A 144,179-nucleotide genomic window follows, 5' to 3' on the forward strand; every position below is an offset into this window, starting at 1 on the left:
TGGAGCAGGTTTTCATCCAGGATGTCTCTGTACATTGCTGCAGTCATCTTTCCCTTTATCCTGACTAGTCTCCCAGTCCCTGCCGCTGAAAAACATCCCCACAGCATGATGCTGCCACCACCATGCTTCACTGTAGGGATGGTGCCAGGTTTCCTCCAAACGTGACGCCTGGCATTCACACCAAATAGTTCAGTCTTTGTCTCATCAGACCAGAAAATTTTCTTTCTCATGGTCTGAGTGTCCTTCAGGTGCCTTTTGGCAAACTCCAGGCGGGCTGCCATGTGCCTTTTACTAAGGAGTGGCTTCCATCTGGCCACTCTACCATACAGGCCTGATTGGTGGATTGCTGCAGAGATGGTTGTCCTTCTGGAAGGTTCTCCTCTCTCCACAGAGGACCTCTGGAGCTCTGACAGAGTGACCATCGGGTTCTTGGTCACCTCCCTGACTAAGGCCCTTCTCCCCCGATTGCTCAGTTTAGATGGCCGGCCAGCTCTAGGAAGAGTCCTGGTGGTTTCGAACTTCTTCCACTTACGGTTGATGGAGGCCACTGTGCTCATTGGGACCTTCAAAGCAGCAGAAATTTTTCTGTAACCTTCCCCAGATTTGTGCCTCAAGACAATCCTGTCTCGGAGGTCTACAGACAATTCCTTTGACTTCATGCTTGGTTTGAGCTCTGACATGAACTGTCAACTGTGGGACCTTATATAGACAGGTGTGTGCCTTTGCAAATCGTGTCCAATCAACTGAATTTACCACAGGTGGACTCCAATTAAGCTGCAGAAACATCTCAAGGATGATCAGGGGAAACAGGATGCACCTGAGCTCAATTGTGAGCTTCATGGCAAAGGCTGTGAATACTTATGTACATGTGCTTTTTCAATTTTTTTTATTTTTAATAAACCTTAAGTAAACTTTTTTCATGTTGTCATTATGGGGTGTTATATGTAGAATTCTGAGGAAAAAAATGAATTTAATCCATTTTGGAATAAGGCTGTAACGTAACAAAATGTGGAAAAAGTGATGCGCTGTGAATACTTTCCGGATGCAATATCCAATAGAACATCTCTGGAGAGACCTGAAAATAGCTGTCGGCCAATAGTCTCCATCCAACAAAAGAAGAATGGCAGGAAACCCCCAAATCCAACTGTGTGAAACTTGTCACGTCAAACCCAGGCTAGAATCACTGACAAAGTTGCTTCAACTCAGTACTGAGGAAAAGGTTGTTTTTTTTTTGTTTTTTTTTTTCAGTTTGCAAAAATTTCTAAAATCCTGTTTTCACCTCATCATTCCGGCATGCTGAGTTTTGCTCGATGTCGGGGGAAAAAAGCATTTCAATGGCCTTAGTATAAGGCTGCAACACAGAAAAACACTTTTGTGTAATTTGAATACTTTCTAAATCCACCATACATATTAAAATTTGTTTTTTCTATCAAAACATTTCTCACACAGATCAATTAATACATTTACTATAATTACAAAAAAAGGTTAGAAGTGGGCCAAATAAAATCCCCATACTGTATGTTTGCTGTGCTCACGATTCAGTTAAATAAGACACAAAGCATAACAGCAGACTGTTTAATTTAAAATAAATAATTTAATTTTATATAAATGATAGCATCAGAATGTTATACAAAACATAATTAAATAAAAATTGTTTTATTTATAAATGTGATCTATAAATTATAGAAACCAAAATAAACAAATGTATAAAAACACAAGTTAAAAAAATAGTGGCCATTTCAAAGTCCTGAAGATGTAAACTGAGAAGTGGACAAATGAATGTCAGTGAAGGCACAACAGCCTTACAGACTAAACTGGAAGACAGCCATTACTTTTATATTTACATAAACATTTGTATTGTAGTAATAGTGAAAATAAGACTAGCTACCAATAGTTTAAAGGTAAATGGTTAAACACAAAAAACAATTTTTAGTGAAAAAGGCTACTTAGGTTTAAATCCTTACTTTCTTTTTCTCACCACGTTGCCTTTCAAATAAGTGAAATAAGACCTTAAAATTCATCTTTATATATTGCCTTTCATCATGAGGTTTATCTCTAAAAAATTCACAATATTATAGACATGACCATGGACACAAAAACAAGGAAGTCAACATCCTTAAAAGACTAAAATGGAAAGTTAACCATCTGAAAGAGAATACAGCACAAAAGAGCCAGCACAATCACATGACAGAGTTTGACATTCAAATATTGGAAGAATACAGAGGCACTAGTGATTGATCACAAATTCTTATTCACATCTTTATAATAGGTTATTAATATAGTACGATAGAGTTTGGACAACGAGTTCTAATAATGCACAATAAATGCACATCAACACCCCTTCAATAAATTGATATTGAAAGGCCTATGATTCTAAGGAACCGTATATGCTTGCATGTGAAATGCATTTGTTTTCTTAATACATACTGCATTAACAGAGCATGATAATTATTAAGTAGGCCAAGAGAACAACTTTACACACCAAAGGGGACTTATAATGGAGGACTGCATTAGTGGAAAAAGAAGACTACCAGCATCTATCCAAGGTGTCAAAAGTATCAGTGAAGAGAAGTAGGACAACAATAAGAAATTTTTAGAATTCAATACTCAAAGAAAGATGTTGAGGTAACAGAAGAAACCAAACGGTTACCAATTTAGCAAAGTTAGAATAGGCAACAAACTGAACAGACAGTACACAAACTTGGGTAGTAAAAACTGGAGCTCACACAAAAAAGAAAAATATGAAATAAGAGAAGTACCGATCACCTTCAAACAGTAAGCCATCTCCTTTTATGTAATTTTTATAAATGTACACATTATTACTAAAAAGAGTCACCTAACTGGGTGGTCCTTGGTTTTATTTCTTAATGTAGTATCTAAAAGCATATTCTCTTTTTCATTAAGTATATTACTTCAGGCATAAAGTTAACATACATTTTAGCCAGTTTACTAAACCTTGTGTATTTTTACAACTGCTAATACCAAGTTCACATTTTCAAAGCTCTTCACACTTCTAACACATGAATTATATTTTTCTTTGATTAGACACAAAATGCTTTTTGGTGAACGGTTTTCAAAATTCTTTAATTCACTTCTCACTCACTTCCAGCTAAACTGTATTTTAACAGCCTAATTTGCAAATACTTGCTTGCTCTGTTTCAAAACAGATGATACAAAATTTCAAAACAGGAAAATTCAAACAGCAAGTTGCTAAGGTGCACATATATTTGAAGTCATTTAAAGTTCACAGAAAAGCTTTTGATAAAGGTTATGGAGATAAAGTAATTAAAGCCATGTAAATTGAACACAACACTTCCCATCTTATTTGTAAACCTATCCAGGATTTTCAATTCCATATCCATCTTTAAAAAGTAAGCATTTTTGGAAAGATTTTGTGCAATTTGGATACAGACAAATGGATAGATGATAGAAGAGATGAAGGAATGCAGACTGAATGGATGGTGGTATTGATCATAGAGGAAGAACACAAGCTACTGTGTCTGATGAGATAAAATAGAACATAATAGATCATGTCATAAATCGAGGTCTATCATTGACAGAGGCTGGTCTATGAGTTAACCCAAATATAAGGCATTCAGCCTTCCAGTAAATCCCCAAGTTAAACAACTCTAAACTAAAATAAATATCCTTTAATGCAGGGGTAGTCAACTACCATCCTGGAGGTTCAAAGTAGCTGTAGGTTTTCATTAAAACCAGTTTCATTAGAAGCCAAGCGTAACAGATAATAAAAATTGGCATTTAGTTATATGGCTTATTAGTGCTTTCATTCATCGAAGAATGAAGTTTTCTGAGAGCTTCATCTATATGCCTTGCGATCCATCCCGCCTCACTCATTTCATTCCATAATATTTTAACAACACAGATACTTTCTTGATGCATGTACACAGGGTTACATGGAAGCAAGTTTGCAGGTGGGTTGGTAGTTCCTCTTTATTAACTGATGACTGGTTAATATAAAAGGAAACAAAGGAAATGAACAACTGTGCCGAGTAATGTGGAGAGTTTTATAAAGAGATTTGAAAAAGTAAACTTGCTATTAAAAATACACTTTTAGCAATAGTTAAAAATAAATAAAAAACACTGAATCCCAAAATTGTTCATTTTAGATAGCACCCCTCGATGTAAATATTACAGAACAATGATTTGTTATTCAGATTCAAACAAATTTATCATTAAGCACTTGACATTATAAGTACACATACAAATGTCAGAACATAAAAATCTTAAAATAGCAGCTGGTCTCATACACACCCATAAGTTATCTAATACATTATTTACTGATGCCAATCTTATTACTATCCTAAATCCCTACTAGACAGACCCCACTTCTCCATTCATTGCAGATTTCTTCCTAAAACTTTCATCCTAATGGTCAGGTTAGGGATTAAATTCTTTGACTACATCAAGAAAAAAAAAAGATATCTGCTTCTAATCTTTGGCACAATTTTAATCTCTGTGCTGTTTACTGTTCCTGTACACCTATTGATGTGTGTATGTGTATTTCATTGGGTTTATTCTTGAAATTAATTTTCATTCATTACTTTGTCAAGTATTTGTGTCTCTGCTCAGAATGGCAGGCATCATATCAAAAGCTCAACCAATTGGAAAAACACTGGCCTAAGAGGGATCTGAACTATCAAAAGTAGCATCTTATTGATTCATTCTTTATATTAAGCTGCTATTGAATGAGTCTGTTTACAGTGCAAAGCCAAAACGAAATGTAATGGAAATTCTTAACTGACATTTAATTGAAATAATTAATGTCCGGCATAACCTTAAAATTTAACCTGTAACTCACTGGGGTTTCCAGCTAAGTACATAGGAGGTTTTATGTATGAAATTACATTTTTCCAATTTGTATGGGGTTTCATTTCAAAAAGGTAATGCTGATAAACAAATTTCTAGCAACTATACCACCTGGCGATGTAAAGCAAGTTCTAATCTGTAAAAATGTACATTATTGATCAAAGATACATTTATTATATTAACTGACACATTTTGTAACTTGTATGGATGTCATTATTTGATATCTGTGTTGCACCAACAATGCAATGGGCTTTAGAAATTCATATGAATTGTTAAGGCACTTGCTCATTATCTCATTCTAGATTTCTTTTCAACAACTGTATTGGGGAAACATGGGACAAAAATAAAAAAAATACAGAGATACTAAAAATAATAATAAATATTAGTTAAAATACTTTGACAACACATGATATTAGCAATATTATTATTTTAGCATAATGTATTAATTCCTTTTTTTTTTAGTATTGCATGATGTGGGTAAGCAACAGATAATTATTTTAATTTTAAATCTTAGACATGTTCCTGATAGTTAAACAGTGATTTTTTTGCCATACAAAATTTACCTGCATCCAGGTAATATGAATATGAATGCCAACAAAAGAATTAAAGATTAATTTAAATAAAAACCTGGAGTAAAAATGGTCTAGTATGGAATGATTATGTCCTAATACGGACACTTAGTTGATTTTGTTGTTGAGTTATGTATAAAAATTGATATTTTTAATCAAAAAATAAATTACATGTATTCAAAAAAATAGCCCTAATTTATAAACAACAGTAGTCCCAGCTCACAGATATACTTTGTTGAGTCTTATTCCACAGAAGCTCCAAGCTCTTCTAGCTGTCTCTGCTGTAAAGTTTCTAGGTCTTCCAATCTTTTCCTTAAATTAAGTAGCTCCATCTGCTGCTGTTCATCCTAAACATTAAAATAAGTAAAACACTTCATAAGTATTTTTTTTTCATTGTTACAGTGAATGTATGTGTATAATTATGCTGAAAGCACAATATGTGTCATTGTATAACTTGCTTGAAATAAAAACAATAGAAGAAATTACCAAAGAACTTATTGAAGAAAGATATCCTTAACAGGAAAATAAGCACAAATGTTATAATTTCAGAAGCATTATAAAAGTTAAACATTTGTTTGTTAATTAATTTGCACAAGTCTCTATCAGCTGCATTAACAATGTCTGAATCTACTGTATCAGTGAGGTGATAATAATGGAGAAAAAAAGGAAAATATAACCTATTCTACTAGCTGGAAGCTCACTTAGTACTGGACAATTTTGCTCAAATTTTCACATTTGGCTAAGAAGATAGCAAGCATTAAAAGAACAGACAATTCATAGAGCTACTTAAACATATTCAAACTGACAACAGGTTTCGCTGTGAAATTATTTACTTGTTCAGGTCTAGATCAATGTATATTCTTTTCTTGCAAAATATAAAAAAGCTGTTTGCCATGGAGACTAATGTACTTGAAAGAATTAAGGCTGTATCTATGAACATGGTAAGCATGACTAGGCAGTCCATGAAAAATTTATACCCAAATCATGCTTTATGAAAGTCAGCCCAGTATAGTAAAGGAAGTCAGACATTGAGAAAATGATAATTAAAGGGCAGACGTCAATCAAAATCAAAGAGTGCTAGGGTGGGGAAAAATATTAATGATTCAGCATTTATGTAATGACCACATTGCACCAAATTTTAAATTTTTTCAATTTTTGTTAAATTATAGGTTTCCGTTTTTGGTTTCATTCAACATTATTATTAAACATTTTTATTATAATACATTTATAAAATATAGCCACACAAAGAAACATTAGTAGATAGTAAAGAAAATTCTAAACATAAAACAAAACAAAAAAACATATCTTTTTGCATACCAATAATATTAGGTTGTGGTTGCTGTAAGTATTGAGTATTTAGTGGACAGCATTACTTTTAAGTAAGTTTTGTTGAACAACAAACTTAATAAAAATTACCTGTAAAACTGGGGCCGTCATATCAAAGGTATTTAAAAGAAAACTATGTGAACTGTTTATGCCTGCAGATGTTAAATGAGGAACCATTATAAGTCGTCGAAATTCATTATGTCTGCGTTGCATTTCTTTAAGTTTCTTCTGAAGTCGTAAATAATCCTCACTTTGAGTATACTGCCTGAAAGAAAGAAATAAAATCGTCAGATTTAAATTACTTTTTAACAATACAAATACCAGTGTTAATATTTGAAAATGGAAACAACTGAGATATGATTAACATATTATATGTTACAGAAAGAAGTCAAACAAGAGGCTATAAAAATAGCCCTCTTTGAACCCGGTTCGCCCAGTAGGGTATTCCTAGGGGACGTTAAAGTCCATTACAAACAAATGTATGGAGCAAAATGGGTTCAAATGCAGTAAGGCTAAGTATTGAGGAACTGGTAATGGGCCAATTAAACACACATTCTGGGACATGCTAGGATCTAGCTTACTCATTTGAAAAGTTGAATAAAATCTAATGCTATAACCCAAAGGTAGCATAGTTTGGAACTATCAAATATTTCAATTCAGCAGGTGTCTTTTCAGTCACCTCATGTATGAATGATTCGGCAAATATTTGAAGTTTAAATGACAAGGGCCACAAGACACTAAACTGAACTACTGATTAAATCAAACAAGAGCTTAGTCATGCTAAAAAGTGAATGGTGATGTACTGTAGTGTAAGGGCACATTCAGAGAAAACAGGGTAAAGCTAAAAACAAGAAGTCAACTTCTGGGTCATTTTCAAGAAAATTGAATTTTTTATGAAATTGAGTAGTTATTATGTAGTTTTATACAATAACAAATATGCATTAAACATTTTCTTTGTTTTTTTTTTTTTTAGAAATGATATTTTGAGGCACTGGCCTAAAGAACATGCATAAAGGAATAAAGGAACACATTTCACTTACTTATTTAAGGTGCTCTTCTCCAATTCTAATTCCTCGTTCTTTGCTTCTAATAACTGGATTTTATCTTGTAATCTTTTTAATTTATTTTCATAAAGTGATTTCCTCTACAACAAGAAAAGGGAGTATATCAAAACTAAACTAAAAGAAATGCTGATGCAAAAAATATTTGATCATTTTTGTGAATTCTCAAAAACAGATAGGTTAACATAAAAGACTAATAAAAAAATATTAACTTTCTTACCTAACTGGAAAACAATTTAATGTGTACATTACACCACAACCACTACTTTCTTCATCTTAACAGGCATTCAATGGGGTCAAGCCTGTATTCTACTTTTTGTTTTAAATATCAAATTGAATTATTTTTGACTCCAGACTTAAAGTGTGTTTTTAAACCTTGATAGTTGTTTTAAAAAAAGAAAAAACACACACACTGAATAGATAACTGTGGGTAGCTCTGATATAGGGATAGAGGAATGAAATCTCATACTAACATGATAAAAAATTTGATGTGTGCATATTGTAATCTAATAGCCAGTACAAATGTTAGTATAGATGTGAATAGGTTGAGGAGACCCTGGAGAGGTGGAGATATACTCTAGAGAGGAGAGGAATGAAGGTCAGTAGGAACAAGACAGAATGAGAGGGAGGTCATATGAATGGTGAGGACGCAGAGAGTAGAGTTGGCAAAGGTGAATGAGTTCAAATACCTGGGATCAACAGTACAGAGTAATGGAGATTGTGGAAGAGAGGTGAAAAAGAGAGTGCAGGCAGGGTGGAATGGGTGGAGGAGAGTGTCAGGAATAATTTGTGATAGACAGGTATAAGCAAGAGTGAAAGGGAGGGTCTACAGGACAGTAGTAAGACCAGCTATGTTATATGGATTGGAGACTGTGGCCCTGACCAGAAAGCAGGAGACAGAGCTGGAGGTAGCAGAGTTAAAGATGCTAAGATTTGGACTGGGTGTGACGAGGATGGACAGGATTAGAAACAAGTACATTAGAGGGTCAGATAAGGTTGGACAATTGGGAGACAAAGTCAGAGAGGCAAGATTGCGTTGGTTTGGACATGTGCAGAGCAGAGATGCTGGGTATATTGGAAAAAGGATGTTAAAGATAGAGCTGCCAGGCAAGAGGAAAAGAGGAAGGCATAAGAGAAGATTTATGGATGTGGTGAGAGAGGACATGCAAGTGATAGGTGTAACAGAAGAAAGAAAGAAAGAAAGAAAGTCAGTCAGTATCTATCTATGTATCTATCTATCTAATGGGAGCAGCCGAAAGAAGAAGATGTCTACAGGACATGTGTGAATATTACACTTGAAGAACCAAAACAACTTAGATTTGCAGACAAACTTAAGTGCACATCTACAGTAAATTATTAATTTTCTGTGGTGCATTGCTTTTTTTTCTTCCATTTCTCAAGAATGAAAGTTTGACAGTTGACATTCAGGTAGATTATCTTTAAATATAAAGGCCTGTGCTGGAGCCTTTTCCTTTTTAATAGTAGTAGATACAAGATCCATTAAGATCAATGTATGAGGTCAGTATCATACCATTATAAATACCATTATAAAAGCACAGTTTATTTCAAGAACATCTCTTATTGTAAATATTTTTCAAAAAACTTTAACTTGTTTACAGTTACAGTATATAGACAGTGAAATGTCCAGTAAGTGGCAGAGAGTAAATTTGAAGTTTCATTCTGTATGGGTCAGCAACAGCAGAGCTAAAAGTGGCATTCTGTCAAGATTGCACAAGAGCAGTCTTGAAGATTTATCCCTGTGGAGTCTTCCCATGTCTGTATGAGTTTTCTCTGAGTATTTCTGCTTTCTTGATGCATCCTCAAATATGTGCAGACTGGCCCTACAATGAACTGGTGCTCTGTGTTGGATTCTTTCCTGCTCTCTGCAACCCAGAACTGGATTATACAGGTTTGACAATGTTTAGGAATATAAATAAAAGTAATTAATTAATACTGTGCACCATACATTTTAACATTCACGGACAAGCTCTGTATCTGTTTGTATGTATTAATAACAATAGTTTAAGTATAAACTTATTTTGAACTTTTTGTACTGCATTATGATTTAACATATACTGTAGTAGATGAAATCAGAATAGTTGAAAAATAAAGCAGTGTAACTAACTTTCATAAAAAATGTTATTTTCGTTCAGCATTACTATATTTAAGAGCAGTATGGTAACTGCTCACTGCTGCTTCACAAATACAGCATCCTGGATTCAAATCCCATGCTTGACCACTGTTTGTGTAGAGTTTGCTCATGCACTTTCATGATCTTTTTTTCTTCTGGGTACTGCAGATTTCCTACTACAACTCCAAACACATGTTTGTTAAATTAACTGGCTACTCTACAATTGTCTCTAGTGTCATATGGAAATGGGTGTGTGCATCAGTGGGCTCTATGATGGACTCTATAGAATCCTGTGCTGGTAGGACAGTTTTTAGGGCCTGCATAATCCGGAATTGCATTAAACATGTTTGAGAATGCTACTGTATTATAGCAAAGTATTTAATGAGAGGTAGTTTTTTTTGTGTTTAATTTACAGAAGTATGAAATCATCCATAAATATTCTTTAAATTCGATGTTTACCCAATTAATGATGATACCCTTATGCTTATGTAGAGCAAGCAAAATTATGTCAGATGCTCAGCTTTAGTTTAGCAAAAGAACACTAGTGCTATATCAGTACAGCCCAAAAAAAAATGCAAAAATGGTGTGCAATTAGACTCATCAATCAGTGGTATTCTAGTAAGGTCTGTTCTAGTGTTAGGAGAATGGGTGGGTATGTGGATGGAATTACTGGAAGTACCTTTCTTGACTCAGATTATTCAAAAAATGTATTCAAGTCAAGACACAGATTAAAAGCAATTTTGTCAAGTATCTTCTTCAGTAACATAGTTTTAGAAAAGCTCTTTATTCAGACTTTATCGGAATGCATTCTTTGCTTATTTATCAGACAGTTTTTGGAATCAGGTAATTGGTATTTCCTCATGATACAAGGTATTACTAAGGCCCAAGTATAATATAACAATGGTACAGGAAGGGGCATTTTGCAATACATAACTCTTTATACCTATTAATCAAAAACAAGACCTGCAATCACATTGTGCTAAATAGTACAATTGCTGGACACTGGAAGAGTTGTAAAAGCATAGCTGGTATGATGAATCCTCTTTTCTTGCTCATCATGCTTACAGGAGGTCCAGAATATAAGAAAAATTATATAAGTTGCCAATAATCAACAATGTAGCCTTTGGGGTGGTGTAATGGTACTGGAAGCATTTTTTAGACATACATTAAGTTCTTTGATAGTTTTAGATCCACAATTGAATGTAACAAAATATAAAAAAGGAATCTGGTATATACTTTCAAGGAAGCAAATTGTAAATTGGGTTTTAAGCTGTTTAATGCTACATGTCATAATTTAAGAGAAGTCCTGGAATGGAATATAACAGTAATTTCCTTCAGATGCCCCCAAGTCAGCAGATCTATAACCAATTAAGCATCTATGAAATCTGACAAACCAAGAAATCTGGAACAGATATCACCAACCAGCTAATATATAACCTATGAGGTACAAAATTAACACACAAGGGGAGGCTGTTTTGAAAGCAAAAGTGGGATGAACCACTAGGTGTACTTAAAGTATATTATCAAAACACATTTCAAAATAACTATTAACTCCTTAAAAGGTAAAATGATTTAAACAATTTACAATCAAGTATTACATTTTAAGTACAATTAATTCTTAAAATAATAGATTCTTAATACTTGATATTTGCACCTGACTACTTTAATGTACCTTTTTCTGAGCAATTGCTGCTCGTTGAAGTTTCTCTTTAAACTGATCCTGTTTCTCATCCAGCTCTGAAATTTGGTCCTGTAGCTTGTGTTTCTCTTCTAACCATTCAATACGCTGCTCTTCAAGTAATCTTCATAAAAACAGGAAAATATCAACATATTAAAAAGCTAAAACCTTAAAACACTTGTGTAAGCAAGCAATTCTGGTTTCTAAGTACTACAAAAATGTTTGATATTGTTAGAAATGAAATCAAATTAATGTTTGCAGGATAAGTCAGAAGATCATCATTAAAGGGTTACTTATGTGAATAGACAGATACTTGTAGAAGACACAGTATGTTAAACTTTAACTTGGTAAAATGGCCTTCCTTCAGTAAATACAATATATTGCATATTCTATTTATTGTATATACAAAAATGGTTAATTACATATTGCCTGTTTTTTTTCTGGTCCTATGAGCCAAAAAAAGAAAAAAAAACAAAACAAAAATACTATAACATTGTCTCACCGAATGCTACGTATATGGATATATGTATCGATACATTAATAGTTGATGTGAAAATGATTAATCATTTAAGTACAGTAGATCTTTGTATACCCATTAACAGAGGAGTTTTTTTTTTTTAAAATCCTTTATTGTATAACATAGTGAAATGTGGAAACAGTGTACACAAATTAATATACAGTGGTGTGAAAAACTATTTGCCCCCTTCCTGATTTCTTATTCTTTTGCATGTTTGTCACACAAAATGTTTCTGATCATCAAACACATTTAACCATTAGTCAAATATAACACAAGTAAACACAAAATGCAGTTTCTAAATGATGGTGTTTATTATTTAGGGAGAAAAAAAATCCAAACCTACATGGCCCTGTGTGAAAAAGTAATTGCCCCCTTGTTAAAAAATAACCTAACTGGTGTATCACACCTGAGTTCAATTTCCGTAGCCACCCCCAGGCCTGATTACTGCCACACCTGTTTCAATCAAGAAATCACTTAAATAGGAGCTGCCTGACACAGAGAAGTAGACCAAAAGCACCTCAAAAGCTAGACATCATGCCAAGATCCAAAGAAATTCAGGAACAAATGAGAACAGAAGTAATTGAGATCTATCAGTCTGGTAAAGGTTATAAAGCCATTTCTAAAGCTTTGGGACTCCAGCGAACCACAGTGAGAGCCATTATCCACAAATGGCAAAAACATGGAACAGTGGTGAACCTTCCCAGGAGTGGCCGGCCGACCAAAATTACCCCAAGAGCGCAGAGATGACTCATCCGAGAGGTCACAAAAGACCCCAGGACAACGTCTAAAGAACTGCAGGCCTCACTTGCCTCAATTAAGGTCAGTGTTCACGACTCCACCATAAGAAAGAGACTAGGCAAAAACGGCCTACATGGCAGATTTCCAAGACGCAAACCACTGTTAAGCAAAAAGAACATTAGGGCTCGTCTCAATTTTGCTAAGAAACATCTCAATGATTGCCAAGACTTTTGGGAAAATACCTTGTGGACTGATGAGTCAAAAGTTGAACTTTTTGGAAGGCAAATGTCCCGTTACATCTGGCGTAAAAGGAACACAGCATTTCAGAAAAAGAACATCATACCAACAGTAAAATATGGTGGTGGTAGTGTGATGGTCTGGGGTTGTTTTGCTGCTTCAGGACCTGGAAGGCTTGCTGTGATAGATGGAACCATGAATTCTACTGTCTACCAAAAAATCCTGAAGGAGAATGTCCGGCCATCTGTTCGTCAACTCAAGCTGAAGCGATTTTGGGTGCTGCAACAGGACAATGACCCAAAACACACCAGCAAATCCACCTCTGAATGGCTGAAGAAAAACAAAATGAAGACTTTGGAGTGGCCTAGTCAAAGTCCTGACCTGAATCCAATTGAGATGCTATGGCATGACCTTAAAAAGGCGGTTCATGCTAGAAAACCCTCAAATAAAGCTGAATTACAACAATTTTGCAAAGATGAGTGGGCCAAAATTCCTCCAGAGCGCTGTAACAGACTCATTGCAAGTTATCGCAAACGCTTGATTGCAGTTATTGCTGCTAAGGGTGGCCCAACCAGTTATTAGGTTCAGGGGGCAATTACTTTTTCACACAGGGCCATGTAGGTTTGGATTTTTTTTTCTCCCTAAATAATAAAAACCATCATTTAAAAACTGCATTTTGTGTTTACTTGTGTTATATTTGACTAATGGTTAAATGTGTTTGATGATCAGAAACATTTTGTGTGACAAACATGCAAAAGAATAAGAAATCAGGAAGGGGGCAAATAGTTTTTCACACCACTGTACATGTAAATAAATCACACAAGCTTTCCTTACATGGCAAACGCTTTCTTTTTAGGAATATATTTTACTTTATACTGTATAAACACATCATCTTGTAAATATTTTAATTAGATTACCTTCCTGCATAATATATCAACTTAAGACAGGGTATTTTATTCTTTTAAAAACTCTGCTGTTGACACAAAATGTATAATTTCAAACCCCAGGTTACCTGTCAATGTTGATCACCTCTGTTAACCTACAAAACAATCAAGATAATCTAATGAAAGTGTACAAACTATTCTAAACACTTGTTATGCATTTCCTGAAGCATGTTCCCACTTTATGAAACCCTTTGCCTAGATCTTACTGTGAGAATCTCAAATTTCTCTATTAGAATCACTATTACAAAATCCTGCAATTATATTCAAGTGTGTATGACTATAGTTTTTCTAATTGAATACAGGTCAAATTCCACTACAACAAATATCATTACAATGAAAATTTAATTACAACAAAGTATTTTTACGGTCCCGTTTCCCCATAAGACAAAGTCTATAAAAATCTTGTTACTAAGAAATATATCGACAGTTACTTTCATTACAACGAAGTGCCTAAAAGACCTTGAAATGCCTGAATGAATCATCCACAGAGCAGTCAAGAGAATGGATCATTCACAGAGCAGTTAGTTCTGTGGTCGCAGCTCAGTTGTGCACAATGATCTTCAAACAGAAATACTGTACATTTTTCTCTTTCTTCGAACTTTCCTTGTACTGTTTTTTGCTGTGTTTGTTTTTTTGCTCGTCAGCATTTGAAAAACATCCATTGGAATTTAACTCATTGTTACCCTACTATAGAAATGGCAGACACGAAAAAACGACAACAGTTCACATTAGAAAAAAAAAAACTTGAAATGTTTGTGGCTCTCAATTTCAGCAAAAAGAAAAAAAGACATTGCCAGTGAATTTGGAATTTTGCCATCGACACGGTCAACTTTCTTGAAAGACCGAACAAAAATAGAAGAAAAATCTCAGGTTGCAAACCTTGGGCCTCAGTGCAAACGTATGGAAACTGCTGCATTTGAAGACGTCAAAAAAGCAGTTTTTATGTGGTTCAGTGATGCTCATTCAAGAAACATTCCTCTTAGTGGGCCATTCATTCAAGAAAAAGGAAAGTCACTGTCTGTCTCCTTGGGCCATGAAGATTTTACTGCTAGCTGGGGTTGGCTAATTTGCTTTCAGGATCGTTTCAGAATTGCAGCCAAAGCAATCTGTGGAGAAGAATCTGCAGTTCCAATTGAAAAAGCAAATGAATGGCATACAGGTGAAATCAGGAAAATCATTTCGGCTTATGAACCTGAAGACATCTACAATGCTTATGAAACTGGAATCTTCTACCAGCTGCTACTGCATCGCACTTTAGCACTCAAAAGCGATCCATGCTAAGGAGAAAAAAAAAATCAAAACAAAAGTTGACAGCTCTACATTGCTGCAATTCAACTGGCAGCCACAAAGTTATTCCTCTCATCATTGGCAAGTCGAACAATCCTTGTTGTTGTAAGCACGTTACATTCCTTCCCTTTGAGTGTAAAGCAAACCAGCGAGATTGGATGACTCAAGACATTTTTGGAAACTGGCTGTGACAACTTGACAAGGATATGAAGACGAAAAGGAAGATTCTGCTTCTGATTGAGAACTGTGTTGCCCACAGCATGTTTCCACATTTAGATAATATTCACGTTGAGTTCCTCCCACCTAATTGCATGGCAGTGCTTCAGACATTGGATTTGAGTATCATTCACACCCTGAAAGTGTATTATCGCAAGGAAAGCTGAGAAAAATTCTCGTCAGCATAACTTAGGAGATGAAAATTAACATGAAAGAAGCTATTGAAATGATTGCAAACGCCTAGACGCAAGTTAAAGAAAGCACTATAGCGAAGTGTTGACAAAAAAGTGTCATCTTTACTTATTTCCTGTTGCATTAAAATGTACTGTACATATTTTGCTTTCATTTCATAAATAAATCATATAGGAATTTATGATAAGAATGCTACCATATTCTAATTTAATGTATCATTACGACCAACGTAAAGCCTCATCATGAACACAGAAGTCAAAATAAACTTCAATCAAAATGAGAATCAAAACGTTAGGACAAATACAGAATCTCATTACTATGAAATTTTCATTACTACAAAATATTTTTTAGGTCCCTGGCATTTTGTTGTAATGGAATTTGACCTGTATTCATTAGCTGATAACCCTGCTAACAAGTAAAGAAGCATTTGATAAAAAAAAAAATAGTGCTGTTGTCAAAAAACGTAGGATAATCAATAGGAATATGTCTGAAATACCTAATGCATCAAAATCTGAATTAAAAAAAAAAGTCTTTTGAAATGCAATTTCTTTGCAGTTTTTTTGGTACACAATACTAAAGAACCAATTCTAATTCATCTGACCAACAGCCTTTTACCTTGTATTACATTGCATTCATATTCACAGAAGTGGCATGAAGAATGTTTTGAATGAATCCTAATCTACACATGGTTTGCTTTGGTTCAAAAAGGCATTGAATACAGCTTACTGTCCGATATGACTTCTTATGAAGCAAAATAAAGACACCTAAATCTTTCCTTTAAGCTCTGTGCTCACTTAAACAGCAGATTAACATTAACCACAAATTAATTTATTTTTATTGTGTATTTTACTTCATATTAATTTTCTTTAATTTGTTAATTAATATTCAGCTTTAGCAAGTATAAGAATTGCTTCTAGCAGGTGCACAGCTGGAGCAAAATGCACTGAATGTACAGACTTCAGTTTCTGAATATAGTACAACACGACTGAAGCTGCTTATGTCAAATTTTAATGTATATCTGATTTACAAGACAGGTTTTTCCCGAAACAATCCAAAGACCTTCATAAGCTGATGTTTTACCACAAACAAAGCCATGTACCTAATGGCATTACACTAATTAAAGAGCTATAGGAAAAATGGTATTCAGCTAAGAATAACCTACTAAAAGGGCATTCTTTGAAATACCGTTCATCATGTTGACTGGTGAATATACAGGCAGAGTATTTGTGACATATGTGAACACATTTACTGAGGTGTTTTCTTTTGTGCATTGAAAAATATGACAAAAGAAAACAATGCACAGTTACTGAACTAAGAAACATTTATCCAAAATTACGGATTTCACATCTCAAAATCTTCATACACAATAGTTAATAATGTTCAGCTATTCTAAAACACAATATGGTATACTATTTTAAGTTTGACAGGCAGGACTTTTGAGAAAAAGAAATTAAAAATACCTTTATGGCATGATTTGTAAAATAAGAACATACTTCTCTGCTTCCTGTTGTGCCTTTTCAGCTTGACTTCGTGCATTTCGGATTTCTTCTTTAAGTCTATCAAGAGTGTGCCTCAGTTTTTTATTAACATCCAGTAAATCATTTTCAGACTGGGTTAATGTGTTAAGCTGAATTTGGAGATCTTGATTTTGCTGAAACAAAAATTTAAAACAATTTAAAAGCCATTAATATAGCTAATTAGTGTCTATAGAGAGAATATTAAAAAAGTATAATTTTAAATATGAATAATTATGTTGACTTTTTCTTAATGTTTTAGAAATAGACACAAAAGTTTAAAAAGTTCTTTTACATAACAAAATTCTTTTAGAAAAAAATATCACATCAAATTAATTGTGTTTTCAGTTTTTCTCCCCACCCCCGTTTACATTTATTGTATTTATCACATTTTTTCTATGTTGCAGCCTTGTGCTATAACACTGAATACCCTGGAATTACAAAGTGAAAATGCTCCTGCCACTGAAAGATAACCCATAGTATGATTCTGTCACCACCACTGGAATGGTATTTGTTGTATAGTGCAGGTGATGAGCAGTGTAGGGATTCCCTCAGACGTGACGTCCACGTTGGTTTCATTGAACCATAGAATCTTGTATCTTGTAGTCCGAGAGTCCTCTATGTTCCTTTTTGCAAACTCCAAGCAGGCTTCCATGTTTCTTTTACTGAGGAGAGGCTTCTGTCTTGCCACTCTGTCATAAAGCCCAGATTGTTGGAGTGCTACAGAAATGGTTATTGTCCTGGAAGTTTCTCCCATCTCTACAAAGGCTCTCTGGAGCTCAGTTAATGAGACCATAGGGTGCCTGATCACCGCTCTTTCCAAGGCCCTTCTACCATAATAGCTCAAGTTTAGCCAAATGGCCCGCTCTAGGAAGAGTCATAATTCTTCCAAACTTTATTCTGTGCTTTTGAATTGAAGTTCTACCTCCCCTCCTCATTCACTGGTTAAAAGTCAGTCTCAGTTCAGGTGTTTTCTTTTCTATAGTGTGCGCTGATAATTTCAGATGTATCTAATAACAATATTTTAGCATAAAAAGGAATGTGTTTTGCACATTTTGAGCATACAACTGGATAATTGACATGTGGGTTATGGAACATGAGTAACATGAGATTTGCTTTTTTTTTTCCATGGGCATTTTTCATATCATTTGATATTATTGTACAGTATTAGTCGCGATTACTTTATATCAGACTTTTTTCTCTACATTTTGCATGAAAGTATTAGATAAAAAGTTTTTCTTAGCGATCAATATAATCTATATGGAGTAAGTAACATAAAATTAAAAATTGGACGTGAGCATCAGTAGGCTTAGCACTCTAGGAACCAAGTTACCCAAACTATTCTATAACATTTCAATAATTATTTACCGCTGTGATGCTGATCTTCCTGATCATAAAAAAGGTCATTATGATAGCAATTGAAGAGAAGAAGTCAAAATTAATTGCAGAATTGCAGTATTTGAGGGTTCCTCTAGAGTACCTCTTTCTCTTGTACAATTCGGCTCAAAAACTAATCAGCATATTTTCATCTCATAACAGGCTTATATTTCGAGTTTGGTATTTTTCCTTCCAGCTGTTTTAGCTTTAGACCATCCTCAAGAAACTGTGACATAAAAACACGCACACACACAGACACACACCATCGAGATATCAATGTTTTCAGTACCTGGGGATGATAGACAATCGAGATTTGTTGAAAAGAAGAGATCAAAATTTTTAACGAATCTAAAGGTTTCACTCCCCCCCCATAGATGATAGGTTATATGGGGGTAGGACACAAAGCAAAAATGGGTGGATAAATTTCTTTAAGAAAAAGATGAAAACCGACTTCTTTTATTACCAATATTAAAAATAAACACATTTCCTTGTTGAGGAAATAAATGGTAATTGAATCAAGATAATATATTAGGGCTGCATGATTTGATAAAAAAAATATTGCAATTATTTTGACACATATTGCAATTTAAACTGTGATATGCATATTCTGAAGTTACCATTCTACATTGCAGCTTCAAGGCTTAAAGAAAAGGATAGCATACAATAAATGATCACACTAAGATGATCTTGTCACTATATATTTACCAAATCAAAAGTTTTCCAAATAACAAACAACAACTTAAATTATTGAACGGCTGTGGACAAACAACAACCAGATTACATATATTTACTTAAAGTGTTCGTTGGGGAGGGGGATACAGGTCGTAACATTCTGGGTTTATGTCCAAATGTCTGTTAATGGTGTTTTTGTCTGATATTCAAGATTCAGCCAGTTCTCTGGCACTTTTAGTACTGGCCTTAAATCATACTGTGTGGATACGCTTTGAGTACTGAGAAAAGTGCTATATAAATGTAATGAATTGTTATTATTATTACTACTTGTACATTGTCCCAGTTAAACGTATGTCCTGTTGATTTTCCGCTAGGAGTCCTAATAGCGGCGATCCCATTGGCATGCCTTCTTTTTGAATGTAGTATTTGCCATTGAAAGTGAGTTTTTTGGCAAAGTGATATTAGGTGCATTAAGTCTTCAGTGGATAGCTTAGTTCTTGTCTCTATAGTGGTGTCACTATTCAGTCTCATTAATAGTGTTTCTGTGGCAAGATGAATCGGAATCATAGTATATAGTGACACGACATCGAATGAGACCATGACCTCATCTTCAGTGATGGATACATCTTTCAAGCGTTGCAATGCCAACTCGGCGCTGTTCACCGAATATTCCGAGTCATAAGTTAAATGTTTGAGTATCTGGAAAAGTCTTTTTGACAAGTTGTAAGTTGGTCCACCTATTAGGCTGACCACTGGTCTGAATTTCAGTGGTGTTTTATGTTTCACTTCAAATGGATACTCAAAGACATATAGCATTCCATGCAGTTCTTGCCCAGCGGTATACATAGGACAAACATCAAAAAGAATTGCAACTCACATACAGGAACATCGCAACGCCGTTAGAAGGAAGGAGTCACGATCACAGATCTATACAAATACAAAATCAACAGGACATATGTTTAACTGGGACAATGTACAAGTAAGATTTAAGACCAGTACTAAAAGTGCCAGAGAACTGGCTTAATCTTGGCTATCAGACAAAAACGCCATTAACAGACATTTGGACATAAACCCAGCATATGCAAACTTAAGTAGAACATGTTCATAATAAATAAAACGTTAGACCTGTACAAAACCCCCCCACAACGAACTGTGCTATATATTGGCTTTGATTCTTGTAAGTCTAAGCATTATCTTCTAATGAAGGCTTCTGGTAGGGGCTGAAAGCTACAGGAATAAAAAAACTACTTTATGATAAGTGATTAATTTTTCTCCCTTTGTGGATCTCCAGTTGCTAATATGCAAACCGTATCACAGACCTTCGCTTCCATATATTATATATATATATATATATATATATATATATATATATATATATATATATATATATATATATTCCATATATATATATATATATATATATTAGGGATGCACCAATATCACTTTTTTGGAAAACGAGTACGAGTACGAGTACTTGCATTTCAGTACTCGCCGATACCGAGTACTTAATAAAAACATGATTTAAATTTACAGGTAACAGCTTTAGTCATGTAATTTAACAAAAAAAACAAGAAACTCTCGTCTATCCACTGGGAGGTTAGGCTAATTAGCGACACGGGGCTAACACTGCTTGTCCAAATATCCGTGGTGAAACTAAACGCAGAGGAGGTTTGCAGTAGGCTGTGGATATGTTTTTTCACGGAGTCGTGTAGTTTAGGCAGCTCCGTGTCAGTCATGTAGCGGCGGACTGGGATATCATATCTGGGCTCCAGAACATGGAGGAGACGCAGGAATCCCACATTTTCTACCTCCGAGAGTGGCTGGTCACTCAATGCAATGTACTCGATAATTGCCTGTGTTATTTTCACAGCACGTGGATTGTCTCTGGACATTTTCTCTCGTCTTGCAAGAGTTTGCTGCAGCGTGGGTTGTGTTGGTTTAGAAGCGTGGGTAAACTGTTTGTACTCGTTGTCGTGTTGGGATTTTAGGTGCTTGATTAAATTACTTGTGTTAAATGTGCTACTTTTTGAGCCTCCTCTGGACAATTTCGCTGAGCACAATTTGCAGTCCGCCTGTTTTGTCGTCTTCATTCACTTTGAAATAGTTCCACACGGCTGACATGTCTCGCCTCACCTTGCCTTCTCCCCGCTCTGAGCTGCAGCCAGGGCCTGGGGGCGGGCACTCGGCGCCTGTGATTAACCCCTTACACGCCGCTCAAACATAGACATTTCTCAGACCGTGGTATCAATCCCCAGTATCGGGGGACTTTTAACGAGTACGAGTACTTTAGAAAATGTGGTATCGAGGCCGATACCAGATACCCGTTTCGGTATCGGTGCATCCCTAATAGGGTATATATATATATATATATATATATATATATATATATATATATATATACACATATACCCTAAGTTCTTGTCTATAAGCCGCGGCTTATCTAAGGAAAAAAGCTGTGAAAATGAAAAAATAGAATATCAGCTTATACATAAATCCGGCTTATACAGTAATCCCTCCTCCATCGCGGGGGTTGCGTTCCAGAGCCACCCGTGAAATAAGAAAATCCGCGAAGTAGAAACCATATGTTTATATGGTTATTTTTATATTGTCATGCTTGGGTCACAGATTTGCGCAGAAACACAGGAGGTTGTAGAGAGACAGGAACGTTATTCAAACACTGCAAACAAACATTTGTCTCTTTTTCAAAAGTTTAAACTGTGCTCCATGACAAGACAGAGATGACAGTTCTGTCTCACAATTAAAAGAATGCAAACATATCTTCCTCTTCAAAGGAGTGTTTGTCAGGAGCACAGAATGTCACATACATAGAGAAAACAATCTCTAGCAAACAAATCAATGGTGCTGTTTGGCTTTTAGGTATGCGAAGCACCGCGGCACAAAGCTGTTGAAGGCGGCAGCTCACACCCCATCTGTCAGGAGCAGGGAGAGAGAGAGAGAGAGAGAGAGAGAGAGAGAGAGAGAGAGAGAGAGAGAGACAGAGACAGAGACAGAGTTTGTTTTTCAGTCAAAAATCAATACGTGCCCTTCGAGCTTTTAAGTATGCGAAGCACTGTGCAGCATGTCGTTTCAGGAATCAGCTTTACAAAAGATAGCAACATGAAGATAATCTTTCAGCATTTTTAGACGAGCGTCCGTATCGTCTAGGTGTGTGAACAGCCCCCCTGCTCAATCCCCATACGTCAGGATCACAGATAGTCAGCGCAAGAGAGAGAGAAAAGTAAGCAATCTAGCTTCTCAGCCATCTGCCAATAGCGTCCCTTGTATGAAATCAACTGGGCAAACCAACTGAGGAAGCATGTATCAGAAATTAAAAGACCCATTGTCCGCAGAAATCTGCGAACCAGCAAAAAATCTGCAATACATATTTAAATATGCTTACATATAAAATCACAATTTAAATGACCGCTACACGCGCGTGTTGACTCGGCGACGCCCAGAGCAGAAAGAACGCGCTCCGGCCGCTCCAACCGCGCCATGCGGGGAGTGAGAGAGACGCCAATATCTCACACTCTCTCCCCCCTTAAAGAAATTAAATGGGTGCGAGTGAGACCACTGACCTCCCTCCCTTCTATTAGTTATAGGTTATAGTACGTTCGGCTTATCCATGAGTCCGGCTTATCTATGATAAGATTTTATTTTAAAAATTCGTATGATTTTTGGTCTCCGGCTTATACACGAGTCCGGCTTATAGACAAGAACCTAGGGTACAGTGCATCCAGAAAGTATTCACAGCGCATCACTTTTTCCACCTTTTGCTATGTTACAGCTTTATTCCAAAATGGATTCAATTCATTTTTTTCCTCAGAATTCTGCACACAACACCCCATAATGACAACGTGAAAAAAGTTTACTTGAGGTTTTTGCAAATTTATTAAACATAAAAAAACTGAAAAATCACTTGTATATAAGTATTCACAGCCTTTGCTCAATACTTTGTCGATGCACCTTTGGCAGCAATAACCGCCTCAAGTCTTGTTGAATATGATGCCCCAAGCTTGGCACACCTATCCTTGCCCCGTTTCGCCCATTCCTCTTTGCAGCACCTCTCAAGCTCCATCAGGTTGGATGGGAAGCGTTGGTGCACAGCCATTTTAAGATCTCTTCAGAGATGTTCAATCGGATTCAAGTCTGGGCTCTGGCTGGGCCACTCAAGGACATTCACAGAGTTGTCCTGAAGCCACTCCTTTGGTATCTTGGCTGTGTGTTTAGGGTCGTTGTCCTGCTCAAAGATGAACCGTTGCCCCAGTCTGAGGTCAAGAGTGCTCTGGAGCAGGTTTTCATCCAGGCTGTCTCTGTACATTGCTGCAGTCATCTTTCCCTTTATCCTGACTAGTCTCCCAGTTCCTGCCGCTGAAAAACATCCCCACAGCATGATGCTGCCACCACCATGCTTCACTGTAGGGATGGTGCCAGGTTTCCTCCAAACGTGACGCCTGGCATTCACACCAAAGAGTTCAATCTTTGTCTCATCAGACCAGAGAATTTTCTTTCTCATGGTCTGAGAGTCCTTCAGGTGGCTTTTGGCAAACTCCAGGTGGGCTGCCATGTGCCTTTTACTAAGGAGTGGCTTCCGTCTGGCCACTCTACCATACAGGCCTGATTGGTGGATTGCTGCAGAGATGGTTGTCCTTCTGGAAGGTTCTCATCTCTCCACAGAGGACCTCTGGAGCTCTGACAGAGTGACCATCGGGTTCTTGGTCACCTCCCTGACTAAGGCCCTTCTCCCCCGATCGCTCAGTTTAGATGGCCGGCCAGCTCTAGGGAGAGTCCTGGTGGTTTCGAACTTCTTCCACTTACGGATGATGGAGGCCACTGTGCTCATTGGGACCTTCAAAGCAGCAGAAATTTTTCTGTAACCTTCCCCAGACATGTGCCTCGAGACAATCCTGTCTCAGAGGTCTACAGACAATTCCTTTGACTTCATGCTTGGTTTGTGCTCTGACATGAACTGTCAACTGTGGGACCTTATACAGACAGGTGTGTGCCTTTCCAAATCATGTCCAATCAACTGAATTTACCACAGGTGGACTCCAATTAAGCTGCACAAACATCTCAAGGATGATCAGGGGAAACAGGATGCATCTGAGCTCAATTTTGAGCTTCATGGCAAAGGCTGTGAATACTTATGTACATGTGCTTTCTCAATTTTTTTATTTTTAATAAATTTGCAAAAACCTCAAGTAAACTTTTTTCACGTTGTCATTATGGGGTGTTGTGTGTAGAATTCTGACGAAAAAAAATGAATTTAATCCATTTTGGAATAAGGCTGTAACATAACAAAATGTGGAAAAAGTGATGCGCTGTGAATACTTTCCGGATGCACTGTATATATATATATATATATATATATATATATATATATATATACAGGTGCTGGTCATAAAATTAGAATATCATGACAAAGTTGATTTATTTCAGTAATTCCATTCAAAAAGTGAAACTTGTATATTAGATTCATTCATTACACACAGACTGATGTATTTCAAATGTTTATTTCTTTTAATGTTGATGATTATAACTGACAACTAATGAATGTCCCAAATTCAGTATCTCGGAAAATTAGAATATTGTGAAAAGGTTCAATATTGAAGACACCTGGTGCCACACTCTAATCAGCTAATTAACTCAAAACACCTGCAAAAGCCCTTAAATGGTCTCTCAGTCTAGTTCTGTAGGCTACACAATCATGGGGAAGACTGCTGACTTGACAGTTGTCCAAAAGACGACCATTGACACCTTGCACAAGGATGGCAAGACACAAAAGGTCATTGCTAAAGAGGCTGGCTGTTCACAGAGCTCTGTGTCCAAGCACATTAATAGAGAGGCGAAGGGAAGGACAAGATGTGGTAGAAAAAAGTGTACAAGCAATAGGGATAACCGCACCCTTGAGAGGATTGTGAAACAAAACCCATTCAAAAATGTGGGGGAGATTCACAAAGAGTGGACTGCAGCTGGAGTCAGTGCTTCAAGAACCACCACGCACAGACGTATGCAAGACATGGGTTGCAGCTGTCGCATTCTCTGTGTCAAGCCACTCTTGAACAAGAGACAGCGTCAGAAGTGTCTCGCCTTTGGACTGCTGCTGAGTGGTCCAAAGTTATGTTCTCTGATGAAAGTAAATTTTGCATTTCCTTTGGAAATCAAGGTCCCAGAGTCTGGAGGAAGAGAGGAGAGACACAGAATCTACGTTGCGTGAGGTCCAGTGTAAAGTTTCCACAGTCAGTGATGGTTTGGGGTGCCATGTCATCTGCTGGTGTTGGTCCATTGTGTTTTCTGAGGTCCAAGGTCAACGCAGCCGTCTACCAGGAAGTTTTAGAGCACTTCATGCTTCCTGCTGCTGACGAACTTTATGGAGATGCAGATTTCATTTTCCAACAGGACCTGGCACCCGCACACAGTGCCAAAGCTACCAGTACCTGGTTTAAGGACCATGGTATCCCTGTTCTTGTTTGGCCAGCAAACTCGCCTGACCTCAACACCATAGAAAATCTATGGGGTATTGTGAAGAGGAAGATGCAATACGCCAGACCCAACAATTCAGAAGAGCTGAAGGCCACTATCAGAGCAACATGGGCTCTCATAACACCTGAGCAGTGCCACAGACTGATCGACTCCATGCCACGCCGCATTGCTGCAGTAATCCAGGCCAAAGGAGCCCCAACTAAATATTGAGTGCTGTACATGCTCATACTTTTCATGTTCATACCTTTCAGTTGGCCAACATTTCTAAAAATCCTTTTTTTGCATTGGTCTTAATTGATATTCTAATTTTCCGAGATACTGAATTTGGGACTTTCATTAGTTGTCGGTTATAATCATCAACATTAAAAGAAATAAACATTTGAAATACATCAGTCTGTGTGTAATGAATGAATCTAATATACAAGTTTCACTTTTTGAGTGGAATTACTGAAATAAATCAACTTTGTCATGATATTCTAATTTTATGACCAGCACCTGTGTGTGTGTGTGTATATTATATATATATATATATATATATATATATATATATATATATATATATATATATATATATATATTGTGGACTATGGCCGGCCAGTCATCCCGGCTGCCAAGTGGAGCTCTCCCTGCAGCATGGAGGTGCCCCGAATGCCAGCAGGGAATTATGGACAATGGAGTTTTCATCCACAGACCTGCTGGATACCACAGGGGCCCCTAGAGATCACTGCAGGGAGGCCTAAAGACTCTTACGTGCCCTATAACCCGGAAGTACGTCTTAGTCACAGTGACAAGGAAAATGACGCACTTCCGGGATGAAGAAGAGGACTTTAGATCTGACCAGGAAGTGATAGGAAGTCACATGGACTAAGGGATTCGAAACACTTCCGGGTCAGGGACTATAAAAGACTGGGAAGGGTGGCAACGTGTCTGGGAGTGGAGGATTGTTTATTGTGTATTTGTTTATTGGAATAGCAGAGTGGAGGGTGCTTTGTGCACATTGTTATTATAAATAAAATAACATTTGGACTTCTATCTGGTGTCTGAGGGTTCAAGGGAGCGAGAGCGCCCCCTATCTGTCAATATATATATGAAAGCTTATAAAAATGTGGAATACTATATTCTTGCATATCTTACCACCTTCTCAATGTGTGCATCATCTTTTAAAGAATCATGTAGTAAATGAGTAAAGAAAGCCTTCTAAATTAATAAGTACATGATATATGAAGTTAAATTATTCTTTGTTTAATTATAACAATGATAATTATGTGTATGCACTGAGGAGTAAACATATCATCAACATATCTATGCTAGTGCTAAAGTGATAAATTGTATATAGTTATCTTGCTGTAGTCCAATGCAATATAAGGCACAGAAGAGTCTGTATATTCATAAATGTTGTTATGAATGCCACTTAATAAAAATATTGTCGGAATATGCTTTGCATTCAAAGTACTAAGGCAGATTACTCTTTGCCTAAACATTCCAATTGGAAGATTGGCCTGTTGCTGAAATATTGCAGTCTAGTTCATCAATTCAGCTACACATCTTTGATTAAGTTGGATCTGCTGTCTGCGGGTATGGCAACTAGAAGATACTTGCAGTCTCCACACAGCTAAGTGTTCTTTCAAGCCTCGGGAAATGTTTTCACCTGTATGAACTGTTGGGAAATAGGATGTTTGCCAGCAGCGATTTTTCAGTTCAGATTTGTCACTTAAGTAGTGCACCATTAAGCTAACGTAACGTTGTTCATCCTGCTTGACCACAGGTCAGTCAGTGGTTGTTGAAAAGTACTCTAGATTTGCTATTTCAGATGCAACTTTAACATAGCAACTTCAGCTCTGCACATTTTGCACAATACCTAGAGCTAATTGATTGATATTGTATCAGCATCTCTGTATTCAAATCCAAAGTATTGCCAAATGACAGAAGAGGCCTTTTCTTCGGGTCTAAGATTCCACCTTCACCTTCCTTGGTTGTACTCATATTGGCGGAACAAACAACAGATTATCTTAAATGTCACCTCCATATGCACACACTCCACTAGACTACTAGTTCAAAACAAATGGCAATGAGACTGATGAAGGATGCTTGTGAGTTCCACACATGCATAGTTAATGTTCAGTAGACTGAAAGCAAAAGTCCCAGCAGCAAATGAAGGCAAGATGCATATATTACTGGTACAAAATCTTCGACTTACTAGTAATTGCAGAGGTCCAAATTAAAAATTTGATTAATTGTTCAGCACTACAACATATATGATAACAATGCTCTAGATCCCTAATAAACAAACAATCAAAAAACAATATAGGCATAGGATTTCTTTTTTTGTGAGTTTACTTGCAGGATGAAGTATCAGGAAACTGTCTCCGTATGTGCAACATTATATGAATGTGTACTGAAAGGCACAGATATTTCTTAATACCTAATGTCAAACAGCATTTCAGGCAGTCAAATGTTGAATTGCTTAATTCACTGAAACAAGTTGACAAATCAATTACTGAACAACAGATCTAAGCAAAGAAACTGGGCACCTCTATTTACAATTCTTATAAACTCTAAACAGAGATTCAGAATTCTACTTTATAAGCATATATAATGTGGCTTATGTTTTGTCTATGAAAAGTCAGTAAATGTCTTTTTATTACAATATTACTAAATTTGCTTACCTGTCGGAGTTCAGTATTTTCATTTTTCTCTTTTTCAAGGAGTTCTAGTTGATGCACTTGATGTTGCAATTTACTTCTGAAACCACAATCAATTTAATTTTTAAATCAAGAAATTATCCATAGGAGTCCTTCCAAAATCAATTTATTAGTAGTTAATTTATCTCTATCAAATTAATAATGGATTTTCAGATGTACTTAAAGCATTTTTGATTTTTTTTTTAATTTGCTTAAACACAAATTAGACAACTATTTTGTACATATAGAAATCCGATTACCTTAAATTTTGGATTTCCTTCTTTAAGGCCTCCTCAGACAACTGTAAAGAATGTAGTTTCTCTTCCCATTTTTCTCTCTCTGAATTTCTGGAAGCTTCAGATGCCTCTTTCTGCTCTTCTAAGTTAGCTACCCTGTTTTCCAGCTGTAATCTAAATAAGTAAGAAAAACAGAACGAGCCATTACAAATTGTCATTGTGTTGGCCTGTTCAGGTGTTGGGAGAATAACCCTAAAACGTGTTTAAGGCACTAAGTTCATGTTTGTTATTGTCATGCGTACATAGTAGTTTTGGACTGGCCTAGTCAAACCCTTGGCCAGTGACATTTTCATAATGAAAATGAGAACTAGAACTATAAATATTGTTTTTTGTTTTACAAGAACGAGAGCTGAAATTAAAGCAAACAGAAACTAAAACTAAATAAAAATAAAAAATAGTGATATGTGAACAAACTAAAATGAGAACGAAAATTGAGTAAAAATGAAAAAAACAGAAATAGCATTTATGTTCAATCCGGTTCAATCGCCCTAAATGTTCAGTTACGTTGCGCTGTTTACTATGCAGTAATCTTGTACCTTGGGCTCACTATAGTCACATTGTTTGTAAGGACCGTTGTTTGTTTGCTGAGTACATTTGGCTTGTCGGGTTGAAGTAGTGAGCACTGGTGCTTGAAGATGGCGACATTTTCACAGATTTTTGCAGGTAGAAAGCGAGAAAGTAACGTGTGTAAATACAGCGCAGATGATAGTAAAAGCTAATGTAACATGCGAGAAGAAAAGAGTCTCAGAGTTTCAGTGCAGGACCAACTGGATCAGTACTTAGTGGAAGTCCAGCACTTCTCTTGCTCCATGACTGCTCTTCAGTACAGGGACGTGCAATCAGGGGAGTCATGAAAAGTAAAAAAACAACTAATAATGATAACATAAAATAAAACTTTCCACTGGTCTGTGCTATAAATTTGTTTTCTGTAATATTGCAATAATTTTGATAATTTTCATAGTCAAAATCACAGAATTTGCACATTTCCTGATCAAATACAGGGGAGAAACGCGTGGTGTCATAGCGATGAGACGAGCCTCACCTCACTTCGGGCTGCGCTATCCCTCACACACTGGGCTGATGCATGCATTTGGTGTGTGCCTGTTGCTGTCCCTCTTTGTGTCACCAATATAATGTTTGCAGGCACGTTTATTATACACCCTGACTTTCCACAGTCTGGCTAATATCTTTAATGAATGTGTGCGGTATATTTAGTCTTGCTGATCGGACATAAAACTGTAGTAAAAAGGCACAAGGTAAGGCAGACAGTACCGTGCTGCACTGAAGGGGACAGATGCGAGCCCAACTGGTGCTTGTTGTTGCTATTCTTCTACACAGAGGCTCTAGGCGCCAATAAGTTAGTGATATCAGAAAGTCAAGTGCACCGCAGCAGTCCATTTATTTTTATTCTTTCTTCCAACTGACTGCTAAAATGGAAGATTAAGACTTTTTAAAATAAAGGAAAATAAGGAGGACTTTTACAAGAAAGTTATGGAGATTTTTGTGGCGAAGGATAGGCGCATGGACTTCATTTACAAATAAAGGTAAGACAATAAATGGTTTTCAATTTTATAAAGGATGGGATCAGACTAAGAAAAAAATCCAATATTTAAAGACTAAATTTTGACCTTAAATAGTTTGTTTTTCTTATTATCCTTTTGTTGAACAGTCTGTATTAAAATTAATTAAAGCATCAGAATTAAAGGCTTTTAAAAACTTCTACATATTTTAATTAAGGTCAAAATTTAAATCTGTTTTTTTTTTTGTACACCACTCCATATTTTCATTTGTATTAAATGAGTATGAACTGTGAAATTGCAATGGCAATTTTAGAACACATGGAGGATGCAGAGCAAATGCGCTCTCTCCGCTCTCTCTCTTGCCACTATAAATGTAACGTTCTTTCTTAGCCAAATATGTACCTTACCTACAGTATGTGTGTGTAAAGAATGCTGATGAGATGTGAAGTATAACCAGTAGTCAATGTGCATGCTGCCAATTGAAAAGTGAATAAGATAAGGGTTCATACATTTGTAAATTTGATTCTGAAGGAGTCCATGCCTCACCAGCCATGAACCTCACCGCACATCACTGCTTCAGTACTGGCAGCAGAAATCGTTAACATACAGTCTTGCTGGTGCCCATCATAGTACCGAGGACCTCATCTGTGCACCTGCATTACACGCATTTGTCAAGCGAATATTTTCACTATGTTTCTATCTGTGCAACAGACATCATTGCAATATGAACATATCTCTCGAAATGCGTGCTTCTTTAAAGCTTAACAGCAACGTGCTTACAGAGACTGGTTTCTTGGGTTGAAACATTTGATCTTGCTGACTATGCTCCTTAGGCCACTTAATCTGTTTCATCATTGATAGTCAAGTTGTGTTTAATGGCACTATGAACTGTGAGTATATTTTGTTGACTGAAACATAACTTGCATTGAAATACGTGTAGGCCAGCATTTGTGGTCTTGCAACAGAAAAAAAAGATTAAAAAAAAAAAAAAAAACTAAAATTATACTAATATTATATAAAAAGGCCAGAACTAAATAAAATAAAAAATAAGACTTTAAACACAGAACTAAATAAAAAAAAATTGTTGACTCCACTGAAAAGAACCAAATAAAAATAATTTTATAAAACAAAATAAAAACTAAAACTACAATTAATATCAGAACTGAAATATCACTAGTCAGAACCTTATTAATAATAATAATACATTTTATTTATATAGTGCTTTTCCCATGCTCAAGGCACTTAGAAATTCATTTTTCATTGAAATTTCATTGAAATGTTGTGTGTGGTACATGCAAGAAAATCCAGATTTATATATATATATATTATATATATATATATATAAAAAAAAACTGTAAATTGCAACTGAAGGAATTTTGCATGGAGGAGGAGTGGTCAAAATGTTCACCATGTTGATGTCTTTGATTGGTGGGTAGTTACAGAAAACACCTACAAAACGTACTTTCTGCTAAGGGGACAATACCAGCGTCTGAGACCCAATAGACCATTAGATCTACTTTGAAAAGGCAATTTTCTTGCATTTTTATTCAAGTAGATCACCTTTATCTATAGGCACTGTTTGCATGAACATCTAATAAGTTTACCAGTACAAATGTGTAGAAAAAGTCAAAAGTTTCCATAGGGTGTACTTACATTTTCACTTGATTGTATATTAGGCCACATCACAAACAAACGGATTGCAACAGTTTATCCAGAATATGGTAGTACAGTAATCCCTTCTCCATCGCGGGGGTTGCGTTCCAGAGCCACCCGCGAAATAAGAAAATCCGCGAAGTAGAAACCATATGTTTATATGGTTATTTTTATATTGTCATGCTTGGGTCACAGATTTGCGCAGAAACACAGGAGGTTGTAGAGAGACAGGAACGTTATTCAAACACTGCAAACAAACATTTGTCTCTTTTTCAAAAGTTTAAACTGTGCTCCATGACAAGACAGAGATGACAGTTCTGTCTCACAATTAAAAGAATGCAAACATATCTTCCTCTTCAAAGGAAACAGAGGAAAGCAAACAAATCAATAGGGCTGTTTGGCTTTTAAGTATGCGAAGCACCGCCGGTACAAAGCTGTTGAAGGCGGCAGCTCACACCTCCTCCGTCAGGAGCAGAGAGAGAGAGAAAGAGAGAGAGACAGAGAAAAACAAAGTCAAAAATCAATACATGCCCTTTGAGCTTTTAAGTATGCGAAGCACCGTGCAGCATGTCGCTTCACGAAGCAGCTGCACACAAAAGGTAGCAACGTGAAGATAATGTTTCAGCATTTTTAGACGAGCGTCCATATCGTCTAGGTGTACGAACAGCCCCCCTGCTCACACCCCCTACGTCAGGATCAGAGAAAGTCAGCGCAAGAGAGAGAGAGAGAGAGAAAGTAAGTTGGGTAGCTTCTCAGCCATCTGTCAATAGCGTCCCTTGTATGAAATCAACTGGGCAAACCAACTGAGGAAGCATGTACCAGAAATTAAAAGACCCATTGTCCTCAGAAATCCGCGAACCAGCAAAAAATCCACGATATATATTTAAATATGCTTACATATAAAATCCGTGATAGAGTGAAGCCGCAAAAGGCGAAGCGCGATATAGCAAGGGATCACTGTATACCTTTAAGTACCAGACTTTCAACACATAAATAAACATAGGAATGTTATGGTCCCATAGATCCAGAAATCATTAACTAAAATATTAGTAAAAAGGAAAATAAAAATGTCAAAGTTACCCTCCTTTGACAAATGCAGCAATAAGTAATATAACATTCAATAATGAGCTTAATCTTTAATCTAAATTCATCAGCGAATTTTAACACTATTTTTGACTGTAGATGTTTAAATGTCAGAAAGAATTAATACGCCTCCTCTTTATAACAGCAAGTCTAATAAACAAGAATTATGATAGCCACTTCATATTTAACATTGTTATCTAGAGAACCCTTGATGGCAGATGGACACATTTTATGTTCATACTATATAATGGACTAGTGAGACCGTATCTGGAGTATTGTTTGCAGTTCTACTTACCACGCTACTGAAAAGGCATAGCAGCACTTGAACCTGTGCAAAGGAGAGCAACCAGGAGTGCCACACAACTTAAGGCCTTTTCATACTCAAACTCAGAATATTTAAACTGTTTAGCTTTAATAGAAGAGACTGTGTGTGGAACTAATCCAGATCTTCTGAATTCTCAAAGGCATTGATAAAATAGGTCCAGTGGAATTCTTTCACCTCAAGGGTGAATCATGTACATTTAAGACTGAAGCAGGGAAGCACTTCTTTACACTAAGAGTTGTTGTACTAGGGTGTTGTACCGTGTTAGCCATTATGAATGTAGAGAAAAGCCAAGCAAAATGACACCTTTTATTGGCTAACTAAAAAGATTACAATATGCAAGCTTTCGATCTTGCCTGACAGAAGGGGCCTGAGTTGCCTCGAAAGCTTGCATATTGTAATCTTTTTAGTTAGTCAATAAAAGGTGTCATTTTGCTTGGCTTTTCTCTAAGAGTTGTTGAAATTTAGAACAAACTACCAGGCCATGTACAGTGCCCTTCACTATGTTTAGGACAAAGACACATTTTCCTTGATTCACCACAGAGAAAAATTACATATCAAAAATTAAAACATGATTAAAGTGCACATTGCAGACTTTAATTCAAGGGTGTTTACATATATTTCAGTCACTTTTTATACATGACCCTGTATGTGGGTTTTCTGAATACAACAATGAAAGAGGCAATTGTAAGCACATTGCCTTGGAGAGGGGGATATGTTGTGTGCAGTACAGATTAAGGGTAAAAACTCTGCAAACCTTAAAATTAACGGTCAGAGTCTTAAACTATTCTACATCTTATTTCTGGGCAAAGAAAAGGAAATGTTTAAAAGCACCAACAATTAGTGCACATGTGAATGTCCAAGATAATATTATGCATGACAACAGTTAACATCTTAATTTGCAAAGGGCAGTAATGTTTTTTTTTTTTACCTTTATTTACTGTGATATACCTGTAGGCTTCTACTAACATTAAACAGATTTTCCAGCATTTCCAAGCCCTTTATGTCTATAGTACTGTCTAGTTATGACACATAATTTAACTCCATAATACCTCATTAACCATATATAATTACTAAAACTAATATATCTGTACATAACAATAAAATAGAAGTTTTTTGTGTAATAAAAACTATACTAAAACAAAAAATACATTATAAAGGGGAACTAAAACTATAAAATGAATTTCAGAGAAAGTTCAGAAATAATATGGAAATAAAACCCTAGTTCAAAAAGATAAAGCTACAGTAACTTTAAGTGGAGGCAATTGTTTCTCCTTACCACTACTACATCTTTTTGGTACTTATTTACTTCCACAGCCCAAGAAATACATCTAAATATATTTCTTGTCCTATAAGAGTTTTCTTTAATGACACTAAAGGTAGACGCCATCATGTCTAATAATGTCACCTCATTCAAAGATACAAACAAGTTTGTATTTGAGCAAATGTTGAACAGGATCCACCTTTGTGCTGGGTATAAGCAGCAATATGTGCAATTCTGATGTTAAAAGTAACTGATAAGTCAATGACATGGGAAAGGCAGGTATATCTAATAAAGCTTCCACGTTTATAACTCTTTATCACAAACACAGCTTTGAGAGTTGATGTCAACAGAATTTTAATGATTAAATACACAAAAAAAAAAAAAGTCTTACTTTTCATCTTGAATTACTGTTAGCTTCTGAATCTCCTCATCCTTTACTGCTTGAACTTTGCGTATCAACTCTCTCTCTTTTTCTGCTATACGCTCCTTTTGTCGCTCAATGGTGGCTTTCAAAACTTCAATATTTGACTGCATTCCTATTACCAATTAGTGATAAATTAGTCTTTGCTTTTTTAGTTTTATTTAAATATTCAAAACATTATAAACTTCACCAATTATTAAAATATTTAACAATTTTTAATTTTCTTAACATGGAAAAACACATTGCTTAATAAAAAAATGGAAATTTTAAAATAAAAAAAGTTATTACCATGAAGTTCACCCTGAAGGTTATCCCGTTCTCTCTCAACTTCTCCCTTTGTTCGAGCACACTCCAGCTTAATATTAGCCACATCAAGTTTATGAGAATGTTTAAGTTCTTTCAACTAAAACCAGAGGAAAAATTTTTAAAATGGGGAGCTGCTAGTGCCTTTAAATAGAACCATGTGTCTTATAAAAGCACAATGAATTGATATTTCACTAGATGTAAGTGCTCAGGATTACAAGAGACTATAGTCATAGACCTCAGAAAAAGTGATGCGCTGTGAATACTTTCCAGATGCACTGTATATCTTAAAAATTACTGTATACAGTGCATCCGGAAAGTATTCACAGCGCATCACTTTCTCCACATTTTGATATGTTACAGCTTTATTCCAAAATGGACTAAACTCATTTTTTTCCTCAGAATTCTACACACAACACCCCATAATGACAATGAGAAAAAAGTTTACTTGAGGTTTTTGCAAATTTATTAAAAATAAAAAAACTGAGAAATCACATGTACATAAGTATTCACAGCCTTTGCTCAATACTTTGTCGATGCACCTTTGGCAGCAATTACAGCCTCAAGTCTTTTTGAATATGATGCCACAAGCTTGGCACACCTATCCTTGGTCAGTTTCGTCCATTCCTCTTTGCAGCACCTCTCAAGCTCCATCAGGTTGGATGGGAAGCGTCGGTGCACAGCCATTTTAAGATCTCTCCAGAGATGTTCAATCGGATTCAAGTCTGGGCTCTGGCTGGGCCACTCAAGGACATTCACAGAGTTGTCCTGAAGCCACTTCTTTGATATCTTGGCTGTGTGCTTAGGGTTGTTGTCCTGCTGAAAGATGAACTGGCACACCAGTCTGAAGTCAAGAGCGCTCTGGAGCAGGTTTTCATCCAGGATGTCTCTGTACATTGCTGCAGTCACCTTTCCCTTTATCCTGACTAGTCTCCCAGTCCCTGCCGCTGAAAAACATCCCCACAGCATGATGCTGCCACCACCATGCTTCACTGTAGGGATGGTGCCAGGTTTCCTCCAAACATGACGTCTGGCATTCACACCAAAGAGTTCAATCTTTGTCTCATCAGACCAGAGAATTTTCTTTCTCATGGTCTGAGAGTCCTTCAGGTGCCTTTTGGCAAACTCCAGGCGGGCTGCCATGTGCCTTTTACTAAGGAGTGGCTTCCGTCTGGCCACTCTACCATACAGGCCTGATTGGTGGATTGCTGCAGAGATGGTTGTCCTTCTGGAAGGTTCTCCCCTCTCCACAGAGGACCTCTGGAGCTCTCACAGAGTGACCATCGGTTTCTTGGTCACCTCCTTGACTAAGGCCCTTCTCCCCCGATCGCTCAGTTTAGATGGCCGGCCAGCTCTAGGACGAATCCTGGTGGTTTCGAACTTCTTCCACTTACAGATGATGGAGGCCACTGTGCTCATTGGGACCTGCAAAGCAGCAGAAATTTTTCTGTAACCTTCCCCAGATATGTGCCTCGAGACAATCCTGTCTCAGAGGTCTACAGACAATTCCTTTAACTGCATGCTTGGTTTGTGCTCTGACATGAACTGTCAACTGTGGGACCTTATATAGACAGGTGTGTGCCTTTCCAAATCATGTCCAATCAACTGAATTTACCACAGGTGGATTCCAATGAAGCTGCAGAAACATCTCAAGGATGATCAGGGGAAACAGGATGCACCTGAGCTCAGTTTTGAGCTTCATGGCAAAGGTTGTGAATACTTATGTACATGTGCTTTCTCAATTTTTTTATTTTTAATAAATTTGCAAAAATCTCAAGTAAACTTTTTTCACGTTGTCATTATGGGGTGTTGTGTGTAGAATTCTGAGGAAAAAATGAATTTAATCCATTTTGGAATAAGGCTGTAACATAACAAAATGTGGAAAAAGTGATGTGCTGTGAATACTTTCCGGATGCACTATATATAGAAAGACAAACTCAATACTGAAAAATCATTGTGATTGGAATCAGCATCTCAAAATACCTTTTAAGGAATACAGAGCATGGACCCAAATTTGAAGAGATCATATTCACCTCCAAGAGCAACTATGGCCTGAACTTGTCATTTCTTTATAGTAAACTTTCTGTTTACATGAACTAAACCACCTGGATTCTGCTTTCAGTAAGAGCTTATTTATGTTTCAGTCAGTCTAAGTAAAGAAAAATATTCATACACTGAATTTCATTATCTCAAAATATTTGAAATTCTCAGAATGATCTCTTCAGATGATACTGACAGATTTATATTGACCTGGCTAGTTATATGAATAAGGAATCAGGAATATAAATACTGGTGCACATCAACATATGTATTTGAACTTTAAACATGAATAAACTACAATATATTCTTTAGCAGCATTGTAACAGCAGCTAGAATTTACACAAACAGTTCAAAAGCTTCCTTCACATTTCTGATTTTCACTTTTCCTAAAGGTGAATTGCATTTTACTTTGCGGTGCAATAACAAACAAAAATGGAAATACAGTATAGGAACACTTTCATTTGTGAATTCCAAAACTTTTGGAAATACACAATGATGAAATTCTGCTTACTTTCTCTGTGAGGGCATTCACTTCTCTCTCCGATTTGTGCAGTTTACTGATTAACTGAGTATTTTGGTCATGGCTAAGCTGCAGTTCTTTCTCCAGGCGATCTAGCTGCATCTTCAACGACTGCTTTTCTGCCTTTAAAATTAAAGCAATTTAAATTTTAATGTTTTGCATACCTACACTAAAGTTCATAAAGTGCAAACAATTACTTGTAAACATTCAATATTTGCACTTACACCAGAATAGCTGCATTCTTAGACTAGTTAAATAAACACCTATGTTACTAATTACTTAACAGATGCACATATTTAGATATACATTTAGTTCAAGCAAATAACAAAAGCAGAACACTATAGCATTACACTTCATTCATTTTAATTAAAAATAAATAAATGAATGAACAAAAACCTGCAAGAAACATTTTTTTTATATAAATTAGCAATAGAACTTGTACCTCTATGGATTTGACAGCAGACTGGGATTCTGCCATTTGCCTCACTTGTATTCTCTGAACGTTCTCTGCCTGTGCTCCACAGTTGTCTCTTTCTGCTCTTAACTCAATGATTTCTGCTTCAAGATTTTTTAGTCTTTGATGTAACTGAGCTTTCTCTCTTAGTAGAGATTCCACCCTTTTTTCATCTCTGGTAGGATCAATGCTCAACAATTGGTTAGTCAAATTTTCCTTGTCTTTTTCTAGCCTTGAGACCTAGTTTAAAAATTACATCAAGAGTTCACAAAAAAGTGTTAATTATAACCAAAGTGCTAAGTTGTTCCAAACAATTGGTTTGCTTTATCTATTAGAAGTTAAGCTAAATTAGTACCTAGATAGTGCATAACTATTCAACTAATTTAGATGTCTGAATTGCTAATGCATGTAGATTATGATAGGAAAGATTAATATATGCATGTATTAGGTATTGCATTAATATTCTGTGTTATGCATTGAAAGTCTGATCATATTTCAAAATAAGAAGTCAAACTCCTTCGATCAATTTATAATTGAAAGATGTGTCTTAACACAGACAAAGTGAAGATGCATTTCCCGGAAAGTTTTATTTGTGCATTGCATGTGTGTAAATTGTTTTTCTCTTAGCATGAAAACTATATCACAAACTTTATTTTTATAATACTAAACAAAATTGTTTCATGCTTTTTTAAGTACTAGGGTGTAGGAGCTTATCACTGTGTTTAGGAGTGTCAGGTGTGCCCAGCCTGTTAAATGTCAGGCAGACCAGAAGTTGAGAACAGCCACTCTGATAGTAAGTGCTGTACCAGGAATACTCAGGTAGCCTTTCACCATGAGCAAGATGCATGATAAATCCATCATTAAGTGCTAGTTTCAATATACAAGTGAAACATATTACCAAGGCCATATTATCAGTCGTAGATAAAATATAACCAACAGATAATAGCTAAACACACACACACACATCATATATTATAAAATAATATATTATCAGTATATACTCATCACTAAGTACAAGCTTGGAGTGCTTGTACCCATAAATACTAAAGATGAAAATTATTATTTCAATATACCTTAAAAGATCTATAAATGTTATTAGGTTATAAATGAAAAAATAAATCCCTACCTACCTCTGCATCATAACGCATTTTGTTTTCTTCTAGTATGTGAATGTGCTCCTCCTTTTGGTGTTCAAATTCAGATTTTAGGAATGTATATTCATAACGAAGTTTGTTGTATTCAGTCCTATACTTTTCAGCTTCCTGTGTTAAGGGGTTAAAAAATTACTGTAACCAGTTTTCCATTTATATTTGGTGGCTATATTCATTGCCCAAAAATTCAAGAATTTAAGATTTTCATTGTGAACCACAAATACAACAAAAAGGAGGAAAAAATACTCTTGACAGTTGTATGAAAACAATATTATGCTAACATTAATGAAATTATTATGTATAAAAGTGGCTAAATATGAGAAACAGAAATGGGCACAAAATAAAATAATCGGTCCTCAAATAAAAATACCTAAAAACTAATAGCATTTAAATTGCCATTTTACTGCATACCACAGCAGAAGTAAACAAATTACCTTACAAGTGTATCTGTTCAGTTTCACACACATAAAAATAAATTAAAAAAACAGAGATAATGTTGCTGTTTTCAAGTGAATGTGCATGCAAAACATTTTTATTGTTGGAATTATATAGGTTCTATAAATAAATAAATGATGCCTCCTAAACTAAAACACATCTGAATTCTGAGGACATGAACTTTAAGAAGCTTCTTATGTATGAAAAATGAATCCAGCCAAATGGCCAAACAAACTACTGTTGTCTGTATTCATGCAACTGAAGCACCCAAAGCAAATCATTCTAAATCTTGTTACTAAACACTTCATGAACATATTGCAACTCAAAAGTCCACATTAAGATACTTCATCAAGCTGTGAAATTTCAGTGCTGAATTTTACTAGGCAAGAACAACTAAAACAATTGAAACTTTAAAATACAACAAACTTCAGTACTAAATTAAACACAAATGGGGAAAAAAGTGCCTGAAGGTAAATTAACATTCACAACATGACTAACCTCATCCAGCTTATTAAATTTCTCTCTCAGTGGCCCTTCTTGCTCTTGCTGAATTTGAGCTCTAAGCATTTCTAGTTTCTGTGGTGTCAGAACCTGAAAATATTAAATACTTATTAAACAAAAAAGTCAGTTACAATAAATTATAACCTTTTTAAGTCAGCACACTTTTGCCGTTTCTATTATTATTGAGTCAAATATTTCTCCTAGACAAATTGTTTCAGTTGATTAAATATTTATTAACAATGTAATATAATATTTTAAAAAATATTGCACACACTTAACAAGGCACTAATTAGCACTTTACAATTTAAAAATAATTTTCTTTATAAACGTGAATATCGTATGAAGCCTTGGTTTATTAATATCTAAATTGTGTCCCACTTGCAGGTAACTATTTGTCTTAACTACATATTCCACAGAATCATTTACATTTTTCATATCACGTTATGTTAAGTTTACACTTTTTCTTTGACTCTTTTTGCATATTTTAAAGTCTTTTTTCAGGTGTTTCTATCATTTTGTTAATATTTTTATGTTTTGTTTAGTATCTATTTGTAATGTACGCTCTTCTGTGTCCCCTGTGTTTTATGGGTTGTTCCTCAAGAGTTGAGACCACCCTGTTGTCACTGTTGCTGAGAATTCATCTCTGGCTATTGGAGGTGGGCGGTATGACCAAAATTCTATATCACGGTATTTTTCTAAATTCTGCCGGTTTCACGGTATTAGACGGTATTTTTTTCCCCATGCATGAGTGGATGTTAACCACATTTTCCACTGCAATTACTGCAGTAGACTGGCTAAGAATAACCTATTCGACTGTTATGAGAATTGTACATCGTACAAAAAGACATTTTAATGTGCACACAAGTATTAACCCAGGTTTGCATGGCCCAATAAAGTGATAGTTATCAAGGGGGTGGCACTAAAGAGAAGGAAGCACATTGCATGACAGATGCAGTCAAAATATAGAAACTTTTAATTGAACAAATTTTGCAAAAGCTTAAACTATGATTTTGACAACATATTTTCAACCATCCAAAGAGGCATTTAGACTTAGTAAAATATCCAGAGGTGTTTGTCAAAAGTTGGATTGCACTGAACAAGTCTTAGAAAAGGAATAAATAGTAAATATTTTTTGTAAACCAACTACACTTTCTGTTAATGTTAACAATCTCTGTCCACTGACACGTTAAAGTGACTTTTTAAACAATTTTACCATCATTAAACTGCATAATATTTAAACTAATAAATAATAACAATAAAATACATAATAGTATTACTGATAGTTGCACCATTACTTCAAGGCTTCAAGCCCAGGTGCATTACACAGTATTCACCAAATTAAAATAAAATAAAACAAGTGCAACTTGGTGATGACATCTTACCAACTGTACCATGATTTAGGCAAACTGCATTAATATGGACCTTGCTTCAAGCTAAGCTATATACATAAATAATAAAACTGCAACTTGCATTTATAATGCTGTTTGTGGTATAGCCCTATGGAAACGCATTAGGGCCGCTGTGAAGAAAAAAAAATATGGACACGGAAGAAAAAAAACAAACTATATGCCGAGAATAAATTCGACATGTTGACTTTATTCTTGACATTTCCACTTTAATGTTGACGCTTATGTCAAGATTAAAGTCGACATTTCCACTTTATTCTCATAGTTTATTTTATAATTAAAGTAGAATGTTGTAAACTAAACTTCATCCTAAAATCAATGTTTAATTTACTAGATTTTCTCAAACCCCGTCATAAGTTAATGCAGCACATCAAATACTTTGTGTTAAGTGTTCCTCGACCCAGTCGTTAATCACTACGCTTCTTAAACTGACTTCCTCCGCACTAAGAGCAGGTGCCTGCAGCAATCACCGCACAGAATCCATTCACTTCATGATATTCCTGCTCTCTAACAAAACCCCAGTTCCTATCTTTCCTTTTTCTTTCTCCACATTACCAATCACCACACGATAAACGTCTTTGTGAAATTAAAGCTAGTTATTAACTTAGCCGACGGAGTGTTCAGAACTTTAAAAATATCTTCGTTATACATGTTTAATTATGCCATCCATTCAGAGTTGCGCCCATCTCTGAACGAGTCGCCAGCACATCGCAGGATGAATACAAGCAAAACATACACTAGCAAGTACAAAAACAAGTACAACTTCGCTTGCAGTATTATCCAGTAGTATAGAACCAGTTTTTACACATCTGACCTTTTAAAACTAAAGTATCTCCAGGCGACGGACGTGACTCCTTTTTTTCGGCAAAAGTTCTTCTGTTGTTTATGTTCAACTTTATCATCGGCTTCAGTTTCGGAATGCTCTCTGTCCATTTTTCACATTTCACAGAACTTTAATTTATTTGCGCATTTATTTATTTTGTCCGAAATAGTCCTCCATATACCTATGCTACCGCCCACTATTTGGTGGTGTAGCAGTGAAAAAGAGCCCTAGTGCAACAAATCTGTGTTTAGCGGTGTAGCAGTGAAAAAGGTCCCCACTTGAACAGTTTCCCGCTGCGCCACGTTTGAACGTCGTTTAAGCAATTTAAACCGGTGTTGCGGTATAAGAAAAATCCATATCATAAAAAAAACAAAAAACGGTCTTCGGTATGAACCGGTATACCGCCCAGCACTACTGGCTATATATTTAGTCTATTGTATTTTTTTTTCCCATTTGGATTTACTGGATAAAGGATTACATTTTGCTGTATTTTATTGGAATTAATTTATAGATTGTAACCTGGGACTTGTTCACCTTTCAGGCAACTCCTTGTTCCTGAGCCTTTTTTATGTTGTATTTTCTATTTTGAAATAATTTTTTCTCAATTAAATAAGATTCCCATTTTGGATTGTTTTTCAGGCCAAATGTTTTTTTCATGGTTTTACATTCCTTTTAGATTTATATTTACAGGATAAGTCAAAATTATGTTAACATTTGAATGGCGGAAACAATTTATTCACAAAACATACTTAATATGTGCAAGATGATTTACAGATATGTCTCAACCTGTTCAACACACAAAATCCAATGAGCAACAGCACCATTTAAAGCCCAGACACAAATTTCGCAGGGAATAGATGATACCACAGTCCATATTTTGTCCTTCAGGTCATTGATATCACAAACTTTCCTGCTATACAAGCGCTCCTTCACCATACCCCATAACCATAAATCACAGGGTGTCAAATCAGGGGAGTGTGGAGGCCATGGCAATGGTCCACCACAACCTATCCATTGACCTGGAAAGGTGTGGTCAAGATAAAAATAATAAATTAGTGTTAACATAATTTCGACTCACCCTGTATTTGTCATATATACAATTGACCAGTACAATGGCAGTGAATAGTCATGGTGGAAAACTCCGTAACAGAGCATAGGACAAATAGAATTAGAAGGAGAAAATTAAAGGCAAAAATAAAAAAAGAGTATATATAGGTAATATTTAATAGTAATGAGTGTAAACTGTAGTAAAATGCAAAAGACAGAAAATATAAAAGCACAGATGCAGAAAGTTGACTAAATTAGCATAAACCATAAGTTAAAGTTTGTACACTTGAGTAGATACAAACAATTAAACAGAGTAAATCTGATGTATTTTGGGACATTTGAACTTTAGCACTAGAATCACCAGAGCCTACCAAAAAACTCGTAGATCCGTCCCACTTTAAATCGCTTCGCACCTCTCCATCAGCGTCTTTTGTCCTGTAAATGTGTCAATAAGCAGCAAGCAGCCTACTATCACATCCCCCCCACTGCCAGCTCAAGTCTGTTTACCTGCGTGTCAGTTGCTTAGAGTTGTTGTGAGTGAGAAGTCAAGCAAAATGACACCTTTTATAAATACTGTATCGTTATTTGGAACACATGCATTTCATGTGTGTTCTGTGTCTACAACAATCTATATAAACACATTGTTAAAACAGAAACTTTTTCATGTTTTAGTAATAATTGACAAAATGTAGACATGAAGTGAATATTGTGTGAAACCTGAAGTCCAAATATCAAATAAACACTTTCACAAAAGGTACAAATATAACAGAACAAATGCGCTTCTATTCAAGAATGGAACTGCAGAAAAAGAACCCGCGTTAGGGTGCGACATTGACATGCATTTACTACGACTGCTTTGGTGGCGCAACGGTATCAACAGTTGATTGGTAATCAAAACTTCACGGGTTCAACCCCAGACAAGTCAGTTTTGAGAAGTGAGCTGCTCTTATTCTTACTATTTTAGAATAAAAACATACATTTGATTTCAGTCTGTAACTGCCGGTGTAAATTTATGATACTTGTACAAGGTTAGCTTTGTGTTTTTTTTTTTTTTATTCAGTTTTATTCTCTCAGTCGCATTCACGATCCCATCCCTCCTCCCCACATTTGACACTGCTGTTTTCACATAAAGACGCGCTATAACAGAGGTGAACTCAGATCATGACGACGGTTCTACATCGGAGCTAGAATGCATGTTGCACTTTTGCCATTGCTGTAATTTGTATATGTATATGGGACGCTCTGCAGTCTAGTTGTGACTTTATGCTGTAGGAAGTAAGAAAAGAAATAAAGGTAATTAAGTAAATAACATTCGATATTGCTCTTACAGTGCATCCGGAAAGTATTCACAGCACATCACTTTTTCCACATTTTGTTATGTTACAGCTTTATTCCACAATGGATTAAATTCATTTTTTTCCTCAGAATTCTACACACAACACCCCATAATGACAACGTGAAAAAAGTTTACTTGAGGTTTTTGCAAATTTATTAAAAATAAAAAAATTGAGAAAGCACATGTACATAAGTATTCCCAGCCTTTGCCATGAAGCTCAAAATTGAGCTCCGGTGCATCCTGTTTCCCCTGATCATCCTTGAGATGTTTCTGCAGCTTAATTGGAGTCCACCTGTGGTAAATTCAGTTGAGTGGACATGATTTGGAAAGGCACACACCTGTCTATATAAGGTCCCACAGTTGACAGTTCATGTCAGAGCACAAACCAAGCATGAAGTCAAAGGAATTGTCTGTAGGCCTCCGAGACAGGATTGTCTCGAGGCACAAATCTGGGGAAGGTTACAGAAAAATGTCTGCTGCTTTGAAGGTCCCAATGAGCACAGTGGCCTCCATCATCTGTAAGTGGAAGAAGTTCGAAACCACTAGGACTCTTCCTAGAGCTGGCCGGCCATCTAAACTGAGCGATCGAGGGAGAAGGGCCTTAGTCAGGGAGGTGACCAAGAACCTGATGGTCATTCTGTCAGAGCTCCAGAGGTCCTCTGTGGAGAGAGGAGAACCTTCCAGAAGGACAACCATTTCTGCAGCAATCCACCAATCAGGCCTGTATGGTAGAGTGGCCAGACAGAAGCCACTCCTTAGTAAAAGGCACATGGCAGCCCGCCTGGAGTTTGCCAAAAGCCACCTGAAGGACTCTCAGACCATGAGAAAGAAAATTCTCTGGTCTGATGAGACAAAGATTGAATGAACTCTTTGGTGTGAATGCCAGGCAACACGTTTGGAGGAAACCAGGCACCGCTCATCACCAGGCCAATACCATCCCTACAGTGAAGCATGGTGGTGGTTTTAGCATCATGCTGTGGGGATGTTTTTCAGCGGCAGGGACTGGGAGACTAGTCAGGATAAAGGGAAAGATGACTGCAGCAATGTACAGAGACATCCTGGATGAAAACCTGCTCCAGAGCGCTCTTGACCTCAGACTGGGGAGACGGTTCATCTTTCAGCATGACAACGGCCCCAAGCACACAGCCAAGATATCAAAGGAGTGGCTTCAGGACAACTCTGTGAATGTCCTTGAGTGGCCCAGCCAGAGCCCAAACTTGAATCCGATTGAACATCTCTGGAGAGATCTTAAAATGGCTGTGCACCAACGCTTCCCATCCAAACTGATGGAGCTTGAGAGGTGCTGCAAACAGGAATGGGCGAAACTGGCCAAGGATAGGTGTGCCAAGCTTGTGGCATCATATTCAAAAACACTTGAGGCTGTAACTGCTGCCAAAGGTGCATCGACAAAGTATTGAGCAAAGGCTGAGAATACTTATGTACATGGGATTTCTCAGTTGTTTTATTTTAAATGAATTTGCAAAAACCTCAAGTAAACTTTTTTCACGTTGTCATTATGGGGTGTTGTGTGTAGAATTCTGAGGAAAAAAATGAATTTAATCCATTTTGGAATAAGGCTGTAACATAAAAAAATGTGGAAAATGTGATGCGCTGTGAATACTTTCCGGATGCACTCTATATACAAATTACAGCAATGGCAGCAGAATAAAACTGAATAAAAAAAATTTAAAAAAAAACAAAACAAAGCTATCCTTTACAAGTATCATAAATTTACACCGGCTGTCACAGACTGAAATCAAATGTATGTTTTTATTCTAAGATAGTAAGAATAAGAGCAGCTCACTTCTCAAAACTGACTTGTCTGGGTTCGACCTGTGAAGTTTTGATTACCAGTCAACAGTTGATACCGTTGTGCCACCGAAGTGGTCGTAGCAAATGCGTACCTTTTGTGAAAGTGTTTATTTGATATTTGGAATTCAGGCTTCACACATTATACACTTCATTTCTACATTTTGTCAAATATTACTAAAACATGAAAAACATTTCTGTTTTAATGATGTGTTTATATAGATTGTTGTAGACATGGAACACACATGAAATGCATGTGTTTCCAAATAACGATACAGTATTTAACAACTCTAAGCAACTGACACACAAGTAAACAGACATGAGCTGAGAAAACTGTGCGGTGGTGGGGGGGATGTGGTAGCTGGCTGCTTGCTGCTTATCGACACATTTACAGGACAAAAGATGCTGATGGAGAGGTGCGAAGCGATTTAAGGTGGGATGGGTTTATGAGTTTTTTCGTAGGCTCTGGTAATTCTAGTGCTAAAAGACTGATCCCCATTTCTGGGGCCTCAACATGCAAAAGATGGGGAGTTTGGAGGTCAGGCTGCCTAAGGTGAAGTCTTTTCTAGGAGTAGTAAAGGAAACCCTGGCCTGACTCTGTGGGCCTTTTAGATGTTTCACACAATTTTTCTATTTTTTGTGCTGCTTCCATATAATGCATTGTGTCATAATGATGTCACCTCATTATATATTATACCAAGTAAAAACAGATGTTATGCTCAGAAATATTTTAATACATCAGAAAATCTGTGCATCCTTTTTTTTTTATAACAAACATTCTTTAGAATTTACATATAAGGGCCATGTTTCATTATTTAAACAATTAAAAAAAAAAAAAAAAAAAGGTACACAAGTTCATGTACTTCAAGGCGCATTCTGTTAGAAAGTTAGGGGAAAGTAACTGTAATCACAAAATTACCTGCATCTTCAGTTCCTCAACTTCTCTAGTTTTATCCAACAACTCCCCACGCAGTTCAGTAAGCAGCAGCTGGAATTTATCATTAATAGTCTGCTTTTCAGTAAGAGCACGTTTCAGATCATTTTGAGCTTTAATGAAGTCATCCTGTAGCCTGTTTAAACAAACATGACAGTTACTATGCAATGTATAATTATAATTAAAAGCATTACTCTCCCAACTGATTTAGCTTTTATCAAAAAGAAAAACACCACTAATTTGCATCTCTTTAGCTTACAAAAATATATGTAGCAGTAATATATGACAAATTGAATTCACATGTTATATATATTTCACAAAACCAGTAACAAATATTACAAAATGTAGGAAATTATATGGTTCTAACTAAACTTAAAACAATTTGGAGATTGAGACAAAATTCCAAGCATATGAAGTGAATAAAACAAGTGAAAAATTAAAAAATACTAAATAGAGCAAGCAGGAAAACTGACATCTTCTATACCTGGAACACTAGTATATTAGTCCACTTGTTCAGGGTCACACAATGAGATAAGGGTATGACTGATGTGGTAACCTCCCTGTCAATGCCTAACCTATTAGGCTACACAACAAGCAAAACACAATTTTTTAGGCATTTCTAAACCTTAGAATTAACTACTAGACCCAGGATCATCAGTTGGTAGCTCATAAACGTATTTTTTCAGTTACATTAAAATTATGTAGAATCAATAAACATCAGGCATGTACAAAATCTCTGCACCGTAGGGCTGTCAGATCAAGCATATCTAGTTAAATATAATTTGAATTTATTTAAAAAAGGGTCTTCTTTGAAGGCAAAAATCTGACATTTCATTTTCATAGAATGCTTGTTTGTTTTACCTGCACTAATTCTGGCATCAAGTTACTCCAGATACACTGGGCAAAATAACAGAAAATAAACAATAATAATAGATAATATTTTGAAGATCTGTTTTTACACTTGAAATCTAGGACTTGGTTCTGCTTGTTTAGTTTTCATGCATTCTTTACGAATATTGTATGTGGCTTTATTACAGATTGTTGTATAAATGTTTGAGCATAGTTCTCCAACAGTATAAATTTTTGATCAACATCATCACGAATGAAAAAAATATTTCCATTTATGGACTGTTCTCTTCATTTTGGAACTAAAAAGTGATCTACAGTTCAACATTACTTAGAATTCAAACTTTTTTCCGGAGAATTGCTTCAAACAGAAGAGAAAGAATTTAACACATTTTACAGGTTATTATTGGGGATCAGACTCCTAAGAATTTATTCAGCATGGTCATCTATAGTGCTATGACGTTCCTCCAATTCGCAAATGAACTCATACTTAGTAAATATATCAATGCTAGTTTGCTCCAAACACCAAATGAGTGTTTGTAATCTGTACCTAGGAAAGCTCAATCTCTGAGCATGGGTGTATTAAGTATTCAACATTTTTAATTTAAACACTATAGACTGCCAGTTCTTGAGCAACCCCTACATTGAAGTAACGACCAATTAAATTTATAATTCCAATGAATATGTATGTTATGTCGAACGTTTGTGCTTAATTATTCTGCACAACCATTCTAAAACAAAATATAAACATACTTAAATTATTTAACTCAGTTATGCACTGTACTTTTTAAAGAAAGGTTTCTATCCACAGAGCATAATCTTTCTAGCATTGTGAAAGCAATACCTAAACAGCATCAAGTTTTTATTTCTCTTATCATCTGTTGCTCTTTTGTGTTTAGCCTTCAGGAAAACCACATCTAAAGATGTGTCAGAATTTGAAATGAAATTAGTTAGTCATTTTAACAATGTGAGCATTAATTATGTTTACTGCGAAAAACAAAGACTGATTCAAATGGGATGGTCCAATTTAGGATGTTAACATCAGTAGTGAAGAGAACAGGACCACCATGGGTGATTGTCAAAGACAGTCATTTTTGGGGCAGTAGTTATTATTAGAAAGTGAATGATTATTACAGACACACACACACATATTACATAAATATATATATATATATATATATATATATATATATATATATATATATATAATATATATATATATATATACACACACATAAATATATATATGTATATATATATATATGTGTAGTGTGTTAAAGAGGTTATGTATATATATATATATATATATATACACACATACATCAACACACACATATATATATATATACATATATATACATGGGAGGGAGACGACAAATCACAGATTCCCGCTTTCTAATCGGGCCTGTGATTGGTGCTTTGACTGATGCCTAGATCCCACAGTATGTCCCCTTAGGAGAGGCGTTAGGCAAGTGTAATTGAATAGTGGTGCTGCAAGTTTAGCTTTACACCTGTTTTTAAGGCTTATTGACTGAAAGGGGCTTTCATGAAAAAACTTAGGGCTTTGCTACAGGATACACCCTCCACAAGTTAAGGAAGTAAAAATAAAGGTATATATTTCTGTTTTACTTAAACCTTTTAAGTTTGTATGCGGGCGGCATGGTGGCGCAGTGAAAGGTGCCAGTTAGGAGACCCGGGTTTGCTTCCCTGCGTGGAGTTTGAATGTTCTCCCCGTGTCTGTCTGGGTTTCCTCCGGGTACTCCGGTTTCCTCCCACAGTCCAAAGACAAGCAGGTTAGGTGCATTGGCGATTCTAAATTGTCCCTGGTGTGTGGGTGTGTGTGGGTGTGTGCGCCCTGCGGTGGGCTGGCACCTTGCCCGGGGTTTGTTTCCTGCCTTGTGCCCTGTGTTGGCAGGGATTGGCTCCTGTATTTAGGATATAGTGGGTTGGATAATGGATGGATGGACATTTGTATGCATAGCCCCATTTGCCCGTTTTCATTTTTTTTCTTTCTTCAGTAATATTTCAGCAAACCCGGAGCTTGTCAGTTCAAATCCTGGTACTGACACCACTGTGTGACCCTGAGGAAGTCACTTCACCTGCCTGTGCTGCAAAAAACAAAAGTAATGTAACAAATTGTACCTCAGATGTTGCAAGTTGCTAGAATAAAGGCATAAGTAAAATAGATAAATATGTACTATACACATAGGAACTATTCATTTATTTTCAGTTAAGTCATCTGCAGCAAACCTTTATAAATGAGGGTTTCTCCTTTTTAGACAGTGCAAACTGTTTCTTCTTCATTGAGGTTTTCTCTTGGGAGAGCTTTTTTCATTTCATTGAAAATTAAAGAAGCAGCTGCCAAAATATGTAGCTTTCTTATTAATTTTTCAACATTGTGTAAACTAACTTTATAAAGTAACATAAAAGGTTTAAATACTGGTTATCCTTTTACACTAAAATATTACTAAAGAGATACAAAAAAAGTAAAATGCATATGTTGTTTTTCTTTAAGGAGATTAAATATTACTGAAGAAAGAAAAAAAAAAAAAAACTAAAACAGCCAAATGGGGCTATGCATACGAACTTAAAAGGTTTAAATAAAACAGAAATACAGTAATCCCTCCTCCATCGCGGGGGTTGCGTTCCAGAGCCACCCGCGAAATAAGAAAATCCGCGAAGTAGAAACCATATGTTTATATGGTTATTTTTATATTGTCATGCTTGGGTCACAGATTTGCGCAGAAACACAGGAGGTTGTAGAGAGACAGGAACGTTATTCAAACACTGCAAACAAACATTTGTCTCTTCTTCAAAAGTTTAAACTGTGCTCCATAACAAGACAGAGATGACAGTTCCGTCTCACAATTAAAAGAATGCAAACATATCTTCCTCTTCAAAGGAGTGCGCGTCAGGAGCAGAGACTGTCAGAAAGAGAGAGGAAAGCAAACAAATCAATAGGGCTGTTTGGCTTTTAAGTATGCGAAGCACCGCGGCACAAAGCTGTTGAAGGCGGCAGCTCACACCCCCTTCCGTCAGGAGCAGAGAAAGAAAGAGAGAGAGAGATAGAGATAGAGAGATACAGAGAAAAACAAACAATCAAAAATCAATACGTGCCCTTCGAGCTTTTAAGTATGCGAAGCACCGTGCAGCATGTCGCTTCAGGAAGCAGCTGCACAGAAGGTAGCAACGTGAAGATAATCTTTCAGCATTTTTAGACGAGCGTCCATATCGTCTAGGTGTGCGAACAGCCCCCCTGCTCAATCCCCCTACGTCAGGATCAGAGAAAGTCAGTGCAAGAGAGAGAGAGAGAAAAGTAAGTTGGGTAGCTTCTCAGCCATCTGCCAATAGCGTCCCTTGTATGAAATCAATTGGGCAAACCAACTGAGGAAGCATGTACCAGAAATTAAAAGACCCATTGTCCGCAGAAATCCGCGAACCAGCAAAAAATCCGTGATATATATTTAAATATGCTTACATATAAAATCCGCGATAGAGTGAAGCCGCGAAAGGCGAAGCGCGATATAGCGAGGGATTACTGTATATACTTTTGTTTTTACTTCCTTAACTTGTGGAGGGTGTATCCTGTAGCAAAGCCCTAACTTTTTTCGTGAAAGCCTGTTTCAGTCAATAAGTCTTAAAAACAGGTGTAAAGATATTGACAATAAGCTACGCAAACCCACCAAGACATGGAATCGTTTAAATCAAGTATCATTACATCTTCCTTTCTTAAAGAGAAGTAAGGCAGTACTTATAAGCTTAGTAATGTTATACATTTCAAATGCTACTTTGATAAACTTTATCAATTCAAACAACTGAACTAACCAGAACATTTCAGGCATACATCCAGCATTCAAACTATGTATAAAAAGCACAACTGTTAAAGGAATTCAGCATTTCTTAATTGAAAATGTTCCTTTAATCCTTAACATGTCTCAATGAGTCGTTCTGGTGGTTTTACTTGACGTTTTGATCTTCTGGTTAATTGTGTTTGCAGCGGAGATGTTCTTTCCTGATTTATACTTGTTTTCTTGTTAATATTTGTTTCGCTGGTGTTAGTGTTCTGATTAGAGGTTATTGGTCCTTTGATGTCTTGATGGTTTCTTCTTAGAACAGCTCCTATTACGCAATTCCGTCACATACTGGTCTATTGTTTCGCCGCTTTTCTGGAAACATGTAAAAAACTTGTGCCGCTCAAACGTCACATTGCGCTTTGGGTTGCAATACGCTTCGAATTTCTCAACTATTTTGTTCAATTTCATATTGTCTCCATCTTCTTCAAACTGAAAATTGTTATACACCTCTAGCGCCTCTTCGCCAATTACATGTAGCAGCATAGACGCTTTCATTTTTTCACTTTTCCTATCTGCTTCAATCGCAGCAAGATACAACTCGAATCTCTGTTTAAATCTTTTCCAATTTTCAGCTACATTTCCCTTTAACTGGAGATTTGGTGGGGGCTGTAATTCTTCAATATTTTTTTTTCTCTTTCGCTAGAACGTCTTAGCGCTTTCTGACCATGTTTTCGGATTACTCACAGACACGAGACTTGTTCAAAAGCTGAACCACTTCTTCACATTCCTCTTTCAATCCGCCACTTCTGACACCATGTAGTGATCTTGTTAGGTTCGTAGTTTAATCAATACACAGGATTGAAAGATATAATAACTTTTTAATAGACAGACTTTAGAGACATTTACTGTACATGTTACTACTCGTTCTTTAGTTCACGCCCATTCTCCTACTTGCATTGCCATTCACAGGCATTACTAATCATTCTGTAAGTATCCCTTAATAGACCTTACTAATCAACTATCATTACAAAATCCAACGTGGTTTGTGCCCTTCAGAATGAAAACAGTTTGCATTTACTTTTTTAATAAAAGGCGAGCTTTTAAGCCTGAGAAATCACCCCGTAAATGCACATGTTTAATTGCACGTGTTAATATGTATGCTTACACAGTATTAAACCCACCAAGACATGGAATCGTTTAAATCAAGGCGCTGCGCTACATTTACTGTACATGTTACTACTCGTTCTTTAGTTCACGCCCATTCTCCTACTTGCATCCGCATTCACAGGCATTACTAATCATTCTGCAAGTATCCCTTTATAGACCTTACTAATCAACTATCATTACAAAATCCAACGTGGTTTGTGCCCTTCAGAATGAAAACAGTTTGCATTTACTTTTTTAATAAAAGGAGAGCTTTTAAGCCTGAGAAATCACCCCGTAAATGCACACGTTTAATTGCACATGTGTTACTTTGTATGCTTACACAGTATTAAACCCACCAAGACATGGAATCGTTTAAATCAAGGCACTGCGCTACCTTGTCCCAGATCGGCCCCAAGGCGTTTCACGTGATTACGTAGGAGGCGTGATGACGTGATATGCGACTCCGCCCCCGTCCATTACAGTATATGGACAAAAAAGAGGTTCCAGTTATGACCGTTATGCTTTGAATTTCGAAATGAAACCTACCTAATTTTTGTAAGTAAGCTGTAAGGAATAAGCCTGCCAAATTTCAGCCTTCCACCTACACGGGAAGTTGGAGAATTAGTGATGAGTGAGTGAGTGAGTGAGTGAGTCAGTCAGTCAGTCAGTCAGTCAGTCAGTCAGTCAGGGCTTTGCCTTTTATTAGTATAGATATATACATTCATGCAGTCATATGAAAAAGTTTGGGTACCCTTCTCAGCCTAATAATTTACTTTCAACAAAAAAAGATAACAGAGGTATGTCTTGCATTTCCTAGGAACATCTGAGTATTGTGGTGTTTTCCAAACAAAGATTTTTAGTGAAGCAGTATTTAGTTGTATGAAATTAAATCAAATGTGAAAAACTGGCTGTGCAAAAATGTGAGTACCCTTGTAATTTTGCTGATTTGAATGCATGTAACTGCTCAATACTGATTACTTGCAGCACCAAATTGGTTGGATTAGCTCGTTAAGCCTTGAACTTCATAGACAGGTGTGTCCAATCATGAGAAAAGGTATTTAAGGTGGTCAATTGCAATTTGTGCTTCCCTTTGACTCTCCTCTGAAGAGTAACAGCATGGGATCCTCAAAGCAACTCTCAAAAGATTTGAAAACAAAGATTGCTCAGTATCATGGTTTAGGGGAAGGATACAAAAAGCTATCTCAGAGGTTTAAACTGTCAGTTTCAACTGTAAGGAATGTAATCAGGAAATGGAAGGCCACAGGCACAGTTGCTGTTAAACCCAGGTCTGGCAGGACAACAAAAATACATTAGCGGCATATGCGCAGGAATGGTTACAGACAACCCACAGATCACCTCCAAAGGCCTGCAAGAACATCTTGCTGCAGATGGTGCATCTGTACATCATTCTACAATTCAGCGCAATTTGCACAAAGAACATCTGTATGGCAGGGTGATGAGAAAGAAGCCTTTTCTGCACTCACGCCACAAACAGAGTCGCTTGTTGTATGTAAATGTTCATTTAGACAAGCCAGATTCATTCTGAAACAAAGTGCTTTGGACTGATGAGACAAAAAATGAGTTATTTGGTCATAACAAAAAGCGCTTTGCATGGCAGAAGAAGAACATCGCATTCCAAGAAAAACACCCGCTACCTACTGTCAAATTTGGTGGAGGTTCCATCATGCTGTGGGGCTGTGTGGCTAGTTCAGGGACTGGGGCCCTTGTTAAAGTCGAGGGTCGGATGAATTCAACCCAATATCAACAAATTCTTCAGGATAATGTTCAAGCATCAGTCACAAAGCTGAAGTTATGCAGGGGTTGGATATTCCAACAAGACAATGACCCACAACACAGTTCGAAATCTACAAAGGCATTCATGCAGAGGGAGAAGTACAATGTTCTGGAATGGCCATCACAGTTCCCTGACTTGAATAGCATTGAAAATCTATAGGATGATTTGAAGCAGGCTGTCCATGCTCGGCAGCCATCAAATTTAACTGAACTGGAGATATTTTGTATGGAAGAATGGTCAAAAATACCTCCATCCAGAAGCTAGAAACTCATCAAAAGCTACAGGAGGCGTCTAGAGGCTGTTATATTTGCAAAAGGAGGCTCAACTAAGTATTGATGTAATATCTCTGTTGGGGTGCCCAAATTTATGCACCTGTCTAATTATGTTATGATGCATATTGCATATTTTCTGTTAATCCACTAAACTTAATGTTACTGCTGAAATATTACTGTTTTCATAAGGCAGGTCATATATTAAAAGGAAGTTCTAAATAAGCATCTATTTATCTCTATACAAACTCTAGCATTTCCTCTGGCAACGTATATGCCAAGTTGTTTGTATCTATTAAAATATGTAAAATTATTTATTAAACAACCTTAACCTATTTGAATTACATTATAATAAAAGTCTTAAAAACCTGCTAGACCACACACTTTTTTTTTCTTTCTTCACCTTAGGTACTAACGAGTCAATATACGAATTCTTCAGGAGATAATCAAACAGTTGGGAAATCATATTGAAAAAAATATCTCTCCTTCAGTACTGAGCTGTGAAATGGACCAAAACCACTCAATGCCCTAACTGCCACTACTAAGTTAACATTCCCTTCTCTTCACCACCATCAAAATTCCACACAACTGGAGCAACAGTCCAGGACACCTGTTACACACTGTATAGGGTACTACACATGATTTAGATGGAGACTTTTTTGTCTCAAAAACAGCAGCTTCCTCAATTTCCTCCTAATGTATCTCCTAATCGCTGAGCTGTGTGGTAGGTCTAGTTCCCTTTCTGTGCCGCTTCAGGTATTCTGGAAATGCTGGCAAGTCCCCTCTTTCTAACAAGCAAGTTAAACTCTGCTCTTCTGGCCAAGTGACTTTTTGCAGAGTCCAAAGGGGTTTGCAGTTAAAGCGGACTCCCTTCTAACCTTAACCCCGCCCTCTTAGTTCATCTCAAAGAGGGCTTGTTTGCTCAGTTCTCATCTAAGTCAAACCTTTTGACAGCATGTATGACAACAACTGTTGTCATTTAATTCAATTTTTCGTACTACATCACAATTCAGTATAACCTCCAGAATTCCATCCTAGTCATCATCAGAATGGCATTACTTTCAGTCCTTCAAAGTTGAAGGCTATTTAACACAGTGAAGTTACGATATTCTGCTCCAGAAAGGGAGTCAGGGGACTTTGCCCCCTGCTCGCTTCGTTCGCCAACCCCCGGGCCTGTGCTACGCGCTAGCCTCTGTGCAGATCTGTTGCTCGTGTATAAGGATGCGGATGTACAATTTACACAGGTTGTTATTTTCATGGGAATTGTTACATATGCATAATAGAACTATTTTACCTTAAAGCAAATAATTAACCATATTAAGAAAAGAGTAAAATGTAATAATTTGAAGGTAAATTATGTTTCATGTTGCGTTAGAGTTATTCATTGAGTAATACGATTTCGTTCTATTTGGCTTTGAAATTAACACGCTAATACTTTTTAAACTTACACTTTTATAGTAACAATTCAGTAAACACAATTATTTGAATTCAATTTTCATCAATATGGCATTGAATTTTGATTCTGTGTTTGGACTTTCATCATGACAACGCAACGTATAACTGCCTATGATTGAATTTCATTTCTTTCTATTAAATAAAATGACTTTTTTGATTGTTTGACTCAGATTTGTTAATTGTCTTTGCAAAAGCTATTCTAACGGGAAACTGTTAACGTTTTGATACGAATGGCATAACAAAATCTCCTTTGTTGTCTAATGTTATCCACAGAAGATTTACTACATTACCTTTCTTGGATACATCCTTCTTTCTATAGTAATTCATGTGGTGGAAGATCGGACGGTGTTAATGGTTGTAGATATTCTTCGGGATATTGTAAGTTGATGTTTTCATGTTCCACACTATCACCACCAACTGTTGCAGCATAGTCTATTGATATGTATTTAACCAATTTGCCGTGTAACCAATCGACATTTTTGGCGTTAATTTGTTTGAGTTCATCGTTTCTCTGTGCTAGGATTGCCCATGTACTCATTATTTCTGTTGATAACCCTTCGTGATGAAATTCATCAAAAAGATTTGGACACAATACGTCTTCTTTAATTGAGAACTTAAAAGTGAGGAAAACGTTAAAATTTATAAGAGCTGAGAGAACAGGAACTGTGACTGACAAAAGCATTCACATGAATGAGAGGTGCGAGTACCGTGTGCGTGGTTGAATATGGTTGCAAGGAGGATGTGACTTGAAAAAATCTCTTCAAAAAAGTCTTGTTTCGTCGCTGGATTTTTTTTGTAATAGCAAGACTAGTAATTTCTGTGGTGCACCGAACATTGTAAGATATCATCATCATCTTCCACAAAGACTAAAGAATGTGAAACCGACATTTTAAATACATAAAAATTATTTTAATTGGAACATAACATTTATTAATAATGTAAATTTTCATATAAAACGTATAGCTCAGAGTACTTTACAAAAAGTAAAAGGAAGAATAACAACAACATAGAAAAACAAATAAATAAATAATATAAACAGAAGAGTCCTTAAGCCACAGCTCAATGTACAGTTAACAAAACTCAGTTTTTAAGTTTCTAACGGTTATAATTGTTTGATGCTATAGTCAGACAGCCAAGTTGAAATGGAAAACAAAAACATCAGCCAATGAAATACTGGATAAACAAACCTCCAGGGGCTCTATTCTAAGGCCAATAGACTGCACAGGCCCAATAAAACTGTATTTCTTTTGCACATTCATGTTCCTGCCAAAATTGTAGAATCTTCCTGATCTTATGGCAACACATTTTACACTACTGAGAAATATATTCTACAGATGGGTACACTTCTGTCAGAAAGGGATGCATTTGATCAGAATATGATTCGTCTTTCAAAGGGACTCAAAGCATGCCATAAAAATACACCACACCCTAATATTCTGTTACCATAAGCCACCATTTAGGTCATCTAAAATAAAAGAAAGCATGTGATTCTCTTACTATTGGGAATCAGTAGAAACCATTTCCAACGTCTGTGTCATGAGGCCCCAGTAAAGGGACTACCTTGAGTTTCAGAGAAAGACCTAATACTCCTAAGCATAGGACTTTGTGTCAAGGTGTAAAACATTGTGTTCTGATATTACACTTTAGGCTCCACTGTTGAAATCAACAATCATGTCACTAAATACCATCCATGTTGGGGCAATGGCCAACTCTCCATACACCTAAGGTACAGTCATGCACAGAAAGTCTTAATTGAAATGCGGTCTCTAAAACACTTGTATCAATGCATCTGGCACTCAAATTATGTCTGTGATAATTGCCTCTTATTTCCAATTACGGTAGATTTCTGAGGGATATTTATATTGAATTGGCTTTATTTTTATTATGGTTTAACTTAAAAATATCTTCACAGCACACTGTGAGACGATTCAGATGGAATTTCAATGCACTTCAAGATGAATTAAAGTATGTTCAAACTATAAAAAAAGCACTTTAAAAAAGTTTAAAGAAAAGCAAACTTTAAGCTCTGTAAAAGACAAATAGCATATTTAAAAGATTATTGCTCATCTTCCAGTTATACATGTTGGGTGTCTTTTGTAATAGTTCTGTTAATGAAGCTCTACCTCATTGTTTCATGGCCAATATCTATAGAAGTAATATTCTTTATCTTATTCTTGTGTAAAATTGACTTCCCAATGCACAATTACCATATTTTGGCATCAATCTAATTTACATAAGTTTCCTTGATCATTTTGATGTGTGACTCTAACCAGCCTCTTGTGTGTGTTTGTGTGTGTGTGTAGTGCACTGCAATGGAATGTTATATCATAAATTGTTGGTTTCATCCTTGCACTTAATGTTGCTCCCAGCAACCCTGTACTGGATGGAATAAGCAAGTGAGGAAATAATAAAATGAATGTAATTACAAAAGAGAAAAAACAATACTGTATTTTTTCAGGGATTCCACTACAAAAATGTGGTTTAGCTCGGATTTTGAAAATAGCAAAAATAGCAAAAGTTGTAACTTTCAAAACTCTGTGAAATTAGCATGAACATTATTCAATTATATGTGTATACTTCCAAATGGTAAGTAAAACAAAAAAAAAGTTGATGTATTTCTGCATATACTCATATATATATATATATATATATATATATATATATATATATATATATATATATAGATAGTATAAAAAATATTTTTATTTATTTTTTTTTTTTAAATACTGCTACTTTTTGAGCTTCATATCTCCATTTCAGATAAACATACATACTGGGAAAAATAAAGGCATAATCAAGCTTTGTTGTTCCATAGTGTTCATATGCTAACTATATTAGTGTTTTTTTCTTTTTAATTCCAAAAAAAAGTGTTATTAGCTTTGCACATTCTTGCTCTAATATCAGTATTTTGAAAATATTGATTTTTTTTTCTCATCTGGGGTAAAGACATCTACAACATTAAACTCACTTTTCTCTTTAATTGTATTCAAAAAGAGTATTACAGGTGGAAATAATGATAAATGCAAAATGCAGAATGTTAATTCAATGTCATTTGAATTTTTGTGTACTCAGCAGAAAGCTTCAGTGTAAGTAAAACATTTCAAAATACAAACCAAAAGCAAAATATTAAGGAAGAGAAAACAAATTAAACATGCTAAACATACAAATGTGTTAAAAATGCATTAAATCGAAAAAGCATAGCATTCTGAATTGTAACAATAACATCAAAATAATGTTGTTTAATTAAAATCAGTCTAAACTATCTGCAGCCATAGAGGCCTCCCAAGAAAAAACTGTTGACAGTTGGAGAATTGAAAACACTGCCCCATTAATATCTGTAAAATGCATCATTTGCATAATGACTACATTTTCAACACTTTTAATACTGCCAGAGGCTGAGTGATAAAGACTGATCAGCATGCCGTTTCTTTATGCCTTACCTTGTATGCTCAGCTTTTAGAGTCTGATAATTAGTTTTATGATGCTCACATCTCATTCTTTCATCAATCAGCATTTTCTGAAGATCTGTGTCAGATGTGCCAAGTCCCAAACCCACATGTTTTTGAATAGGATTGTTCATTAGAGAGTCATTCAACTGAAGCAAAGGCGTAGAGCTGGTAAGAACTGGTGGATTTGTTAGTACAACATTTGGTATTCCTCCCGTGAATGAAGGCTCCTGTGTAAAGGTGATCCTCTCCCCTCCCGAAGCCATCCCTGAAGAAATTCAATTATAAAATAATCACCTGTGATTTCTATAATTAATAAAGGATTAAAGCCATAAAGAAAAAATCAGTTTATCAGTTTACATATAGCGAAGCATGTTAGGGAGTGTCGCAAAGATATGGTCTGCAGCAACAAAGCTATTGTTTTTTCTGAAAATGCAATATTAAAAATAGCGGTTTACAGCCGACTCCTTCACATGAACCGCGCAATTAAATTCATAAAAACAAATTTCAAAAGACAGCACAAAATTGCACAAGAAGGTAATTAGACACTGCAACTGCAACGATGCTTTACGTATATTTAAAAATAAACAATAAATCAGAATACGTGATATAATGACTTTTCAAATAAAACAAAAGTAATTAAGCACCCATCCATCGATTCTTGCACATGTATCAGCACCTGAACTTAATGGTGCACCCTTCTCAGCAGCAGAGCAAATCTCAAAGTGCACCAGCGTCGTCTTGACAACAGAGTCGGGTTGGATTTGTTGTGAGTTACCTTTAACGCTCATACTGAGCTCAAGTCTGCGACTGCAACCACTATTTTCTGTTTAACTTATCAGTTTATAAAAAACAACTGAAATAAAAAGCTAGGTAGAAAATGCAAGCAAAATTAAAAGATTTCCAAAATAAAATTAAGAATAAACGTTCTGTTATGATGCATTCTGCCTCAGCCGTACAAGATACAAAAAGAAACAATACCATTTCACAAAAACGTAAACACTGTCAGAAATTAATTGCCACCGAGTTCCTCGATGTCCACTGTGTATTATAGGCTAAATAAAAACAGATGTCACTCACGTTTAAGAAGGACCGACGCAAGTTCTCCACGACAGACACCCACACCGTCAAGTGATTATTTCCCTCTTGATATTTAAAAATGGCGCTCTTAGCCACCGTTGAAAATCATTAGGCTGTTTCACAAACTACTAACTTCGCTGACGATCATGTGAATGTCAACACAACACGTCACTCTTAGTGTGATTTTACAGTAAAATTAAAAGACGAAACACTGAAGTGATTAACGTTTGCTCGAACAAACTTGACTCAACCCACACCTACTAAGACGGAAGCACAAATCGTCTCTGACCCCAACGCGGACTACAAAACCGCGGGGTATCACGGGAAGAAAGCGAGTGCGCCGAGTTGCCGGGAGCGCGCACGTTCACATAAAGCAATGGTATGAAAGGTAGCCGGGTGGGTTTATTGATGGTTGTGACTTGACGAAGTATTTGTTTTATTTTGCTTGGAGAAGTGACTGTTATAAATATACATATAGTTTGTTACTTTTCTCAGATATACTGGATTTAAACCACTTTTGAGATATCTTCAGTCAAGTTCAGTAGAGCACGTACTTGTTCAATTATTTATTACCCTAAACGTAAACAAGATACTAAAATTTATTTAAATCTAACTCGGTATTAGGTTAGCATATCTGTATATAAGTTAACTCCTTAACGATATCTTGTAGAAATTCTAATTTTTAATACATTGTTTTTATTTATGTATATCTGGCTGTTTTTCCACACTTTTAAAATAAACGTTATAGGTTTTTGGTATAACTACTTGTATATGTAATTTGCCTCCATAATGTTACTAACTAAAAAGTTCACTATAGAAAAATGTATTTTTCAATTTGATTTGGGTATTTACTGCACGGAGAAAACAATGTTCAACAGTTTTTATTGACCTTGTACAAATTGCAGATATTAATTCTTATCCGTAATTATCAATGCCCAAAATTACATTTTAAATGTTAATTTTTCATAGGTCTGATAATGAGGAATGTTCTGATTGAACACATTTTTCTGGCAATGGTGAAGTTTGTGTACAATACCTGTCAGATATTCGGCTTCACCCAAATATGTTCATGTTTCAATAGAAATTGAAACCTTTTTACTAAGATGACATTCCTAATTCCTGGTGCAGGTAATGGTATTACTGCTTGAAATGGCTGGTTTTTACTTTATTATTCACATACGAGTAAACCCCGATTCTTTAAAGAATCGCAAATCTAAGAATGGCAATTACTTTCTGTTCCTTCCAAACTATGTAGAGATGTAAGATCATGGAGCGTCCTGGGAATGTTTTTATTTAATGAAAGAAATATATTTGTAGTAAAGCTGTTTCCTTTTGGAGCCACGACTCATTTTAAATACATACACATATATAGATAGACGCCGCATTCACTGTGTTTCCCAGTAGACACGATACGTGAGCCTTATTGCGAGTGGCAAAAGTGCCATTTAAACTAATACAGTTAGACGTGTAAACCGTGTTGTTTGATGAAAAAACAATAACGTATAAAACAGTATCGTTTACATACAACAGATTTTGGCGAATCTTTTAAATGCAATTATTAATATCCATTTACATACTAATACTGGCAAGTATTAAATAATAATAATTATAAATATTATTATTAACCATTCCTCCCATATACGTAACATTTTGGGGACTGCCTTCATACTTCTCTCGCTCACTCAGATCTTGTAATATGAGAGTACAGTACTCAGTTTGGCAATATGGTGCAGCCTTAGTTTGTGGAAGACAGACACAACTAAAGACATGAGCATACAATGATGGATACAATGATGGTTGTCACTTTCAAACTGTGTTTCCTCAATGTGCTCCGTGAGAAAGAACATCATTAGGTTTGAGACATGTTAACAGCTAACAACAATCTACATAGTGACTAAACACGTTTAGCCAAAACGTTGTTTGGAGGCTCACTTGAGCACCTAAATGCATAGCTTTGCTAGCTTAGCCTGGCTTAGCTAAAGTAACGATTAAGTAAAATTGAATTTTAATTGTTATATCATTGAAGTATAAAATGTCTGTGAGTTGCTGCACTTATAAGTAAAACATATATTTGAGTGTAAAGGTTTAAATGAAGTATATTGGAACTAAAGAATTCATAAAATGGTAAATTCAAAATAGTTAATCAAAAATTTCTTTATAAACAACATCTTTAGTAAAGATGGTCTCCTGTCCTTGAATTAGTTTTCCCTGGTATGGAGTACTTAAAACTTTTACTTTAATGTCACATGAAGGCCGAACTCTTGAAAAGGCCACATAAAGTTGTCCATGTCCAAATGCAGGCTCAGAAAGCTAAATGCCTACTTTGTCAATGGTTTGTCCTTGGGATTTGTTGATTGTCATGGCAAATGCAGCCTTAATGGGAAATTGCCGTCGTTTAAGTTTGAAAGGTAATTCCAGGTCAGAACTTGTAAGGTCAATTCTGGGAATCAAAACAGTATTGGTAGTATGGGATCCCGTAAGTACTTGTGCCTCAATAATATTTTCTGTCAGTGCCTTCGTTCATTTTGTTTATCCATACGGGCTCGTTTTTGTATTTCCGTTAGTTGAGCTGTTGACTTCTTTGCTTCTGGTGTTTCTGACGCGAGTTGTAGGAGCCTTCGTGCATTGTTTTTATGGAGCCGTGACTCCTTTGCTTCTGCTGTTTCAGAAGCGCGTTGTATGCGCCTTCGTTCATTGTTTTTATCCATACGGGCTCGTTTTTGTATTTGCGTCCATGCGTCCGTGAGCCTGCATCCGTACATCCTGTGCATCTGTGAGCCTGCGTCCGTACATCCTGTATACAACCTTCGGTTAGTAAAATGAATGACTGCAAAGCCTCATTTTCAGTAGGCATTCCTTCAGTGTCTTAATGGTCAACTCCCTTATAGCTTCTCCTTAATTAGTTACTTTAAATGTAAATTGGTCATGTGAGAAAGCTTTGTAATTGGATTAGTACCAATGAAACCTGTTGTTCTGTATGCTTGGGTTGCAAGGTACTGGAATCTTTAAAGTTCAGTTCTGGGTCTAAAAATGGCCAAAATGAAACTGCTTTCTCAAGAAAAATGTCCGTCTATTTTTTTTTTCTCTTCCCAGAATGAAAGTTATTCTATGTCACAGACTGCCAAGAAACTGCAGATTTCATGCAAAGGTGTCTATTATTGTCTTGAGAGAAGAGGTCAAACTGGATCTAACCAGGACAGAAAACGAAGGGGAAGGCCCAGACACACAACTGCATAAGAGGATAAGTACATCAGTGTCTGTAGTTTGAGGAAAAAAATGTCTTGCGGGTCCTCAGTTAGCGTCTTCTTGAATTACATGCCAAATACTAGTGTTGTCAGCAACAGTGAAAGGAAAATTCTGGGAAGCCATACCTGAAGCTAGCAAATAAAAAGAAAAGGTTAAATGGGCAAAAGAACACTGAAATTTGACTGGAAAGGAATATTATGGTGAGCATCCTGTACATGTTTCTTGAAAAAGCTATTTAATTTTGGCCGTTTTTGAACCCAGAACTGAATTTTAGAAATGCCAGTGCCTTGTATCCCAAGTGAACAGAATAACATGTTTCAGTTGTGCTAATGTAATTACAAAGGTTTCTGTAATAACCTAAATGCATCTAAAGTGATTAATTAGTGATAAACTAAGGGAGATGACCATTAGGACACTGATGGAATGGCTGCTGAAAATAGGGCTTTGCAGTCGTATGTGAATAATAAATTAAAAATCAGAAATTTCAAACAGTAAGAGCCATTAGCAATAATAGTAACACTGGCCATATTTTAAATCGGCTTATTGCTTTATTGATAAAAAAAGATGTGAACATTTCTGGGTGTTCCGTAACTTTTGACTGCCATTTATGGTAAATTCAAATTTTTCTTCAAATCGTCGTCTATCTATCTAAATTGCAATTTGCAATGTTCATAAACCATTTTTCTTTACAAACTATCCAGTTTTAAACAGCCGGTGCTGAATTGGCTTTTTATCATTTATTTAATTACTAGCAAAATACCCGCGCTTCGCAGCGGAGAAGTAGTGTATTAAAAAGGTTATGTAAACATATATATATACATAAACATATATACATATATATACATATCTACATATACACATATCTACATATACATATACAGTAATCCCTCGCTATATCGCGCTTCGCCTTTCGCGGCTTCACTCCATCGCGGATTTTATATGTAAGCATATTTAAATATATATCGCGGATTTTTTGCTGGTTCGCGGATTTCTGCGGACAATGGATCTTTTAATTTCTGGTACATGCTTCCTCAGTTGGTGTACCCAGTTGATTTCATACAAGGGACGCTATTGGCAGATGGCTGAGAAGCTACCCAACTTACTTTTCTCTCTCTCTCTCTTGCGCTGACTTTCTCTGATCCTGACGTAGGGGGATTGAGCAGAGGGGCTGTTCGCACACCTAGACTATACGGACGCTCGTCTAAAAATGCTGAAAGATTATCTTCACGTTGCTACCTTCTGTGCAGCTGCTTCCTGAAGCGACATGCTGCACGGTGCTTCGCATACTTAAAAGCTCGAAGGGCACGTATTGATTTTTGATTGAAAAACAAACTCTGTCTCTCTCTCTCTCTCTCTCTCTCTCTCTTTCTCTGCTCCTGACGGAGGGGGTGTGAGCTGCCGCCTTCAACAGCTTTGTGCCGCGGTGCTTCGCATACTTAAAAGCCAAACAGCCCTATTGATTTGTTTGCTTTCTTATCTCTTTCTGACAGGCTTTGCTCCTGATGCGCACTCCTTTGAAGAGGAAGATATGTTTGCATTCTTTTAATTGTGAGACGGAACTGTCATCTCTGTCTTGTCATGGAGCACAGTTTAAACTTTTGAAAAAGAGACAAATGTTTCTTTGCAGTGTTTGAATAATGTTCCTGTCTCTCTACAACCTCCTGTGTTTTTGCGCAAATCTGTGACCCAAGCATGACAATATAAAAATAACCATATAAACATATGGTTTCTACTTCGCGGATTTTCTTATTTCGCGGGTGGCTCTGGAACGCAACCCCCGCGATGGAGGAGGGATTACTGTATATACATATACACATCCACATATACATATATATATACATATACAAATTTACATATCTACATATGTATATATATATATACATATAAATATAGACATACATATATACATACATACATACATTCACATATATATATATATATATATATATATATATATATATATATATATCTACTTATTGGCTCCTGTATTTAGGATACAGTGGTGTGAAAAACTATTTGCCCCCTTCCTGATTTCTTATTCTTTTGCATGTTTGTCACACAAAATGTTTCTGATCATCAAACACATTTAACCATTAGTCAAATATAACACAAGTAAACACAAAATGCAGTTTTTAAATGATGGTGTTTATTATTTAGGGAGAAAAAAAATCCAAACCTACATGGCCCTGTGTGAAAAAGTAATTGCCCCCTGAACCTAATAACTGGTTGGGCCACCCTTAGCAGCAATAACTGCAATCAAGCGTTTGCGATAACTTGCAATGAGTCTTTTACAGCGCTCTGGAGGAATTTTGGCCCACTCATCTTTGCAAAATTGTTGTAATTCAGCTTTATTTGAGGGTTTTCTAGCATGAACCGCCTTTTTAAGGTCATGCCATAGCATCTCAATTGGATTCAGGTCAGGACTTTGACTAGGCCACTCCAAAGTCTTCATTTTGTTTTTCTTCAGCCATTCAGAGGTGGATTTGCTGGTGTGTTTTGGGTCATTGTCCTGTTGCAGCACCCAAGATCGCTTCAGCTTGAGTTGACGAACAGATGGCCGGACATTCTCCTTCAGGATTTTTTGGTAGACAGTAGAATTCATGGTTCCATCTATCACAGCAAGCCTTCCAGGTCCTGAAGCAGCAAAACAACCCCAGACCATCACACTACCACCACCATATTTTACTGTTGGTATGATGTTCTTTTTCTGAAATGCTGTGTTCCTTTTACGCCAGATGTAACGGGACATTTGCCTTCCAAAAAGTTCAACTTTTGACTCATCAGTCCACAAGGTATTTTCCCAAAAGTCTTGGCAATCATTGAGATGTTTCTTAACAAAATTGAGACGAGCCCTAATGTTCTTTTTGCTTAACAGTGGTTTGCGTCTTGGAAATCTGCCATGCAGGCCGTTTTTGCCCAGTCTCTTTCTTATGGTGGAGTCATGAACACTGACCTTAATTGAGGCAAGTGAGGCCTGCAGTTCTTTAGACGTTGTCCTGGGGTCTTTTGTGACCTCTTGGATGAGTCGTCTCTGCGCTCTTGGGGTAATTTTGGTCGGCCGGCCACTCCTGGGAAGGTTCACCACTGTTCCATGTTTTTGCCATTTGTGGATAATGGCTCTCACTGTTGTTCGCTGGAGTCCCAAAGCTTTAGAAATGGCTTTATAACCTTTACCAGACTGATAGATCTCAATTACTTCTGTTCTCATTTGTTCCTGAATTTCTTTGGATCTTGGCATGATGTCTAGCTTTTGAGGTGCTTTTGGTCTACTTCTCTGTGTCAGGCAGCTCCTATTTAAGTGATTTCTTGATTGAAACAGGTGTGGCAGTAATCAGGCCTGGGGGTGGCTACGGAAATTGAACTCAGGTGTGATACACCAGTTAGGTTATTTTTTAACAAGGGGGCAATTACTTTTTCACACAGGGCCATGTAGGTTTGGATTTTTTTTCTCCCTAAATAATAAACACCATCATTTAAAAACTGCATTTTGTGTTTACTTGTGTTATATTTGACTAATGGTTAAATGTGTTTGATGATCAGAAACATTTTGTGTGACAAACATGCAAAAGAATAAGAAATCAGGAAGGGGGCAAATAGTTTTTCACACCACTGTATAGCGGGTTGGATAATGGATGGATGGACATTTGTATGCATAGCCCTATTTGCCCGTTTTCGTTTTTTTTCTTTCTTCAGTAATATTTCAGCAAACCCGGAGCTTGTCAGTTCAAATCCTGGTACTGACACCACTGTGTGACCCTAAGGAAGTCACTTCACCTGCCTGTGCTGCAAAAAACAAAAGTAATGTAACAAATTGTACCTCAGATGTTGCAAGTTGCTGGAATAAAGGCATAAGTAAAATAGATAAATATGTATTATACACATAGGAAGTATTAATTTATTTTCAGTCAAGTCATCTGCAGCAAACCTTTATAAATGAGGGTTTCTCCTTTTTAGATAGTGCAAACTGTTTCTTCTTCATTGAGGTTTTCTCTTGGAGAGCTTTTTTCATTTCATTGAAAATTAAAGCAGCAGCTGCCAAAATATGTAGCTTTCTTATTAATTTTTCAACATTGTGTAAAAATAACTTCATAAAGTAACATAAAAGGTTTAAATACTGGTTATCCTTTTACACTAAAATATTACTAAAGAGATACAAAAAAAGTAAAATGCATATGTTCTTTTTCTTTAAGGAGATTTAATATTACTGAAGAAAGAAAAAAAAAAAACTAAAACAGCCAAATGGGGCTATGCATACAAACTTAAAAGGTCTAAATAAAAAGAAATATACACTTTTATTTTTACTTGCTTAACTTGTGGAGGGTGTATCCTGTAGCAAAGCCCTAACTTTTTTTGTGAAAGCCCGTTTCAGTCAATAAGTCTTAAAAACAGGTGTAAAGATATTGACAATAAGCTACGCAAACCCACCAAGACATGGAATCGTTTAAATCAAGTATCATTACATCTTCCTTTCTTAAAGAGAAGTAAGGCAGTACTTATAAGCTTAAATATATATTTATATATATATATATATATATATATATATATATATATATATATATAGATATATATAGATATATATATGTATGTATGTATGTATGTCTATATATGTATATCTATATATATCTATATCTTTATATACATCTATATATATATATATATATATATATATCTAAATCCCCGCGAAGTACTGCTTTTAAATTTTTATTTAGAAGAAAAGCTTTTTAAATTGAGGGAAAATATCCCAATAACAATTTGTTAAGGATCTGTTTTTTTGTGAAGCAGCCTTAACACAGCTTTTCCACTGTTTTATAAACGAACGCCATATAAGGTCTTCCTTTTTCCTTGCTTCACCAAGGAAGGAGCCTTTTTATTAAATCCAAGGGTTCTTCGCTTTTTTTTTTTGTTTGTTTATTACAATTGTTATAGTTCTGTTTGTATACGACGTTGTCAGTTCAGCACTCAGGTTGTAATATGACCAAGCTGTGCAAGCTTACTGTTAAGAATGCAACGTATAGTTGTACATGAGAAAAGCAATCTTGCCTCAAATCAATGGCAACCTTTTGTAGGTCTATGAACTTAATTTAAAGTTTAGGTTTACACGGTGCTTTCTTTCTGAAGTACCTGCACTCATGAATATATCTGTATGCGTCAGTCGCTCAAATCCCCGCGCTTCGCACCGGCGAAGTACTGCTTTTAAATTTTTATTAAGAAGAAAAGAAAACCTTTTAAAATTGAGGGAAAATATACCAATAACAGTTTGTTAAGGATCTGTTTTTTTGTGAAGCTGCCTTCACTCGAGTGATCACTTCGAGCTGACTTGCTGGCTAACCATAAGCGTTACCTGGTAGGTAACCACCCATACAATCAGATTGTGAATCAGACTACGAATGCCGTGAATGTAATTACCCCGATCTACATGCTGTCAAATAAACGAACCACACGGCGTGGCACAATTTTAGGGGCTTCGCCTCTAGCGCTGACATCCGAGGTTCGATTCCCGTAAGGGAGTGAAGTGAGTGGGTGGTTACCTACCAGGTAACGCTTATGGTTGGCCAGCAAGTCAGGTAACATCAGCCACGGTGCCTTCAGTTGTGAGAAGCAGATCATAGAATGGATGAAAATAGTTTACTGTCAAATAATGCAAAGAGTACGCGACACGTCTTTCCCCCTTATTCTTGGCTCATCAGGCGTACACACTCACTGCACTCGCTTACGGTAATCGAACCTCGGACGTCAGCGCTAGAGGGGCTTCGCAGCGGTGAAGTATTGCTTTTAAATTTTAATTAAGAAGAAAAGAAAACCCTTTTAAATTAAGTCTTAAAAAGAGGTGTAAAGATATTGACAATAAGCTACGCAAACCCACCAAGACATGCAATCGTTTAAATCAAGGCGCGAGTTGAAAAACACCATCCCATAATATTAGTTAACGATTAACACATTTCTATATGTATTGTAAGCATACAATACAATTGATAATATGTTGCGCTTATTTATCTGGTGTACTGACATTTTTGCGCGTTTAACGGCTGAAATCTAACGTGGTTTGTGCCCTTCAGAATGAAAAGAGTTTGCATTTACCTTTTTAATAAAAGGCGAGCTTTTAAGCCTGAGAAATCACCCCGTAAATGCACACGTTTAATTGCACATGTGTTAATATGTATGCTTACACAGTATTAAAAGACACTCAACAATTACACAGTATTAAAAGACAGTCAACAATTAACGTCATTTACCTTCGTTTCTGCGTTTGACTTGTGCTGTAAATCTCTTCCTCGTTTTCAGTTCACGTGATTACGTAGGAGGCGTAATACGTGATGACGCAATACGTGACTCCGCCTCCTCCATTAGAGTATATGGACAAAAAACAGGTTCCAGTTATGACCATTACGCGTAGAATTTCAAAATGAAACCTGCCTAACTTTTGTAAGTAAGCTGTAAGGAATGAGCCTGCCAAATTTCAGCCTTCTACCTACACGGGAAGTTGGAGAATTAGTGATGAGTGAGTCAGTCAAACAGGTTCCAGTTATGATTATTACGCGTAGAATTTCGAAATGAAACCTGCCTAACTTTTGTAAGTAAGCTGTAAGGAATGAGCCTGCCAAATTTCAGCCTTCTACCTACATGGGAAGTTGGAGAATTAGTGATGAGTCAGTCAGTCAGTCAGTCAGTCAGTCAGTGAGGGCTTTGCCTTTTATTAGTATAGATTGTATGTATAATAACTGCCTAACTAAAGGCTTGAGACAATGATATCTTCCAAATGAATATCTGACATCTTCTTCTTTCGGCTGCTCCCATTAGGGATCGCCACAGCGGATCATCTTCTTCCATATCTTTCTGTCCTCTGTATCTTGTTCTGTTACAACCATCACCTGCATGTCCTCTCTCACCACATCCATAAACCTTCTCTTAGGCCTTCCTCTTTTTCTGTTGCCTGGCAGCTCTATCCTTAGCATCCTTCTACCGTTATACTCAGCATCTCTCCTCTGCACATGTCCAAATCTCTCTGACTTTGTCTCCCAACCGTCCAACTTGAGCTGTACCTCTAATGTACTCATTTCTAATCCTATCCATCCTTGTCACACCCAATGCAAATCTTAGCATCTTTAACTCTGCTACCTCCAGCTCTGTCTCCTGCTTTCTGGTCAGTGCCACCGTCTCCAACCCATATAACATAGCTCGTCTCACTACCGTCCTGTAGACCTTCCATTTCACGCTTGCTGATATCCATCTGTCACAAATCACTCCTGACACTCTTCTCCACCCATTCCATCCTGCCTGCACTCTTTTTCACCTCTCTTCCACAATCCCCATTATTCTGTACTGTTGATCTCAACTATTTAAACTCCTCCTGTACAACTCTTACATACTTCTCTGCCACTCTCGACTCCCTCATACAATACCACAACTCCTCTCGAGGCACCCTGTCATATGCTTTCTCCAGGTCCACAAAGACGCAATGCAGCTCCTTCTGGCCTTCTCGAAACTTCTCCATCAGCATCCTCAGAGCAAACATTGCATCTGTGGTACTCTTTCTTGGCATGAAACCATACTGCTGTTCACTAATTGTCACCTTAACCTAGCTTCCACTAACTTCATGCTGTGGCTAATCGATTTTATCCCCCTGTAGTTACTACAGTCCTGCACATCCCCCTTATTCTTAAATATCAGCACCAGTACACTTCTCCACTCCTCAGACATCCTCTCACTTTCCAAGATTCCATTAAACAATCTGGTTAAAAACTCCACTGCCATCTCTCCTAAACACCTCCATACTTACACAGGTATGTCATCTTGACCAATGGCTTTTCCATTCTTCATCCTCTTTATAGCTGTCCTTACTTCCTCCTTGCTAATCCGATGCACTTCCTGATTTTCTATGTCCACATCATCCAACCTCTTCTCTCTCTCGTTCTTTTTATTCATCAGCCTCTCAAAGTACTCTTTCCATCTGCTCAACACACTCTCCTCGCTTGTGAGTACGTTTCCATCTTTATCCTTTATTACTCTAACCTGCTGCACATTTTTCCCATCTCGGTCCGTCTGTCTAGCAAATCGGTACAGGTCCTTTTCTCCCTCCTTAGTGTCCAACCCGTCATACAGCTCATCATACGCCTTTTCTTTAGCTTTCGCCGCCTCTCTCTTCACCTTGTGCCTTATCTCCTTGTACTCTTGTCTACTTTCTGCATCTCTCTGACTATCCCGCTTCTTCTTTGCCATCCTCTTCCTCTGTATACTCTCCTGTACTTCGCCATCCCACCACCAGGTTTCCTTTTCCTACTTCCTCTGTCCAGATGTCACACCAAGCACCCTCTTGCTGTCACCCTTACTACATCTGCTGTAGTTTCCCCAACTGTCTGGTAATTCTTCACTACCACCCAGTGCCTGTCTCACCTTCTTCCTAAACTCAACCTTGCAGTCTTCATTTTTCAACTTCCACCATTTGATCCTTGGCTCTACCCTCACTCTCTTCCTCTTCTTGATCTCCAACGTCATCCTACAGACCACCATCCTATGCTGCTTAACTACACTTTCCCCTGCCACCACTTTGCAGTCTTCAATCTCCTTCAGATTGACTCTTCTGCATAGGATGTAATCTACCTGTGTGCATCTTCCTCCACTCTTGTACTTAACCCGATGTTCCTCCCACTTCTTAAAATACATATTCACCATAGCCATGTCCATCCCTTGGGCAAAATCCACTATCCTCTGACCTTCTTCATTCCTCTCCTTGACACCATACCTACCCATTACCTCCTCATCTCCTCTGTTCCCTTCACCAACATGTCCATTGAAATCCTCTCCAATCACCACTTCCTGTCCCTTGGGGACACTGTTCATCACTTCATCCTACTCACTCCAAAAATCTTCTTTCTCATCCATTGCACACCCAATTTGCGGGGCATATGCACTAACAACATTCATCATCACACCTCCAATTTCCAGCTTCATAATCATCACTCTGTCTGACACTCTTTTCACCTCCAAAACACTCTTGACATACTGTTCCTTCAGAACAACTCCTACCCCATTTCTCCTCCTATCCACACCATGATAGAACAATTTGAATCCACCTCCGATCCACCTGGCCTTACTCCCCTTCAATTTAATCTCTTGCACGCACAATATATCAACCTTCCTTCTCGCCGTCATATCTGCTAACTCTCTCTCCCCTTACCAGTCATACTGCCAACATTCAAAGTTCCTTCCCTCAGTTCCACTCTCTTTACCTTCCTCCGGACTCCTCCTCTTCTTCTTCTTCTTCTTCGGCCAACAGTAACCCAATTTCCGCCAGCACCCTGTTGGCTAACAGTACTGGTGGCGGTCATTGTTAACCCAGGGCTCGACTGATCTGGTATGGAAATTTGTATTGTTGTCTGTATATTGATTTGGCAAAATTTTACACCAGATGCCCTTCCTGACGTAACCCTCCCCATTTATCCGGGCTTGGGACCGGCATGAAGAAACACACTGGTTTGTGCATCCCCTGTGACATAATTCCACCAGTTCTATTCAATAAGGGCGCGCACAAAAAGGTGAGCTTCAAAAGGGTAACCTCAATTGAGCACGGCGAATAAAGGCAAACGTAACAAAATTATTACAGAAATTTTATTAGATAAAGGCAATGATTGAACGTATAAAAAGGCGAAAGCAAGAATATTAAAACATTCGCTCAATTGAGGTCGCCCTTTTGAAGCTCACCTTTATTTACGCGCGCCTTTAATTCGCCGCACCCAATTGACGTCGCCCTTTTGAAGCTCGCCTTTTTGTGCGCGCCCTTATTGAAGGATACCAATTCCACCAAATTATAGACCATAATGTTTAGTTTTGGCTATCAAAATAAACCTTGTTTAAAAGTTTTTTCCCCTGAAATGCAGGAGTAATGCAAATCCATTTAATCAATTTTGGTTGCCAGAGTCTATGTCAGCAGGACTGAGTGTTAGGAAACAAAACTGCATAAATCTATTGCAGGTCTCGGTCATACACACACCCAAATGGTGGCAATTTAAAATGGCCAAGAAGAGTATACAGAGAAACATCCACACAGACACAAGGAGAGTATATGAACTTCTACAGACACTGAAAAGGCATGAAATTCAAAACCAGAACAATAAATCCATTAGGTAGTAGTGCTAAACATTGCATAAACAGAGCTATCCCCATTTGTATTAATCAAAAAGCTTGAGGATTGCTGTTAGAAAATTATTAAATAGCACAAATTCATAAATACAGTAATTTCATAATTCACAACACCATAAAGAGGCAATAGGCCTTGTGTATTCAATTGAGACTTTTAAAAAGAAACATATTAATGACTGAATAAACTAATAGAACTAAATAAATGTTTCCTTTAATTAGGGTCTAACACAGCACCTGCCTCTGTGCCATAATCCCCACCACAGCAGTTGCTGAGCAGATTGCATAGTTAGTACTTTGAAATACAGTATAATCTACTTAATTGAGTTTCCTTGGGAATACCACAAGAACATTTCCTTTGTGCAGTATGCCTTGCAGATACTTGTAATCATCTACCTGTTAACTGGATTTTTAGCTTGTTTTAAAAAGTTTTCTCAATATTGGCTTCATTTGCAGTATTTCTGTTTCTTGAAAACATTTATTATCTTGTTTCTGTTCTAAAACTGCCAAGACAGTCTTTATATTTTCATAAAGAGCTGTGTGAGTTGAGCAAATCATCTTTCTCATGGGCAGCACAGTGGCACAACAGTCATTTGCCCCAGAGTTAGGATTTTGTAATAGTTTGGAATTTATTATGTTTTTTTCCGTAGATATTATGGTAATCCTCTCACGTATCAAAGACACAGCTAATATATTAGGCAATTTGTGTCTTGAGATTTGTATACGGTGAGTTAGTGAATAAGTGTGCCTTGTGGTAGAGTGGCTTTCCATCCAGAACTGGTTTCTGTTTTGTGCCAGATGTTGATAGGATGCCCCCAGGCCTCCCTGACCCTAACATGGATTGAGTAAGTATGAGACTGGATAAATGTGTAATCTTTTTATCTTTTTACATTATTATTAAAAATCATGAATGGAAAAACATTTTGCTTGCTGTTAAGTAGGCAAGAGGAGGCCCACTCATCACAAACTGCGTATATGACACATGTATAGCATTTGTTTTACAAGTGTTCCAGTTTAAATTTACATGTAATTATACTGCAGTAACCTAAGTTACGTTGTATTTAATTCTTAAAGGGATCAACATAGTCACTGCCCTTACTATGTACACCAATAAGTGTAAAGTGCATTATTCATTTTTGATCTAAAAGAGTAAATGGTGCATAAATTTAATGAAATATATCAGGGCAGTTTAGTGACATTTCTTTTCCACAAAGAATGATCATTGGGCTCATCGAATTTGAGTTCAGTAGGAACTGTTGCATCTGTGTGCTAATTTTTATCAACTGCCAATTAACTACTGAAGAGGAAAGCCTAGTACAGATAAGTGGTGGTGGTTCTGCTTAATTGTTTGTAGTGACCTACACAGCTTCTCATGTGGTTAAAACAGTTTTAAAAGATACTAATAAAACTTGTGCAGTTGTTGGCCAAGATTATTGAAAAGGAAAATTCTAGAGCTGTGTGGCAGCACTAACCACTACAGTAGAGTGGCAACTCTATCATGAAAAAACTTGACATAATCTGTTCTTCTTATAATTGCTTTTACATTATTTAGCCAAGCTAAACTTGTCTTTTATTAAGGGGTTCAAAATATGGTTACGTATAAATGTCTTTACTTCCTTAATTGTCTACTATTTATGAATATCCTATTTTGGATTTGTATTCTACACAACATGTGTATGCAACTTTAACTTTTCAGAATTTGTAATCACCCTTTTTCTCTTGTTATGGACAGTGATGAGTCCATTAAGACTTCAAAGTTTTCTTTTATCATAACTCATACTTTGTAGCTTCATAGTTCCCCTTAATTTTGCTTAGTGTTTTATTCTTCCTTAAAAATGTAATTTATTTGCATTTATCCTAATTTAGCCCAGTGTGTATTCTATCCAGGTCTACCTGAATCTGAAATTCTGTGCTTATGCTGTGAATTCTTGCCACTTGTTGTTTCATGATTAGTCTGAGTGAGGGCACCTTATCAAGAACATTTTGAAATGAAAACCCCATCTAAATTTCTAGTGCCTGTTAACAAACCTGACCCAAACACCCACTTTCCTTTCTTTTCATCAGGGTAACCTAGTCATTAATTTATTGTGTCAGTTTAACTAATAACTTTGTCTAATAACAGTTTTTTTGTTTTCCCCCATTTATATCTTTGTATCGGTTCAAAAATTCTCTGTGGTATGTGTTTTTTGTTTTTTTTATTTGAGTTAAAGTAGAAACAGGGTAATTATTAAAGAATATGGCAAAATATGCCAGTCTGTAAATCTTTTATTAAAGTAAGACACATGCTGAAATGTGTTTTTTCTCAGATTAATTTTTAATTAAATCAAAATTAGAATAACAGGAAATAAATAAACAGCCATAAAAGAAAAAAAACAATTCAACCCTCCATACTTCTAGTTGCTACAGCATCTTTTTAACTATAGGTTGAAAGCACAAAATGTTCTTATTTAAAAATTTAACTAAAAGGGGAATGAGTCACTGATTATGAAATTCATTGGCTTAAGGAATTTTTTTTCTTTTTTTTCTAGAGAATCTCAAAGGTCACCTTCAAATTATTTTAACTTCAATACAAAGCTAAAAATAGATCTAGCAGAAGCTGATGAAGCAAAACAATGAATCCAAATTGTTTTAGAGTTTTGTTATCCAATTTCCTAGTTTAATATTTCTTAATTCTGTATCCAATGATTTTTAATGTTAATCAGTGTTTTTTAAAAGAAGGGCAGTTCCTACTCTTAATGAATCTTCTTGTTTACCTTGAGGTCTTCTTTAAGTAATAAAACATTGAACTTAATGCTTTTTCGTCTTAATCACACAAGTCTATTAGAATAATTTAATAACAAGCCAAATGCCTACCTTTTATTTAAACTCCTTCTTTATTTTAGGGGTCAGGTAATTAAACACAAATACTTCTCTGTATTGTTTGTAAATGAGGGTTTTCTCACTGAGCCAGATATTTCTAAACCAATCCAATGCCTCATTAAGGTAACACTTAAATTTAGGGTGGTGATTTTGAAATGCAGAGCAAAGATGCTCTCATTAACCTGACCCGACAGAGAGCAAGCTTCTAATCGTTATGAACTGTCTACAGCTGAAAAGTATCCCAAATAGACCCCTAACAAACATATAAATGTGTTGCATTTGCAGAGAGCACAGTGCACGTGTTAAAAATAAACATAACGTCTTGCAATCAGATTATACATGGACATTTCAAAGACATCAATGGACTAGTGTTAAAAGTGAGCAATATGTTGTCATATATGCTGTGTGTGCTCTCTTTTTATTTCAGTGTTCATTTGAAAGAATTGGCAGCCATATTTGTAAAAATACAAATTGCAAATTATGCGTTTGAAGTAAACAGTGTGTCATTCCCCATCAAAAGGAGGAAGAAAATATTACTGTTAAGAGAAATGATAACAAAGAGCCACAGAAGATGCAGATTTCAGTACTCAGAACACTCAAATCAGTAAATATGCTGTGGACCACCAGGGAGCATACAGCTCCCCAAACCCCGGACACAACAGACACAGAACCCAAGTCCAACACTAAACACGTGTTTATTTAGGTGGGAAAGCACTTTTCTTTCACTTCCCACAACACAGCACAGTATAAACACCAAACGTTCAAATAACCACAATTCTTCTTCATTCTTCCTCTTTCTTTCTCTGTCTCCACTCCTTCTTTCAAGCTTTGTCCTCCACCGCCCGACTCTGGCTCCTCAACTGGAGTGAGGCGGCTCCTTTTATAGTGCACCCGGAAGTGCTTTAAGTGTTCCTTGACCTTCTTCCGGCAGCACTTCTGGGTGTGGCGAAAGTAGTGCTACAAAGAGCTCTGTTGTACCTGCAGCAGCCCCTGCCAACGCCCACGGAACCCAAAAGGGCTGGTCCAAACTACAATTCCCAGCATGCCCTGCTGTAGCAACCCAGGGGGGCTGCCATATGCGTCTCTCATAATGTTCGAACTGTGATCTTTCCCTAGATCCTTCCACCTGGTTGACATCCTGGCTATCCCTCACAGTGCCTAATGACGCCAGTAAAAGCACAGATGAAACTGTACACCATTGGCAGGCACCTTCTGACTGCATATCCAAACGAATAACTAAAGTGAGACAACATTACCCGTTGTGGCCTACAACTGCCCAAACCCAACACAGACGGACTCGGACACAAGCTAAAAGCACAACACACATTTATTTGGCTGTGGGAAACACTTTCCTTTCGCTTCCCACTCGCTTAGCTCAGTACAAAACACAACTTAATCACAGATAATAAAGTAGCACTTTGTCTGTTGTTTCTTTCTTCTTCTCTCTGTCTCTTCCACATCCACTCTTCTGGCAAATGTCATCCTCTCCCTCCCGACTCTGGCACTCTGAATGAAGGCGGCAGGCTTCTTTTATGCTGCAGCCAGAATTACTTCCGGTGGCCCTTTAGCATGATCCTGAAATATTTCCAGGTAAGGCGGAAGCCCAATGTAGCAGGGCTCTGCAGTCACTGCAGTACTATGGTGGCTTCCACAGAACCCAACAGGACTGTGCCCAACTCCAATTCCCATGGAGCCCTGTGGGAATCCATTGCAACCCAGGGGGGCTGCCATCTAGTGTTCTGGGGGAAATAATGCCCTATGCATGTTCTCTGCCACGGTCCTTCCAGTCTGAAGGTGTCCCCGATTAAGGAGCTCCAGCCATCCACCACACCGTCTAATTGTAAATGCAGAGATTCCACATATGAATATGACTGCAGAGTATATATGTAATATCCATTAACCACAATGCTTATCTAAACTCTGCCATTGTTATGCGATATCATGATTCAGTACACAAAATGTCAGAAAGATATTGTAGCAGATAGAAACACATCAAAAATGCATGGAGGCAAGTAGCTGCAGTGGTGTGTGTATATTTGTGTGTAAGCACTGTATCTGACTGTTTTGAAGCAAGAGCTGAATCCTCAGACAAAATTTTAGTTTACTACACTCTCATCCTCACCTATGGATATAAGCTCTGCTCCGAGATTGAAACAATGTGGCTGCAGCTAATTTCCTTTGATAGGATGACTTTAGATTAGAATTGGGTTTTTTTTTCTTTCTTTCTTTCTTTCTTTCTTTCTTTCTTTCTTTCTTTCTTTCTTTCTTTCTTTCTTTCTTTCTCTCTCTGGATGGCTTGGGTATGCAGTGAAGATTTCTACCTTTCTCTCCAAAAACCACAGACCTGGTTGCCACAACCCAAAGAAAGCTACATGCAAACACATCTTCCTGCCCATGGTACACCAGTTAATGAAAAAGTCCAACAGATAAAGGCACTGGCTGGAATGACAATGAAAGTTAATGGGTTTATCTTAAAGATCTGATCTTCCCATCTCCAACTTTATAGACTTGTGTTTTTGTGACAGGTTAAAGTACTTCTCTGAATCCATTAGGAATGGGTAATCTTCTTGATAAATAGATAGTGTAACAGTAGGGGACGCTAGAGCTCCCTTGAACCCTCAGGTACCACGCCAAACACCAGGTAGATGTATAATTATTATTTTTTTTATTATTAATACGTGCACTAAGCACCCTCCACTCCACACTACTCATATAAATACCAATTCTCCTATTACACAACAATAATACACTCTCCTCCTCTCCCAGACACTTTGCCACCCTTCCTCCCAGCTCAGCTCAGTGTCTGGGCTTTCCCGCCATCCTTTTATACCCCCTGACCCAGAAGTGGTTCCTGTCCAACAATCCACAAGTCCCCATTACTTCCGGGTCAGAGTAAAAGTCCTTTTCTTCAACCCGGAAGCACGTCGTTCCTTCTGGTCATGTGATCACGATGCACTTCCGGGTTATAGGGCACGTAGCAGTCTGAAAGCCTCCCTACAGCGACTCCCGGTGGTCCCCAAGGTATCCAGCAGGGCTGTGTATACAAACTACAAGGTCCATAAGGCCCTGCTGGAATTCGGGGAACCTCCATGCTGTTAGGAGGGCTCCACCTGGCGGCCTGGAGGTGTGGGCCAGAATATTTAGCCGGTCATCCATCACAATAGATAGAGATAGATAGACAGACAGATAATTTATTAATCCCAAGGGGAAATTCACATACTCCAGCAGCAGCATATTGATAAAAAACAATATTAAATTAAAGAGTGATAAAAATGCAGGTATAACAGACAATAACTTTGTATAATGTTAACGTTTACCCCCTAGAGTGGAATTGAAGAGTCACATAGTGTCACTGCCCCTCCTTGAACCGCCACCTTATCGTGGTGGAGGGGTTTGCATGTCCCAATGATCCTAGGAGCTCTGTTGTCCGGGGCTTTATGCCCATGGTAGGGCCACCCAAGGCAAACTAATCCTAGGTGAGGGATGAGACAAAGAGCAGTTCAACAAACCTTCTATGATGAATGAAAACTTTGGACGGCGTTTTCCCTCACCTGGATGCGGGTCACCGGGGCCCCCCTCTGGAGCCAGGCCTGGAGGTGGGGCTCAATGGCGAGCACCTGGTGGCCAGGCCTGCACCCATGGGGCTTGGCCGGGCACAGCCCGAAGAGGCAACATGGGTCCCCCTTCCCATGGGCTCACCACCTATGGGAGGGGCCAAGGAGGTCAGTGCAGCGTGAGTTGGGTGTTGGCCAAAGGCGGGGACCTTGGCACTCCAATCCTCGGCTACAGAAGCTGGCTGTTGGGAAGTGGAATGTCACCTCTCTGAAGGGGAAGGAGCCTGAGCTAGTGCGCGAGGTCGAGAGGTTCTGGCTAGATATAGTCGGACTCACCTCGAAAAACAGCTTGGTCTCTGGAACCAATCTCCTTGAGAGGGGCTGAACTCTCTACCACTCTGGAGTTGCCCCCGGTGAGAGGCGCCGAGCGGGTGTGGGCATACTTATTGCCCCCCGACTTGGAGCCTGTTCATTGGGGTTTACCCCAGTGGACGAGAGGGTAGCCTCCCTCCGCCTTCAGGTGGGGGGAAGGGTCTTAACTGTTGTTTGTGTGTATGCGCCGAACAGCAGTTTGGAGTACCCACCCTTTTTGGAGTCCCTGGAGGGGGTGCTAGAGGGCATACCTTCTGGGGACTCCCTCGTTCTGCTGGGAGACTTCAATGCTCACGTGGGCAATGACAGTGAGACCTGGAAGGGCATGATTGGGAGGAATGGCCCCCCCGATCCGAACCCGAGCGGTGTTTTGTTATTGGACTTCTGTGCTCATCATGGATTGTTCATAACGAACACCATGTTCAAGCATAGGGGTGTTCATATGTGCACTTGGCACCAGGACACCCTAGGCCTCAGTTCGATGATCGACTTTGTGGTCGTGTCATCGGACCTGCGGCCACATGTCTTGGACACTCAGGTGAAGAGAGGGGCAGAGCTGTCAACTGATCACCACCTGGTGGTGAGTAAGATTCGGTGATGGGGGAGGATGCCGGTCAGGCCTGGTATGCCCAAACGTGTTGTGAGGGTCTGCTGGGAACATCTGGCAGAGTTCCCTGTCAGAAGTAGCTTCAACTCCCACCTCCGGCAGAACTTCGACCACATCGAAGTGGGAGGTGGGGAAGTGGGGGACATTAAGTCCGAATGGGCCATGTTCCGTGCCTCTATTGTTGAGGCGGCTGACCGGAGCTGTGGCCGTAAGGTGGTCGGTGCCTGTCGTGGCGGCAATCCCCAAACCCGTTGGTGGACACTGGTGGTGAGGGATGCCGTCAAGCTGAAGAAGGAGTCCTACAAAACCCTTTTGTCCTGTGGGACTCTGGAGGCAGCTGATAGGTACCGGCAGGCCAAGCGGAATGCGGCTTTGGTGGTTGCTGAGGCAAAAACTCGGGCGTGGAAGGAGTTTGGGGAGGCCATGGAGAATGACTTTCGGACGGCTTCAAGGAGATTCTGGTCCACCATCTGGCGTCTCAGGAGAAGGAAGCAGTGCAGTGTCAACACTGTATATGGTGGGGATGGTGTGCTGCTGACCTCGACTCGGGATGTTGTGGGTCGGTGGGGGGAGTACTTCGAAGACCTCCTCAATCCCACTAACATACCTTCCAATGAGGAAGCAGAGCCTGGGGACTCTGAGGTGGGCTCCCCCATCTCTGGGACTGAGGTCACCAAGGTGGTCAAAAAACTCCTTGGTGGCAGGGCCCCGGGAGTGGAAGAGATACGCCCGGAGTTCCTCAAGGCTCTGGATGTTGTAGGACTGTCATGGTTGACACGCCTCTGCAACATCCCATGGACATCAGGGACAGTGCCTCTGGATTGGCTGACCGAGGTGTTGGTCACCCTCTTTAAGAAAGGGGACCGGAGGGTGTGTTCCAACTACAGAGGGATCACACTCCTCATCCTCCCTGGAAAAGTCTATTCGGGGGTTCTGGAAAGGAGGGTCCGTCGGATAGTTGAACCTCGGATTCAGGAGGAACAGTGTGGTTTTTGTCCTGGTTGCAACAGTGGACCAGCTCTGCACCCTTGGTAGGGTCCTGGAGGGTGCATGGGAGTTTGCCCAACCAGTCTATATGTTTTGTGGACTTGGAAAAGGCATTCGACCGTGTCCCTCGGGGAACCCTGTGGGGGGTTGTGGTATAGCGGGTCCACAGCTCTCAGCAAAGGCCTGTTTTAGATAATCACCATGCTCGCGGCTTAGTGAGGGGGCGTGGTGGTTGTGGCTGAAGCAGTACTCAGGGTGATCTGCGGTATGGGTGTTTCTCACCTAAGTACACAGGTGAGAGACTTCCCACATCCGTGATTGTTCCTGGGGATGCTAATTTGCTGCAGCTACTATGCCCTCTCAACATAGAAAAAAGGAATGGGAAAGAGTAGAACAAGAACGGAAAGAAAGACGGAGGTTGCTAGAGAGCACGGAGCAGGAGAGAGAGAGAGAGAGAGAGAGAGAGAGCTGGTGCGGGTGAGTGAGCGATCGAGTGAATGCTCGCAGGCAGCTGTACAGAAGCCTGGGTGTTAGGCCGACACCCGGGAGTTGTAGTAGTGGTCGCTCCTGCTGAGTGATCGAGTAGCGGGATTGACCAGTGAAGGACGACTGGCCGTGTAAGGCCTGGAAAGCAGCGGGAGTCGGGAGGCTTGGTGGAGCGTCCTGGTCATCAAGGATACCAAGTCTCGAGTCTGGGATGAGTGCGCGACCGAAGCCAGGATCGGGAGGCCTCCAGACCTGTTTGAAAAGGAGTGAAAGACAGCTGCAGAGAGAGCATCTTGCCTGCTGTGGGGCCCAGACGGGTGAAGCAGGAGAGACGCTAGGGTAAAGAAGCACCGGGTTCTTAATTGTATTTTAAAGGACTGCTTCTAGCGTTGTTTTAACCTCATTTTTAAAGGATTGTTTTTGTATTGATTTTTAATCTTTTATGGATTATTTATTTCAAGAATTTGACACACTGCACTTTATTTATTTGAATACTTTGTTTTTGATTGTTTAATAAAAGCACTTTTGTACCATCCCCTGCTATGTTGTTGCCTCACTGTCTAGCTCATCGGTAACATTACTGACGGTGTAGGGTTCAAGGGCTCCCGGACAGAAGATGGGAGCATGGCGCCAAACCCACATCGTCACAGGGGTACTCCGAGAGTATGGGGTACCGGACCCCCTGATAAGGTCTGTTCGGTCCCTGTACAATCAGTGTCAGAGCTTGGTCCGCATTGCCGGCAGTAAGTCGAACCCATTTCCAGTGAGAGTTGGACTCCACCAGGGCTGCCCTTTGTCACCGATTCTGTTCATAACTTTTATGGACAGAATTTCTAGGCGCAGCCAGGGCATTGAGGGGGACCGGTTTGGTGGACTCAGGATTGGGTCACTGCTTTTTGCAGATGATGTTGTCCTGTTTGCTTCATCAGACTGTGATCTTCAGCTCTCTCTGGATCAGTTCGCAGCTGAGTGTGAAGCAGCTGGGATGGGAATCAGCACCTCCAAACCCGAGACCATTGTCCTCAGCTGGAAAAGGGTGGAGTGCCCTCTCAGGGTTGGGAGCGAGATCCTGCCCCAAGGGGAGGAGTTCAAGTATCTCAGGATTTTGTTCACGAGTGAGGGAAGAATGTAGCGTGAGATCGACAGGCGGATCAGTGTGGCGTCCGCAGTGATGCGGGCTCTGCATCGGTCTGTCGTGGTGAAAAAGGAGTTGAGCCGCAAGGCAAAGCTCTCAATTTACCAGTCGATCTATGTTCCTACCCTCACCTATGGTCATGAGCTATGGGCAGTGACTGAAAGAACGAGATCACGAATACAAGCAGCTGAAATGAGTTTCCTCCGCAGGGTGTCTGGGCTTTCCCTTAAAGATAGGGTGAGAAGTTCAGTCATCCGGGAGGGGCTTAGAGTAGAGCCGCTGCTCCTCCGCATTGAGAGGAGTTAGATGAGGTGGCTCGGGCATTTGATCAGGATACAACTGGACGCCTCCCTGGTGAGGTGTTCCGGGCATGTCTAACCAGGAGGAGGCCCCGGGGAAGACCCAGGATACGCTGGAGCGACTATGTCTCTCGGCTGGCCTGGGAACACCTTGGGATTCCCCCGGAAGAGCTAGAAGAAGTGGCCGGGAAGAGGGAAGTCTGGGCATCTCTGCTGAAGCTGCTGCCCCCGCGACCCGACCTCGGATAAGCGGAAGAGGATGGATGGATGGATAGTGTCACTGCTGTCACTGTCCTGCTCCACTGACAGACTGAGGAGATTGTTCCTCCCTCACACTATGCGACTCTTCAGTTCCACCCAGGGGGGTAAATGTTAACATTATACAAAGTTATTGTCTGCTTTTACCTACATTTTTATCACTCTTTAATTTTTTTTATCAGTATGCTGCTGCTGGAGTATGTGAATTTCCCCTTGGGATTAATAAAGTATTTATCTATCTAGTTTGGGGGAGGAATGATCTCCTCAGTCTGTCAGTGGAGCAGGACAGTGACAGCAGTCTGTCGCTGAAGCTGCTCCTCTGTCTGGAGATGATACTGTTTAGTGGATGAAGTGGATTCTCCATGATTGACAGGAGTCTGCTCAGCGCCCGTCGCTCTGCCACGGATGTCAAACTGTCCAGCTCCATGCCTACAATAGAGCCTGCCTTCCTCGCCAGTTTGTCTAGGCGTGAGGCGTCCCTCTTCTTTATGCTGCCTCCCCAGCACACCACCATCTGATAGAATATCTGCAGCATCTTATTGCAGATGTTGAAAGACGCCAGCCTTCTAAGGAAGTATAGTCGGCTCTTTCCTCTCTTACACAGAGCATCAATATTGGCAGTCCAGTCCAGTTTATCAACCAGCTGCACTCCCAGGTATTTATAGGTCTGCACCCTCTGCACACAGTCACCTCTGATGATCACGGGGTCCATGAGGGGCCTGGTCCTCCTAAAATTCACCACCAGCTCCTTGGTTTTGCTGGTGTTCAGTTGTAGATAGTTTGAGTTGCACCATTTAACAAAGTCCTTGATTAGGTTCCTATACTCCTCCTCCTGCCCACTCCTGATGCAGCCCACGATAGCAGTGTCATCAGCGAATTTTTGCACGTGGCAGGACCCCGAGTTGTATTGGAAGTCCGATGTCTGGTGCTGCTGACCACAATGTCAGACCTGCAGTTCCCAAGACGCACATACTGAGGTCTGTCTGTAAGATAGTTCACGATCCATGCCACCAGGTATGAATCTACTTCCATTTCTGTCAGCTTGTCCCTAAGGAGCAGAGGGCTGGATGCTGTTGAAGGCGCTAGAGAAGTCCAGAAACATAATTCTTACAGTACCACTGCCTCTGTCCAAGTGGGAGAGGGATCAGTGTAGCATATAGACGATGGCATCCTCCGCTCCCACCTTCTCCTGGTATGCAAACTGCAGAGGGTTGAGGGCATGGCGGTCCTGTGGCCTCAGGTGGTGAAGCAGCAGCCTCTCCATGGTCTTCATCCCATGTGATGTCAGAGCGACAGGCCAGAAGTCATTCAGCTCACTAGGATGTGATACCTTTGGGACTGGGGTGATGCAAGATGTTTTCCAAAGCCTCAGGACTCTCCCCTGTTCCAGGCTCAGTTTGAAGATGCGCTGTAGAGGACTCACCAGCTCCAACGCACAGGCCTTCAACAGTCGTGGGAATACTCCATCTGGACCCACTTCTTTGCTGGCACAAAGTCTCCTTAGCTCTCTACCTGGGCTGCTGTAATTGTGGGTGGGGGGAAACTCTCTCCTATGCTGGTATCAGCAGAAAGATGGGTGGAGGGTGCAGTACTCTGAGGTGAGAGTGGGTTAGGGTGGTCAAACCTGTTAAAGAAGTTGTTCATCTGGTTTGCTCTCTCCACGTCTCTCTCGATAGTGGCACCCACTTCGAACTGCAGCCAGTGAAGATCTTCATCCTGTCCCACACTTCCTTCATGCTGTTATTCTGCAACTTCTGCTCCAGCTTTCTCCTGTACTGCTCCTTCACCACCCTGAGCTGGACTCAGGAGTTCCTTCTGCACGCGCTTGAGCTCATGCTGATCACTACCTTTAAAAGCCCTTTTCTTCTGGTTCAACAGGCCCTTGTTGCCACTTGTAATCCATGGCTTGTTGTTAGCATAGCAGCGTACTGTTCTTACTGGAACTACAATGTCCATACAGAAGTTGATGTAGTGCAGTCAACAACCTCCTCAATGTTCTCACTATATGATCCCTGCAGGATATCCCAGTCTGTAGTTCCAAAGCAGTCTCTCAGAGCCTGCTCTGCCTCAGGGGACCACTTCCTGAATGAGCGTGTGGTTGTAGGTAGCTCCCTGACTCTTGGTTTGTAGTGAGGCTGAAGCAGAACCAGGTTATGATCTGCTTTCCCAAGCCCAGGCAGCGGGGTAGAGCTGTATGCGTCTTTAACGTTTGCATACAGTAGGTCAATAGTCCTATTTCCCTGGGTGTTACAATCCACATACTGGGAGAAGACAGGTAATGTTTTGTCCAGCGTCACATGATTAAAGTCTCCAGCGATTAGCACAAGCGCCTCGGGGTGCTTTGTTTGCAGTTTAGCAACAGCGGAATGGATGATGTCACCTGCTATTTCCACGTCCGCCCGAGGAGGGATGTAAACAATAACAACAATGACGTGTCCAAACTCTCTGGGCAAGTAATAGGGATGCAGACTTATGGCCAACAGTTCGATGTCCCTGCAGCGAGTGGAGATTTTGATGTTTACATGTCCAGAATTGCACCACCTTGTATTCACATACAGAGCGAGTCCTCCTCCTTTCCGCTTCCTGCAGGTATTTGCGTCTCTGTCCGCTCTAACTGTGCTAAACCCAGGTAGCTCCATGTTAGCATCTGAGATATTAGTTGTTAGCCACATTTCACAAAAACACAACAAACTGCATTCTCTGTAGGTCCTGACATTTTTCACCAGTGCAGCCAGTTCGTCGATCTTATTTGGTAGTGAGTTCATATTTCCCAGGAACACAGAAGGCACCGAAAGCTTGTATCGCCATTTTCTCGCTAGCCGCTTGGCTTTTAGCTTAGCGCCGACTCTGCTGCCACGATACGACCTTCTTACCTCATCTGGTAAATAGGGAACCACACCGGCATGGGCCTTTGTTCTCAGCGCTTGAAGTTGACTACCTGAATAGATGAGTCTCAGTGTGTAAAAATCCATGTCCAAGTAGTAAAAAGTGTCCAGGGAACAAGTCCACATAAAAGAAAGTGGTAGGAGTGATCAGTGAAATAGATAAAATAGATAAAAAAGTAGAAAGATAAAGTCATACATGGAGCTACTGGAAAGGCTGCCACTCGTGGCGGCGCCTGAGTCAAGAGTCAATAAAATATTATTCACGTGACCATTTATGGTGAAAAAAACAGATCTGACATCCTCTCTCATCTATGACTTTGCATCTTTCTTTCATGATAATACAGTATCATTGTTCTAAGGTCAGTACTCTTAGTAAGAAGGAGCAAGAACTTACGTTCCATCTTTGAGTCATCTACAACTTCCTCTCATTCTTTGGCACCTTCTTGTGTCTCTGTCATGATTTGGTGTCAGGATGTTTGAGGCAGTGGTGGTTTGTAATGCAGGGTGCTGTGGTGCCGCCCCCTCAAATATTTTAAAAACTCTACTTACATTAATTAGGTAATGTGAAGTAATCATGAAATAAATCTGTTTATTTGCACAATGTGCTTGGTGTTAGCACATGTCAGCATCCATTAAAAATTGGTTTTGACTTGTATTTGTTTAATTTATGTGTGAATAAAAAAAAAAAAATCTGTGTGAATACCTATATTTCTGGAGTGAAGACCCCCATCCAAATGAGAGTCGCTGTAAGTCCTTGATCTGTTGGCAAACAGGTGACCTGAGGCTGCACTTTAATTGGTTGCTTTCAGATTTTTCTGGGGACACAACTCTCTGGCAGTGAATTATTATTGTTTTAGGTTATTATAATCTAATGTGATTGGACAATTGTAGACACACTAATACTTTATCATTCTGTAACCTCAAATGAGCAAGTTTGAATTTGATGGCAACTTCAAGCAGCACTTCAGAAATTAAAGAAAATTTATTTCTTTAACAAAACAAGCCTTCATAAATTGCTAATTTGAAGAAAAAAAGAAGATCAAGGAGCTTGGACCAGACCGACTTAAGAATTCGAGAATGAGCTTACACAGATTTTTTCCAGCTCTTCTTATGAGAAATGGAGTTGGGCAACTGGGTGTGGTGTAAGTAATGCCTTTTTTTTGCTTTCCCTTTTTGCTGTTTCAAAGTTTTGGTACCAAATCATTGTGAACAACGATGGGGCTATGAGACATAAAACATCTTTCTGAAAAATGCAAGCAGCATGAAAGTAGCTGCAGTCATCTAGACAATAGCATGAGGCTAAATTTTTTGGCAAACTTTGTATTGCTGAATAGCTTGATGAAGAATACAGGCTTGGCATTAGGAGGCACAACAAAGAAGTGACCAAAAATCAACACATTCTGTCCAGAATAATAGATAAAATATACATGTGTTTGTGTTTAGTAGAAGAGTGGTGTGCCTTGGAATGATTTTGGTTACAAAAAGTGTGCTAAGAAAAAGGTTGTGAAACACTGCTCTAGACAATAGTAGGCGGCTAATTTTTTTTGGCAGTCTTAGTGAAATGACTCAATTTAATCAGAAAGAAACTGAGAAAATTTCAGGCCTGAAGGAAAGAAGGGCAAAACCTATGTTCAAGGAAATAGTTCAGGGTATCCTGATCATAAAAGAAGAATAGGATTTAGGTTGGTCTTGTGGGTATAGTACAAGACAGGTTAAGGGGCAAGTTATATTTTAAGATGAGGTCTGTGGATCTTACAATGTGAATTTGTACCCAGGTGAGGTAAGCATGGAAAACTTGCACAGGACTGGGCAGACTGGCAGCAAGTGTAGAATAAAATTAGGGTGGGAATGACTCTGTAGGTATGGTAAATGGTAAACTGGGATGGGAGACTTTAGAAAAATCAGAGGACTAGTGATTGTATAATCTGGATTTATGGAGTACAGTGGAAATGGCCTAGGGCTAGGCACTCTATTAGCAGAGGCAGAATAATATTTGGATTGGATTTATGCTATGGATATGTTATAGGACAGACAGAAGTCCACGTTATTGCAAGATTACGGAGGTGGGGGGTTGCAGACATTATGGTGTGTGTTTTGGCAGAATGGGGAATTAGGCATGTTGGCAGAGGATTTGGCAGTTTAGAGACAGGTGTAGTGTAAACTTTGGGTGGCAGGTGCACCTGTTACGGGAAGAATAAGGGAACTGTGGGTGTTGTGGACTGAAGTTTTGGAGCACAGTAGAAATGGGAAACTACAAGTTAATTAAGCAGATAAACCTGGCCAATGATGCATATAATTATGGCTTCCGTTAGTTTACTTATTTCTGAGAATGTCTGCAATTTTCTTTTGTTAATAAGTAATATATAGACATGATAAAGTGTACGGTTCACATTTCTGTTCATGCGGTTTATTATAAAAATACTTTGGTTAACTGTGCTGCACTAAACTTTTACATACTCTAAGACAGAGGTAAACATGCCTTGTATTACGGTACGTGTTAGGGACGAGTGGCTAACTGTGCCCTGTAAGGATTTGACTTGCACGGTGCACTGGCTGGGACTTGAGGCACTGAGACGATACACCAAGAACAAGCCAGATAATGGAGATCCTGTCCATGAGGTCTGCTTCACTATGAGAAAGTGCCAGGGGAAGGGAGTTCTGGATCCGGATGATACCTTAGAAGAAGTGCTGGAGGACAATGACTTTGTGGAGCTTAGTAAGTAGTAGCTATAGGAATTTTAAACTCTCAGAAAATTAGTTTAATATACTGTATAATGTAAGACAAAAATGACTAAAACACTGATATAAAGTAAATCTAAAGAAAGTTGTTGTACATACAGTTATGATTTGATCAAAATAATAAAAATAAAAAAACAGAATTTTCCTTGTGTTATTGACAGTTCCACAGGATATATTATGTATTATTACATTTCCATTGTGTGTATTTTTAAGATTTTATTAAAACTGACTTAAAAGTTATTTTTTGTCTTAAGGAATTATGTGTTTTGATTTTTTTTTAAAACAATAATGGATCTTGGTTTATATTGTATCATACACTATTTTTTTAGGTTTAAAAGAGGATAAAGACAATTTCTCTCCATTATTTATTTCGTCATGTCTTTGTGCTTCTTACAGGTAAATATTTCTAAAATATTTTATTTTAAAAAGTATACATTTTTCAGTTTACTTTTACTAGTTTTGCCTTATATAGTGTCTTCAGGAGATGAGTCCAGATTTTCATGGCTGTGGTACCATGATGTGACTACACCTTGTAATACAAAGCATTTATGGCCAAAATGTTTAGCTTAAGTACATTTAATCTCACTAGCATAACACTGATGGTTGTTTCCAAAATTTATGCAAAGACAGAACTGTGATTATGTCTCTAGAGCTGTAAAACATTCTCACAAAGCATTCTGTTTACTAAGTATAGCAAGTGTAAACATGCATGGATTTGTAAGTATGAAAACTGTATTTTCATTAGTTAAAATAATTAATTCCTGTGTGTCATACAAAGAAATACCTATAAACTGTTAACTGAAGGATGCCTGTGCTACCATAATATGCTTAAAACATCTGAAAGGAAAGGATGGTATAGTGGAGTGTGCTGTTGACTCCGTAGATTAGGGTCCTGAGCTCAAATCCTATCCCTGCCTTTGTGGAGTTTTCCCCTTTGCCAAATTTCTATTTTGTTTTTTCTCACTATACTCTGGTTTTCTTTCTGTTATTTTAATTTACACATTTACAACTCTCCATTACAGAGAATGTTTGGGTTTGTGCATGAATGTGCCTTGTGATGAACTGTCACCTTGTCTAGCGTTGGTTTAAGCTGGCAGCTGAAGCTGTCCCCATAACCCTGAAATGGAAAAGGTTAGACTGCGGTGGGTTGGCACCCTGCCCAGGATTGGTTCCCTGCCTTGTGCCCTGCGTTGGCTGGGATTGGCTCCAGCAGACCCCCGTGACCCTGTGTTCGGATTCAGCAGGTTGGAAAATGGATGGATGGATGGAAAAGGTTAGAAATGGACTGATGGATCTGAGAGGAATATAATTTATACTAACTTTCCATAAAAACTACATTAATGTATATAATATCCCTCCATTCCACCTGCCTGTCACAGGATATACTTGCTGACGCACCCACATTGACTAGACTATTTAGAATCACAACACCTTTTTAGGATTTGCAGAGTACCAGAAGAAGACTAACAACTAATAGGGGGAAAACATACCAACTCCTTCAAGAGACAGAGATTGAGACAGAAAGTGAATCCTAGTCTTTGGGTCTATGCAGCATCCACAGGCAGTGCTAACTACTGTGCCACTAGACCTCCTATATATATTAGGAATATCAGTCTGGTATGTACATATAGTGCATAACCCTGCTATTTGTTATCTATTAGTATGTTATATTGTTAATGCTAGTTTGCGGAATGCTTTTTATTTATTAGCTGTTCACATTACCTGCATTCTTTCTGTGTGTGTAATTGTTAAGAATGTATAAAGTGTCTGGATTACAAGCAGCAAAATAGATGAAATCAAGTTAGCATAATTAGTATACATAGAATTTTTGTGAGTAATAATGCAAATAAATATTATTATTAAGATCGCTGCTAATCGCAACCAAACACCTGAGAAACATTTACGTTTTATCACAGAGGCAGCTGAGTTTGAAATGCCAGATCTTTTTTCTCATGCTAGCATTTCACTCCACTTGAGTGACAAATATGAAAATGCAAAACGTCTTTTTTTTTTTTAAATGACTAACTTGATAATCTTTCGTTAAAATAAAGTCCAAATAATATTAATCTTTTAAAATGGGATCAAAGGTACTGTGTTTTGTAAGAATGATGTAGAAGCAGCTGACATACACAGGTGCCGTGTGGTTGAATGTTTTTTTAAAAAGTGCTGACAGGCAGCTTATAAACACAATTACTGCATAATGCTGACAGAGTAGCTTCATAAACTAAGCCTAACCAAGCATACAGTAGTGCTTTGGTGCTTTATACAGATTTTCATTTGACTCTTTGGTGGTTTAGCTGTACATGTTATGTATCAATTTGGCTTTATATAATCAGCGAAGTGCATTGAGGCATTGTTTTTGAGCTTTTTACTGTGCTGTTGAGTGAAAAATACAGTATTGAATATTCAGAGATAAGTATGAGCTATAACCATTTTGTTAAAGATAGACCAGGGGTCTGCAACCTTCACTATGAAAAGAGCCATTTTTGCCCCCTCTTCCTCCAAAGAAAAATAGTCTGGAGCCGCAAAACATAACACAGCTGATAAACTTTTAAAAGTTTTAATCTTTTTTAAGATTTTACATGTTACAACCACGGAATACAACAAACAGAAGTGCAGTGTGCATGTGTAGGGCTACTTTGAAATAAATTAAACTGAACTATGCAGGCCTATTTGGGTCCTTCCTATACCTGTGTAAAATTAAAATAAAAACTAGCCCACTTTAATATAAATAAAACATTTAGCTGTAGCTTAGCAGCTTTAAAAAAGTAAACATTAAATTCCATTTCAGTGTGCTGAATCAACTGAAGCACCTGAACATACAAAAAAACCTACATCAGCTCCGGGTCCGAAATGAATGTGTTTTGTTTTTCTGAAAAATAATAGCTTATTAAATGCTATTGTTGTCACCTGTTTAAAGTGACTTCTGTTTCTGAAGTTCGCTGCTGATCATCTCTATGTCGGGGCTGTACAATGTGACTTTGACCTTCACACAGGACTGCAGGCTCTCATGTGTGAGGCGGGAGCGATATTTGGACTTTATGAAGTTCATGCTTGAGAAAACTTGCTCACTTAAGTATGTTGAGCCAAAGATGGACAGGACTCCAAATGCATATTTTTTCATGTTCAAATACGTTTCGGGAATGGCACTCCAAATTTGTCGAAAACAAATTTGTCGGGTTTGGGGAGGTTTTAAATATCACTCCATTTGTGCTCTTTAGCGAGAGTAGCCTTCTGACGGGTGACTTCTTCAAGATCCGCTGTCAGGCATTTGAACTTGGACACCCATTAATCTTTATCTGCTATGTCGTCCAGTTCAATTTCTAGATCAGGCTTACTCCTGTGAATGAGGATGTGTTCAGCAGGGATGGGTCGATGTCCAGGGGTGTGACAGGGAAGGAGAGAGTGTGTGTTTTTCCTTTCTGAACTCACTGAATCTTTCTCTAAATGCAGCTTGCATTTTCTGAACAATTTCCCGTTTGTTTTTAAAGTCGGAGAATAGATGCTCTGATATTTTTATGAACGATTCTTTCATGTATTCTCCGTCTGTGAACGGCTTACCCCTCCTTACGATCTCTTGAGCTGCCACAAAACTAGCGGCTGTAGTTGATTGTGTAGAAGTGATCCACTTTTTGAAAGTATGTTTGCTCTGTTCAGCTTTCCGTTGCAGTTCCGAAATTGCTCTCTTTCGCTCATCTTCACTTGGGTATTTTTCAGTGAATGGTGAGGGCTTGTTTTGAAAATGTCTTTCAACGTTACATTTTTTGTTGTTCGATAATTTATCGCCACATATTAAGCACACCGGTAAGCCAGCATCGTTGGCGGTGAAGGCAAATGCTTCTGTCCACGCAGAATTAAACTCTCTAAATTAGATGTTAAAATGTATAACAGTAGTAGTAGTAGTAAATAAACATATATATATATATATATATATATATATACACAAGTTAAATTAAGAAATTGCCATTATTCATTTTCATGGTTTTTATTTTTTTGTCAAGGCCAAAGGGAGCCACTACAAGGAGGCTGAAGAGCCGCATGTGGCTCCAGAGCCGCGGGTTGCCGACCCCTGAGATAGACAAATTTATAAAAAGATCATTGGAAACTTCTTTGTCTGGCAGTGACAAGAGTAAACAGAAAAACAGATTGTACAGCGATGAATATCTCAAATATGGTTTTACCATTATTTCCATTAAACCCAGTGTATCGTTTGTTGAGAAGTGTTGTCAAAAAAAGGTATGAAAGCATCAAAACTACTTCGCCATTTAAATAAGAAAAACATCCAGACAAAAAAGACAAGCCTGTGGAATTCTTTGAAAGAAAGCTAAATTACCTTGACAAAGAGCAAGCCATATTTATTTCGGCAACCACTACTAATGAAAAAGCATTACTACCAAGTTATCAATTTGTATTTCACATTGCAAAAGCCAGCAAAACACATACAATCGCTTAAAATCTGATTTTACTGACAACTGCTAGTATTGCGCAAATAGTAATTGGTGAAAAAAGGCTGACAAGCTCAAAACAATACTTCTCTTCAATAATACAATCCAAAGAAGAATACAGTACATGACATGTCAGATATTCGAATAATAGTTCTTGAAAATATTAAGAGGGACAAATTTCTAAGTACGCCACATTCATAGTATATCTAAGACATAATACTGAGAATGGTGTTACAGACGATATTTTATTTTGTAAACCACTAGAGACCAATACTACCGGAAAATGTTTATTCAACACTTTTGTGCAAAGTACTAGTAAGTATGATATTGACTGGATGAAATGCGTTGGCACCAAGGCTATGACTGGTCATCGAAGTGGTATCATTGTCAGATTACAAGAGATGATGCAAATACTACATGGATATACTGCTTTTTTACATCGAGAAACTCTTGCATCAAAATCTTTACCTTCTGAAATGGATTGTATTATAAAATATGTCATTAAAGTAGTAAAGGTATTGCAGGATCATATTTTTCTAAAAATTTGTGAAGACATGTGGTTGTTCTATGAACATCTTTTTTATCACACAGAAATAAGATGGCTTTCAAGGGGTAATGTTTTGAAAAGAGTTTTCCAGTTAAGAGCACAACTTTTGATGTACAGTACGTGCAAGATGAGAAATCGAAATATCCATCCATCCATCCATTTTCCAACCCGCTGAATCCGAACACAGGGTCACGGGGGTCTGCTGGAGCCAATCCCAGCCAACACAGGGCACAAGGCAGGGAACCAATCCCGGGCAGGGTGCCAACCCACCGCAGGACACCCACAAACACACCCACACACCAAGCACACACTAGGGCCAATTTAGAATCACCAATCCACCTAACCTGCATGTCTTTGGACTGTGGGAGGAAACCGGAGTGCCCGGAGGAAACCCACGCAGACACGGGGAGAACATGCAAACTCCACGCAGGGTGGACCCGGGAAGCGAACCCGGGTCTCCTAACTGCGAGGCAGCAGCGCTACCACTGCGCCACCGAAATATGCAAACCTATTTTCCAATTCTCTTTGGCTTCTTAGGCTGGCTTTTCTTACTGATATTTTCAAACGCTTAAACACTGTGAATAGTAATTTGCAAGGCCACAGTGTTAACATAATAATAGCCAGGGATAAAATCAATGGATTTATAAAGAAACCTGATTTCTGGTCATCTTCAATTGACAAAAAAGAAATTTGATTCATTCCAGTGCAATCAAGAACTCCTGGAAAATGTAGCTATGTATAATTGTGGTAAACTCTGAACTTGGTTTTGCAAACATGCAAGTTAGTTTGCACAATTTAAAACAACAGTTGTTTGAGTATTTTCCAGAAGAATCTCAAAAACAGTTACGACATTCACAGATAGATATTGAATCTGTTTTTGGAGAGTTCCATTCAACTGGCTGAAATAGCAACAAATATGAAAGAAAAACTTACTGAAATAGCTACTGATGGACTGTTGAAACCAGATTTTTTTGGGGGGAATGTGTGTGTGTGTTGGGGGGGGGGGGGGGGGGGGGGTTGGCAGTTTTGGGCCAAAAGAATGCAGGAATACCCAGAGCTTGCAAGCAAAAATCTTAAATTTTTGATACCATTTGCAACGCTGTATTTATGCAAATTAAGTTTTTTGTCTATGACTGCCATCAAAACAAAAAGCAAGAAATTGCTTTGAACTTGAAAATGGTAGCATTGTTTTTGTATCAAATAAAGAGCTCAGGTTTGAGAAGCTAGTTTCTACAAAACAACCACATTCATCATATACATTTTGTTTAAACTTTCGTAACTACTATAATTTGTTGTTTTTTATATTTAAAGTTGTTTTTGTTCCTATATACAAAATAAATATTGGTTAATGAGGCATTTGTTGCTTTATTTTACAAATCCAATAGTTGGTGGGGTCACGACCCACACTTTAGGAAACACTGTTCTAGAGCAAAATACATTTTTACCTTCTTACATGAAGCAGAGCCTGAACCCATATACAGTAAATGGCAAAACAAATGTTTTAGTATTATTAACCTGATGACTTTTTCCAAGACAACTTGCAAAATTTGAGATATCATTGGTGACTTGCTCATGGTCACACATTGTCAACAGCAGAATTTGAACTGACATCTTTGGGGTTTGAAGTTCAATGTCTTAACCACTTCACCACATGGCCTTCCTTTGTTACATATAAAGAAATAACAATAACAGAACAGTAAAAGGTCCTGGAGACTATAATACAAATAATAAGTAAAGTACACTAACCCTAAAAGCATTTCTGGGTCTACCTATGCAAGGTTCATTATCCTGTCTGTTGTGTAGGGTGGTTGGACCAGTTTCCCAACCAAATAATAACTCTGCTAGTCTCCTTCTGCTAGATTGCTGCTCATTTACTCTCTGTCCTCTGTCACCAGTAACCCTGCCAACTCAGGAATGGCCATGGGAGCTCATAAAACTAACCTCCTAGAGCTCTACCTAGTGTATCCAGCTGTCCCTTTAATCTTAAAAACCCTCATAACCATTAGGAGATTAAGTCATTCATCCAAAGACACTTGTCTATTATAGATGAAGTGAAGGGGCCATGTATCAATTTGGGGTACATCCAAACTACATTTTGTGATCCCCATCTCTGTCCTCTACTTACACTTATGTTCCATTAGTAATTCAATCCCAGGCACCATCTATGTTTATTTATATTTATATATGATATATAATCACTAATTTTTGTGTTGTTTTGCCAGAAATGTTACCGTCGCCAGAGCTTATCACCAGGGCATTTTGCAGCCTTATTTTACAGCAATTTACAAAATTTTAATTCAGGGGTGTGCAGAATATTGTGCTAGATTGTAGTGAGGATGTGGATGGCAATTTTAAAAAAGAGAAGAAATGTTGAGAATTATGTATTACTATTTTTTATCCATTCCTGTACCACAGGAATCTAAAGTACGTTCAAACAGGATCGAGCTTTTGATCTGAATATCAGCCTCTCCCACTCATTCAGTGGTCAAGAGTCCTGTCTTTAATTTAAATTTCAATCCAGTTTAAGTGCACTTTAAGTTTGTGTGCTACTCTGATTTTCTGGATGTCTTTAACAATATTTTAGAGAAAATGCATGCATTTGGCACATTGTGAGCATATGACTATAAATGAGATGTGGATTACCAACATGAGTAATGGTTCACTATTGTTTAATATTTGGCACCAACTTAAAGCACAGCATTTCATAACCTTCGTGATCTTTATTCTCTAGGAAAGCATGAAATTAAGCATTTTTCTCAGCTATAACTACAAAGAACAAAGAGTAAGCAACAGATATAAAAATAATACTTTTTGGGTAATGGATACCTTTTAGAAGGTGGGATTGCAACACAATCTTTGTCTGCACTCTACCTAAACAATAAAAAGGGCATTCAATAAAAAGTAAAACTAGATTTCTTAAGTAAAGTAAGAATGTTTGATAGCTAAATAGGCAGAGATTTTAAAATGCTAAACAGAAATCGCAATCTTGGACAAGGCAATTTAATTGTAAAAACTTTTTATTATTGGGGCAAATGAAAAATCATAGTCTTAAATGTTAGGTTAAAAACATGATTCTAAAATAATTAAACACAGTGGTAACAGTTTATAACAACATTAATTTCATTAATAAATCTTTTCAATCTTTAAATTGTTAGGTACAGCATAAAGATCTACAACTAATTAATAAATGATTGGTTAAGATGTAAATAACTAGTATATGCAGTAATGTTTGTTAATTGCTAGTTAATGAAAATTATTTTAGTGTTACCAATATAAGAATCTTTTATAACTACAGTACATGTATAGACATGAACTAGTAATCAGTTAAGCTCTGTTTAGTGTTTGTTAATAACTTAATTATAAAGATATTATAAAGTAGTATAACACAACATAAAGCAATGCTGTATGGCAAAGTGGTTGAGAAATTGGACTGCAAACACTCTGGTTGTGAGTTCAAATTCCACAACTGACACTATGTGACAATAGGAAAGTCACTTCAACTGCCTGTGCTCTAACTGGAAATGCAGAAGAAATGTAACCAATTTGATCTCAAATGTTGTAAATTACCATGGACAAAGGCATCACACAGATAAATAAGGTGTTACTTCCATTTCTTATACTGTATAGGACTTGATTCTGTTTTATAGCTGATGACCCCAAGAAAGACTCCAACTCCTTTGACTCTGAACTCGACAAAGTGGCTTCAACAATGAAAATGGAATGAAACAGCCACTTAAATAAACTGTAATTCTAGTTGACATTAATCTGGGTTACTGCAATGTTTTCATTAGTTTATTTTATTCTGAATTGTCATAAAATGTTTTTAATATTTTTTCCTCATCTGAAATTTTTTTTAAACTAATTTTCATTTCTTTTTAGTGAATCAATATGTGATTAAGCAGGTGTAAATATACTTAACGACAATGGGCTTCAAATAGTTTTTGTCTTTATCTTCTCTAAAAATGTCACGTTCCAGTCTGAAGCACCCTTTTGACTCAATTCTTGTCTTGCCCCATTATGGAAGTTCATTTGAACAATTGACTGTACACGCTTTGATTTCTATTTGTGTGTTCTTCGTCTGCTATTTGTAGAATGAAAAGTAAACGAATGAGACATTAACTTCATTTTGGACTAATATTCTCATTGGTCACATAAACCGAGTTGTCAAGTCTAAATAATAATCGTTAAAGTAAATACAGCAACTGTCTCATCACCCAAATTGCTAACATGATGTACTCTCTACATAGCTACAGCATATAGGTAATATAACACACATCAAGTATGCTGGTATTCAATTATTGCATTTCTATTTTATAAAGCATTTTTAATGAAAGAATGAGAAAATGCTATTCCTGGAACAACTGTAACATTACAGCAGGCTCTGATCAATTCTCCAGAGTCTGCCTGAAATGTAAAGCATATACTGTACCATATCTTCATACATATAGCCTCACACTGCAGCATTTTGTTCAGTTGTGTTCATGTCATTTGCACTCTCAGATGTTATCTAATGGTGAGAACAGCTGAAGTTCATATCAACATGAAAATTATTTCATGTTAATAATTTACATGAAGTAGAAAAGGGTTGGATCTTGCAGAACCAGTTCATGGCAGCTTGTCTCCCTCGAGTATTTGCTGCATTTTGTCAGGTTTCCAACACTGTATCTCTGGTCCAAATGTTAGAATTCTTCCCAAATCCTTCATTAAAAGTGTAGTTTTTATTCTGTTTTTTTTTTCCTTTTGCAAAGATGTAATTTTATGACTCTTTTGAGCTAGGACTTATTTATGAGGAATGCACCCACTGTCACAAATATGAATCGATTTTAATGTTTTCTACAGTTTAATTGCCAACTACACCACAATTTATAATAACTGATTTTCAGCCTTATATTTGAAATCAGGTAAGAATAATATTTTATATAAAAACCTTTGGGAATCAATTTTTAGTTTTGTTAATTTTAATTAGCAAGTTTAGATGAAATGTATTAATCAGTATAGTTATCTCTATAAAGCCTATGATCATCATTAAGTGGTCATAAGCAAGTCATTTAAGCTGCTTCTGCTACTCTTTTAAATAGAAATCTGGAAAAACATGGGAACTTATTTTATGCAAGCTGCTTTAATATAATCTGTAAAAGAATGTATGCAAAGAGAATTATTATAATGTACTAGTGTTTGCCCTTACTGCTATGGATATTGTTTTAAAAGCCTAAAAGCTATTATTTTATATTAGCTCTCTTTATAACGTTATTCTGGAAATCAAATACTTTGCCCACAATGCTTGTCCAACCATCAAGCCTTTCATTTTGTGAACCTTCCTATTCCACTATAGGGTCAGGTAGAGCCCATTTTGGCAGCAAGGCTAGAAGTAGCCCTGAATGGGCTCTGTCAGTTCACTTCACTATGATACTGATTAGAATAGTAAAAAAAAAAGAAGGAAAAAAAACTTCTTCAACTTTTAAGGCCCTGAAGTGACAAGTTGTTAAACCAGCATGTGAATATTTATGCGTTTTTTTTGTTCATTGTAGTATATCAGTTGAGATTACTTCTAGTTTGCTCAGTTTTTGCTTTTAAATGTTCTTCAAACTATATTGCTTTGAAAAACAGCCCCCTGGCATATCAGTTACTAATTTAATTTTACATTTTGTTTATAGAAGAAAATATCAGGAGCCAAAAGAAGTAAGTAATTATTTATGGGGTGGTACTCTATGATCAATTTTTAAGCCAGGCCTTGGTCTTTTATTTGCTTATGTCTCTTTTAAAAATGTTTCATAGTATTTGTATTTAGATGGGAACACCCTCACTACAGGAGATGTGGTGAATTTAGGAAAAGGAATGTACAAAATTAAGGTAAGCAATATATGTTGTCCTTGCAAATAGCCCCATTATAGTTCATCAATAATACAATACAACTACATTTGCTGGCCAAAGGTGTTGTTTTGCAGTGCTTAGTAGATGTACAGTAGTTAATTAAAAACAAAGAAGAAAAAAACATACAAGTCTGAATTATGTTCCTTTGGCAGTCTGTACATCTAGGCCTGAACACTGCTTTAGATATGTTCAAGGAAAGCTGTGTCTTATTACTAGAAACTTAAAGTTGATTTACATTATGTGTTTGTTTTTTATTCTGTATGTTGTAGTTGACTAAAGAGGCTGAAAATAATGTCAAAAAATCATGGGAAGTTGTTGAGAATGTAGTTAAGGAAAGCAAAGGTAAATTAGTTTTTGATTATGATTAGGGATTCCATTCTTTTCAAATTGCTGAGCTAGTTGCTAGTCAAATGTAATCCATTTTGTTTTTTTTTCTCCAGTTGTGTATGGGATAACCACAGGGTTTGGCAAATTTGCTCAGACTGTGATTCCCAGAGAGAAAATTGTGTGAGTGATGTGGCTTATTTATTTGCTTTGAATGCTTTCAATTTGCTGAATGGTACACTGCTATGAAATCATGATATTGTTCTCACATTACTTATAGGGAACTTCAAGAGAATGTGGTTCGCTCTTCAGCAGCAGGTAAGCAAAATCATCATCCTTTAGAAAACAAAAAAAAGGTCAAAAAATCTTCATTTAGCCAGATTTGTGAATTTTTGAAAGTCCTTTCACATTTGTTACATTATAATAAATTCTGCAACAAGAACATGCAGCAGACACGGTTGAAAGTTTATTAAGGGCACAAATGTTAGAAAATTTTTCTTCACACAAAGAAGCATAGACACATGGAATAAATTAGCTAAGTATTCTGGAAAGTAATACTTTATGGACCTTCAAATCTCAACTCAATGTTATTTTGAACATCTAACAGTTATGTGTATTAGTATACTGTAGGATGTTGATTTTATTTATTTATTTTTGTAAATGGAAATGAAATAAAGGGCAGTACTGTACATCAGTCAATCCATTTTCTTATTACTTGTTCAATGCATGGCTGGAGGACACCTAAGCTTTAAAAAACAGCAGGACACACAGGGCAGAAAGCAGCTGTGAACCAGTAGGGCATCTTGACTCTCTGTTACACTTACAGTGCCTTGAGCTCCATCTTTAAATAGTGGCATGAAACACACGAGGCTTCTCAGCTTAACCAGAGTAAAAATGCTGTGCGGAGGCATTATAGCCTTTGGCCTGTCCCAGTTACTGTATTTATATTAAGGCATTAAGCTGACATACCATAATAGTGTATTTTAGGCACAAAGCAAATCTGAATCTTTAATTTGGTGAGTTATCTGGTGACAGGAAAATTTTACAGATCTTGTCATTGACTTTTTCTCTATGTGTGTGCCTTGTGGCTTACAGTCAGACAGTTAGATTCATGGAAACTGTACTTGTGCCATGTGCTTCCTTGCACTGAAGACTTTTAATTTACTCATCTGTGCTCATTTTGAACATGAAATAGTATTCATACAGGTAAAACTTGTTTAGACAGTGCTTCAATTTGCCTCCCTCCAACATATTTGAATATGTTAACCAATCCATCCATCCATCCATCCATTATCCAACACACGATATCCTAACTACAGGGTCACGGGGGGTCTGCTGGAGCCAATCCCAGCCAACACAGGGCGCAAGGCAGGGAACCAATCCCGGGCAGGGTGCCAGCCCACAACAGGGCACACACACACCCGCACACCAAGCACACACTAGGGACAGTTTAGAATCGCCAATCCACCTAACCTGCATGTCTTTGGACTGTGGGTGGAAACCCATGCAAACACGGGGAGAACATGCAAACTCCACTCAGGGAGGACCTGGGAAGCGAACCCGAGTCTCCTAACTGCGAGGCAGCAGCGCTACCCACTGCACTACTGTGCTGCCCCTATGTTAACCTATTAAAATAGAAAATTAAAATGACGTACAGAGAAAAATTAAGATAAATTTTGCATAGATTTATTCATGTATAGAGAAACAGCAATAATTGTTCACATATAATTATTTATAAACATCAACTAGACAAGAATATAGTATGGGCGCACTGATAAGCCAAGTTCTAATTATTAGTTTAATATAATTACGCTGTGAAAACCAGAACCAGTGTAGTGTACAAGTGATAGGTGGGGATATTTTCTGCACAGAGCAAGAACGCATTCGGATTGATAACGAAACGAAATTATAAATTGTAAATTAGTTGTTTATCTTCCTAGAAATTATCAATGTCATGTTTATGTTTATTTTTGTTATTGCCTCATAAATTTCAACTGCTGTATCTGATGCCGTCACAGAAGGACAGTCAGAAAATTATTTTTGAAGCATTTGTGGATAATAATCCGAGAATTTTACTTTTTTCATTCATGAGTGATATTTTTCCGAAACCTGCTGCTTACACACGAATTGTACTGAGCCTTTTGGCCAATAATGCCGCCCCCAAAAAAGTGCCTTCCAGGGCAGAACCGCCCCTTCGCCCACCCCTAGCTACGCCACTGCCTTTATTTGCCATTTACACCTATTAGGGTAGCTCTAAATCAGAGTAAAACACATAATGTACAAAACAAAAATAATGAATAGAAAATCTACATAAAAATAAACTGCATATACAGAAAATAGCTCATACTGTAAATTACAAATGATAAGAAACAAATATTGAAGTTTGTGAAGATATTAGGGAAACAGCAAATAAAGAGCATACTGGCAATTTAGGGTATATTATCTGCAATAGGCTTTTTTGGGAAACTCTTATTGAATAATGGCAGGTTGAATGTTACTGTAGCAGCCAGAATAGTCCCTTTCACTCTTGTCTTCTCTTGTTCTCAGTTTAAGTGCAGACGATGACCAAACCAGCATTCAATCCTAAAAGACAGCAGCAGTAAACAGTGCAGCACTGTGCAATTCTGGTCCATTATGTCACCTGGACAGAATAAAACATCTTCTCACTGTACTTGTTCACACTGTCACACACTTTAGAAGATGACTGTGGGGTTTCAAGTGCCCGGGTGTGGTAACGCTTTTTATAACTGACATTGTTTTGGTACATAAAAACAACCAGTGTTTAATTAGGAGCTTTGCCCCTTTTTACTAGAAATCTCTGGAAACAAAAAAACTCAAAAGACGGTGACATGTTGAACTTCATGGCTGCCTACATTATTTATTTATGTTTTGGTTAGGTGTTGGTAAGCCACTGAATCCAGAGCGCTCCCGTATGCTGTTAGCATTAAGGATCAATGTACTGGCCAAAGGATACAGCGGCATTTCCCCAGACACACTCCACCAGATAATTGAAGCTTACAATGGTATGTTTGCTGATGTTTACGGTGATTCAATTGATGAAGGTAAGCTTAAAAAAATGCTATCATATTTTCATCAGCATAATTAACCCTTTACAGCTTCCTGCTTATCCTTCATACCTGAGAAGGGGACAGTTGGTGCTAGTGGAGATCTCGCCCCACTGTCTCATTTAGCACTTGGCTTGATGGGAGAAGGAATGATGTGGTCTCCAAAGTGTGGCTGGGCTGATGCCAAGCATGTAAATATAAAAGTGATTGTGAGTAGAGTTGCATGAATGCAAAAAGCCAAATACTCAAATCAGTTTCTTTTAGATTTTACAGGCTCATGGACTGAAACCCCTCTCACTTAAGGCTAAAGAGGTAATAAAATAACTTCAATTCAGTGGTATATGATTTTTTAGTAAATGTGGTTCAGTGGTTAGGAATGCTGCTTTACAGCTCCATTTACCTGTTTGATGTCTCTTCCTGCAATGATCTCACAAGTAAGAAAATAGTCCTAATTGGCTCAAATATCTGCATGATGCAAATTTGGTCCTATTCTTAGGAGACGGAGTAAAAGCATTTTATCAGTTTTCCTAATTTAGGAAGCTACACCTAACTTCACCTTGATTTAGGGGAGCTTGTGAGCTGCCTGAAGATGGCATTTAGGCAGATATTGGCACACACATGTTTTGGAATAACTGGATACTCTTGAAAAAAGATTTTCATTTGACAGAGATTGAATAATATTCGTAACAAATCTTATATGTTATGTGATTGATCCATCTATGTGGAGAAGCCTTGTGCTGTCAGCCGAAATCAAAGTGTTGGTAACATAAGTTTTTTAGCCACAGGGAAAGTGAAGCTTTGCAATAGCATTTATTTGGGTATGTCACAACCAACTATTTCTTGGAGATTCCACCAAACTTTGAACGCCCATACAACACATGCAATATGCATATTTATATCTCTGAGGCTAGGGATATGCACTGGCAATGGGAAGGTTGCTGGTTTGAAACCTGTAAATGCCAAAAGAGAATCTGCTCTGTTGGGCCCTTGAGCAAGGCCCTTAACCTACAATTTCTCCGTCCTGGGTATGGTGTTAATCTGCATCCAGCCCTGCATGCAGGCCCTCCAACCTGCAGGGAAAAACCTGGGGGTTGGTGGCAGAATTGGCACTCTAGCCACCATAAAAAAAACTTCACACTGGTTCCACTCCATCTGAACTAGTGTGGTGCTGAGGTATCACCTATTGCATGGCTGCACTCGGGTCCTAATCTGGATCCTGAGTTGGTTTGTCGTGTGGTGGGTGCAGCAATGCACTGTATCAGCGCATGCTCCTAACCACTGTCTCTCTTTGTCTACCACTCTACATCCACAAAAATTGCTGGTTTTCCTTAAGTTGTTGGTATGCACATAAAGATCACTGCCCCAAATGTTGATGAACATGCATACAGTGGTGTGAAAAACTATTTGCCCCCTTCCTGATTTCTTATTCTTTTGCATGTTTGTCACACAAAATGTTTCTGATCATCAAACACATTTAACCATTAGTCAAATATAACACAAGTAAACACAAAATGCAGTTTTTAAATGATGGTTTTTATTATTTAGGGAGAAAAAAAATCCAAACCTACATGGCCCTGTGTGAAAAAGTAATTGCCCCCTTGTTAAAAAATAACCTAACTGTGGTGTATCACACCTGAGTTCAATTTCCGTAGCCACCCCCAGGCCTGATTACTGCCACACCTGTTTCAATCAAGAAATCACTTAAATAGGAGCTGCCTGACACAGAGAAGTAGACCAAAAGCACCTCAAAAGCTAGACATCATGCCAAGATCCAAAGAAATTCAGGAACAAATGAGAACAGAAGTAATTGAGATCTATCAGTCTGGTAAAGGTTATAAAGCCATTTCTAAAGCTTTGGGACTCCAGCGAACCACAGTGAGAGCCATTATCCACAAATGGCAAAAACATGGAACAGTGGTGAACCTTCCCAGGAGTGGCCGGCCGACCAAAATTACCCCAAGAGCGCAGAGACGACTCATCCGAGAGGTCACAAAAGACCCCAGGACAACGTCTAAAGAACTGCAGGCCTCACTTGCCTCAATTAAGGTCAGTGTTCACGACTCCACCATAAGAAAGAGACTGGGCAAAAACGGCCTGCATGGCAGATTTTCAAGACGCAAACCACTGTTAAGCAAAAAGAACATTAGGGCTCGTCTCAATTTTGCTAAGAAACATCTCAATGATTGCCAAGACTTTTGGGAAAATACCTTGTGGACTGATGAGACAAAAGTTGAACTTTTTGGAAGGCAAATGTCCCGTTACATCTGGCATAAAAGGAACACAGCATTTCAGAAAAAGAACATCATACCAACAGTAAAATATGGTGGTGGTAGTGTGATGGTCTGGGGTTGTTTTGCTGCTTCAGGACCTGGAAGGCTTGCTGTGATAGATGGAACCATGAATTCTACTGTCTACCAAAAAATCCTGAAGGAGAATATCCGGCCATCTGTTCGTCAACTCAAGCTGAAGCGATCTTGGGTGCTGCAACAGGACAATGACCCAAAACACACCAGCAAATCCACCTCTGAATGGCTGAAGAAAAACAAAATGAAGACTTTGGAGTGGCCTAGTCAAAGTCCTGACCTGAATCCAATTGAGATGCTATGGCATGACCTTAAAAAGGCGGTTCATGCTAGAAAACCCTCAAATAAAGCTGAATTACAACAATTTTGCAAAGATGAGTGGGCCAAAATTCCTCCAGAGCGCTGTAAAAGACTCATTGCAAGTTATCGCAAACGCTTGATTGCAGTTATTGCTGCTAAGGGTGGCCCAACCAGTTATTAGGTTCAGGGGGCAATTACTTTTTCACACAGGGCCATGTAGGTTTGGATTTTTTTTTTCTCCCTAAATAATAAAAACCACCATTTACAAACTGCATTTTGTGTTTACTTGTGTTATATTTGACTAATGGTTAAATGTGTTTGATGACCAGAAACATTTTGTGTGACAAACATGCAAAAGAATAAGAAATCAGGAAGGGGGCAAATAGTTTTTCACACCACTGTATGTGAACATCAACCAACAGAACAGTGTCAACACACAGGTGGGCATAAATGCAAATTGGGTTATAGTAGCCAGCACGTTACCCTGAAGATAAGCAGGGCAGGATGAGAGATTAACAGTAAAATGTCATATAGTTACGCTGAGCTCTGCATTTCCAAACCCCTGGAATAGTCCTATTAACATATTACAAGTCCGGAAAGGGTCAAGAAGGCAGGTGGAGACTCCCAGGCCACTGGATACACATAATCAGGTTCTGCTCTGCAAAACTGTATAATGAAAAAAACAGATGCAGAAAATGACAGAATGAATGAAAGTGTATATTGCAAAACATGAAACAAATGGTGGCGCCGTGGTAGCGCTGCTGCCTCGCAGTTAGGAGACCCGGGTTCGCTTCCCGGGTCCTCCCTGCGTGGAGTTTGCATGTTCTCCCCGTGTCTGCGTGGGTTTCCTCCGGGCACTCCAGTTTCCTCCCACAGTCCAAAAACATGCAGGTTAGGTGCATTGGCGATTCTAAATTGGCCTTAGTGTGTGCTTGGTGTGTGGGTGTGTTTGTGTGTGTCCTGCGGTGGGTTGGCACCCTGCCCAGGATTGTTTCCTGCCTTGTGCCCTGTGTTGGCTGGGATTGGCTCCAGCAGACCCCCGTGACCCTGTGTTCGGATTCAGCGGGTTAGAAAATGGATGGATGGATGGATGAAACAAATGGTGTAAAATATACAGTCAAGTTTCTGTACTCCATCTGTCTGGCTCCGTATTGCAGGTTTGGGATGTATCCCAACCCAAGAAGGGGGTCAGTTTATTACAGAGCGCACATTTAAATACAAACACAATTATATTAAAACTCACTAACCCAACTCAAATGACTTTATGATAAGGGAGGACAACTGAAGAATCCTAGGAAAAACTTTCACAGACACTGGAAAGCAGCAGGAGCTGGATTTGAACTGAGCCTTCTTGAAGTGACTACTGATAGTAATCTAGTTCAATGCAATTTTTTGTATTTCTCACTTTTTATAAACTTTGTTGAAAATTTTTCCACCTCTTAAAAGCATCAGTATTTTTACAATGATGTAAATGTCAGTAACTCCAAATATTTATAACTGCTGAAAAAGGTGGGGGTGAGTGAAATAGTAAAGCAAAGAAAACACTCTGGAAAATGAAGCTGTTAAAAAGGGAGACGAGAGCCTTGGGAAAACAGGAACAGCAGAAGCACATTGTAGTGATCTGAGAAAGAGCACTCATGCATAACAGTGAGGGAAAGTAAAACAAGGTAGATGAGGGAAAAGGAGTCGTCCTATTGTACCATGGCTTAGAATTTCTATCTATCTATATAAATATATGTAAAAAACTAAAACTCGCCTCTAATGCACGTCTGAAACTAAACACATGTATTTACTTTGAAGGGACTGGCTCTCATAAATGGGACACAGTTGATCACCTCACTTGGGTCAGAAGCTGTTGAGAGGGCCGAAGCCATAGCCAGACAGGCGGATATAATAGCAGCTCTAACCCTCGAGGTTCTTAAGGGATCAGCAAAAGCCTTTGACAAGGGTAGGTGTCGAAAATACAACTTATTATACACTAAGATGTCCACCTAACTTTAAAAATCTAATCTTTTTCATTGAATGTTGAGTCTTGCCTGTTTCTGTGCAATGTTTTGGTTTGAATCAATGAGTTGTCTGTAACAGTGTCAAAATTACAGGGCTTTTCAAGGCCCTGATGCAATGAACATTATCAGGTTGAAATGCATTTGAGCACAATAAAGACATGATAGGAGGTACCAGATCAGTCACCATTGTCACAAACTTGACTCCGAGTCATAGAAAGGTTTGGGGCAGCCACCTGTATAATTGGTTTCCTGGCTGCAAAGTCGTAAAGTAGATACAGCAATGATGTGCGCAAAACCGAGTCCAAAACAGAACTGAGAGAATAGGGAAAAGGTGGAAGCTTTTAAAGGGGAAGACAGGAAGTGAGGTCAAAGGGGCCGGGCTCATGAAGGTCTTCAGCCATAAGTTCGAGCCCGGATGTGACATCACAGGGACCAGAGCCGGCAAGGACTCTTTCCATAGGCTCGGTCACAGAAGTGACATCAAGAAGACCAGGTGGAATCTCCCGTGAATGGTCTACAGGAAAGGGAGACAAAGAGTTGGTGCACTCTGCCACATCCCGGTATGACTCGGAACTGCCCTTACTCAAGCCCTTTAGCTGCCTCCCATGCGCACATGTGTGACACCCTGTTTAGATAAATATTGTTCTACATCTACCAAATGAAGTAGGATGGATCCATTGATTGGTAAGCTTTTCATGATATCTTTGTCCTAAACTCAGCATAAATGAACAAGAACCAGGATTCATTAGACCAGCTATTTTTTCAGTCCTGATGCGTTTGTCTTTCTTCTCAAACTGCCACCAGGTTGCCATATTTCATCTATGACAAAACCTTCTGACAGGCCTCTTTTTGCACCACTATTATATTTGGCTATTGTTTGTCTGAATGGATCTTTTATGCTAGAACAGTCTCATCACACTTTTTGCCTTCTTTCACATAAATGGATTGTCCTTTGCTGGATTTTATTTTAGGGATGGTGGCCCATTCTGAAATATGCCTATTATTTTGGATTGTTGTTCCTGATGTTTTCATGACTGCGAGTCTGGCATCCAGTACAGTGCTGTGTTCAGATCCACTTAAGTTGTTAGTCTTGCCCTTTGGCACTTGCCTACTATCTCTTAGTCTTGGAAAGGACAATTGTACTTAAAAATGGCTGTTCAATGAGAGCCTTTGTGGAAACAAATCTAATAATCAGTGAATAAAGTATAGCAATAAGCTACTACATTTTCAGTGTGTTAATTTTGAAGATCTCTGTAAGATGGTTTCTATTGTTTTATGAAATCTGAGAGATTTTGTTTCATTACATTCTTTAGATTGAGTTATGTTACTTCTGTCCATAACATTCAGGCTGCATGTTGCTCAGACCTGCAAGTAAGAATTTCACAGTATTCTGTACTCACAACAATTTTACTACATCTAATAGTAATAACTTATTAAACTATTTTTTAAATAAAATATTTTTAATTGCTTGACGCTGTCTACAATCAACAATGGCTTTTTTGGATGAAGTTGACATAATTTATATCTTAAAGGATGTTAAGGATACAGTTAGCCCAATGATGTGCAGGACTTTTCCTACACTGAATGACTGAGTGATCCTACATGGCATGACTAGAAGAGAAAAGCAGTTGCGATATTTAAACTGATGATGCACCGCAAGATTTTTCAAACTGAGTAAGTGCACTGCTATGCCAGATAGCAATGGATACAATTAGTAAAACTCTTTATGATAAACAAGAGTGTCTAGGAACTGCCAGTGGCTCCCCCCCCCCAGTCCTTCATTTTGCTGACTATTGGGTTCCGGCCCGTCTTTTGTGTCTATCACTGCTAAACACTAAATATGCAGTCACAAGATGAGGAGGAGCTCACATGGAGCCTTTGCAACTTCCCTCATTTGGAACTCCCCTGGTGTGTCTTGTGTTTAGCACTTTCACCTGTTTTTTGATCCTGCTTTTGCTTTGTGGTTTTTGAAAATGTTTGGCTGATTTGCCTTTTTCTATTCTCTGGATATTAGACTAGCTAATAAACTATTATTTTAATTTTCTATGATTCATCTTTTGAAGTCAGCCCATTTTGATCTGCACAAAAGCCAAGGCCTGTGCTTCCCTACATAACAACCCACTAGACGACTGCACTGTGGATTCACCCATCTGTATGGGTGCATGAATCATCCCAGGAGATATCATGATGCTACGTATTCATCACCCAGTCTAAATTTCATGTTACCACTTCAGTTTAGTTGCCTTAAAAAGCCAAATAATTTTTTACCAATTAGGCAACCATTCTAATCCAGATTTTACATTTTAAAATATTAACTTGTTATTTATAATTATGTATAATTTATACAGCACTTTGCAGTTTATTATCTATCGGAGGTATCCTGTATTTAATCAATCAAAGACGACTTAATTACAAGTATATTAAAAGTATGAGCAGGAGGCCAAGGGGTCAGAAAGAGAAGGAAAAGGCAGCTAAAGTTACATCAAAGTTTAAGCCGGTCTCAAGTTCACATTGCGATCTGCCACAGACTGAATTGGAAGAGACCAGTGAATGAATGGATCAGCCAGGACTTCACGCTGCAGCATCTGCTTCAGCCAACAGCGAATGTGGGAGCAAGACTCCCAGCGAGGCAGGCAACAAGAATTCAGCAGTCTCAGGTGGGATATCAGAACCGAGAAAGGCCTCTTTATCCCCTCTGTGTACTACTACCAACACCCACTGTGAGCCAACAGGATACATACTGTAAGTCTGCCTTCAGAGCACGGAGAAGAAGGAAACAAACTATCCGAGCTGAAGGCATTGATTACTGCACTTGAGGAAAAAATAAATGATGCAAAGGAGGATATAAAGAAGGATACATACAAGAGACCAGACAACAGAACAGACAAGCTGCTGCAGGATATAAAAGATCAGGAGGTACGTTTAAGCAATAACTCTGAGAATCAATATTGTATGAAAATAAAATGTGCAAGGGAATGAATACTTTTTTACAAGCACTTTATAAAGGTAGACATCACAGAAGGAGAGGGAGGATAGTGGAGTTTGATATCAAATCTTAAGAGTAAAATTCCAGCCAAAATAAACTGCCTTGTTTCTTTGACTGCTTAAAAATGGTGCAGTTGGGTTTAGTTCAGTTTATTCAATTTATTTTGTTTTCTCCAGAAACTTAATTAATTGAATAGGAAACACTTTGCTTTTTTGGGAGGTTTTAATACCTAGTTTGGGTATTATTTTTTTCCACTATTGACTTTTACTTTGTATATCCTCAACTTTTTTTTAATTTTTTTTTTTTTGGCGATTTAATTACCCTTTTTATACTCTTTTATATCATCCTCACTGCCATCCACTTCTTCAGTTTCTAAAGTCTGGTCTGAGATCAGACCCTGTTACCTAATCTTCAGTGTTTAATTTCATTTAAATAAAATCTAATTCTGTATTTTAATACCTTTTGTTTTATAATGCACCAGAGAGTGACAACATAATGAATTTCCCTGTACTTTATAAAAGCATAAATACTACTACTACTGTGAAAATTAAGGCAAGATCTTTCCTTACAACAGCCTGATCATGCAACACAATTTCATGTGCATCTTATTAGTCAGATGACTTTTTGCAGTTTGAAATGAATTGGTAGTGTCAAGAAAGGGAAAACGCAGAGATGTTTCATTATAACTTGTCGTCTAAGCAAAATTACAGAACACATTAAATTAAAAAAAACAGTTGGGTGTTTTAATATACAAATACAGTGACATGCTTAGAATGTAATCACCTTCTTCAGCGTTAGATGGTTTAAACACTATGGGGTGTTCCAGTTTATTGTTAACAACACATCACCTTCACATTTACATTTACCAATATAGTTTTAGGCCGTTATTATTTATTTATCTACAGTATGTTATGATACACCACAATCTTATTAGCTCAATTCCAGCCCCTGACTTGACTGCATGATGTTTTCTACTTTACCGACCTGTACTCCAACTGTTAGAACAAAAAACAAAACAAAAAAAAAACACAAAAATGTTCTTGAAGAAGTGGTCACAGAAGATGGCTATGGATGAATAGATGATGAAAGACAAAAATTAAAGGATCTTAATATTGATTTACATATATTGTATAGAATAACTGACTATTGAATAAAGGAAAGTATTGCTTTACACCTTTCTTCTTGGAGCCATGAGTGGCATTAAGAGTGTGTGAACTGTACTGTACTGTATACTTGGTGATTTTATTTATTCTTCGCCTTTCAGACATTCATAGGCTTCGTTCTCATCCTGGGCAAGAGGAGGTAGCTTTTAGGTTTCGGTCACTTTTGGATTCAGATCTATATCCTTCAGAAATTGCAGGTGAGAAACAAATGGCAACTTGTTTTGCTGTTTCTGAATGTCTGAGGATCTTATTATTTACTGTATATACTGTATTCCATTTCCTTTTCCCAGAGAGTCACAGAAATTGCAACAAAGTCCAGGATGCATACACCTTACGCTGCTGTCCACAGGTAATTGGACTGTCATGGTCTGGTCTTCTATACTCTGTAAAAACAGCTTTGCTCTAAAGTCATCCTGTAACCAGATTATTAATGATCTTAACCAGGTCCATGGCATTGTGAATGAAACTATTGCTTTTGTGAAGAACATCATTAACAAAGAAATAAACAGCGCCACCGACAACCCAGTATCCTTTGAGTTGTTTTTCCAGAATATTAATCTGACAATGAGGTCCAATGCTGCATGCATGCAACTGAAGCAGATCAGTTAGCATATTTTTGGCAAGTATTAGACACAAGAGTAACTGTGGTGTGGTCGAAACTATATGTAACTGATGTAAACATTGTTACGCAAAAGGATCCATGCTCCCTTTAAATACATCTAGTAAGAGCATAAGTGGTACCCCATTTAGTTGGTGAAGATACTTCCATCCATCCATTATCCAACCTGCTATATCCGAACTACTGTGTCACAGGGGTCTGCTGGAGCCAATTCCAGCCAACACAGGGCACAAGGCAGGAAACAAACACCAGGCAGGGCGCCAGCCCACCACAGGGCACGCACACACACACCCACGCACTAAGCACACACAAAGGACAATTTAGAATTGCCAATGCGCCTAACCTGCATGTCTTTGGACTGTGGGAGGAAACCCATGCAGACACGGGGAGAACATGAAAACTCCACGTAGGGAGGACCCGGGAAGCGAACCCAGGTCTCATTACTGCGAGGCAGCAGCGCTACCCACTGTGCCGCCTGTGAAGATACTTATTATTACTTATTACTTTAATTTATTTTCATTACAATTTGATTTGTGAGACTTGCTGAAAATCCTACAAATAAAGCCTTGGTACTTGTTTGGTTTGTGCTATTGAATTGTTGAGTATACTTTCCATTATTGTGTTCTATTAGAGGGCCATGCAATAAATTGAACCAATTGGATGTCTAATTGTTTGTTTTTATATATGAAAAGGTTAAACGTAGTTATTAAAAAGTGCTCATATATGCAAGGCCTGCTATGGAAGCATGATGCTGTAATAGACTGCCTCAGAGTTAAGGACAGGCTTTCAATTTTTGAAGCATGATGCTATGTGTGTAGAGTGTGCATGTTTTTCCAAAGTCTTTGGGCTTCCTCACAGTGCACACCTCTAATCCTACATCCTCAAAATGTATGTTAGGTTAATCCGCCAGTGTGGAAAAGTGTGTATATTTGAGTGTGCTCAGTGATGGACTGGCACTCCACCAAGACTTGGCTCCTACCTTGTGTTTAATGTAACTGAGATAGGCTTTGGGAAAGGCATGTAAAAAAAGAGAGAGACTGGATGGACCTTATAAACCTATGAGCTGTTCTGCATTTATAATACTTCATTCATACTTTCATCAGTTGTAAAGAACATTCTAAAAGCTAATTGTAACGTTCTAATTAAATTAAATTTATTATGTAGTTTATTTCACAGTATTTCTGGAACATTTTGTAATGTGCAATCCAATCCAAACTTCTGGTAGGATGATTCTTGGGTCATTTTCTTGGGTCAAGTGACATTTTGATGACTTATTTTTTATCTTATAGTCTAAATCTAGATTGGTTTTCTACCCTGCCTTAACATATTTTCCAGATGGTGTTTTCAGAGAGAGGCGTGACTCTCTCAGGAGGTAATTTCCATGGGGAGTATCCAGCCAAGGTACAGAGATTGTAAATAATGACATTCTAGGCAAATAATGACCTGACTCCCAAGTCCCAAGTGGGACAAGCAGCTTTGAGCAGGAATGGGAACTGCTGTCTAGAATGTTTTGTGAATACAGTATTTATTGCTTAATCAATCAAAAGTTTTAAGTTTGTTATTGTTATGTAAAACACACACTTAAATTAGATTGACATGAAATGAACAGATATGGAATACTTTTAAAATTTTACAGTTAAAATTTTAATTTTGTTTTTGACAGGTTTTTAGGGAATATATAACATTGTGTTTGTTAAATAAATACCGAGACCATGGGAACAGACTCATCATAAACAGGGGCGGGGGGAGGATAGGCTAGAGCCAGGCTATATATAGGCTATAACATGGGTAATGAATCAACAAGAACAATAGAAATAATACTAATAATCCCCAAACTGGTGTACCAAAGCAGACAAAAGCACAACAAAATACAATTTAAATGATTAACATAACAAGATGACTGTAACAAATAACTTTGAATGCATTTCTAATGGCTGATTTAATTCAACCACATAAATATCATCCACCATTGTTCAACATTATCTTTGGCTAGACTGATCACACTGGTCACATTCTCTCCTCGAATTCAAAAATTATCCATGGTCAGTTTCTAAGTGGTAAAATCATCTAATGTAACGCATTGATCAGATGATGATGATATTGCTTTCATTGTATATGTAGTTCAAGTTCAAGCACTTTATTGTCATTGTGTGATACAACAAAGTTAATTTTATGACAAACCCAAAGGTGCATTTAAAGAATAGAAGAAACAGAATTCAAGTTAAAAAAAAGAGAAAATAGTCATACAAAATATCCCAAATATTTTCAAATGTGTCATATACAGTGTTAAGTCATCATGTAACTAGAGCAAATTATTATTGCCCAATGAACAGCAGCATAAATTGTTATTGCATCTATTAATGAACAGTATATTCCATATTATATGTTGTATTATATTAGTTGGCAGATTGGGAAAAAGCTATTTCCTAGTCTTTGTGTGTATGCGAATAGATCTAAAGTGTCCACCTGATGGGAGGAGCTCAAACAATTCATTTCCAGGATGAGTATTATCCTTATTAATGTTTTTGGCACACCGAAAGTCTTACGCAAGAGTTTCAGTGATGGCAGTTCAGTGCCGATGATGACCTCTGCTCTTTTTACCAACTGCTGCAGGGCTTCTTTAGCAGCCTTGGTGCAGCTGTTCTACCAGGCCATCGTGCAGATAGTCAAGATGCTCTCTATAGTGCATCTATAGAAACTGAGCAGTACTGATTGTTACCAGACAGTGAGTGGTCTTTTTTGTGGTCCTAAACTCCAGAATAACTTCCTTGGTCTTTTTGGTATTTAAGACCAAGTTGTTGAGGTCATACCATGCTGTCAGGTTCATGCCCAATGACAGTTGGATCATCTGCAAATTTAACAATAATGTCTGCTTCATGGGTGAACAGTGTGCACAGGAGGGGACTTAGTACACAGCCTTGTGGCACATTGAATTGTGTGATTATATTGGACCAGTTAGTTTATTTCAGGGAAGTAAATAATTTTTGTATGTTTATGGTGCAGCAAGGTAAGATTATAACACAGTTGTGCTCTCACCATCACTGTAAGCTAAATGTAAGTCTGGCAAGTAAATAGAAACCATTTTAATATTTTTATACTGTTGGTGATTTTTTTTTACTTGTATAATACAGATTCAGTGCTGTTTAGAGAAATATGAAATGCAAAAATAAATAAATAAAAGAATGTCAGCCAGTACAGCACAATTCCTATATGTTTTCTGAAATGGCACACCTCAGTCTCATATTTTTGCAGCATTGTGTCCCCCTCAAGAATCTCAAATTTTCAGACTGGTATTTTGCATCAAACCCCAACACATCTCGTTCTCAGCAGTCCTGGCTCTTCTGCCTTTCCCGCAGTTCTCTATGTACACATCTAGCAGTGATTATTCCACTCAAAGCATCCTTGAGCACTTGCCATCACGAGCTGACAAATTCACAGACCACCTGCACTGTAAATAATTTGAAGTCCGCATTCAGCATGGAGCTGGTTGTCATGGTTGTTGATTAGGTTGCATCTGTCTGAAGAATACTTTTGAAATTAATTTTGCAGATTCAGGTTAGATATTGTTACACAGTCATATCGGATTTGAATCAGTTACAGAATTAAATTGAACAGTCAAACAAAAAAGTCAGCCAAAAATCAGAATTGAGTCATTTTAAACTGCTGTCTTAATGTAGCCTTGGTAGGCGATAGCAACACATTGACCTAAATGCAGCTGGTATGGACTTATTTTGACATCTTTCTACCATTGCTCTAAGATTGGCAGGGTAGTTGCCCCCGATATGAGAGTCTGGCTATGAATAAAAGTCTGCTAGCCGCTCACTGTAGCAATGTGATAAATCTGAAATAAAAAAAAAATAGGAGAAAGTTAATTCCATCCTGATAAAAGCATCTTAACCTTTCTATTTGATTGATGTGGAACTACCCTTGACAAATTTCCTCCTTTTCCTAGATACACATCAAAATACTCCTGTTCTAATAACAACATGCATACAGTATTGCATAACGGAGAAATGGATAGACAAAATGCATTTTTTCATTTTAAGTCTTTGTTTTTACACATTGCTATTAGAAACAGGGGTAGGATAGCTATTTTAATTCATTTAACAATCATTTTTTATCCAAGGGAACTTGGTTTCCCTATCATGTAGTTGTTACAAAATAATCCGAAAGTGACAAACAAACGCAAATGAAACTGGCATAATCATGAGTGGAAAAAAAAAAGTCTAGGCTGACAACAAGCTACAAAAAGCAGATTTGGCAAAGTGATACACCATAAAATCCCAAAGGAGTGCTCAAAAATAGCTGTGGCTGGCGCTCATAGTTATTGGTAGAATTTTGTTGCTACCCAAGAGGAACATTGAAAGATAATTGGGGAAGGAGTTTGTGATTTGGGTTTCTAGACATCTTTGGTTTGAATAAGTAATAGTACTCTATGCCATATTGCTCTGTCACGTATCCACTGTAATGAAGTTCTTAAAATTGAATTAAATGTATTCTCGTTAAGCATACTTCCATTTATTGGCTCAGGGAACAATACAATAACATAGTATGAAAAAAGAAATGCAATATAAGCACAAAACAATGTTGAAACATAAACTGAGGACATCATACAGTACAGCCTCATCCTTAAAAGAAGTATTAGTTAAAAATAATCAAGAGTAGAATTAAAATATCTTTATAGATGAAGAGTACTTTGTGAATATTCTCTGTATAATTGCTAACATCATGCTAAAATAAACAAGACGACAATAGCAAATATTGCTCCTGTTATTCTCAGTGGCTATATAAAAGAGACACTACTTAGTACAAGATGGTCCTTTGTTAGAGTACTACCTTACCCAGGGCTGGTTCCTTTCTGGTGCTTGATGGTCCCCGGATGAGCTCAAGTCTACTGCCACACTGTATTGGAATACGCATTGTGGAACATGACCCGGACACAGACAGGCAGACACGCTGTAATCACCCCACACACGTTTATTGAGGTGCTCCATATTTACAAATGTGCTCACAAACTCCAATACCCCAAAGTCCTGGCCAACACACAACAATGCCTTCACTTTCTCTTCAGGCTGCCTCCTTGCCTCCTCCCAGACCTCATCCTTCTTCCACCCGACTCAAGTCCTGAATGGAGGGAGGTGGCCCCTTTTATAATCACCCGGATGTGCTCCAGGTGCTTCCCGGCAATCTTCCACCGGCACTCCTCAGTGTGGCGGAAGTGCCAGCTGCGCACCCGGAAGGACTCCGGGTATCCCCAATCCTCTTCCCCCCAGCACTTCCGGGTGTGGCAGAAGTGCTGAGGTCCAGGGCTCCCAAGGCATTCGAGCACCCCCAGCGGTGACCACGGGCCCCTACAGGGATGAGCTTCCATGCTCTGTACCCGTGGTCCCCATAGCCGCCAGGGCGGTCGCCCCCACGTGGTCTGGGGAAGGCGTAAGCCCTCTTCCGGTCCTCCGGGGCATCCCGGCCAGGTCGCCCCCCCCCCCAGCCACCTGCGATAGCATGTTTGGATAACAAAGGAATCCATGATTTGAAATATGCTTTTTGGCTTAACATCAGACTGACATTCTACCATCATGTGCTACTGATGAGTGTATAATACCTCCTCCCACTGTGACCATCTTCACCCTAGCCAAACACACAGGCAAAGGGAGAGTATTTCTTTAGGAATAGGATAAACTAAATAGACACTGGGTGTACTTTATACTTAGCTCTGGCTCTTACACTAAACTTGTGCTTCCTCTTATTTTTTTTATTATTTTGTGTTATCACTGTATAGTATGTTTTTTTGCTGCTGGAGCATAACAAGGAGTACTTTGTAGCTATCTCCATCTGTCAATAAAGCACCTTTCACAGCTACGTATCAATGAAAATGTTTTTAACCTTTTCCACACTATTGTTTTTATTAGGCTTTAGATTATCTGGCCATAGGAGTACATGAACTTGCCTCGATCAGTGAGAGAAGAATTGAACGGCTGTGTAATCCTTCCCTAAGTGAACTTCCAGCATTTTTGGTCAGTGAAGGAGGTCTGAATTGTGGCTTCATGGTAGCACACTGCACAGCTGCTGCTCTGGGTGAGTGGTGAGAAGCCCTATCCTGTGACACCTGCCAATAGTATATATTTTTTGCTCTAACATTTAAAGACATTAATGTAAATGTGCTTGAACACTGAGATCACATGCTCCTACTTATTCGGACTTTTGTTCTTGGTTTTTATCTGTGATTGATTTTGTATGTGAGCTTTCACTAAGCACTTTCTAATTTTGTCTGTTTGTGCATTGCATTGATCTTTATTTTGTAAAGTACCTGATGATGGGGCTGCTGAGTCCTGCTACTTGTTTTCACTATCTTATTTTACTATCTACTTTCTGACAAACAGCTCTTCTTTCATCTACTGTAGTGCTATGTCTAATGGCAAGAAATACTCTCTATCAAAATAAACATGATAAAGGAAGATGTCTTTTAATTTTTTCAGGGCACCCTAGGGCTTTCAATTTTGAAAGACTATGAAACCAGAGAGAGAAACAATAAGTGATTAGTCATTTTTTGCTTATTTCTTTTACAGTAATTTAACAGAGCTGTGCTGATCAGCTATTCAAGTCTTTGCTTTATTGCTGAATTAGTTAAGTATTTGTTTTTGCTTTTGCACTCAGTTCCAAGGATAGTAAACGTAACTCTTTCCGACCCTCCCAGATAATATCTAGTCCCCAGTTCCCATTAACATCAGTCTGCATAAGGTTTACAAAATTAATTCTAAGCAAAGGAAAAAACAAATAACACCTTTAATTTTCTTTATGAAAATCCTTTAATTTTCACCATTCAATAACACCTTCCATAGGAAATAATAAATACCCAGAAGGGAGGGTAACACACAGACAGACATAATGTAGCAAACCATAGGTCAATAATGGTATTTTCTTTTGTCCAGTTTCAGAGAATAAAGTTTTGTGTCACCCTTCTTCTGTTGACTCCTTGTCCACCAGTGCTGCCACTGAGGATCACGTGTCAATGGGAGGCTGGGCAGCTCGAAAAGCCCTCAAAGTGGTGGAGCATGTGGAGCAAGGTACAAAATACTTGGGAAAATGTAAAATATGATGCACTGTGAATCTGAATTTAGCTGTTCCTTTCTTCTGTGAATGCACTTGCTATAAATATAATTTTCATAACATCTTCAAAAACAGTAAACTTTGCATTTGGAAATTACGATGGCATGGCCACACTGCAACTGGCAATATTTTGCTGTATTGGACTTTTGGGCCTGTGTGTGTGTACTTTACACAATCAAGTAATGCTCTTTAATGGTATTAAAGTCCTGAATAAGAAAACAATGGTGTAGAAAATAAATCACTGAGATACTTCTTAAATGGCGCAAGACAGTAACCAACCCTGAGCCAGAGGCAGACCATCGCCATGCCCACTCATGCACATACCCACAAAGGACCAGTTCAGAGTCAGTATTAACCTAATTCATGTGGTGTTTGAGGATATGAGAGAAAACACTGAATAGCTGGATGAAAACCTATACAGATGCAGAAAAAGAATGCAAACTCCATAGGAACAACAATCTAAGGTAGCAGCAGTTACCACCACACATCCATGACACCTACTTCCCTTTATAGTTTACTTTTTTAAATACAGATTAGCAAACTAGCCTCATAGAACAAACTCATATATTCTAAAATGCTCCACACAACCTTTTTTCCATGGCTATGCACTTGTGACCTTTCCAGCTTCTACAGCTCTACTTACTTTTGTGAACCAGTTCCAAAACTTGGGGAACTTTTGCAGGGTTATCCACAATGTCGATTTACATAAGCGAGTCCCTGAGGATTTAGAGATGTCTGGAGCAATGCTGCCTCAAAATAAGGAGATCATGGGTTCACCTCCTCATTCCTTTCTGTGTGGAGTTTGCAAAGTGCAATGAGTAGTGAGAAAAGCGCTATATGAATGTAAAGAATTATTATTATTATCACACATTCCTATATACTTCAATGGGAGTAGTATAAACTAAAGCAATTTCATCTGTTGTCTAGATTCACAGGATAGCCAGCAGCCAGAAGCTATTCCACAAGCATTTGGTATAATGCAGGAACCAACCTCAAAAAGGATGAAAGCCCATGATAGGACAAAGTCAGTCATACATGATGTGTTTGAAGTCCTCCATTAACCTAACATGTACCAACTTGGACTATGGGAGAACAAATAAATTCCATCCAAACAGTGACCAGGGCCTCATACATAACGCTGTGCGTAGAATTTGCACTAAAACATGACATACAGACAAAAGTCGAAATGTGCTTACGCACAAAAATTCAGATGGGCAAAACCGTGCATAAGCCAACTTCCACGCACTTCCGCAACATAAATCCCAGTCTACATGAAATGTAATGCTCGTGCACGTGCTTGCCGCCCCACCCAGTCTCCTCCCAGAATTACCAATAATTTGAATATGCAAATCAATATAAATGTTCCCTTAAGTACAGTGTTCTGTGAAAAGGCAAAGGCAAAAGCATGGGGAGAAAAGAAGAATATCAGCGAATGCCAAGTGGAGGTAATGAAAAACATACTATTTGTTGGTTTAAGCAGTTGTATAAACAACAAAATGAAGCTGATCGAAAGTTCAAAATCAGAAAGTCGCACAGTGCCCGAAATAAAAAAAGAAGCTGTCAGATATCAAAGTCACTGTGAAAAGGCGAGTTGTAGCCCATTGTCTGAGTGTCATATGGAAGCTTATTAGGGTACAGAGGAAAGAGAAAAAAAATAGGGACACAGTGGGGGAAAAAAAGCTTGAAATGTCAACTTTAATCTTGAAATTTATACTTTAATCACACAGTTTATTTTGTCATTGAAGTAGAACGTCATAAACTTCATCTTAAAATCTTTTGATTTACTAGATTCTCAAATCCCATCGTAACTAAAGTAGCACGTTAAATGCTTTGTATTCTATGTACTCTGTGTGTGAATCACTGCGTGTTTCTTAAACAGGCTTTCTCTTCCACCAACAGGACACAGAATCCATTACATTCATGATATTACAGGTCTCTGTTCAATTTAAATACTAAGATATATGCTTGATATCATTTTCATGATGAAATGAATTAAAGCATGTATTAAACAGTGGTGCAGGGGTAGCGATGAGCTGGCGCTTCGTCCAGAGATTGTTCCAGCTTCCCGCTGTGCGCATCCCTCGATGAAATAATTTATTATTAATAAAAAATGATTTATTGTCTCTTTCAAACATACTAACCCCCAATTCCTGTTCTTCCATTTCTTTCTCCAAGTAACCAATCACCACACAATCAGCTCTTTAATAAAAGTCAGGCCATCTGTAAGCTTAGAACGTCGATTCTTCAAAACTTTTAAAGAACATTAAAATATCTTTGTAGTACATGTTTAATTATTTCATTCATCTATCCATCCAGGGTTGTGCCAGTCCCAGCAAGCACACAGTGCATCCAGAAAGTATTCACAGCGCATCACTTTTTCCACATTTTGTTATGTTACAGCCTTATTCCAAAATTGATTAAATTCATTTTTTTCCTCAGAATTCTGCACACAACACCCCATAATGACAACGTGAAAAAAGTTTACTTGAGGTTTTTTTTTTATAAAAAATAAGAAAATTGAGAAAGCACATGTACATAAGTATTCACAGCCTTTGCCATGAAGCTCAAAATTGAGCTCCGGTGCATCCTGTTTCCCATGATCATCCTTGAGATGTTTCTGCAGCTTAATTGGAGTCCACCTGTGGTATATTCAGTTGATTGGACATGATTTGGAAAGGCACACACCTGTCTATATAACGTCCCACAGTTGACAGTTCATGTCAGAGCACAAACCAAGCATGAAGTCAAAGGAATTGTCTGTAGGCCTCCAAGACAGGATTGTCTCGAGGCACAAATCTGGGGAAGGTTACAGAAAAATGTCTGCTGCTTTGAAGGTCCCAATGAGCACAGTGGCCTCCATCATCCATAAGTGGAAGAAGTTCGAAACCACCAGGACTCTTCCTAGAGCTGGCCGGCCATCTAAACTGAGCAATCAAGGGAGAAGGGCCTAAAAAAACTGAGAAATCACATGTACATAAGTATTCACTTTGTCAATGCACCCTTGGCAGCAGTTACAGCCTCAAGTCTTGTTGAATATGATGCCACAAACTTGGCACACCTATCCTTGGCCAGTTTCACCCATTCCTCTTTGCAGCACCTCTCAAGCTCCATCAGGTTGGATGGGAAGCGTCGGTGCACAGCCATTTTAAGATCTCTCCAGAGATGTTCAATCGGATTCAAGTCTGGGCTCTGGCTGGGCCACTCAAGGACATTCACAGAGTTGTCCTGAAGCCACTCCTTTGATATCTTGGCTGTGTGCTTAGGGTCGTTGTCCTGCTGAAAGATGAACCGTCACCCCAGTCTGAGGTCAAGAGTGCTCTGGAGCAGGTTTTCATCCAGGATGTCTCTGTAGATTGCTGCAGTCATCTTTCCCTTTATCCTGACTAGTCTCCCAGTTCCTGCCGCTGAAAAACATCCCCACAGTATGATGCTGCCACCACCATGCTTCACTGTAGGGATGGTGCCAGGTTTCCTCCAAATGTGACGCCTGGCATTCACACCAAATAGTTCAAACTTTGTCTCATCAGACCAGAGAATTTTCGTTCTCATGGTCTGAGAGTCCTTCAGGTGCCTTTCGGCAAACTCCAGGCGGTCTGCCATGTGCCTTTTACTAAGGAGTGGCTTCCGTCTGGCCACTCTACCATACAGGCCTGATTGGTGGATTGCTGCAGAGATGGTTGTCCTTCTGGAAGGTTCTCCTCTCTCCACAGAGGACCTCTGGAGCTCTGACAGAGTGACCATCGGGTTCTTGGTCACCTCCCTGACTAAGGCCCTTCTCCCCCGATCGCTCAGTTTAGATGGCCAGCCAGCTCTAGGAAGAGTCCTGGTGGTTTCGAACTTCTTCCACTTACGGGTGATGGAGGCCACTGTGCTCATTGGGACCTTCAAAGCAGCAGAAATTTTTCTGTAACCTTCCCCAGATATGTGCTTCGAGACAATCCTGTCTCGGAGGTCTACAAACAATTCCTTTGACTTCATGCTTGGTTTGTGCTCTGACATGAACTGTCAACTGTGGGACGTTATATAGACAGGTGTGTGCCTTTCCAAATCATGTCCAGTCAACTGAATTTACCACAGGTGGACTCCAATTAAGCTGCAGAAACATCTCAAGGATGATCAGGGGAAACAGGATGCACCTGAGCTCAATTTCGAGCTTCACGGCAAAGGCTGTGAATACTTATGTACATGTGCTTTCTCAATTTTTTTATTTTTAATAAATTTGCAAAAACCTCAAGTAAACTTTTTTCACATTGTCATTATGGGGTGTTGTGTGTAGAATTCTGAGGAAAAAAAAGAATTTAATCCATTTTGGAATAAGGCTGTAACATAACAAAATGTGGAAAAAGTGATGCGCTGTGAATACTTTCCAGATGCACTGTATAGCGCGAGGCAGAAACAATCCCTGAACGGGGCGCCAGTTCATTGCTAGCGCTATCGACTGTGTCCAGGCGTTTAATTGACAACAGTATACATCATTTAAATGAAATTAAAAATATATCTGTATAATGTAATATATATACTTTACTGCATTTCATCTTAAAAATGATATCAAGAGCGCCAAGAAGATAACGCCTGGAAATCTAAATCGACTTAGAAGCCAGTCGTCGTCATCATCTGTAAATACGCGCTCTCTTCTTGTTGTTGTTGTATGGTACAATGATATTCAATATATAAATCCTCCATAAACTTATTTTCCTATAAAATGGTAAAAATAACAATAATAATAATAATATGATAAAAAAAAACAATGAAGATATACAATATGAAAGTATAAGTGGCTCAGGTTGTGCAATATTACAACTGTAATGGAAGTTTACAGTGAGGTAATTGTACTTAAAAGTACAAACAGTTCTACCAGGAACACTTCATGGACTGATTGAGTGTGTTTAGAGCTCTTGGGGTGAAACTGCGAGGTTTGTGCAGAAAAGGCTCTGAAGCATTTGCTGAATTGGAGAAGTTCAAGTAGACTGTGTGCATGGCTGAGGAAGTGTGTGCTAGATGCTGTACCCGGATAGTTTTCTCCGCTGTTGACACAATCTGCCATAGAGCCTTCTTATCAGCTGCTGTATAGCTGTGATTCCACACTCGGATGCAGTGGGTTAAAATATTGTGAGTGGTGCACGGAGAGTAACAACGCTAAAGCAGCTATGGTATTTAGAATAGATTGGTCATTCTGTGCATCATTACACTGTTACAAGTTGATTACAATCAGATGCCTTGAACCAAAAAAACAATATGTGGTTAATGTCAGTGTATTTGATAAGGCCGTGTTAGGGATGTGATTCAGTTAAATAAAGGGAAACCACACAGGAACAGTAGCACTGCTTTGACACTGGGTGCGTCCAGTTTGCAAAACTGAGCCAAAAACGTTCGTACGCAATGGTTTGAGTTGGCGTGAGAATGTGCGTGGCTTTACGGCAAGTTTAGTTTTTATACATTGCAATGTAAGTGTGGAAACGGCCGTATGCAACATTTTTGTGGGTACACACCATTTATACATGAGGCCCCTGGTCATAATCAATCTGACCTGTGATGCAAGTATAATGCCTTCACCTAGTTATGCAGACCACCATGTTGAACATTCATTAATTTTCAGGCTCTTTAAAAGTCTTGTGAACATCAGCACAAGGCCTGCACTAGGGCATTCATTACCTTCAATCCATCATTTCTCACAGTGTTGTATCTAAAGTGTAATTAAAGTCTACTGTTATCTTGAAAATCAAAATATATATATATCTGAAGTTCTCGGCTATAAAAGCCAGCTAAGAAAGAATGTTCTAACCCAGTAATCCGGATGTCTACTATTTCCTGATGCGGACTGGTGAAAGGAAGCTTACCTTTGGCAGTCCACACAAACTTTAGTGAATATACAAACATCACACAGCAAGCAGCTAATCTCTAAAATAATAGGGGTCTCTGAGAGGTGGAGAAGCTACCTGCTAAATACCTCCGTGCCACTCCTTTATTATTATCATTATTATTATTATTATTAGACAAGCATAAATTTACCACTTTTTTTCTAAAACTACAAAAGGCCAGGGTTAGTTTGTGACTCTTTAAAATACTTTAACTGGTTAACTTAATGTGAACTTTAAAAAGTACTGCCTTAAAATAACAGTTCCCCATAATATAAAGAAAATACATTATTTTTACTGCGCAGCTCAAGATTAATTGCTCTGTTGATTATAAACACCCTGCCTTTTTTCAGTTCTTTCCATAGAACTATTAGCCGCTTGCCAGGCGCTGGAGTTCTTGCGTCCCTTGAAAACTACTGAACCTTTGGAAAGAGTCTATGACCTTGTACGTTCTATGGTCAGGTAAGTGACGGGGAGCATGTAATGTAATTTTTTAAAACTGAACCTCTCTTAAAAAATACCTGTTATCTTCAGCAATATTATTACCTGTTATCTTCTTCAATATTTATATATTATTTATTATATTTATATATTATTTATTATATTTATATATTATTTATTATATTTATATATTTATTATATTTATATATATAATAAATAAAAGTCAGATGATTTTGTTTTGTGTGTAGACCATTAACCAAGGACCGCTTCATGACTCCAGATATTGAGGCTGTTCACAGACTTCTGCTAGAAGAAAAGGCAAGCATTTTTAATACACAACTACCATCTGTTTTAGTCTGATAGAACTTTATATATTTTTATAGCACCAATGGATATTAGGCAAGCTAAATGATCAGTCTGGGCAGGGAGGGATGTTGACACAACTTGATTTTTTTCCTGAAAGCTGTTGGTTGGGAACATGGTAACTCTGCACTAACACGTCATCCAGTTGATCATGCAGGTTTAGTGAGTGTGTTTGTAATGTTGTTATAGTTTCATCTGTTAGCTTTACCTCCATTGTCCTGTGCTGTCATTTATTTCTGTTTTTAAATTCTGATTACTATCAGTTTTAAAATAAATACATTATTAAAATCACAGCTGGGTGTCAGTAACAGCAGCAGTAGGTGTTTCATTGGAACACTGCTTTATATAGGACAAAACAATTTTCTTTATAAATGTCTTCAAATTACAAATGCCTTTGGCTGAGAAAACTGGAAAGCCTAGATCTGTAATAGCCAAGGAATTCAGGTACAACACCTCTATTTAACACGTGGCTTGTTATTTTCCTTACCATACCTTGACCTGTAAGTATTTGTGTTATTGCAGGTGTGGGATGTTGCAAATCCTTACATGGAGAAGTACAGAAAGCAACACCTTCCACAATAACGTCTAGACAGCCCAGGTCATCAGTCCCAGGTATGGCGAAACCCTTCTGCAGCGCCTGAGAAGCCAAGGCACAATAGCCTTTATCTAGGCAGCAACCTGCTAATGACGCACAGTATTTATGAAGGCGTTCTTGAAAAGCCTTCAGAGTTACACGAATCGTACAATGAATGTGTTATTCTAGCATTATTTCTTTATAAACACAGCTACTGATTCTTTAAAATGTCTCTTATCTTAGAGCACACAACTGATCTGGCACACAATTCAGAAAGCATTAAAGAAAAATCTTTTGGTAAATGTAACTTGGAATAAAAGCAAATGAATAATGAGCTACACAAATAATAAATAATATGTATTAATAGCCTTTGCTAGTGCACTGCTGATGGTGTCAGTTCCTTCTTTTAAGTGGTTATTAAACTTAAAGCACAGTCCCGACATATAGTAAAGAAATCTATCAGTTTACGGTATGAGATATTCATTTTGGTAAACTGTACCTTATGCAAAAGTAATAATTACTGTAGTCAGGGTCTCACAGCAAAAACAATCTTCATTACAGGAAGTTTAATTCACATTGAAATAAAGCAACTTATTAAGGATCCTCATAATTTTGTGTAGACTGTTAAACAAGTGACACAAAAGACACAAGGAAGTATAATTGAGCAATACCTTATCATACTATTTTCAAAGTCCACTTAATCCTGAGCAGGGTCACGAGGGGCTGGAGCCCATCCCAGTCCGAGTCAAGCACAATTTCTCAGGTTTTCAAGGTTGTTATTTCTTTACATTGATCTAAGCAAAGGTGAAGTCAAAGACTAGCTGGCACAAGCCAAAAGCCCATTCAGTCATTCCCAGGGCATTCAACCATGCAGGCCAAGGTCCAAGATCATGCCGGAACTATAACAGAACTCCAGCCAACAATAGCTGCAAGCAGCATAGCGGAACAGCGAGAAGAAAATGAGAAATGGTTAGTATTAGGAGTTAAAGTCAAAAGTGTTCAGACACTCAAAAAATAAAAACAATCAAATAGTCTCAATGACATCTGTGGGCCAGAAGATGTGGTGTTGAACATCTTTGGCCTAAACAGTGGGGGCTCTCCAATATTGGGTTGGGCATTCTAGATTCTGGGAGTCCTATAGCTCAAACCAAGGCCTGTTCCACCAGCTTTATTTAACCTTTAAACATCCATGTGTTGAAGAAAGCTTTCATATTATGGTAAGGTAGGTGTGAAGTATTACAGGGTGAGTCAAAATTATGTTAACATTTGAATGGCAGAAACAATTTATTCACAAAACATACTTCATATGTGCAAAATGATTTACAGGAATGTCTCAAACTGTTCGCCATCAGGTTCAACACATGAACCATATGTGGCACATAAATTGTCCACAAAAATTGTATATAAGTATCTATACTAATTAATAAAAGGCAAAGCCCTCACTGACTCACTGACTGACTGACTGACTCACTCATCACTAATTGTCCAACTTCCCGTGTAGGTGGAAGGCTAAAATTTGGCAGGCTGATTCCTTACAGCTTACTTACAAAAGTTAGGCAGGTTTCATTTCGAAATTCAACGCGTAATGGTCGTAACTGGAACCTCATTTTTGACAATTTACTGTAATGGACGGCAGCTTGATGGCCGTGGGAGGCGGAGTTGAGTGTCACGTCATCACGCCTCCCACGTAATCACGTGAAAAGACTGTGAACTGAGTAAGGAGAAATAAAGGAAGAGCCGCAAACAGCGAAGAACAAAAAATTAATTAAACAATTGAGAAGGGAGCGAGTGAAGCATACAAGCATCTTCATAAGGGAAACAAAGCACGGTGTAAAACGTAAGTTTAAATTAAGTTTATTGAAACGCTCCTGTTGCGGATTGCAATAACATATTCGCGAGATAAAAGAACTCAGTAGGGAGAAATGAAGGAAGAGCCGCAAACAGCGAAGAACAAAAAATTCATTAAACAATTGAGAAGGGAGCGAAACAATAAGAAGCCAGCGAGTGAAGCATACAAGCATGTTCATAAGGGAAACAAAGCACGGTGTAAAACGTAAGTTTAAATTAAGTTTATAGAAACGCTCCCGCTGCGGATTGCAATAACATATTCGCGAGATAAAAGTTTAATGAGAAGACACAAGGTATAAACGAACCACACGCCGTAGCGCAACGTTAGGGGCAACAGTTTCAACCATTCTATGATCTGCTTCTCGCAACTGAAAGACGGCACATGGCGGATGTTAGCCGACTTGCTGACCGCAACGTTAGGGGCTTCAACTCTGGCGCTGACGATAGAGATTCGATTCCTGAGAGGGGATGAAGTGAGTGTGTATGCCTGATGAGCCCAGAATTAGGGAGAAACACGTGTCGCATACTCTTTGCATTATTTGAAAGTAAACTATTAAAACCATTCTATGATCAGCTTCTGGGAACAGAAAGAGGGCACGTGGCGGATGTAAGGCGACTTCCTGACCAACCACAAGCGTTACCTGGCAGGTAACCACCCATACAGTCAGATTGTGATTCAGAAAACGAATGCCATGAATGTAATTACCACGATCTACATACTGTCAAATAAACGAAACACACGCCGTAGCGCGACAGCTGTGAAAAGCGAGGTTCAGAAAAAAACAGATCCTTAACAAATTGTTATTGGTATACTGTATTTTCGATCCGTTTAAAAAGGTTTTCTTTTCTTAAAAAATTAAAAGCAGTACTTCGCCGCAATGAAGCGCGAGAATTTGGCTATATATATCTGCTTCTCACACTTAAAAGAGGGCACGTGGCGGATTTTAGACGACTTCATGACCAAACATAACTGTTACCTGCCACGTAGGGTTACCACTTTTAATACAAAAAAATAAGGGACGCATACTGCAGCGGGTGCCACATCCCAGTGCCAACACTTTGCAGACTGTACTTAAAAGACCCGCCCTCCTCACTGGACAGTTAAAAAGACCAATCAAACTAACGATGACGTCAAGTATTACCCAATCAAAACTACGAAAGGAGGCATCTTCATAAAATGCGTGTGGGATGATTTGCATGAGACGCTGCTTTAAAAAAAATGATAAAAAAAATACGGGATAAATCCCGTCCCGTATTGATTCAAAACGGGACGCGCAATTTCATTCTCAAATACGGGACGATTCCGTATTTTAAAGGACGGGTGGCAACCCTACAGTGCCAGGTAACCACCCATACAATCGGATTGTGATTCAGACTAGGAATGCAATGAATGTAATTACCCCAATCTACATACAAGGCGAAAGTCTTGCAACATTCAAAGATGATGGTTTGAGATAAGTACACCATAGAACATAAAAGAGCTTATGAAGCCTTGAACCAAAAAAAGCAAGATCTCAGAGATCGTAAAAAAAAAAATAGGAGGTAATGTCGTTTTACTCGCTGTAGATTTTAGTCAAACATTACCAGTTATTTCATGAGGGAGACCAGCAGATGAACTCAACGCGTGTTTAAAATCCATGCTTCTCCCACGCTCGGTTATATGTCCCGTGTTCTCAGGTAGGTACACCAAAAAATGTATACATTTAAGCATGTAATGGGCAAACAAAAAATGAGGTATACCCGAAGGCACTGCAGTAGTACTTAATGTTACTTTACTTCTTAAATGTTAATGTTTTACTGTTTAATAATTTATACGCTTCTTATATTTTGTTCAAATTCTTTTATCAAAATACCAGTGACAGCGCAATGCACGATAACATGGAGTGAATACACCATACGCATCTGCCCACGGCCGCCCTGGTGTGCGCAGATAGGAGTTGATTCCACAATAAAATAAAATAAAGATAAAAACCCAGGATTGTTTCCTGCCTTGTGCCCTGTGTTGGCTGGGATTGGCTCCAGCAGACCCCCGTGACCCTGTGTTCGGATTCAGCGGGTTGGAAAATGGATGGATGGATGGATGGATTTTACTGTTTAATAATTTATATTTATATGAAATGTGCTTCTTTTATATTACTTAATATTCTCATATGATAATGATGTTAATGTTGTTTATATTGATTTCTATGTTATTGAAACTGCATGTATGTGTGTATATGTATGTGTATATATATATATATATATATATATATATATATATATATATATACTACCAAAATACCCGCGCTTCGCAGCGGAGAAGTACTGTGTTAAAGAGGTTATGAAAAAAAAAAAAGAAAACATTTTAAAAATAACGTAACATGATATATATATATATATATGACAGCAACACTCATAACAATGACAACACAATTACATTGACAATCATGTTACGTTATTTTTAAAATGTTTCCTTTTTTTTTTTTCATAACCTCTTTAACACACTACTTCTCCACTGCGAAGCGCGGGTATTTTGCTATATATATATATATATCTGTATGTGTATATATCTGTATGTGTATATATATATATGTGTGTGTGTATATATCTGTATGTGTATATATATATATATGTGTGTGTGTATATATCTGTATGTGTATATATATATATGTGTGTGTGTATATATATCTGTATGTGTATATATATATATGTGTGTGTGTATATATATCTGTATGTGTATATATATATATGTGTGTGTGTATATATATCTGTATGTGTATATATATATATGTGTGTGTGTATATATCTGTATGTGTATATATATATATGTGTGTGTGTATATATCTGTATGTGTATATATATATATATCTATATAGATATCTATATAGATATCTGTATGTGTATATATATATCTGTATGTGTATATATATATGTGTGTGTGTGTATGTGTATGTATGTATGTGTATATATATGTGGATGTGTATATGTATATATATATGTAGATATGTATATATATATGTATATGTATATATATGTTTATATGTGTGTGTGTGTATATTATATATATATAAAAGACAGCAACACTCATAACAATGACAACACAATTACATTGACAATCATGTTACGTTATTTTTAAAATTTTTCCTTTTCTTTTTCATAACCTCTTTAACACACTACTTCTCCGCTGCAAAGCGCGGGTATTTTGCTATTTATCTATATATATATATATAAACGAGAGTTGGGATCCAAGAGACTGTGTTTGTGTGTTTGTGGAGGGATGGAGAGTTAAGGCGGGTTTTGGAGTCACGTGATCATCTCCCCTCCCATTCACCTCATTTCATTCACTTCATTTCGCTCCAAGCTGAGCTCCGCAGCTGGCACGGTCTTGCTGTTCTTGATTTGCTTTTCACATGGCCAAGTATACGTTGCATGCTCAAGAGTAAGCTCAGCGCACAACTTGGTCATATTACAACCGGAGGGGCGAACTGACAACATGGTATACAAAGAGATCCTTAACAAATAATTATTGGTATAATTTCCCTCAGTTTATTATTTAAAATTTTAAAGCAGTACTTCGCCGCTGCGAAGCACGGGTATTTTGCTCTCTCTCTCTCTCTCTATATATATATATATATATATATATATATATATATATGTGTGTGAATGTATGTATGTATATATGTATGTCTATATTTATAGCTATATATATGTAAATTTGTATATGTGTGTGTATATATATATATATATATATATATATATATATATATATATATATATATATATATAATATATATATATGTATATATGTATATGTGGATGTGTATATGTATATATATGTATATGTAGATATGTGTATATGTAGATATGTATATATATGTATATATGTTTATGTATATATATGGTTACATAACCTCTTTAACACACTACTTCTCCGCTGCAAAGCGCGGGTATTTTGCTATATGTATATATATATATGTGTGTGTATGTATGTGTGTATATGTATGTGTATATATATGTTGATATATGTATATATATGTGGATGTCTATATCTATATATCTATATATATATATATATATATATATATATATATCTATATATATATATAGATATATATATATATATATATATATATCTATATATATATATATATATATATATATATATCTATATATATATATATATATATATATCTATATATATATATATATATATCTATATATATATCTATATATATATATAGATATATATATATATATATATATATATCTCTATATATATATATATATATATATATATAGATATATATATATATATATATATATATCTCTATATATATATATATATATATATATATATATATGTAGATATGTGTATATGTAGATATGTATATAAGTATATATGTTTATGTATATATATGTTTACATAACCTCTTTAACACACTACTTCTCCGCTGCGAAGCGCGGGTATTTTGCTATTTTACATATATAGCAGTACCATTAGTGTTAACATCATTTTGACTCACTCTGCATTTTTTCTAAGTATTCAGCTAATCGTCATGTGATCTCTAATTCATGTCATCTGTTCAGCCTGCCCCTAAGGTTTCAGAAAGTGCCACTTCTGTAGAAAACATTCTGCATTGTTCCTGTACCAAAGAAGGCAGGCGCCTCTTCAAGCCACTACAGATCAGTGGCAATTATGTCTCACATCATGAAGACCTTTGAGAGGATGGTCCTGGACTATAGGAGTCCTCTTGTGTAAGACCACCTAGACTCACTGCAGTTTGTCTATCAAACAAAGATTGGAGTGGAGAATGCAATTATCTATCTGCTCCACAAGGCTTATTCATACCTGGACAAAGCTGGCAGCACTGTGAGGATTATGTTTTTTAATTTCACAAGTGCCTAAAATACCATCCTACCATCCTTGTCAAGGGGTAAACTCGGACATATGCAGGTGGATGAGTCTATGGTGTCCTGTATAATGGATTATTTGTAGGGCAGACCACAGTCTGTGAGACTCAAGGACTGTGTTTCTGATACGGATGTGAGCAACAGTGGAGCACCACAAGGAACAGCCCTGTCTCCTTTTCTCTTCACTCTGTACACCTCAGAATATAAATATAACAGCAGGTCATGTCACTTGCAGAAATTCTCAGATGATCCTACATTTATGGGGTGTGTTGATAAAGGGGACAAGATAGAGTATAGGAGTCTGAAAAGTTTGTTGGTGCAAAAAGAAATATCTGCATCTCAACATAAGCAAAACCAAGGAACTGGTTATTGACTTTCGCCACCCCAAAGAGCCTCTGTGTCCAGTCACTAATCAAGGAGTGGATGTAGAGATGGTACACTCCTACAAGAACTTGGGGGTTTACAACAATCATAGGTTGGACTAGTCATGGAATACAGAGGAACTATATAATAAAGGGCAGAGCAGACTGCTTTCCTTTAGTGTGGGTAGTGACATCCTTCACATCTTCTATAACTCCGCGATGGCCAGTGCAGTTTTCTACGCTGTGGTGTGCTGGGCTGGTAACATCACTTTAAGAGTAGCCCACTGAATCAACAACCTAATTAAAAGGGCAGGCCCGGTTATGGAATGCACTCTGGACCCCCTAGAGGTCATAGCAAAAGAGAGAATTAAAACTAAACTGAGTGCCATATGAACAATGCTGTACATCCCCTCTCTGACACACTAACACTGAGGACTTTCAGGCAACAAATCATTCATCAGAATTGTGTCAAGAAACACTACTGGGGTCCTTTATACCAACGGCATTATGTCTGCATAACGCCTCACTGTGACAGCTAAGGCAGACGTTTTCTTCCTTCTAGTCATTCTGTAGCACTCAGACTGTAGTGTGTCTGTGGAAATCTATCTATCTATTGAGCTTCTATTAAAAGTCAAATTTCCCCATGGGAATAAATAAAGGTTAATCTGAAGTTAATAAAGACAAAGAAGTTGAGATTATTTTTCTTAAGCAGGGGTTTATTGACTGCAGTTTTTAGGCAATCTGGGAAGACCCCCAAATCTAATGATGACTTCACTATGTCAAATACACTTTCAATTAGCACATCTGAGACTTCTTTCAAAAAGCCTGTTGAGACTGGGCCAAGGAAATTAGTGGAGGGTTTTCATTGAGAAAACGTTCTACGGAGTTCAAGTAAACCTAGTTCAGTTCACCAAGAAGGACATGCTGAGGTTCAACAGGATTCACTTTGGATTGATATATTACATCTAAAATTGTTTATTTTGTCTTTAAAAAATGTAGCAAAAACCTCACACATTTCACTAGAACTTTCCAGGAGGCATTCCGTTGAATGAGTGGGGTTTAGAAGATCGATAGTTAAAACTCTTGGATTTCCTGCATTATACTTTTAAAGAAATAAGATAGCCTTTTCAGTTATTCTGCTTTGTTGCATTCAGTTATATGTGCTTTAAATATTTTGTAATGGACTGTTAATTTAGTTTTCCTCTATTTATGCACATTTTTTTCTTTAGTTCAACACTCTTTGAATCTTCCAAGGAATTTTAGTTCTGGTTGTTTTCTTAATTTTTACCTTAGCATTAAAATATTTCATTTTACTGGTTACATTGTTGACTGTGATAGGACAAGAACTAAATCCGGAGCGATTATTCAGTATATTAGTAAACGTAAAGGCTGCTGTGTCATCAGAATAAGAGTTTATAATAATATGCTGCTATTTACTTCTAGCTCCCAGTATTTCTATGTTACATAAAATGGAGAAATGGTCAGATATACCAATATCCGTGACCCACCTCACATCAGTTCTTACTCCATCTGTAATAACTAAATCTATTGTGTGTCCTCTCTCGTGTGTAGCAGTAAGAGTTAAAAGAGTGCAGTAAGTTAATAAATTCTCTTGCTTTAGGATTATCTATGCGAAAGCTGAAATCACCAAACAATTTAGGAGCCTGTCATAAGTAGTTATTATAGATAGTAAAATTGTGAGTTTCCTCGATAAAAGATGCATTATATTTTGGAGGTCTATAAATCAACACGAAAGACTGCGACACTCCCTAAATAACTATGACAAGATACCTGAAAGGAGCAAAAGTACCAAAGTTTAATTGGATCGAGAATATTAAACCTCCACCATTCTTAACTTGGTGAAAAGGATGAACAAAATAATAATTTGGAGGTGCTGCTTCAATTAACACTGCAGCACCATCACAGCTGAGCCACGTTTCACTCAATGGAAGAAAGTCAATTTTCCTCTCACTGATAAGATTGTTAATATTAAAAATCTTACTGACTAACACTAATATTTAGTAAAGCCACATTTAGGGGCACAGAAAACCACAGCTTTCTCTAAGTGTTAGGGTAGCTTGAAATGGAAATTTATTTTAAAACGTGAATAACTAAACAAAGGCAGAAAAAGAGTTGGGGCACCAGCTGGTGATCCCTGTATATTGGAAAGGCTCAGTCGTTAGCATAGGCAATAAGTTTGCAGACACGAGTCCATCTAGTGCCATCCATGATGGCAGGCTGAGGGTTATATTTCTTCAGGGCAGGAAGAAGCGGCTCTGAGAGATGAAACCAAAAGTGAGCTTGGGGTCTGTGGATGAAAAAGGAAGAGATGTGAATATCAGTGCCAAAGCACGACACAGGCTGGAACTATCGAGATCACTGAGGCCATTTGAATGCGTGACAACATTTATACTGCTTTGTCCAGACCTTTTAGTTAAACTATGGTCTCTTATTATAGTGCACTTCTATGGAATTATCACACACGTGAGATATTGTCGGAGACGACCCAGGTTCATCGCCTAATCAGCTGTTCTACTCTTTTTTGTTGTGCAACAGTACAGTAAGCTCAACTACGTATGTTCATACTTTCTGTCCCTAAATATTTCCTACGTGTTAATTAGTGCCTTCCAGGTTTGTTTATTAGAACTACATGCCACTTCAACTTTCCTCACAAAAAGCTTTTAGAACCTGGATATCATATAACAGCTAAAAAAACTGCCTCCAAACCAAAACCTTTACTCCAAGAATGAACTTCTAGGCACACAAATCACATTACCTGTTGGTGCTCTAAAAACTGTAAAAATGTTTCAGTTGAATAGAAGAAGCACAGTGACCAAGTATGGAGTCTGCATTCCAACTCAATCACTATCCTCATGCAGCTTGTACATTTTCTACCTGTGTGTTTTGTCTTGGCAGAGTATTATATTACTTTACTTTTCCCTTTTGTATTTTTAACATGTAGCCTTTGTCAGAATGCCTCAGATCTCACAGACTTATCACTGTTTATATGGTACTGTACCATATAACTTCTGCCCTCCTTCCCTTCTACATTTATAACCTAAGGTAATTATGTGTAGTAAAAGTCAAGCAGGAGTTAAGTTACAATTTAAACAATGTATTATTGATAATATTCATAAAAACAACAATATGCAAAATACATTTGAATATTGGCAACCATAGAACCTGATGAATGTTGATGTGTAGTTTCAGGCTGCACACAGACTTGTTCGTTACTTAAAATGTCTCTAGTTAAGGCCTCATTTGTGGTCAGCTTTCTTCGGCACAGGCCACATGCCTATCTCAATATGGCTGCTGAGCTGTGCTCTTCATTGTCTTGTCCTTTTCAATTCATGGTGTGTGATGGTCATTCATCAGTTTGGTCAGAGAGAGAGAGGGTGAGGTAAAGCAAGCAAATTTATAGGTTTTCTGCCCAACCCCTACAGCCAATAGGGCGTCATGGTACTTAAAGGCTTCTGATACAAGCCAGTCCCAAACAGCCATACTTCAGACCAATGGGGCAGAGAACATCTTCACACCTGCCCTCCAAACCATATGTTAAGGCAGTGGTTCCCAAAGTTGACTGGGCTCCGACCCACCTAACAAAAACTGCCAAATTCGGGACCCACCTCTTAGCCGTCTTAAAAAGGGGGCATAAAATATTGGTAACGCTCAGATTCCCTAGTAGCGAGTCACGGAACTACTTAATGGTGTCTTATTTGTTCGGGCTGTTTATTTTGTTTAAAGTATTTTTTTCATTTGACATTAATTTGTTATCATCACAGACAACATATATTGTACTTTAGCTCACAAACAGTCACTATGGAAATTTAAGCGTCACCAATATGAATGAAGGACTTTTCAAATAAGAAAAAAAACAACTTTAAGTTACAATTTTTTATTACTTAAATACCTACAAGGACTGTTATTTCAATGAGAAGGGTGTATTTGTTTCCTATTTTTTGTCATTATAGCTTTAGCATCAACTTCAATTTTAGTTACTTTTAATTGCAGTGAGTTTGATACGTCCAATTTATTTCGGTATTTAGTTTTAATGCTGATCATAGCCGAAAATCCGGCCTCACATAGATATGAGGTACTGAAGGGGAGGAGGACTTTTATAGCTTCATCAAACAGGCAAGGATAGTTCCCAGCAACTGAGAGCCAGAATTTCGTTAACTGCTTGAGATTGAAACTATTTTTCAGTGACGTATCTTCTGATAAATCAATGAGTTCTTCACTTGCTTTTGTTGACATACTACTTGGTAGGCGGTCTTGAAATGGGTTACAAATCCAATTCAACGAGTCGAGCTTTTTCATCTCTTCCCCGAAATAGGCATCAAAGTTATTTTTTAACAATGATAAATGAGTGGAAATTGCAGACAGTACATTCGTCTTTGGCTGCACTTGGTTTTCTATAATAAAAGTTTCAAGAGTTTCAAAACAATCATACTTGCCATCCTCAATACAACTTTTCCACAACATAAGCTTTTTCATAAACGCTCGAATTCTATTGTGAACTGCAAAAATGTCTGATTCGTTTGAACCTTGCAAATACAAATTGAGTTCGTTTAATTTCGAAAAAATATCCGCCAAGTATGTGAGCTTGAGAATGAATTCTTTGTCCAGTAGAGATTCAATATATTCAGTTTTTCCTTCCAAGTAAATTGTAACTTCATTGCGTAATTCCACTAATCGTGTCAGTACTTTCCCCCTGGATAACCAACGTACCTCCGTATGCAGAAGAAGAGACTACCCATTTCTTCACACAGCTTTTGAAATAAACGCGCTTGTAAGGGTTTTGTTTTAATATAATTTACAATTTTCACAGCTGTATTTAGTACTGTTTTGAAATCATTAGGTAATGCTTTTGAAACCAGTGCTTCTCTGTGAAGGCTACAGTGTGTCCACAAAGCACAGGGGCTTTGTTTAAGAACTCTTGTAACGACACTACTATTTTTCCCGCACATAGCCCGCGCACCGTCAGTGCATATATTCGAAACAGTTCTTCCACTGTAAACCTTTCTCTTTTATATAGGAATCAATTGCATTGAAAATTTCCTCGGCCGTTTCACAACTAATTGGCTTGCAGAACAAGATATCTTCATGCGTGTCGTTTTGCCATATATAACGCACAAAAACAAGTAGTTGAGATAGGCCTTGCACGTCAGTAGACTCATCTAGTTGTAGCGTATAATATTTACTATAAACTACCCTCCGGATTAATTCGTCCTCTGCCCATTCAGCCATTTCGTCGATTCGTCGTGCAACAGTATTATTGGACAGTGGTATGCGCTCGATTTCCTTTACTTCTTTTTCTCCAAACATCGCTCCAACAGCATCTTTAATCAATGGTAACACTAAATCTTCGCCAATGGTATGAGGCTTTCCTGCTCTGGCGATCCTTAAGCTAATGAGGTACGAGGCATATACAGCATTTTCATTAATATTAATGAAATGTGAAACAATATTTTTTGAAGATTTCATATCCAACAATTTTCTTTGAAAAAAATCTACTGGCTTATTCGTAAAATGGGAATGCTTCATTTCTATATGACGCGTCAACTTACTTGGGCGCATACTTTCGGTCGCTAATATTTCGTAGCAAATCACGCATTGAGGACGCGGATCTATCGTATCATGATTCCAAGTGAATCCTAGTTTTAGATAATCAGGGTCATATTTTCTTACAACTTTCCGTCGTTTCGATTCATGCGAACTCGTTGAGGGAGCTTGGAAGTCAGCCTCAGTGCCACTTTTGTCATTTATAAGAACATCTTCTGTCTTTTCATCACAATCAACCGGCAGCGGCGACGTTGTTTTTGCTATCCGTTTCAACCACTTTTCCATTATTATATTCAAACGTTAATAATTGTTTTTAAAAAGATTATAAGGGCGTACGCTAACGAACACAACACAATGCGATAAAGAATGTCACAAAAACAAAAGACATCCGGCTGTTAGCCCGATCGGTCGGAATATCGTCTTATGTTTCAGGGCCCACTCAATATTCGCTCGCGACCCATAGTTTGGGAAATGCTGTGTTAAGGTAAAGCTTGGCAGTTAGGCAGTCTGGCTTACCTGTGGGGGTTGACTGGGAGTCCTGCAGAGAAATATTAGTCAAACTTGTTTGAGGCACTTCCCCTCAAACCTGTCGTAAAATTACAAAGAGACTCATTCCTAAAAAGGAGGAAGGGGTTCTTAAACCATCAAACCATTGCTGTCATTATCAATAATGTAACACTAATATTACATTGCTTTGTCGAAGTTACAAATACATACAAAATATTTATCAACTTGTATGCAAAATTTCACATCACAACACTGTGTTTGCATGCTTTCCCCTTTTAGGTGCTCCAGTTTTCCTCACAATGGCGGCAATTCCAAATTAGTTGTGTGTGTGTGTGTGTTAGTGAGTGAGTGAAGGTCTGTGTATGACCGTGTGAACCTGCACTGGCACCCCATTCAAGATCACTTCCTGCATTGTGCCCAATGCTGCTTAGCACTGCCAAGCAAAACCCCAAAGTTAAGTTTAGCAGATTTAGAATATGGACTGAAAGAAAGTTAGGGTTAGGGATAGCCATAAACTGTTCTAAGACAAAGATTGCTATTTTGTGCAAACAACAGTAATTAAGACGTAAGCGTCAATAGGGCTTGCGCCCTAGAAACCAAGTTACCCAAACTATTTTATAACATTTTAGTAATTATTTACCACTCTGATGCTGATCTTTCTGATCATAAAAATTGATCATTACAACAGCAATTGACAAGAATTCATAATTAATTGAAGAATTACGGTATTTGAGGGTTCCTCTAGACTGCCTCTTTCTCTTGCACGATTTGGCTCAAAAATGAATCAGCACATCGTCATCCATTAACAGGCTTAAGTTTCAAGTTTGGTATTTTTCTCTCCAGCTGTTTTAGCTCTAGACTGCCCTCAAGAAACTGTGACACACAGACAGACAGACACAAACCCACCATCGAGATATCAATGTTTTTGGTTTCAGGGGACCCTAAATGTCGAGAGCCATTGAAAACCTGAAATAGAAATTTTTAATGAATCTAAAGCTTTCACTCCTCCCCTATAGATGACAGGTTATGGTGGAGTAGGGCGGAAAGCAAAAAATATTCAAATGTTTTTAGGGTACATGCATCTAAATTTGCTATAATGTATTTCATGGAAGATTCATAAAAGCACTTGATAATTTAAGATTGGCTTATATAAAGGGAAAAATAAATCGCCAATTTCTTCAACTGACCTTTTCCATTACAGGGTTGCAGGAATCAGTGGCTATCCAAACAGCATTAGATGTCAGGCAGTGAGAGGTTTCTGTAGGTACACTCACATCACACCAGTCACCAGTTAATTTAAAGTATTTACTTAACAAAAGGTGACCAGGTCGGGAATCAAGCCCAGAATCCATGAGGTGGCAGTAGCAGCAGTAGTCCCTGCCTCATGATACGGCCCATAGCAATAATAGTTACACTGTTCTTTGTTTTTTTTTTTTAATAAAAATATAAACACTGCAAGTGTCAAGATTTCACTGATCTAAATGAACAGATAAACAAGCTATATTGAAGTTAAAAGGAAGAGATTATGGAGGAATCTTTTGGACAAAGTAAAATAAATATGCAAATTAAATGCATTGGACATTGTAACAATAAAGAACTATAGATTCAATATGTGTGCATAAACAATTAAATTCATCACAAAATGTGGATTGTGTTACTTATTTGTTCATGTCAGTAGAGTTTGCATAAATCTTTAACCATCATCTGCTACATTTGCATGCACTCACTACATGTCAGATGCAGACTGAATTTCAGGTTTCTTAAATGAAAGTAGCTACTTCATGCTGTAATTCTCGTCAATTTTTTCTTGCACTTGTGTCCGCTATGGACACGCATGGTCACAACTTTATTCATGCTGCTCGCTTACCTTGAGAATTCTGG

At 37.9% G+C, this 144,179-nt stretch overlaps 2 protein-coding genes and 1 pseudogene across 2 annotated transcripts; 1 reads left to right on the forward strand and 2 right to left on the reverse strand.

Moving 5' to 3' along the window:
- Positions 1-1,574: 1,574 nt before the first annotated feature.
- cep83 (centrosomal protein 83) lies at positions 1,575-61,908 on the reverse strand. Its single transcript, XM_051931250.1, has 16 exons — positions 61,600-61,908; positions 60,514-60,787; positions 47,754-47,904; positions 40,411-40,503; positions 39,457-39,588; positions 38,315-38,566; positions 37,864-37,995; positions 35,298-35,412; positions 34,980-35,124; positions 28,711-28,860; positions 28,436-28,511; positions 17,217-17,374; positions 11,587-11,716; positions 7,763-7,866; positions 6,813-6,987; positions 1,575-5,743 (listed from the first exon to the last, which is right to left on the reverse strand). The coding sequence occupies exons 2-16, from the start codon at positions 60,783-60,785 to the stop codon at positions 5,639-5,641; spliced, it is 2,190 nt and encodes a 729-aa protein (XP_051787210.1). The 5' UTR covers positions 60,786-60,787; positions 61,600-61,908; the 3' UTR covers positions 1,575-5,638.
- Positions 61,909-90,745: 28,837 nt separating this feature from the next.
- LOC114643343 (histidine ammonia-lyase-like) lies at positions 90,746-129,495 on the forward strand. The gene is made up of 19 exons (XM_051931285.1): positions 90,746-91,137; positions 91,490-91,556; positions 101,807-101,831; positions 101,928-102,002; positions 102,293-102,365; positions 102,464-102,530; positions 102,628-102,665; positions 105,245-105,370; positions 105,464-105,603; positions 105,677-105,724; positions 109,816-109,963; positions 114,272-114,367; positions 114,461-114,519; positions 114,615-114,695; positions 116,125-116,190; positions 120,699-120,864; positions 121,719-121,853; positions 128,105-128,213; positions 128,441-129,495. Exons 1-19 carry the CDS (start codon positions 90,897-90,899, stop codon positions 128,550-128,552), a joined length of 1,872 nt encoding a protein of 623 aa, XP_051787245.1. The 5' UTR covers positions 90,746-90,896; the 3' UTR covers positions 128,553-129,495.
- Positions 129,496-140,873: 11,378 nt separating this feature from the next.
- Positions 140,874-142,076, reverse strand: LOC127528422 (zinc finger BED domain-containing protein 5-like; annotated as a pseudogene).
- Positions 142,077-144,179: the final 2,103 nt, after the last annotated feature.

This window comes from Erpetoichthys calabaricus, chromosome 1, assembly GCF_900747795.2.
Source record: "Erpetoichthys calabaricus chromosome 1, fErpCal1.3, whole genome shotgun sequence".
NCBI lineage: Eukaryota > Metazoa > Chordata > Cladistia > Polypteriformes > Polypteridae > Erpetoichthys > Erpetoichthys calabaricus.

Excerpts from the sequence above, each read along its gene's own strand:
- cep83 (XM_051931250.1), bottom strand. The coding sequence starts at position 60,785 with ATGGCTTCGGGAGGGGAGAGGATCACCTTTACACAGGAGCCTTCATTC. Across the intron at positions 35,413-37,863 it reads TGAATGCCCTCACAGAGAAA|TTGAAAGAACTTAAACATTC; the intron begins GTAAGCAGAATT and ends CTCTGGTTTTAG. Across the intron at positions 5,744-6,812 it reads TGACGGCCCCAGTTTTACAG|GATGAACAGCAGCAGATGGA; the intron begins GTAATTTTTATT and ends TTTAATGTTTAG.
- LOC114643343 (XM_051931285.1), top strand. The coding sequence starts at position 90,897 with ATGCCTTGTATTACGGTACGTGTTAGGGACGAGTGGCTAACTGTGCCC. Across the intron at positions 114,520-114,614 it reads CCTTACGCTGCTGTCCACAG|GTCCATGGCATTGTGAATGA; the intron begins GTAATTGGACTG and ends GATCTTAACCAG. Across the intron at positions 120,865-121,718 it reads CTGCACAGCTGCTGCTCTGG|TTTCAGAGAATAAAGTTTTG; the intron begins GTGAGTGGTGAG and ends TCTTTTGTCCAG.